This window comes from Myxocyprinus asiaticus, chromosome 17, assembly GCF_019703515.2.
Source record: "Myxocyprinus asiaticus isolate MX2 ecotype Aquarium Trade chromosome 17, UBuf_Myxa_2, whole genome shotgun sequence".
Classification (NCBI taxonomy): domain Eukaryota; kingdom Metazoa; phylum Chordata; class Actinopteri; order Cypriniformes; family Catostomidae; genus Myxocyprinus; species Myxocyprinus asiaticus.
The window spans coordinates 22917521-23061699 of NC_059360.1; the positions used below are offsets into that span (position 1 = coordinate 22917521).

Genomic DNA, 144179 nt, shown 5'->3' on the forward strand with positions numbered 1-144179 from the left:
ACTGACTACAAGCCCATGCCACAGGCCTGTGATGATGACACATCCCTCCCAGATGCACTTCTATGCACAGTTTGAATAGCAGAATGATACACCTGTGCGGAAAACACCTACATCTCCCAGCGACCAGATACTCTCTCTGCCTATCTCCAGCCGATGTGAGGAAGACCCTATCCAGGATTAACCCACGTAAGGGTGCCTTCAACATACCTGGCCGTCAGGTTTGGGAGGGTTACTTTTGAAATGTATTCCACTACAGATTACAGAATATATGCTGTAAAATGTAATTTGTAATGTATTTCATTAGATTACTCAAGGTCAGTAACATATTCTAAATACTTTGGATTACTTCTTCAGCACTGGTAGATTTATTCACTTGTTTTGACTATAAAAACTCTATACTGCCAGTACAGTAAAACAAAATACACATGTTAAAAATACATTCTCTGGAAAACCTAAATATCTTATGCAGTGTTGTTTCTAAAACAAGATAAATCAAATTGATCTTGTTTTATTGATTTTTAGATATTTTTACAGGAAAACAATAAAACATTTTTTTTATCAAGAATACGATTTTTGCCCTAATATCAAAGGTCTTACTAGAAAAAATAAATTATGATCTAACCTGAGTTTTCTTGATAAAAAAATATGATTGTGCCTGGTAACATGTGCATGTAAAATGGCTAGAAATAGCATTTTAGCTTAGCGTAAAGCTGACAATTTAAACAAGGTTTATTTCTATTTCTGCTGCTCCAAACTGTCTCCTCGTATGAATGTAACACATCATAAGTGTTTCACCGCTGTTCAAATGCATTATGGATCGCATCATTTTTATGTATAAATGTTTTCCATCTGAAAGGACTAAATATTAAATGAAACAATTGACAATAAAATGCAAAGTAATCTCTTCAGTAATAAAAATACTTTTTGAATGTAACTGTATTCTAATTACCAATGATTCAAATTGAAACTGTAGTGGAATACAGTTACTTATATTTTGTATTTTAAATACATATTCCCATTACATGTATTCTGTTACTCCCCAACCCTGCTGGCCATGTACTGAGAGACTGTGCTGAACAGCTGACAGATGTCCTAACAGACATCTTCAATACCACACTGAGCACAGGTGCCCCCCAACGCTGTGTGCTCTGCTCTTCACACTGCTGATACATGACTGTACTGCCAAGTCCAGCTCCAACCACATCATCAAGTTTGCGGATGACACAACTGTGGTAGGCCTCATAAGTAACAACGATGAAACACTCTACTGAAAGGAAGTGGCACAACTGGCTGAATGGTGTAGTGCTAACATCCTGTCCCTCAAGAGAAGACAAAGGAGGTTGAAGACAAAGGAGGTCGAGATGGACTTCAGAAGAAACACCGTTGACCACCACCCACTGGCCACCGATGGCTCGACCATGGAGAGAGTCAGCAGCATTAAATTCCTGGGGGTGCACATCACAAAGGACCTCACCTAGACCACCAACACCACATCAATCTCCAAGAGGGCCCAGCAGTGCCTCTACTTCCTGTGCCATCTGAAAAGAGCAAGTATCCCTCCACCAATCCTCACCATATTCTACAGGGGCCCATTGAGTGTGTGTTGACCAGCTGCATCACTGTCTGGTATGGGAACTGCAGTGCCACAGACTGCAAGACCCAACAGTGGACAGTGAATACAGCTGCAAAGATCATCTGTGTCCCTCTCCCCTCCATCCTGAACATGTTCCTTGCACGGTGCTCCAGCAAAGTTACCAGCATCGTGAAGGACCCCACCCATCCCTCCCACAGTCTCTTCCAGCTCCTGATGTCAGGAAGACGGTACCGGAGCATCCAAGCCAGCTCTGCCAGACTGCTCAACAGCTTCTTCCCTCAGGCTGTGAGAGCCCTCAACACCCAACATCCCATCCCCCTGAACCCCTGCCACCTGAACCGAGAACAATTCTCTACACACCCCCAGTCCCACCCCACTAGACACTTTAACTTCTTGCTGCTATCCAGGTTCACCTGGAACACATATGTTTACAAGGACAAAAAATCTATTGCCCTCTCTGTTATTGTGTTGTATACATTGTGTATGTATGGCCCTTAATGTCATTTGCGCTGTTTGCCCTTTTTGCACTGTCTGAGTTGGTGGCTTGTGCTGAGTACACTTAGTGATAGAAGCAAGGTGACATTAGGGTATACCTCACCTAATTGTGTATCCTAGCAACCAAGTGATTCTCCAGACCTCCCAGGAAATTTCTCAACAAATTAATGAGCTTTATGGGAATGCGTGGGTGTGGGTGACTGTGTGTGTGTGTGTCTAAGTATCAGATATAATCTGCATCGTTTGGATATTTGTTGCAAGTGACACAGAGATAAAAATATTTGGTGCATCTGATTATTTATTCTTGGAGAATATTTGTTTCTGATTGCAATATCCTGTTGACATCTACCTGGCCTAACAGCAATTGAAGAGAGTGGAGCAGACAACTTTCTAAAGGCTGGTACACAGTGTATGATTTTGGTCACAATTTTTCCATCTGAAGCAACTTTCAGGAATGATAAAAGATTTATATTTTCCTTTGTTGTTAGATTTATTTATTTATATATTTCATTGCTTAGCATGACATGCTCACCGGTTGCTGGTTAATTGCCTTTGCGATGAATCTTAGGCTCCTATGATTTTCTGAAACTGTAGTAGGAGTACATCAGTTGATTGTGTGTGTGTGTGTGTTTGTGTGTGTGCGCGTGCACGCGCATATGTGCGTGTGTAGAAGAGAGTGAGAGAGAGATTGATGCTGAGGTAAACATGTTTATTCAGGCTGTTATGCAGCCTTCCCTTCACGTTGTGATTATATCAAATTACCTTGAGCAGTCAACAAATTTGCTCTTTTGCCCTGCAAAAATTTACTCCAGGCACTCGTGTAGGCGTTTGTGCGGTATTAATTAAATTTTGCATGTCAATGCGAATGTCAGAATGTGACATTGATCGCCCAGTTAACACTGTCAGTTTTGACAGTTCATACGATTTTTATCGTACAGTCTGACATAAAAGACCAGTGATGTCGTTTAATCTGCCTTGGTTTTTATGCAAATTGTCACTGGTGTCATATTGTCACAAAGGACAGAATAAACAAGCCTTATCTCATGCACAAACCAAAAAACATGACTGTGGTGACATTTTTAAATAGGTATAGGTGCAGGCTGGAGATCTCCAAATGGGGGAGGAATCTCCAAAAGAGGGCGGGGTTACTCAAGAAGGGGGCGGGGTTATTCCAAAAGGGGTTTATGCCAAGTTTAAAAGGGTGCGTCACTTCCACTCACGGTTGGGGTTAGATAAAGGGTTAGGTTAGGGGCTCCCTATATCTTTGCTGGCAGTTTGGAGCTCCTGAACCTTTTGGAGCTCTACCTGCAGCTATATTCTTCTTGATATTTTTGCAAAGTTATATTACATGGCTCCTGACATGTATCATAGAAGTTCCGAGTAGGGATGTGCACGAATAGTCCTTATTTGGTTAACCTTTAGATGCGCCATTATTCAAATACCAAAATCACTATTTGGTTATTCTGCACCTGTAATAGAGATCTTCAACCTGGCCCGAGCCTGATGACACTCGACATTTAAAATTCAGAGCATCCCAGAGAGGCTAGAAAACCACAGGAGTGTAACTCCAAATGACAATACTAGCTTTCGCTGCATCATGGAAATGCTAACTTGTCCGGGCAGCACACATATCAGGTTTGGCACTCAAATTAAGTATTTTATTATGTAGAATACTGTGTTGCAGGCAGTGATTATGTAGTGTGCTATTTAGGCTCATGGCTCACTGTGGGCTTGTCATGGTTTTATGTGTTTTTGTTCATGTTTTGTGTTAATGTCTTTTATTTTGGAAGTTTAGTTCCTGTTTTATAGTCACGTGTTCCATGTCATGTTATTTCCTGTTTCCCTGTTTTAGGTCATGTGATTTCATGTTTCCCTCCATGTTCATGTGGCTTGCTTTCATTGGTTTATTGTCTTGTTACCTTGTTATCAGTTCTGTCTTGTCATTGGATTGTTCATTGTCATGTTTCTCCCTTGTCCATGTATTTAAGCCTCATGTTTGCCATTGTCCATTGTCAGGTATTGTGTTTATGTAATGTTGTTTGGATGTCAAGTCAAGTCAATTCATGTTTATGTTTCTGTTCACGGTTTTTGGATTTCACGTTTATGAATAATCTGCACTTGGGTTCTTCACATCACCATCGTCTTCGTCTGCCTGTCATTGCCTGCCAGCTTTGTTACAGAATGCCTGACCACAAAAGAACCCAGCAGTTCTGCTTCTTCGTTTACATCAGGGGAATTGTCCCCTGCAGGAATATGTAGAGGACTTTTGTGCTCTGGCCAGCAGGGTCGATTTTAATGAGATTGCCCTCAAGGACTGTTTTCGCTTTGGGCTGAATGAGACAATCTCCTCCTTGATGCCAGGCGGCTGGAGTACCTACAGCATGACTAAATTTATTGACCTTGCCCTACTGATATGTGGTTTATCGTTCACTGTGGGAGAGGTGGACGCCAAGCCAGAGTCCCACGTCATTGCCGCCAAGCCAGAGTTCCATGTCATGGCTGCTGAGCCAGGGTCCCACGTCATTACCGCCAAGCCAGGGTCACACATCATGGTCGCTGAGCCAGGGTCCCACGTCATGGTCATAGAGCTTGCGCCACCTTCTGCCACAGATCCAGAGTCAGCTCCACGACATGTCACAACCACACCAGATTCAGCTCCATGCCAGGTCACAGCCATGCCAGAGTCAGCTCCACACCATGTCACAGCCACACCAGTGTCAGCTCCATGCCATGTCACAGCCACTCCAGAGTCAGCTCCATTCCATGTCACAGCCATGCCTGAGTCTGCTCCATGCCATGTCACAGCCACTCCAGAGTCAGCTCCATGCCATGTCACAGCCATACCAGAGTCTGCTCCATGCCATGTCACAGCCATGCCAGAGTCAGCTCCATGCCATGTCACAGCCATGCCTGAGTCTGCTCCATGCCATGTCACAGCCACGCCTGAGTCTGCTCCATACCATGTCACAGCCACGCCTGAGTCTGCTCCATGCCATGTCACAGCAATGCCTCAGCCTGCTCCATGCCATGTCACAGCAATGCCTCAGCCTGCTCCATGTCATGTCACAGCAACTCCTCAGCCTGCTCCATTTAGTGTAGATTTACACTCTACAATATCAGGAAGATAAGACCTACCTACAGCCTGACTAAATTTATTGACCTTGCCCTACTGATATGTGGTTTATTGTTCACTGTGGGGGAGGTGGACGCCAAGCCAGAGTCCCATATCATTGCTGCCAAGCCAGAGTTCCACGTCATGGCCGCCGAGCCAGCGTCCCACTTCATTGCTGCCAAGCCAGCATCCCACGTCAAGGCTGCGGAGCCAGGGTCCCACGTCATTGTCGCTGAGCCAGGGTCCCACGTCATGGTCGCCGAGTCAGGGTCCCACGTCATGGTCACAGAGCTTGCGCCACCTTCTGCCCCGGATCCAGAGTCAGCTCCATGCCATGTCACAGCCATGCCAGATTCAGCTCCATGCCAGGTCACAGCCACGCCAGAGTCAGCTCCACACCATGTCACAGCCACGCCAGTGTCAGCTCCACGCCATGTCACAGCCTCTCCAGAGTCAGCTCCATGCCATGTCACAGCCATGCCTGAGTCTGCTCTATGCCATGTCACAGCCACACCAGAGTCAGCTCCATGCCATGTCACAGCCACACCAGAGTCAGCTCCATGCCATGTCACGCCTCAGACTGCTCCATGCCATGTCACAGCCACGCCTGAGTGTGCTCCATGCCATGTCACAGCCATGCCTGAGTCTACTCCATGCCATGTCACAGCCACACCTGAGTCTGCTCCATGCCATGTCATACCTCAGCCTGCTCCATGCCATGTCACAGCCATGCCTGAGTCTGCTCTATGCCATGTCACAGCCATGCCTGAGTCTGCTCCATGCCATGTCACAGCCATGCCTGAGTCTGCTCCATGCCATGTCACAGCAACGCCTGAGTCTGCTCCATGCCATGTCACAGCAACGCCTCAGCCTGCTCCATGCCATGTTACAGCAATGCCTCAGCCTGCTCCATGTCATGTCACAGCAACTCCTCAGCCTGCTCCATTTAGTGTAGATTTACACTCTACAATATCAGGAAGATAAGACCCTTCCTCTCTGAACATGCCACACAACTTCTTGTTCATTCACTTGTCATAACTAGACTGGACTACTGTAACGCTCTCATTGCAGGCCTCCCTGCATGTGCAATTAGTCCCCTGCAAATGATCCAGAATGCAGCAGCACATCTGGTCTTTAATCGACCAAAGAGAGCGCATGTTACACCACTCCTTGTCTCTCTTCACTGGCAGCCTAAAATCATTTCTGCAGAGCTACACGCCTACTAGAAGCCTGCGGTCGGCTAAGGAATGTCGCCTTGTTGTACCAACACAAAGAGGCACCAAAATACTTTCCTGGACTTTATGCTTCATCATACCACATTGGTGGAATGACCTTCCCAACTCCATCCATGAAGCTGACTCACTTTCTGTCTTCAAAAAACTGCTAAAAATACATCTTTTCCATGAGCACTTAACCAGTCACTGAAAAAAAAAATTCCTTGTTGCACTTTAATCTGTTTTGAATGCTATTCTGATGCTAGTGAAACTTTGTAATATGCCACTTTTCGTACCACTGTCTCCTTGTCTCGCTTGTGTTTTTCCTCTTTTGTAAGTCGCTTTTGATAAAAGCGTCTGCCAAATGAATAAATGTAAATGTAAATGTCATAGCAATGCCTGAGCCCATCACAATAACACCTCAGTCTGCTTCACACCATGTCACAGTCGAACCTCAGTCTGCTCCATGCCATGTCACAGCCAAGCTTCAGTCTGCTCCATGCCATGTCTCAGCCAAGCCCCAGACTGCTCCATGCCATGTCACTAGCAAGCCTTTGCTCCTGCTCCACGGTCCAGGCCCGCCTCCACTCTACGAGCCAGTGCTCATGCCTGCCACGGCCAACGAGTCAGTATCTACGCCTACCACGGCCAGGTCAGAATCCTGGCATACCATGTTACCATGTCATGCCATGTAACCACGTCAAGTCACCATAGTCCCCCCCCCCCCCCAGCTCCCTCTTGAACTCTGTGTTTTTGTTTTGGGGCATCGGGAGCCGCCCCTAGTTGGGGGGATATGTCATGGTTTTATGTGTTTTTGTTCATGTTTTGTGTTAATGTCTTTTATTTTGGGAGTTTAGTTCCTGTTTTATAGTCATGTGTTCCATGTCATGTTATTTCCTGTTTCCCTGTTTCAGGTCATGTGATTTCATGTTTCCCTCAATGTTCATGTGTCTTGCTTTCATTGGTTTATTGTCTTGTTACCTTGTTATCAGTTCTGTCTTGTCATTGGATTGTTCATTGTCATGTTTCTCCCTTGTCCATGTATTTAAGCCTCATATTTGCCATTGTCCATTGTCAGGTATTGTGTTTATGTAACATTGTTTGGATGTCAAGTCAAGTCAAGTTTATGTTTCTGTTCACTGTTTTTGGATTTCACATTTATGAATAAACTGCACTTGGGTTCTTCACATCACCATCATCTTCGTCAGCCTGTCATTGCCTGCCAGCTTCGTTACAGGGCTTTATTCCCTGCTAATGTGGTAGTGTTTGACAAATAACCATTGAAATTAACATTCTTTATTTCCGAGTCCCCACTCCCGACAAATAACCATTTGTGAACCCTTGCGGTTAACTTAATATTACAAACGTTCACCATGCACATCCCTAGTTCCGGGGTGCAAAGCCCACTGAGTGACGCTAAAACAAGTTGTATTTTCTCCCAAGCTAATGAGGTTTTTAAAGAGATTGCTCTATCGAGTTTTAAATCAACAAAACCATTAAAAGCAAATGTGAGATGAAAAATGCAACTGCTGAAGTACATTACAAGTAATGTAATTTTTGTGGTAATTCTATGACTCTTTTGACTCACGTGTCGACTGTTCTGATCTCGCACCCTGGTCCTTTGCATGGCAATATAAGTTGAACTACTGCACAATTTGATCTCACTTGAACAAGCTTATAAATGTTGGTTATGTAATGTAAATGTTGAAAAGTATTGCCTTACAAATCATTCAGTAAAAGTTTTATTTATGTCATAAGAGAGCTTTGTGTGAGGAACAGGGCAAAAATTACGTGTTTATGAACTGATAATATGCCCTTTTACTCGTGATTTGTGTGAAAGGAAAAGTAAGTCATTGTTGTTGTTGTTTTTGTTGTTTAGTTTCTAGCCCCCCTTATTTACCTTATTTTGCAATGCGGAAGTAAGCAGCGGCTGCATTTCTTGTGAATGTGACAAAGTTCAGCTGGCATTGACCACAGTGTAAATAACTAGATGGTTATAATACCAGAGTTAGTGATCTAGGCTTATAAACTATCACACAACAACAATGAGTTTATGACAGTCGTAATTAATGATAATAATATGTCAACATTTATTGCCAGCCTGTAATATAAAGCAGCATAATGTAGTATTTTTGTATAGTTAAAATAGCTGGAAGTAGCTTATACTGGAAGTGGTCCACATTCAAGGTTGATAATGGCGGCACCCTAGTTTCGCTGAAAAATAAGGTAGATTCCCAGCCATGATTGGATCTTGTAGATATTCTATATATCTGTCAGCATTTCACTCACAGAACCAAACTTTCTGATCTCTTATGAACTGCAGCCTGAGCATTTTGGATATAAGCATTGCATTATTTCCAAAGCGGTGGTAGTTCAAGTCAATATTAGCATGCACATGGCTTTCCTTCAGTCTGAGTATTTGATTTTGAAAAGGATTTAAATGACTCAGGGAGACACATTTTAGCTGCAGGGGCCATGGGCCGGATGTGATTAATAGTGGATGAACCATTTGCTCTATTAATAATCTTTTGAAGAGCATTCATAATGGATAATGGGTTTGTAATGGGTGGATGTGAATGGCTAACTGGCAGGAAGATAGTTCTGTTGTTCTGACGGATTAGTCTCCTCGTGATGATTGAGGATTCGTTGGCATTGGAGGACAATTTTGACTCCTAACTGCTTGATTATTGAAACAAACCTTTTTTATATATATTTAGATTGTTGATGAATAACTTTAAATCATGAGTAATGTTTGCAGTATTTGGTTTCCCACTTTAAAAATGTTAGTTATTTTAATGGGAAAAGAATGTAAAAATGCTACAGTAAAAAAAAAAAAAAAAAAAAAAGACATTGGTTAACTGTTACCATACTCTATACTAAGGGTGTGCAGTGAACCCATTATCTGTATCAGGATCTGTTGCAATGGCAAAATTATCTGTTTCTGTGTCCGAATATATCCATACTACCCTACTACACTCACTGAGCACTTTATTAGGAAAACCTATACAACTATTATCATGCAATTATCTAATCAGCCAATCGTCTGGCAGCAGTGTAATGCATTAAATCATGCAGTTAGCTGGAAAGGGTTACAAAGTTATCTCGAAGAGCTTAGATATTCATCTGTCCACAGTTAGATAAATTGTCTACAAATGTAGATGTTTTAGTACTGGGGCTACTTTCCCTAGAAGTGGCTGTACAGCCAAGATGGCTAAAAGGGCACTCTGCAGAATGTAAAAAAGAACCCTAGAGTGACAGCTAAAGACTTGAAGGAATCATTGGAACTGGTTAACATCTCTGTTCATGAGTCTACTCTACAGAAACCATTAAACAGACATGGTGTCCATGGCAGGACACCATGAAGGAAGCCACTGCTTTCCAACAAAAACATTGTTGTGCGCCTGAAATTTGCCAAAGACCACCTTGACTCTCCACAATGCTACTGGGAAAATGTTTTGTGGATTGATGAAACTAAGGTTGAATTGTTTGGGAAGAACACGCAGAACTACGTATGGCATAAAAAAGCCACCGCATACCAACATGAAAACATCGTCCCAACTGCAAAGTAAGGTGGAGGGAACATCATGATTTGGGACTGCTTTGCTTCTTTGAGGCCTGGACTGCTTGCAATCATTTAGGGTAAAATGAATTCCTAAGTTTATCAAGATATCCTACAGGATAATGTCAGGGTGGCTGTGCGCCAGCTGAAGCTCAGTAGAAGTTTGGTGATTTAGCAGGACAATGACCCTAAACATCGAAGTAAATACACTACAGAATGGCTTCAAAAAAAAAGAAAATCGACCTTTTGGAGTGGCCCAGTCAGAGCCCAGACCTTAACCCAACAGAGATACTGTGGAATGACCTCAGGAGAGCCGTTAACACCAGACATTCTAAGAATATGGCTGACCTGAAGCAGTTCTGTAAGGAAGAATGGTCCAAAATTCCTTCTAAACATTGTAAAGGTCTAAACTGCAGCTACCGGAAATGCTTGGTTGAGGTTATTGCTGCCAAAGAAGGATCAACCAGTTATTAATTCCAAGGGTTCACTTACTTTTTCCACAGCACTATGAATGTTTAGTGGGATGTGTTCAATAAATACATGAAAGATTATAACTGTTTGTGTGTTGTTAGCTTAAGCTATTGTGTTTGTCTATACTTGTGACTTCGATGAAGATGAGATTACATTTTATGACCAATAAATGCAGAAAACCAGCATATTTCCAAAGGGTTCACAATTATTATTTTTTTTATTTTATTTTTTTGCCACTGTATGTAGTTTAATGTTTTATTTTAGTGCCATGTGAGTTAAGGTGTTTTGTCTTGTGTAGCACTGAGTAACACTGTATGAGTACTGTATATACTGTATTTTAGAGCAGTGATGTTTCTGAAGGCAAATTATATTTCTACCTGTGAAGGAATGTCTGAAAATATTTATGAGGAGGCTGGAGTTTGACAGTTCATTTTATTTCTATCTATGTATAGAGTAACCACAAATTGACGTTGTTATGACATTTGGTGGCGAAACTGACCTTTAGGTTTATCCCAACCCCTCAAATGTTATCTCTCATCTCTTCCTCTCTCCCTCTCTATACTTTTCACCCTTTCCTTCTTTGAATGCTAATAAGTAAACAGCACGCTTTCTTCACAAAAGGAATAAAAATAATCTACTCTCCTTTCTACCCATGCTAGAGACCTCTCTCTTTCAAATGGTACAATCAGTGAGAAGCTCCAATAAGTCTACTTGGAGGCAGCTGCTGTGTAATTGGATTTGTTATTAGTTGAACTGTCAGTAAATTAAAAATTGATCTCGAGGAACGGACGGAAAAAGGAAATAACACCCACCCTCAAGCTCACACTTGCTGGAGGGGAAGTGGAAATAGATATTGCTTAATTTTTTTTCACATCTTTAAAGCAGTTTGTCTGCAGGAACATATGGAAATATGCATACAGACACATGCAAAAACACACAGAGGTTCACTGGCATCAAATTGGAGCCAGAAGAGCCATTCTTCTTTCAGGCAGTCGCTGCTAATAGTGACATTGTCTCAAACCTGTGCCAGTAAATTCATTAGACCACATGTGCGCACATTACCTTCTAATTAGCATCTGCTTATCACCTGCCAACAAACCGTTAAAGCACATTAAACTGCTTGTGTCCACTTCGCTAAGAGGACAAGCCAGATAATCTATACAAGCCACTACTCACAGTCATTATAGAGCTGTTTCTGTGCCTTAAAGCTGAAGTGTGAAATTTCTGCGCCACTAACATCAACAAATGGAATCGCAAAAATAAACACTGTTTTCAAATGTTTTTTATTTTTTTTTTATTTTTTTTTTTGAACACTTTCTCCATCTGCCGTTGATCAAACAAACAAAGAGTTCCACCCCAAACTAACGCCATTGGTCGATCAAGTGTTGTTGTGCCTGGCTGAACTGGCTATTAAAAACAGCCAAAGAGACACCTGGGGGAATTCACTAATAATTAATTGCACCCGGTAAAAGTGGCAGTTATTTGCATGCACTGTCTGCGCTACTTTAGCACACAATGCTCTAAAGCAATTACAGATAAGGCAACTGCGCAGATGTGCCCACAAATAGCTGCTGAACACTATTTGCACATGCAATCCTGATCATGAGGTCCGATTTTTTGTTCTATGTAGAAAAAGATGCAGCAGATCACAGTGATCTCACATACACTGCTGGGACAGTAAAGCATCACCCCACCCTGAATCATCTCTAACACTCCGAAGTGCACTTGTCTGCACCACACATCTGGATATATTCCAGATTATAACAATCTTCTTAATTATTTTATCATTATTTGGTGAATTACTGCTGATCTATTTGGTGAACTACTGCTGAAAATCTACACAAACATCTTTTTTAAATAAAATTAATTTTACTGCCTGTATTTATCTGGCGGTCATAGCACGATGTAAATTGTCCCAGGCGACTTTTGTGAATGGAGCGCAATCTATAATGAACCTAATTTACATAAAAAGAGGTCGTGTTTGCATGGAAAGGAATAACGATGACTAACTTCTCAAGACACAGCGCAATTTCAGTGCTGAATTTGCCTGCTTAAACTAGATTGCGGGTGGCTAGTGAATAAGATGCAGGATTTTGCATTGAAATACCATGTGCAAAAGTGGCGCAACTGTTTAGTGAATTCCCCCCATGGTGTTTTCAGTTTTCATACACTTCAGCTTTTAAATTTTTTATATACAGTTATTTCTGGTTGTCTAATCTGATTGGACAAGCAGCGTCCCAAGTGTGCTGAGATTTAGTTTAAACAAAATACCAAAAATATAAAAATACTAGTCTTCTATTTCTTTCTTTTAAAGTTTAGCACTTTTAAAAAAAATCCTTAGCCATCTGACGAGCCAAGCCTCCAGTCACAGTTGTTATGTCTTTAAATTTTATAACCTATAAACTGTTTAGAGTCAGTGACACCATGAGGGTTGACTTTTTTTTCACCACTGATGCCTTGTCATTTAATTAACTGCACCATGTTACTCACCAGATAGACAGACATTAACATAATCTGCATAGAGTAATGAAAGTTTGCTGCAGCTAAACTAGTTCCTGGAGTGGGGTGGGGCTTGGTGAGGTATACGAGTCCCATGGTGGGGTCCAGGACCTCACCAAGCCCCACCTCACCCCCATATTTCTGGAATCTGAACAATTCACAGGTGGCTGCGTGATTGAGATGACCAATGAAAATGTTCCTGAGGGTTTATTACTTTTACCATATGCTGCATAGGACGTTTTAACCATAAAGGTCTTTAAACATAGTGTCAATTTTGTTGTTTAGCATACAATGAAAATGTAAATTCTAGCATTAGTATTTAAGGCACTGTGAGTTGTAATTTTGTGCATATTGGCAGATGGGCCATAGTCATTACCCAGAAGACAATAGTAATATTGGCGAGGAAATTCCATCTGAATTGTATGGTGCATTAATTCCATTCACTTCCCTGTGTCATGGTATGTTCAAAAAAATGCTGAGAATCTTGGATCTGCTGTAATCGCTATGTAGGCAGCTGAGAATTTGTTCAGGTATTTTTTCTCTATTTGGGTACAGGATAAGCTCCCCTGATCCATGTCTTATTTATTATGGTAAAAAAAAAACAGCCTAACCTACATCAAATCAGGGCAACCTGCCAGCACCTTAAAATCCACAGTGAAGTCTTTTTAGTTTTTGGGTAAGCTGTGCCTCTGGGTAGGTTCCCTTCACCTAATGAGAGTAAAGAGAGATTGCAATGAAAGGGGTTCCTTAACACTTTTATCTTGCTAGGTTTTGTGTTGTAATGAACCAGAGTATGATCACAAAAGAAGAAAGACTGGATACTGTGGGATCCAAAAGTCTAAAGCCACATGAAGAGCTTTTTGAACATCAGGCAGAATGGTTCTGAGCACAGTGAGTAACGATTCCAGTAAAATTTCCACTTAAGCATGCAAATATTTAACTCTATTTTTAAGGTTATCAACTCACGATTGGTCAGTTGCCCAGTCAGTCCATTCTGATTTTGCAGCACTATGAAAATTTGAAAAATGTAGGTAACTTATCAAATGAGCAAATTTGTGACATTGACTATTTTAACTACTTGTACAAAAGGTCAGATTTTATTACATTGAAATAAGACTCAAGTGGTTAAATCCATGTCTACAGAAGCAATGTGATGAGTCCTTTTTTTACTATAAATTATCTTCCGTGCTCAGTAGGTGGCGATATGCACAAAGAATGTGAATCGGCAAAAACAAAAGAAGAAGAATGTGAAAGTGGAGACTGATGGTAGAAAATAACTTAAATATTGATCTGTTTCTCACCCATCTATCATATCGCTTTTGAAGACATGGATTTAATGAGTCTTATGGTTATTGATCATTGGTGAATTGCTCCAACGCCTGAAATATAATGCATTTTAATAATTTATTTATTTTTAATAAATGGAGAACAAATGAGAATGATTAGGGCAGATGAAACATATTGCCAATAAATAGACAATAGATAATAAGTTACAATAATACATGGTCTATCTGTATTCTTCAAGATATTTTTATAACTTTATTTTCCTATCTGTCACTCACTCGACGTTGTGTCGATGTAGTGACACTAGGGGTCACTCTTGGGAGCCCGAGACACATCTGGTCTTTGATAAAAGGCCAGTGAAAATTGGCTTCCGATTGGGCTTCCGGACGAGTCCGCCGGCTCATCTCACGGCGAGTTCAACCTCTTGTTCGGAGCCCGCGAAGCTGATGAGCTCTCGAGCACAGCATCAGAGAGCGGGCTTGTCCAGTCGGACGCAGAAGCCTCAGCTGAGCTCCCCCCCTCGGGGATGGTCGCCCAGTCACAGGCTGATGCGGAAATGACGGACATGCTTTCCTGGGCGGCCACGAGCGTCGGGCTGGAGTGGAACCCTCCGCTCTCCCCTGAACCCTTGCGGCTCGATGATTGGTTCCTGGGCTCACGGCACCGCTCAAAGCAGCCACGCCTCGCTCCAGTACCTTTCTCCCAGAAGTGCACGAGGAGCTGACAAAATCGTGGGAGGCACCTTTTACTGCCCGGTCCCGATCTTTCAGCTCCCCCGCCCTCACTACCCTCGATGGCGGGGCGGCCAGGGGCTATTCCCCTGGTGGATAAGGTACTCGTGGTGCACCTATGCCCGCAGAGCGCCGCCACCTGGCGCGGACGCCCAAAGCTCCCGTCCAAGGCCTGTAGGTTCACGTCATCCCTGACGGCCAAAGCCTACAGTGCTGCTGGACAAGCCTCTGCCCTGCACGTCAAGAGGGTAGGAGACCTGCAAGCGTTCTCTCTCAGCGAAACGTGCCTGGAGTTCGGTCCGGGCTACTCTCATGTGATCTTGAGACCCCGACCGGGCTATGTGCCCAAGGTTCCCACGACCCCTTTTAGAGACCAGGTGATGAACCTGCGAGCACTGCCCCAGGAGGAGGCAGACCCAGCCCTGACGTTGCTGTGTCCGGTGTGCGCTTTACGTGTCTATTTGGATTGCACGCAGAGCTTTAGAATCTCTGAGCAGCTCTTGGTCTGCTTTGGCGGACAGCAGAAAGGAAGCGCTGTCTCCAAGCAGAGGATCGCCCACTGGCTCACTGACACCATAACTATGGCATATCACGCCCAGGACGTGCCACTGCTGGTAGGGCTATGAGCCCATTCTACCAGGGGTGTAACGGCCTCCTGGGCCCTGGCCAGGGGCGCCTGTCTAACAGACATTTGCAGAGCAGTGGGCTGGGAAACACCCAACACCTTTGCAAGGTTCTACAACCTCTGGGTGGAACCAGTTTCATCCCATGTAGTGGCACGCAATACAAGCAGGTAAGTCCGGGACAGCTGGCCAGGTGTATCGCTTGCACATAGCGCCTTTCACCTCCCCTGTGCTGAAGACGTGCGCCATTAACTCCCAGTAGTGTTCACAAACTGTGTTCCCTGGTTGACTTCCTCTGAGCCCTGTGGCAGTCGAGTTTTCGGAGAGACTCACTTCCGGCCCAGTATATATGCTAACTAAAGCCCTGTACTGGGGTAGGTTCTCCGCTTGTGGCAGTTCCCCATAGGTAACCCCATGCGATGTATATCTTCCGCTAATTCGTTTCCCTGTTGGCAAACTGCATCTTCCTTGGACAGAGGCCCCTCTGCAACAGTCTCCATGTTTGTAGTAACTCCTCCCCTGTTGGGTAGGACCTACCATGAGACTTCTCCACATGACATACTTCCGACATAGCTCGGCAAGACCATGTGACATATTTCCACTTAAATACCCCCCCCCCCTCCCCGGGCGTGGTGTGGTCTCCGCGGTGTCCTCCCTTGGGAGGGACACCCCCCGACTAGACCCAGTCGGATAATCCCCCTTTTTTTTAGGGAGTGGAAAAAAGAAGGGGAAAAGAGGCCACGACTGGGCTAGCCTGTCTCTATCTTTTGGGTAGTCGACTTGTCCCAAAGGGCCATTCGACACTCATAACAGTGTTGGGGGAGGTTACGTGTCAGCCTGGTGCGCTGGCTAAGAGGCACACAGTGGTCTGCCCATCACACACCGCCAGTTCACGTGACACAGTTCAGCCAGTTGCAGCGTTTTGTATAGGGACCCCTAGTGTCATTACATCGACACAACGTCGAGTGAGTGACAGATAGGGAAGGTCCTGGTTACTTGCGTAACCTCCGTTCCCTGATGGAGGGAACGAGATGTTGTGTCCCTCCTGTCACAACGCTGAACTACCCGCTGAAATGGCCGGACCTGGTCTCGGCTCCTCAGCATAAAACCTGAATGAGTGGTTGCACGACAGCTCCTTTTATACCCATATGTCCAGGGGAGTGGTATGCAAATACCACTCGCCAATTTTCATTGGCCTTTTATCAAAGACCAGAGGTGTCTTGGGCTCCCAAGAGTGACCCCTAGTGTCACTACATCGACACAACGTCTCATTCCCTCCATCAGGGAACGGAGGTTACGCAAGTAACCAGGACGAAATGTGTATTACAGAAAATTCAGAGTGAATATAAGCTGGCTAGCTTGAATGATGTAAAAAAAAAAAAAAAAAGTTTAAAAAACAAAACACCATCTATGCAACAGAGTGGAGTGCATTAAATGTGCACATCTTATAGTGCCTAGGATTGAAATCCTAGAATCTTCCTTGGTTTATATTATCTATTTGTATTTAAGTTTAATAAAAATAGTGCAAGTAATTTTCTGCGTTGAGGCGTTTAACTTTTTGACAGTTATTACTACAGCTATCTGGGCTTCCAGAGCCATTCAAGTGTCAAAACCTCCCACTCCCAGTAAATAAACACACGCATGACAAGGTGAACATGAATAACCCATCTATAATGATTCTAAGACCATTTTAAGCTATTCCTCCACTTACACGCATAAATACATGTCTGGCATTGCGGGCTCGTGGACGTGCGCACAACAACACTGCTGAAGAAATCTTTGGGGAAACACTGGTATTAAAGAAGAAAAATTCAGAAAATAAGCATTTTCACTCAGACTTTTGGACCTCACTGTGGGCTATGTGTGTGCATGTACTGTATATGTGTGTCTCCAGGTAAGGAGCTCTCTTGCTGGCTCTCATCAGGACCAGGGGAGAGCAGCTGGGTCATGCTATAATAGGTCAGGCAGAGTGGACTTATAGTAGATATGTCTGGCTTATGCTTTATTTACCTTCCCCTATATGACCCACTCAACCAGGAGACCAGGCAGATGGGGCTAGCCACCACCTATGCTTACCGCTCTGTGAGCTTGATTTGAAAAAGGCAGACAGAGAAAGAAAGAAAGAAACAAACAAACAAAGAATCAAATAAGAGAAGATACATTTTAGATCCTTTTGGCTTTATGTAACAAATGCTAGATGCATCTGTACACATTTCACCATCATTCTCACTCCTTGCTTTTTCTCTTTCTCTCTGTAGCTTTTAAAACCTCAAATTGTTAATGGTCTGAGCTGAGCTCAGGCTGTGACAGTCTCCTTATGACAACAGAACACCAGCATCCAGTAAATGAGCTTCTCAGTATGGCAATAGATGAGAAGAGAGCCAGTGATAACAAGTTGAACCATCATATCCAGTTCATTGCAAATACTCTACGGGTATTAGTGGGAAAACGTTCTGCTATCTCAAAATTGGGTTTTCTACACCCTCTTTCCTCAATCTATATTGCTTTCTTGAGATCTCATCTTTTCCTGCTCTCTCTCCACCACTCTCTCCACACACAGTCAGAATTCACTCTATTTTACTTCATATTTATCTCACAAGCAGGGCTTTCCACATTCTACACTACAGCACTCCATTCCATTTTCAAGCATCCAGGAACAAGATAAAAAAAAAATAAAAAAAAAAGTTTGCTGGCCTCTTTGACCTTTTTTATAAGTTCACACTTTTTTCAGTTTATGAAATGTCTTTATCTTTGTAAATGCATAAGTCCCTTCACTACAATAATCATTTTCTAAATAGTACATTAAGAAGTATTTTTCATGTTTTCTAGTAAAATATCTAGACATCCCTAAAACAAGATAAATTTACTTGAGAAGCACAATTGTTCAAGCTAATAAAACTGGTTGTCAGAGAATATATCTTAATTGGTTACATTTATTTTTCTTACCCCATTTCCAACTCCATATAACTATTATTATATTAATGCTTAAGACAAGAAAAAAAAAAAAAAAAAAAAAAAAAAAAGGATTGCCAAAGGTATAAGAAAAATAAACTCAAGGTATTTTCTCTGAAAACAAGTCTTTTCTATCTATCTATCTTCTTTACAGTAGGGTAAGATGTGTGAATTTTTGGGCACAATAAAGTATTTAGATTTTTGGAGTAATAAATATTGTTTTTATTTTGAAGTGACAAGGTAAAGTTAGACCCTTGGTGTAAAAAACAAAAGCACCAGATAATTTAAATGTGCTGTTGTGAATGTCTTTATTTCTTATTAATTAGTGATATATTAGTGATATATCATTCAGGCCAATTATTTGTCTGATATTTGGGCCAAATAATTTGGCCATTTTGAGATTATTGCTATTGGAAATATCTGACACACAAAAAATAAATAAAAATAATAATAATTATAATTTTTATTTTGCAAGTTTTTTACACACAGTTTTCTAAGTAAATCTTAATGGGATAAAATTAAGTAAAGCTACTTAACTTCATGACATAATATTGATTAAATTTAGTGAGTAAACTTAATTTAAACACTTTAGTAAATACAGTAACTTTTACTTACAAATATGATATGTAAGTTACTTAAAATAAACGTAGTTGAATGTAATTAAACATACATGTCTCATTATGAATTTTTCTTTCAAACACATTTAACCAGGAAAGCTTAATGTATGCTATGTTGTCTATGAGACAACATCACCTGGCATTTCTGGAGATAGAAATAAAATATAAAGCTGCGCACACAGACCTCAACACTTGCTGCACATAACACAATGGCGGTGACAATCAGCATATGATTTTTTGAGTAGAAAATTAACTTCAGACTGCACAAAACAAGAAGTTACAAAATGTAACAACAAAATTAACAATAACAACTGTGTAAATAAATTGCAAACAAGGAAACCATTTAATCTCTTTAATTATTCAAGCCCAGTGCATGTTGGGAACACCAGCTTCGAAAAGTTAAGTAAAATGTACTTATTTAATTTACCAGTGAGATGTACTCAAATTAGCAAATAAATATGACAAGGTTTTCTACTTTAGAATTGATACATGATGACGCATTGTAAAGATAACAAAGAATCATAAATAATATTTACTTAAGCTAAAGCATTAATATTTACATTTAAATGTAGAATTTATTTAATATTTTCAAGGTCAGGCTTAAACTAACTTATTCAGTGTAAAAGTACTTAATCTTTTCTGCTTTATTTACTTTACAACAAATATTTTCTTTAGTGTAGGTTGGCAGCTTTGTCAATGGCTAATAAACAATTTTTATTTTTATTTTGAATAAATATTTGTATAAAATGGTAATTTCATCTCAGCAATTTTGTGTACATTTTATTTGCTGTCATTAAATTGTACTACATGCAGGGGCAGATTTAGGCATGGGCGACATGTTAAAGCTGTGACCACAGAGACTTTGCTTGTTTGAAATATATACAAATATAAAAATGACCAGAACATGTGCCCTCCTGTTGCATCTACCATGAGCAGGAAGTGGGAAATGGGTACTCAGAGTTATAGCTGACCATGACATTGTCTGATTTATTCTGGATTATAAAAAAAAAAAAAAAAAAAATCTGACAGAATTGATGCAAAGTGAGGACACAAATTTAATAGGCAATTTTTTATGGAAACTATAATACATTTTTTACTTTATGTATTGTTTGATATCTTACAGATCCCTACCTTTGATTTTATATTTATATTTATGAATTTGTTGAATTTTTAAACACTTTGTTTGGCAGTTTAACAGTGTGACCTCTTGCTGAGGACAAGTTAATTTACATGTGCTTCCAAGTATAGAGCTAAAATATTCAAACGAAATTATTTCAAAATAAAAGTAATAAATGCCATGAGTATTCACATTTCCTTTAGATTTAGCTTTTTCAGTATTATTCTTATTATGAATTTCTTGATTTGTTAACATAAAGAGGACTTTTGTACATAGGACATGTTTTGTCCCTTATCAGAAGAATCAGTGTACTATACTAGCCTATTATATAGCCCACTATAATGGACATTTAATTAAAACAATTGCATAAATTGTGCTATAATATGAATATGTGTTGTATGAAATTATACAGGTATGCACTTGTTTTTGTCAGTAGCATGAGTGCTGTGCTGGTCTGGACTGATAGTTCCACTCTACTGGCTTCAGCTCTCTCAGGCTAAAGCTGCAGTACTGCTGTTGTACTTAGATCCAAGCTACAGAAGAGCTCAGGCAACACAATGCAGTTATCACCATGACTCTGAAAGCCCAGTAAAAACAAATCGGTCTCCAGGTGCGACTCTCTCTTCCTCTCTGATCCTGCACTGTGCTGCTGCTCGAGGGCTTTGATCTCTGGGAGGAATTTGTTCAGTGTCTGTTTTCATGACTTTTCATGATGTGTCTAAAGTACTTCTTTTGTATGTAAAACATCAACCCATAAATTTGTCTTTTCTTTATTTTACAGGATTAGGATGTAATCTTGGTTAATCCTTAATCTGTAATAGCTACTTATGTGTATATGAGCCATATGGGAGATATTTATGTGTATTGTATGAAACTGTTGCGAAAGGTTCATAGAGAAATCTAAGCTTTTACTTTATTCTTTGTTTTCAGGTAAATCCTTAGATTTTTGATGAATCACAGGATTTTGAAATTTGTGCTGACGAAAAGGCACAAACTGTCAAATAAACGTTGGGTGAAAAATCCCAGGAATTACACTTGCCAGAGAAGTTAAGTAAGCTCTGCCACCTTTGGGTACTGTTGCTTGCTCAAATAAGCCAGACTGATCACACTGGGAATTCGGCAACCATAGGTCAAAAGTTTTGCTGCCTAAATTGGTCTGTGCTTACTGATATTCGAATCACTGCCCCTGCAGTGGCTAACGCTGGAAGTGTAGAATGTATAGGCAAGTGTAAACTCCAGTTACCAGGTGAAGTGTCCACAGAGTGGCGCCAAAGCGAGTTGTGTATTACAGTCAACAAGAATGCATATTTTATTAATCCTATGCCCTAACCCTAAACCTAACTGTCAGTGGAGTAAAAAAAAATATTTTAAAATGCAACCTCCGAATCGTGCTCGCCATTAAATATGTGAACGTGATTACTTCATGGTTCCCACTGGACCAGAATCTGTCTTGGGGGTTGCTCGCAGTGAGCTATCAGTAGCAATAGAGTGACAGATCACAGTTGAATTGAACCAAAAATGTCCGATGGCAGATGGCACTTGAATTGACAGTGTGGGGTTGATTTCAGGGTACATGATCTCTAGGAAGCAACATGTTGATTTCCAGTGTGAAAACTTTGGATAATCTTTACAGAATGTCCCATTAAAATGAATTGGAGAGTTCACTGAACATCACAATTTTCAGTAGAAGTAGTAAAAATTGAATGGATATTATACTTTATTGGCAAAAGTATCTTTAATCTGCTTTTAACCTTCTTTTTTTATTTTATTTTATTTTTTTTTTAAGAAAAACAGCAAACACACATAACATCCATAGGCAACAATTGCTAAGGTAGGATTTGTCAATTAAGGTGGGGCTTACTTAAGTGTCAGTTATATGGGGTTGCTGACGTTGTCGCACTAACGGAACGTCAGTGATCAGTCCAGTTCACAGTGTTTGCAGAATACAAATCGTCTGCTTCCATTTTGCCCAGCACATCATTTGCGAGGGTCTTAGCATTTAAATACTCCAAAGGCATGTGCTATCATCCACAGTTTGCATGTATAGCTATGTGTGTCTCTGATTAAATCTATTTGCATGCATAATTAAGCATATTACTAATTGCTTAGCTACTGAATGGTCAGCAAGATATTCCTCTGTAGATTTTTATTATAGAAAAGAATAGAGACTGTACTGGGGCTAGAAATATTTAATTAGGGACTCACACTCTGGATACAGCTGCAGTGCTCCTGGCTTCCTCCCAGCAAGAGGTGTAAAACAATGAGCTCATGGAGCAGGGTTGTGGACTCGAATCGCGTGACTTGGACTTGAATTGGACTCGAGTCACAAATTTTATGACTTACGACTCAACTCAACTCAATATAATCAAAGAAGACTTGTGACTAGACTTAGACAACAATGACCTGCGACTTGGCTATGACTCGAGCCCTCTGACTTGGTGTCATGTTTATGTGTTTTGGTTCATGTTTTTCATGTTTTTTATTTTCAAGTTTAGTTCCTGTTCATGTCATGTGATTTCCTGTTCCCTCATGTGATATTGTCATGTGTTTCCCCTGTTCATGTGTCTTGTTTTCATTGGTTCTTTGTTGATTACTTTATTTGTCTTGCCTTTTCATTGGTTTAAGTTAATTTAGTCTTGTTATCTTGTTTATTAGTTTAGTCTTGTGATTGGTTGTCTTGTTTACTTGTTACCCATGTCCTTGTATTTAAGCCCTCATATTTGCTATTGTCTGGTGTGAGGGATTGTGAATGTAACTTTGTTGTTTTGTTTAGGCCAGGCCAGGCCAGGCCAGGCCAGGCCAGGCCAGGCCAGGTCAGGTCAGGTCTAGTTTCATGTCAATTCAAGTAGTTTATGTTCATGTTTAGTTCACATTTGTAGTTAGGGTTTTTTGGGATTCCACGTTTGTAAATAAAACTGCACTTGGGTTCATCACGTCATCGTCATCGTCTCTTCGTCTGCCTGTTGACAACATCGTTACACTTGGTAAATCAATAATAAATTTTACCCAATAAATAATTCATTTGATTTTCAAATCTGCATTTCCACACTCCACATTCAACCAATCAGACAACCAACCAATCAACTTCCACGAGAGTAGGACCAAGTTTGAAGATTGCACATTCAAGGATAACACAGCCAAAATGATACCAAAGGTAGTTTCATTTGGATATAAAGTATACAATATCGAAGGCAACAAAAGGAGTGCACCATGTAGAACCTGTGGTTCAAAAATTACAGATGCTTTATCAACATTTCCTTAATTTCCTTCCTGTTCTTTACAGTCAGATAAAAAGGTAAAAAGAAATATTAATTTTAATCACAAATTGCATGGATGTGCTAAAAAAAGAGAGAATTCTCACTCGTTAATAAACCGGGGCACTTGCACAGCACAAGTCTGTGAGATGCTTATTGCTTGTTAAAGTGACAGTACCATTTTCGTGCCTTTAAAGGAATATTCCAGGTCCAATACAAGTTAAGCTCAATCAACAGCATTTTGTGGCATAATATTGATTACCACCAAAAGTAACTTTGACTCGTCCATCCTTTTCTTTAAAAAAAGCAAAACCTACAGTGAGGCACTTACAATGGAAATGAATGGGGGTCAATTTTTGAATGTTAAAATACTCACTGTTTGTGTTGTATGTGTGTTAACACGATTTTAGTGTGATAAAAATGCTGGATTTTCGTGAATTACATCTTTTCAAATGAGATATCTGCATATTTGAAGATGGTATATAATAGATTTTTTTATTAATATTTGTCTTTTATCATTAGACAAGACAGTTAAAAGTAACAGGTAACTGTTGAGGAGAGACTGTTAGAACACGTGCTTCAGAGAAAGATTTATGAGCATTCCACAGGGTGCTGGATCGCTGAAGTTGTGTGAGGTTGGTTTATTACATCTGTTTAAATGAGATATGTGCATATTTGCAGACAGTATCTGATATTAGTTTTATTGATATTTGCCTTTTTATCATTAGACAAGACAGTTAAAAGTTACAGGGAACTGTTGAGGAGAGAGGGAGAATGAAACAGGCAAGCACTTTAACATAATGAGCTCAAACGCGTCTGTTGCGGCTCTGATATGTGGACCGTTTAAATGAGACTGTGTTGCACACCTATTATTGTAGTAACATGGTGGCACGTAACAACAAAACAAATCATAACTGGTTGTTTACATGTCTCAGTCACTTCACATGCAAGCAGGCGATTCTCAGCGCCCTCAAGAAACAAATCTGCCAAAGGGGAAAATGTATCGGCTGATGCGATAATTAAAAAATTTTGAATATTGGCCGATTTATCAGCCTTGGCGATATATCGGCCAAGTCAAGTCATTTTTATTTGTATAGCGCCTTCCACAACACACATCATTTTAAAGCAGCTTTACCGAAAATCTTCTATAATGTCTTAGAGTCATCATTGTTTGGTTTTTAAAATACGATTGTGAATTGTGTTTAAAAATAATTAAAAAATAATTGTATTTAGAAAACCAGTGAGCAAGCCGAAGGAAACTGTGGCAAGGAACACAAAACTCCATAAGATGTTGGTTAATGGAGAAATATAACCTTGGGAGAAACCAGGCTCACTGTGAGGGCCAGTTCCCCTCTGGCTAACATCATGAATATAATGCCAATATTAGTTATTTATGTGCAGTGCAGTTCATGGTTTTAAATGATTAAACTAAGTAAGTGTTAAGGGTCAGTGTTTAAACAAAGATTTTGTAAGAACTGTAAGATTAATGTTTAATGTCTTTGAAGTTCATCCTGGATTAACTGCAGAAGTTCACATAGATGAATTGTCCTTTGTTAGTTGGCAGGTGAAGGGTTTTGTTGGCAGTTAATTGATAGTCTATGTATTCCATTATAAGAGTGTAGTTCATCATTAGACCAAGGTGATGCAGGCAGAGATCAGTGAGGTGCATCACATTTCAACTGGCCGGTAATTTCAGTGAGGTCTATCCTAAATCCAAGATTCAGGCAATGGCATATGATGTATCCCATGTCTTATGGTTGGAGTTGGCATCAGTTCATCCTCTAAAGTCCATCGTAATAGAATTAAGTGATGTTTGGCTGACACTGGCTGCATTTAGTCATTATCACTCAGAGACACATAGCAGTGGAGTCCAACATGAAGCAGGAATGTAGCTGGATCCAGCCGGTTCTGGTGACCTCAGGATAGAAGTCCCGAGTTTGAGACAGGGATGGATACAAATAGAATAATATTAGCATAGATGCCATTCAATTTATTTTAGAGTTATAGATCAGGATCAATGTTTCTGGTTTCTGGTTCCGGCAGACCTAACTAAAGCAGCCTAATTGTGAGTTGAAGGATAAATCAGGTGTATGTCTGGCTAAATAGATGAGTTTTTAGTCTAGACTTAAACTCAGTCAGTGTGTCTGTATCCCGAACTTTGTTAGGGAGACTATTCCATAGTTAAGGAGACAAATATGAAAAGGATCTACCTCCTTTAGTGGATTTTGATATTCTAGGAACTATTAACAGGCCAGAGTTTTGCTATCTTAATGAACGTGATGGAATATAGCGTGGTAGAATGTCACTTAAGTACTGCGGAACTAGACCATTCAAAGCATTGTACGTAGTTAACAGAATTTTAAAATTAATATGAAATTTAGCAGGTAGCCAATGTAACGACAATAAAATTGGTCTAATGTGATCATATTTCTTGGTTCTAGTCAGCACTCTGGCTGCTGCATTTTGAACCAATTGAAGTTTATTTATTGATCTTGCTGGACATCCTCCCAGTAATGCATTACAATAATCTATTCTTGAGGTCATGAACGCATTAATTAGTTTTTTGGCATCAGCAACAGAGAGCATGTGTCGTAATTTAGCAATATTTCTTAGGTGGAAGAATGCTGTTCTACAAACATTGGTAATTTGATTTTCAAAGGACAGATTGGTATCAAATAAAACACCTAAGTTCTTCGATGTTGAAGACGATGTAACAGTACATCTATCGAGGGTCAAATTACATATTAGCGGCTTGATTTTAGAGCTTTTTGGTCCAATAATTAGTACCTCTGTTTTGTCGGAATTGAGTAGAAAGAAATTTCTGGCCATCCAATCTTTGATTTCATTGGTACACTCTGCTAATTTGGAGAATTGTGAAATTTCATCAGGTTTTGAAGAAATATAAAGTTGGGTATCGTCGGCATAACAGTGGAAATTTATTCCACTATTCCTTATAAAATCTCCCAGGGGAAGGATATACAAGGAGAAAAGCAGAGGCCCTAAAACTGATCCCTGTGGCACTCCATACTTTTGTTTGGTTTGACAATTCCTCATTTACATAGACAAAGTGGTAGCGGTCTGCTAAATTGGACCTAAACCATGCTAATGCAAGTCCACATATGCTAACATAATTCTCTAGCCTATTCAAGAGAATGTCGTGATCTTTGGTGTTGAAGGCAGCACTAAGATCTAAAAGCACTAGAAGTGAAATGCAGCCATGATCAGATGATAAGAGCAAGTCATTTGTAACTCTGATAAGTGTAGTCTCTGTATTGTGATGGGGCCTAAATCCTGACTGAAATTGTTTATATATACTATTTCTCTGTAGAAATGAACATAGTTGGGAGGACACTACCTTTCTACTATTTTCGACATAAATGGGAGATTTGAAATCAGTCTATAATTAGCCAGTTATCCAGGATCAAGTTGTGGCTTCTTAATAAGCAGTTTGATAACTGCCATTTTAAATTTAAAAATGTCCTAAGGATTGCGGGGAGTTAATAATATTAAGAAGAGGTCAACCACTAATGTGCATGTCTTAGTGGTGTTTTGTGCTGAGATTAAATCATTAGGGATGTTTGTGTGGCATCATGTTCAGAGGATTTATTCGTCACTATCTGTAAAATTTCTGTCATTATCTATTTTTAACTTCTGGCTAATCCTAGCTCACTCTCGAGAGTTGCTGTGCGCACACAGGGACCTCGTGTTCTGGCACCTCAGCTGACTGGGGCTTCGGGTCAACTGGGAAAAGAGCAAGCTCTCCCTGGTTCAGAGCATCTCTTTTCTCGGTCTGGAGTTGGACTCAGTCTCGATGACAGCATGCCTCACGAACAAGCACACACAGTCAGTGCTGAACTGTCTGAAGGCGTTCAGATGGAGAACAGCGGTTCCACTGAAACTCTTTCAGAGGCTTCTGGGGCATATGGCATCCTCAGCGGTGGCCACACTGCTCGGGTTGATGCATGTGAGTCCGCTTCAGCACTGGCTTCAGACTCGAGTCCCGAGATGGGCATGGCGCCACGGGACACATCGCGTGGCCATCATGCCGATCTTTCGCCACCTCTTCAGCCCGTGGACCGACCTTGCATTTCTATGGGCAGGGGTTCCCCTAGAGCAGGTCTCCAGGCGTGTTGTGGTTACAACAGATGCCTCCAAGATGGGCTGGGGCACCATATGCAATGGGCACACAGCCGCCGGCTCTTGGACTGGCCCGCGGCTAGAGTTGTTGGCAGTACTGCTCACCTTGCAGAAGTTTCGGCCGTTGATCCAGGGCAAGCACATGTTGGTCTGGACGGACAACACAGCGACGGTAGCTTACATCAACCGCCAAGGTGGTCTACGCTCCCATTGCATGTCACAACTCGCCCCCCGTCTCCTCCTCTGGAGTCAGCAGTGCCTCAACTCGCTACGAGCCACTCACATCCCGGGCGACCTCAACACCGCAGCGGACGCGCTGTCACATCAGGTTACCCTCAGGGGAGAGTGGAGACTCCATCCTCAGGTGGTCCAGCTGATTTGGAGTCAATTCAGTCGAGGACAGGTAGACCTGTTTGCTTCTCAGGAATCCTCCCACTGCCCGCTCTGATACGCCCTGACCGAGGCACCCCTCGGCATAGATGCGCTGGCACACAGCTGGCCCCCTGGACTACGCAAATACGCATTTCCCCCAGTGAGCCTACTCGCACAGACCCTGTGCAAGGTCAGGGAGGATGGGGAGCAAGTCATCCTAGTAGCATCCTACTGGCCCACCCACATGGTTCTCAGATCTCATGCTCCTTGTGACAGCCCCCCCCCCCCGGCGAATTCCCCTGAGGAAGGACCTTCTTACGAGCCCACTCTACCAGGAGTGTGGCGGCCTCCTTGGCCTTGGCCAGTGGAGCCTCTTTGGCAACACCCAACACCTTTGCGAGGTTCTACAATCTCTGGGTTGAGTCGGTTTCGTCCCGTGTAGTGGTAGGCACAAGCAGGTAAGTTCCGGGACAGCTGGCCAGGTGTACCGCTTGCGCATAGCGCCTTACCCCTTCCTTGAGGGGAAGACGTGCACTCTTGACTCCCAGTAGTGTTCACAGACTGTGATCCCTGGATGACTTCCTCCTTAGCCCTGTGGCAGTCGAGTTTGCAGAGAAACTCGCTGCCAGCTCAGTAAGTGCACTGGTAAGGTCCAGTACTGAGGTAGGTGCTCCGCATGCGGTGGTTCCCCATAGGTAACCCCATGTGTTATATCTTCCATAAAATTTTCCCTCTTGGTAAACTACGTCTTCCTTGAGCAGAGGGCCCTCTACTTTGGTCGCCATGTTTGTAGAAACTCCTCCCCCCTTGGGTAGGACCTACCATGCGACTCTCCACATGACATACTTCCGACAAGACTTGGTAAGACCATGTGATGTATTTCCACTTGAAGTACCCCCCCCCCCCTTTTTGGGTGGGGTGTGGTCTCCGCAGTGTCTTCCCCTTGGGAGTGACACCCCCCGACGTAGACACTTAGGGCTCCCAGTCAGTTAACAAATTCCACTCTTTTTGGAGAGAAAAGAGAATGAAAAGAGGCCTCGGCTGGGCCAGCCTGTCCACCTATTCGTTGGGCAGTCGACTTATTCCTGAAGGACTGTTCGACGCTCATAAAGAGCGTTGGGGGAGGTGATGGCCTGGTGCGCTGGCTACGAGGCACACAGCAGTCTGTCCATCACACACCACCACTTCACGTAACACCATTCAGATAGTTGTGGCGTTTTGTATAGGGACCCCTAGTGTCACTACAACGACGCAACGTCGAGTGAATGACAGATAGGGAACGTCATGGTTACTTTCGTAACCTCCATTCCCTGATGGAGGGAACGAGACATTGTGTCCCTCTTGCCACAACGCTGAACTACCCGCTGAAATGGCCGGGACCTGGTCTCGGCTCCTCAGCACAAAACCTGAATGAGTGGTTGCATACCAGCTCCTTTTATACCCGTATGTCCGGGGGAGTGGCATGTAAATTCCACTCGCCAATTCTCATTGGTTTTGGGCTCCCAAGAGTGACCCCTAGTGTCACTACATCGATACAACGTTGAGTGAGTGACAGATAGGGAACAAACTCTCTCTTATCAATAAAGCTGCGTATTGTGACACATATATTATGATTCAATAAGTCTCGAGCCATCACGTTATAATTTAGCTGCAGCAAGCGTGCGCACTCGAGGGATGAGTGTCCCCGCACCAGAGTGTGCATCAGCCGGGTGCAGTTTCAGTCTCTCCCCCTTAGATCGGGACATTTGTGCAAAAAATAGAAGAAGTGCTGACCGCACAGAGAAATGCCAGTTTTGGAGTTTGTAGTTATTTACATGATCTGCTTCCTTATTATTTGAACTTTAATAAAGCTATTAATGCAGACAACCTTTTTGACAGGGAGTGCCATTCATCAGGGAATGGAGGTTACGAAAGTAACCATGACGTTTTTTTTGTGAGTTAAAGATGGATTGAAGTGAACAAAAAAGTGAGAGAGGGTAGTCTTCACCCCATTATACACTGCAAAATAATACTTTTTTGATTTGTTTTTGTTTTGGCTTGTTTTCCAATATAAATATCTAAAACTCCTTTAAAACAACGTACAGCTATACTGCAGAAGAAAATTGTTATCTGAGAGTATTTAATATAATATTAAAAATACAAATATTTTAAAATATCTTCCAATCCTTTAAAAAGATGCATTCACCTGAGAAGTAGCATATAGTATATTTAGACTTGCTTTTAGAGAATAGATCTTGAATATAAGTATATTTTGTCTTTACTGCACTCGCAGAAGTATAACCAAGTGAAAAAAATACACTTATCTTAAATATAAGTGTATACAAAATACACTTATATTTAAGATACATTATCTTAAAGCAAGTCTAAATATCTTATATGTTGCTTCTCAAATAAATGTATCTTGTTTTAAGAATTTTTAGACAATTTTAAATGGAAAACAAGACAAAACACTTGATAACAATAGGGTTTTTTTTTTTTTTTTTTTTTGCAGTGAATTTCTTTACTGAATTAAACGTAATAAAAAGTGTTTTTTCCCTTTAATTCAGTGAATGTCATTTAGAGGTATTTTTAAAAGATTAAAATGATTAATTATTGCAATAATCGCAGAATAGTCAAATATTCATTCTAATAATCATTAGATAAATCATGGGGCCCACTGAAAGGCTGTTCCATATTGTACAGTGCATCTAAACACATTCAGCTGGAAATACAGATATAAACATGGAGACAGTGCGCAACAGCGAAAGCCATCGGGGTAGCACACGTTGATGGAATAACTATCCGCACCAGCTCCCCCGCCAAAACATAACCTACGCAGTGGGCCCCCCTCCAGTTGTCTGAGAAGAATTTGTAACTACAGCCCCTTGTTAGTGCACCTGTGTAGATCAGAGACTCAGGTTAATGGAGGGATAAAATGGGACATTATAAAATGGAGATTACTAGGCATGTGTGTTCTGAGGGAGGGTGTGTGGCTCTGCTCCGGAGGTCTTTTTGGATGAGTTTTGCAGCTGCTGGCTAGCACGACTGAACCTCCACTCCACTGAGCAGAGAGAAGACAGTACCCAAGGAGCTGTCCTTCTCTCCCCTGTAGACCCTTGGCATGCATTATTCATGCCTTATCTTCCAGGCTTAGACCTGCGCCCTGGGCCTTTAGACCAGTCTGATCCCTGCATGAACTATTGCTGAATGTTTATTTCTTCTGTAAGTTTTATGGGACAAATTCAAGCTACCTAAATCAAACTGAAATCTCCTGATCCCTGCTTTCTAGTGCTTGTGGGGCACAGAGGCGTGAAATTGTACAGGCTTTAATGTCTATGGAGACTTTCAGAGGCTATTACAGTGTTGAAAGCAAGAACCAAGCTGTTAGTGGCTTACTTTAAATAAACACAGTAAGGGTCAGAGGGGAGAACAAATGGCCGTATAAACATCAGTATTATGTTCCTCACTTTCTCACATGACCTAAACCTGTAATTTTTCAACTGTGGTACAGGATAACACAAGCACCATGCTGTTATAGTGTCTCATATTGTTACACTCTATATCTGACAAAACAGGGCAAGTCTCAAACGTGAGAATTGAGTTTTTAGGAAGACCCTGTTTAACTGCTCCTTTGATTTAACATTGTGCAGTCTACTTGTCGCTAAGGTTCTCGCAAATAGAACACATAATAGACGTACAGTAATAGAACATGTAATAGAATGCTAGTATTCCATTACATTCCTCGCACTCTTATAACATGACGCGATGCAATAAAACATCACTAGCCGCCAGTGATAAAGCGTTAGTAACTGCTAATTTTCTATTACGTCTGGCGCACTAACATGATGCAATCAAGCATCATTAGCCACATGTGTTCTATTACATCCCTTGCACTCTTATAACATGATGCAATAAAGCGTCACTAGCCACTAGTATTTTATTACGTCTGACGCACTCTGATTCCATGACGCGACGTGATAAAGCAACAGTAGCTACTAGTATTCTATTAAGTCTCTCGCTCTCTTATAACTTTATGCAATAAGTGTAGCTAGCTGCTTGTTTTCTAATACGTCTCTCACACCCTTATTACATGACACAACATGATAAAGCTACACTTGACACGATGCAATGAAGTAACACTAGCCGCTAGTTTTCTATTATGTCTCTCGCACTCGCATACCATTACATGACATATTAAGCATCATTGGCCTCTATCCATCATGGTTTCCTAATAATCCCCTATATATGAATTGGCTACATCACTGTACTTTCCTCTTCACCAATAGCTGGTGTGTGGTGGACGTTCTGGCACACTATGGCGGCCGTCGCATCATCCAGGTGGATGCTGCAATCTGGTGTTGGTTGAGGAGATTCCCCTGATACTATGTAGAGTGCTTTGAGTACCTTGAAAAGCCCTGTATAAATGTAAGGAATTATTATACCATGATGAGACGCGATAAAGCGACACTAGCCTAGCCACTAGTGATAAGCCTAGCCACATCTCTTGCATTCTTATAACATGACACAACACGATAAAGCTACACTAGCTGCTAGTGTTCTATCACGTTTCCCGCACTCTTACACCATGACGCAATGCAATAAAGCAACACTAGCAGCGGGTATTCTGTTACGTCTCTTGCACTCTTACACCAGCCATGACAACGGGAAATGATGTGCAACAGGCCATTCTGTTGGTTGCATAGTTATTATATTTGCGTTGTCGTTGTCCCCGCCCACCATGAACTTTTATTAGTCAAAAATCCAACTTCTCATAACGTCAAATTAAATCCACCTTACGTTAATCATAAAATATGGTCTGATTGGTTGTGGTTGTGCAGCCTTGCGCAGCAGTTTCATGTTTATTGTGGACAGACACATTGCTTACCACTGCAATCTTATCGCATCGTGCCTGGTTAGTACAAGACCGTACAGTTTAATTATCCCAGTGGTCAGTCCCCTCTCAACTGAAAAAAAAACCAAACAAAAAAAACAAAGCATAGTTGATCACCATTACATGTTGTGTTCTGAATGCTGGTCAACAACACTGGATGCTTTTGTGTTGGTGTTCTAAAAAGGCTTTTTGACTAGCTTAACCAGCAGACTTCCTTAGCTTTACCAGAAAAACATACTGGTCGACCAGCTTCAACAGTTTGATCATTTTTGCTTCTGAAGAACATGGCTATGGTTGTCCACAAGAAAGACCAGCACTAACCAGAAAAAAACCAGCCTAGACCAGAATGGGAATTGCATGTTGGTTAAGCTAGTCTTTTCAGCAGGGCTACCACCGCTGATAGATACAAAATGCATCTTGCATTCTGTTGCCTTAATAGTGGTGAAATGCATATTGTAGGGTGTTATTAAAAAGAAAGTTTTTAATTTATTTGTTTTCTTTGCATTTTAATAAAAAATCTCAGGGGTACCCAAGTGAATTTGCCTACGTGGAAGAAAATTACATTGTATGGATGTAACCTAATGGAGTTTATAATGCCAAAAATGCATGCATGAAATTAAGTATCTTTGTCCCAGATGTTTCTGCTAAACATCCTTTGGAGAAATAAAAATACAAACAAGACAGTTGTTGACATAGTAACAGTATAGAGCAAAAAAATTAATGTGAATACCATGGTTCAGATATTTTGATCTTGATCAGGAACGTTTGAGTTCAAATTGAAATCTTTTAATAGCAGACTTTGGAAACTTGGAAACTTTGAGCACAGTTTGTGACATTGTTGATTTCTTCTAGAGCAGACACACATGAAATTAAAAGGGTATTTTTCTTTGGAAACATATCTGAGATTAGAAGACATACTATAAAGGAATAGTTCACCCAAAAATTTAAATTCTGTCATAATTTATTCAAGCTCTTAATGTTTCAAACTCAGTTGACTTTCTGTCTTCTGCTTGAACACAAATGTAAAAGACTTGAAATATGACACAGTTGCATGGACTATTTTATATTTATTTATTTACACTTCTGCATCCTTTTTGAAGCCTAAAAAAAAAGCTGAATCACTATCCATGACCACTGTTTTGAAAAAGGACCGTGATTTTCTTTTTTTTCTTTTTCTTTTGTTTTCCACAGAAGAAAGAAAATAATTTGAGTTTGACATTACATGACGGTAAGTAAATTATAAAATAATTTTCATTTTTGGATGAACATTTAAAGGTGCACTCAGTTATTTTTTCCTCTTTAACAAAGTTTTATTCTAATAAATGAATAATAATTTTAATAAAATATATATAAAATCATGAGGACTCACATGAGATAAAGACTCCAGTCACATCAGTAATCTTATAAAAGCTGTTTTATTCTACATAGAGAGGGTCCTCATGGGGGGTGTCATGTTAGAATCACATGACCAGCCGAATACTCACTTACTCACTTAATCACTCTGTTATTGGACACTTTCACTTTTGTATTAATTACAAAAATTGTCTGCCTTGTTCCAGTGTTTACCGTGTTTTTGTACTTTGCTTTATTTTCTATTAAACTTTAGATGCATCTAGATCCTGCTCTCGTGATTTCCTTCCAAACGTTACACAAATATTCTGCCTCTGTAGACATGGTATAGTGAGGGAGAGTACCGGAGTTTGAGGAATCAACTCGCCATTTGGTCGGTGGTGCATAATACATGGTTAAAGTCATACAGTAAGAATGATATTCTGATGCTCACTGACAATGTAAGAGACATAAGCAAATCAAATGACAGAAACCGACTCAAGTCCTCTCAAAGCTTTCACCTCAGCAGAAAACTTACCTGCACAAGTTTATCTAGAACGCATAAAGGATTTTTCAGAATCTATGTGGCGGCACATACGTAGAATTTCGAAAATATGTGGAACAAAATTGTAAATCATTATTGTTATTTTTATTTATTTATTTATCCCCTTTTCTCCCAATTTGGAATGCCCAATTCCCACTACTTAGTAGGTCCACCTGGTGGTGCGGTTACTCACCTCAATCCAGGTGGCGGAGGACAGGTCTCAGTTGCCTCCACTTCTGAGACCATCAATCTGCGCATTTTATGACGTGGCTCATTGTGCATGACACCGTAGAGACTCTGAGCATGTGGAGGCTCATGCTACTCTCTGTGATCCACGCACAACTTTTCATGAGCCCCACTGAGAGCGAGAGCCACTAATCATGACCATGAGGAGGTTACCACATGTGACTCTACCCTCCCTAGCAACCGGGCCAATTTGGTTGCTTAGGAGACCTGGCTGGAGTCACTCAGCACGCCCTGGATTAGAACTCGCGACTCCAGGGGTGGTAGTCAGTGTCAATACTCGCTGGGCTAAACGTAAATCATTATTATGAGTATTATATATTATAATTATAACGGGAACATAAGATCATGTTGATGAGTGTTCATTCGTTTATGACAGCTGCAGTTTTACATAGAGATGGAGACTGGCTCGTGTGATGTGAGTTTATCACAAATGTAGGCTAAAACAGTTAAGTAATCCCATGTTAAAAGGACAAACATCCATCCATTCATGAAAACTCATGTGAATTGCTCCAACACCAGAATTATAATGCATTTTGATAATCTAACGCTAGAGGACACTACCTGAGAAAAAATAAATAAATAAATAAACTTCAAATAAATGGCAGGTACTGCTGTTTACAGTGGAAAGTTATTTTTTCTGACATCTCATTTTTTTATTTCCTAGTTTATTGTTAAGGCCTATGTACAACGATAGATAGATAGATAGATAGATAGATAGATAGATAGATAGATAGATAGATGGATTTTTATAAGTTCTCAAGTACTTATTCAAGACAAAGAAACAGTTAGTACTAAAATAAGAATAAAGAAACAAATGAAGAAAACTGTGCTTAAAGTTTCTAACAGCAGTATCAAACATTAAGAAAAAAATAAATACCTATACAGAGATGATATTGTTATTGTGTATGGTTTCCTGTACTATACACTTTGAAAGGCTGAATTTGTGTGTGTGTGTGTGTGTGTGTGTGTGTGTGTGTGTGTTTGCAGGGTTGGGAGGGTTACTTTTGAAATGTATTCCACTACAGATTACAGAATACATGCTGTAAAATGTAATTTGTAACATATTCCGTTAGAATACTCAAGGTCAGTAACGTATTCTAAATACTTTGGATTACTTCTTCAGCACTGGTAGATTTTTTCACTTGTTTTGACTATAAAAACTCTGCCAATACAGTAAGACAAAATACACATGCTAAAAATACATTCTCTGAAAAACATAAATATCTTATGTTGTTTCTAAAATAAGATAAATCAAATTGATCTTGTTTTAAGGATTTTTTGAAGTTTTTACAAGAAAACAATAAAAAAATGATCATCAAGAATAAGATTTTTGCCCTAATATCAAAGGTCTTACTAGAAAAAAAGTAATTATGATCCAACTTGAATTTTCTTGATGAAAAAATATGATCGTGTCTGGTAACATGTGCATGTAAAATGGCTAGAAATAGCATTTTAACTTAGCGTAAAGCTGACAATTTACACAAGGTTTATTTCTATTTCTTCTGCTCCAAACTTACTTCAAACTTACTTCTCTGTCTGCTCGTATGAATGTAACACATCATAAGAAAGTGTTTCACCGCTGTTCAAAAGCACTTTGGATCGCATCATTTTTATGTATAAATGTTTTCCATCTGAAAGGACTAAATATTAAATGAAACAAATGACAATAAAATGCAAAGTAATGTCTTCAGTAATCAAAATACTTTTTGAATGTAACTGTATTCTAAATACCAATGATTTAAATTGTAACTGTAGTGGAATACAGGTACTTATATTTTGTATTTTAAATACCTAATCCCGTTACATGTATTCTGTTACTCCCCAACCCTGTGTGTATGTGTATGTGTTTGTGTGTGTGTGTGTGTGTGTGTGTGTGTGTGTGTGTGTTTGTGTGTGTGGGGGCAGGTTTGGGTGGTTTACGAGGACATTTTTTTAGGTTAAAAACTGGTAATTATAAGGGAATTATGCTATAAATGTGGTTAATGAGGACATTTCTAGTGTCCCCATAATTCAAATCGCTTAAACATACTAAACAATGTGTTTTGTTTTTTACATTTAAAAATGGAGAACATTTCTTGTGAGGGTTAGGTTTAGGGGTAGGGTTAGGGTTTGGGGATATAATCTATAGTTCGTACAGTATAAAAATCATTATGTCTGTGGAGAGTCCTCATAAGGATAGCCACACCAACGCGTGCCAATAAACTTAAAATGGCAACAGAATTGTGATTTTTTTGCTTATTTTATGACATAGACAAGGACTCGTAACTCAGACTTGTAGTTATTGGCGATTCGACTTGGACTCGACTCTGACACAATATTGGTGACTTGGACTTGAGCAGTGCAGACTCGGACTCGACTTGGACTCAAGATCTAGTGACTTGACTACAGTACTGGCATCTACGCCCTTAGGTGTCAGTGTAAGTCCGAGACGACATAAACACAAATGACTGATTGCACATTTAAGCAAAAGTCTCAAATTGATCTCCATTTAATCTTCATACTGTCTAAGAGAAACAACTGAAATATTATGAAATAATTCAGAAATATTATTTATGATGGATACCTAGCTTCCACTACCCTTTTCAATTTCCAAGTAAATCATATGCATATTGACCTTTAGGCTCAGTAATATGCACTTTCCTGAGTAAACTGCCCTGCGCAGCTGCAAACTCGCAGAGTCAATAACCCCATTACAGTCACTGACGGCTGATCCTTATATCTGCTCAACCCATATCTTAGCATTGTAAAACAGCATTTGGAAAAAGCAGGCTAGTCACATTTAGGCTGATCACAAAATGCAGCATCCATACATTTAAAGCATAATAGAGCATTGTAGTTGCTCTAATGGTGCATGGAGATCTGGATAGGGCCGCATGACAGATGCAGAGTAAGCATTTCACCAAGTAGCTTCGGCTCTTGCTCACATTAACCTTAGACTGTAATTTCCATTAAAGCCCCTCAAACTTCTGTTGTCACAGAAGTTCTACAGCCCTTGTTAAGCCCATTGCTGAGTCTGAGTATCCTCATAAACATTTGAAGGGTTGAGGGCACGGGCCCCGGCTGCTTACTTTAAAGCCTGCTATGCTCAAGTCCTCTGTCATTTATTAATGAGCTCTTAGGAAGCCTTGAATTTTTAAAGCGGTGAACACTGGAGATTAAAATTTAGCTCAAACCGATTGTTCACCACTCCCATCTGGCTGTTGCTGACACTATCTCACACCACTTTTCACTCTAGCGATTGTAATTACTCCTAATGCTAAAGCAAAATTAGTTAACGGAAGGTGGTTTGAGCAGTTCACTGTGTAAACCTTGCTCCTGCTGTGGGTGATACTGAGTTTTCCATTTCATTTGTGCTGTTTCCTCTCTCTCTCTCTCTCTCTCTCTCTCTCTCTCTCTCTCTCTCTCTCTCTTTCTCTCTGCCTCTTTCTTTTTTTCTGTGGTTTTTCTGCTTGGTGATGTAGGGAAAATGACTATGAGGTTGACCCTGGCTGTACCTCATGTAAATGTGTTCTCTCAGTACGGCAGGCAGGTCTTTGCTTCGAGGGCCATCACAAATGTTGTGACACTGATTTTTTTGCCACTGCCCTTTCCAACCCAGGTTTAACCTTCATGCTATATTTGGGGACTGAGAGAGCCAAAATCCATTTTAAAAGCTAGAAAATAAATAAATAAAAAATACTTAAAATGATGTGTGATTTTACTGTTCAACAGAAAACTTGAGATCTGTGTTTTAACCTGGAATTCAGCAAGCTAATCATTTTGAATGACTAAGATGCCTCATTATCTTCTTCATAATTTAATGTTAATTTTTGAAATTCATTTTCTGTATTCATTTTTGAAAATGTTATTCAACATTTTTCATTTCAAGTTGAGGTATTATGGAGCTCCTTACTGGGAGGGAATTTTCTATTTTCTGAAATAGTTTTGCATTCTCTCTCAAAGTTTTGCATTCCCTCAAAATAGTTTGCATTCCCTCACAATACATTTTATGTTCCCTTGTAATTACAGTATAATAGGTCTACAAATACTTTAGTTAAACTGGTTGTTTTATTAAAACCATGGTTAATTTTCATAATAAAGCTATTTCGATTGAACGCAAACTATTGCGAGGAAATGTAAAACTTCAGATATTAATTTCCCACTCTGTCCCCTTAGGGGCTCAGTAAGTTATAGACACTTTGCCATGAAATAATTTTCTTGAAAATATCCTAACACTTCCTTGCAAAAACCAAAAGACTAAGGCTGTGGTGAATTTTAAAGGTGGCAGAAATCTACTTTACAAGTTAAAAGATAACTGGGTCTTATTTCAATGCTTGGGGTTTGTGCTGAGGATAAATAGTATATGAGTAACTGTAATCGTCCCAATAGCGGCTCATGCTTTGAACACCTCTGTCCAACAAAATCCATATTTTGCCAATTGCCTTTTGAAAAAACATTTAGCTGGGAAAAATCTGTGTGGCTTTACTCCCATGACCTAATAATAACTATAGACTATCACCATAGAATAATAACTATCTTGATATAACTGAAGACTTCCCCAAAAGAGAAGCAATACCTAGATAAAAAGCTGCTGACATTTCACACTGAGTAGTAGTCAGTTTAAATCTGTAAGCAGCAATGTTCTGAAAAGAGATTAAACATGACAGTGTACTGAGATACTCTTTAACCCTCATGTTCTGTTGAGATTGACTTTCTTTATGTTTGGGGTTGTAGAGCCCCTAATGCTATACATATGAAGATAATAGTAATTTGAACCTTCATTTTCTCTCTAAATTCATTTTATATGTTCCTTTGACTTTATTTAAAACCAATTAGGCAGATATTACTAAAGCTTTAACACATCTGTTCTATCACAAAGATCACTTTTATCAATGTTATCCAATAGTATAACAGTCTGCGTCTGTTATCTAAAGGAACGTTGTACCTGTTTGGGATCAATTTGACCCCATTAAGAACACATCAGTAAAGCATCTCTTTTTGTGTTCCACGTGAGAAAGAAAGTCATACAGTTTGGAACAACATTAGGGAGAGTAAATTTTTGGGTGAATTTTTTTCTTTAAGTAGAGTTGAAATAACAGGGACACAACCACAATCTGTTTCCAGACTCATTGAGGTCATGATTACCATAATGATGAGCTCATTAGCTTAAGTTGGAGCTGTCATCAGTCTCTCAAATAAGTAGTGAATGGATACATGCAAATTCCAGAGGCACTCAGTTGAAGTCATATCTCTGTGGGTCTGCACTGTTAGTTTTGCTATGTTTATATTAATTACATTACAGGAGAGAATGCAAGAGAGTTCAGAGGAATATTTTATGCCTTGAGTCAAAGTGACTGACAATATCTTGGCAGCAGGTGTTCCACTGGAAGCTGTCCAATCACAGGGCATGTCTGTGGAGTGTACCAAAGCTGAAGCCAATCAATTTTAGAGAGAAGTGTTCCAACCATCTCATGCTGCAGCTGAGTCCTGTTCAAAGCACTATTCAATCATCTCGGTGAATTGAGTTTCACCACTGCAATCCACTTTGTGAGAATCCAAAACAACCCGCACTCCTTTGGTCTTACTCTGATGAAGTGGTTCTCAACGGGTTTTGCATCAGGACCCATATTTACATTGGACATCAAGCGTGGACCCAACTAGTTACTAAAATTGTTTATTGAACAAAATTAAATAAAAGTATAATTAAAATCAAACATAAAATGTTTTGGATAGTTCACCCAAAAATTCAAAATGTGTCATTATTTACTCAACATAATGTTGCTTCAAACCAGTGTGACTTTCTTTCTTCTGTGAGCACAAAAGGTGCATTTTTAAAAAGTGAAAATGTAAAAAATGAAAATGAGCCATGTGGCAGGGTGTAATTCAGAACATAAAACAGGTTTGATTTTGGAGACGTGGAAAACGGGGTGAATACGTTTAAGGTAAGGAGGTAGTTTGAGATGGACAGCCACCGGACTAATGGACTTGGCAATGAGAAACGGCCTGATAAACCTGGGACCCAGCTTATGTGAGGGGAGTCAGAGCGGGATGTCCTTAGAGGACAGCCAAACCTTCTGCCCGCACACGTAAGCTGGGGACTTAGCCCAGTGCTGGTCCGCCAACATCTTAACGTGAGCACCAGTCCATATGAGGGCTTCTCTGGCAGCTTTGGATAAAGGCGTGGGCGGATGGAACCTGTACGTCAGGTTCTTGTGTGGGGAACAGAGGGGGCTGATAACCAAGGCTGCACTGGAAAGGTGATAACTCTCCCTTGGATGAAACAATGAACCCCAGGAACGGAACCGACTGTGCATGAAAAGCACACTTCTCTGCCTTTACGAACAGCTGATTCTCTAGCAGTCATTGAAGCACCTGCCTGATGTGCTGCACATGGTCCTGGATATCCTGGGAGAAGATCAGAATATCATAAAGATAGACAAACACAAAACGATCAACCATGTCTCTAAGCACATAATTAACGAGCCCCTGGAAGACGGCGGGGGCGTTGACCAATCCGAAAGACATAACCAAGTATTCAAAGTGTCCCCTATGGGTGTTAAAAGCCATCTTCCATTCATCCCCCTTCCTAATACGGACAAGGTGATAAGCATAGCGCAAGTCCAGCTTCGTAAAGACGGACGCTCCCTGCAAGAGTTTGAAGGCTGAGGACATCAACGGCAAAGTTCTATGATTCAGCCCCCAATAATCTAGAAGAAGCCTTTATTTTTATTTTTGTTGTCACACATTATACATTTGCACATATACAATGAAATTCTTTATTTTGCATATCCCAGCTAAGCTTGGGTTAGAGCACAGGGTCAGCCATGTTATGGTGCTCCTGGAGCAGATAGGGTCAAGGGCCTTGCTCAAGGGCCCAACAGTGGCATCTTGGCAGTGCTGGGGCTTGAACCCCCAACATTATGGTCAGTAACCCAGAGCCTTAACCACTGAGCCAGCGCTGCCCAAATAAACATCTATACAGGGTCTAAGCAAGCCATCCTTCTCCATGAAGAAGAACCCCACCCCTGCCGCGGAAGAGGTAAGGGCGGATGAGACCGGCTGCCAGAGAATCATTGATATACCTGTTCATGGCCTCCCTCTCGGGAGCGAATACAGCCGTCCCCGATGTGGCGAAGTGCCCGGAAGCAGTTAATTTACACAGTCGTATGGGCAATGAGGAAGGGTTGCGGCGCGGGACCGACTGAACACCGCCCTCAAGTCATGGTATGTCAATGGTACTCCAGAAGAGTCCGCCGGTTCATCCTGCAACGAAACAAGTCTGGGCAGGGGAAACAGCAGAGTTAAGACAAACAATAAGGACTCCAAGCAAGTGTTGGTTGACCAATCTATGTGTGGGTTGTGCGTTACAAACCAAGGATGCTCCAACACTTCCAGTGCCGATGGAGATTGGATAAGGTAGAAAGACAACTGCTCCGTATGATTTCCAAAGACGAAGGTGACCGGCTTTGTGGATTGAGTGATGACGGACAGTGGCATGCCACTTAGGATGTGAGCGGTGATGGGTTTATCCAGCTGAACCATAGGAAGTCACCACTTAGAAGCCAATAAAATTCCCTTCAGCTCCGGAATCAACCGAGGCAGAAACTGTGTGACAGGCAGATCCATACTGCAGCCGGGCTGGGAGAAGTGTCCGAAGTCCAGGGGTTTTTTCCAAAGGTGTTGTGCTTGCCAGTAACCCCTTTCCTACTGACGAGCAATGTCTTTTAACGGTCCGGAAGCAGAGAGATGATCAGAACGAGCACAGTAAAAACACAGTCCATTCACGAGATGTCGCTGTTTCTCCCTGCGAGAGATTTGAGTTCTAGCGACTTGCATCGGCTCAGTGTCGGGCCGTGATACTGGTGAGTTGGCTGAAGAGGCAGAATGGGTAGGAGGATCAGCCGCCACGGTAGGTGGAAAGCGGCGTCAACGGTGGCAACGGCGTATGATCAGGCGTTGATCGACTCGGCTAGCCAAATCCAGCAAGTCACCAAAGCGTGGAGGCAAATCCAATGAGTAAATCTCGTCCAGAATGTCAGCGGAAAGACCATGCAGAAATCGATCCCACATAGTGTGATCATTCGACGCTATGTTTTGTGGTATAGGCATATTTTAATTTTTTTATTTTTGGCACTTAACAGACCAGACTCACTATTCACTTTCTTTTTAGGGTAAATAAACTCCGTGAAGACTTTTTACAATGTCTCCTTTTGTTGTCCACAGAAGATAGAAAGTCATATTTGTTTGAAGCAACATTAGGGTAAGTGATAGCTTTGTTTTTTCCCTGCTCTCCGTGACCGTAGAGCAGATGTGCAACCCACCAGTTAAGAACCACTGCTCTAAAGAACATATATTGGAACAGGACAGTCAAGTCAAAATATTTTTCTGTTTCTTTATTGTAAATGCACTGTGGGTAGAAACTGTATAAAATGTAATATTGCACAATATAAATCAATTGCACTTTATCAAGGTATAATGATGCATCGGTGTATGCTACAAGAATAAGATATTCAGGTAGTGTGATCAAATTAAACAAGATATTTGAATAAGAACCTGTGTAATGGAGATATTGTGAGGTGACCAGGTATTTTCTGGTTGAACATATTATTACTATTACTTTTAAATATATGTTTAGATATATTTAACCTATAGTTATCAAAATATCCTCCAGTTTGATGAAGGTTCTTGGACTACTAAATAAATACAGTGTTTGGCACTGTAGTAAAAGTGAGTCTCTTGAAGAAAGTTGACATTCCTGAATATCTAATACAAAGACTGTTTAAAGCTAAATAAATGCTAAGGATAATTTGTATATACTGTACGTACATAGCCCTCTATATTTTACCTGCATTATTATACTTCCCAACTTTTGTGTTGTGATTGTTTAATTACTTTGCTTAAAGTGGGAAACAAGCACAAGATTTCAGTGATTGACTGCCATCATTTTGAAAATTTAATTGAACAAATGACAAGTAAGCTTGAACAGAGAGGTGTGTGTTGTAGGATATAGCCTCTGGCTATAGTTCTGTGTTTCCACGTTGTGCACTTTCCACCACAGGACACTGAACACTGTTCTAGACAGAATCTAGACAGAGTTATGGTGTTCTCGTGCTTTTTCAGTCCGGAACATCTGCAGTTTAACCAGTCTTGACAAAATCTACAACCAATTCAGTCATATTCTCAATAAGTCCAAACAATAAACTTGTAAAATGTACCTAGAATTTAACTAGGTTTCACGCTTAGGTGTTAAATACAGCGTCATATTGACCAGCAAATAATTTCAGCCCTGAATCACTGCAGAGTTGATTTGCTCCACATTAACATTCTCATCATGTGCTGAATTTTACTGTGAATTTTACTGTGAATACTTCTGTCTCAGGAAATGAAATGCAAAAATGTTTTATGAGTATTATTTGATACATAAATCTATATAATTGAAAGACAATCACAGTTAATATCTTCATAAATATATAAATCTTTTAGCTTTTTTTTTTTTTCATTCCTTTTTTCAGAACACCAACCGGTTAAACCCATATTCATTCATACATTTATAGCCTAACCATTGCTAACATTCTAATTGTGCATCCTCAACATTTTCCAGGAAAAATATCCCTGCAAAATCATAGATTATAGTGCATGCAGTCAACAGATTCTGCATTTACTCATTAGGTATGATTTCATTTATTCTGCCATAGAATAATAATCAATTTTTATTTAAACCATCTCTATTTAAAATTTGAGAGAGAGAAATAAAGAAAGAAAGAAAGACAGAAACAAAGAGAGGAGACTGGGAGAGAAACAGAGGTATCTCAGGTATCAAATCTACTTAATAATTCTCAAAAGTTTGTGCTTTGCTGATTAGATGCCTTTGATGTACGACTCCAAATTAGTTTTGTGGCAAAACAAGCATTTCGCTTTGACGTTTCTTTTCAGCTCTTCTGGCCCCCTAAATTAAGAAGAGATAAATGAAGAGAGAGGAGAAAGAAATCTCTGAGTTAAACAAATATAATTATTAAAAACATACACACTGCATCTAAGAACAGCCCTGCTCTCTTACCTTGCAAACTTGTCTAAAACTAAGGAGCACTGTGTAATCCTTTTGGAAAATGTGAGTGCAGGTGAATTCAATAGTTCCCAAACTCAGAAGGTTTATTAGAGGGTCATTATAAGAAAACAGTTGTTATTCCTTATTAAAATCCAAACAGTGGATAGCAGTGAGCCACCAAGTCACCATGTTTATCCAATAAGAAAAGCAGAATTCCACAAGAATTTGCTTGTTGTGGTGGTCTGATTGGTGCAGAGATCCCAAATCCAAACAAATTCCTAGGTGTATGTTAAAGGAACCAGAGTTTCCAGCGAGCGTGCTTCTTGGACTCAGTCTTGGACTTGCGTTTGGGAGTGGAGGTGAACACCTCATGTGTGTAAGGCAGAGAGGGGTAGGTCAGCTCCTCTAATGGACACAGTCTCTTCATTAAGGGCTGCAGTTTGTCCTCCTGAAGTTTAAAATCTAGTTCCACACTAAAAGAGGAAAAACAGCAGTATTTTAGGCACACTGTAAACCCTAATAAATTAGCAGAACTCAAAATATTGAGGCAATTAGTTACATCCATTTAATAAACTCCCAAAAACTTTCAGATTTTGTACTACACATGCATGTTAATTGCTCTTGACTTGAAATACTGAATAAGCTAACTCATACATTTCACTGGCACTAAAATTTTAATGTAACTCTTTGGCTGAACTTTAAATTACCATGTAAGATCAACTTAAATAAGTAGAGGAAACCTAACTAGCTAGTACAATTGAAAACTAGCTAGTACAGTGAATGCTAGCATGCCAAATGCACGCTAATTGGAACACAGTGCTTTAATTAGCATAGCAATTGCTCAGCAAGTAAAGCTAAATACTGTAGGACAGACATGTGCAACTCTGAAATGAGTTTCCTTTTCTGCCGATGTAACCTAGGCTGTGTGGTGGCTATTGGATAATGAGTGTGTTTACATGCACAGCAATATACTGATAACTATCAAAAACGAGCTTATTTCAGAAATAAAGAAAAAAGCAATACTATAAAATTTAAATTTGTTTATTTGCTGAAAGTTCATTTTGTCAATGTTTAGGAGTAGAATAGCATATACTGTCGATGACCTCAAAGCAATAAAAAATAAATGGACTAAAATTCAAATTTTGGTCTCATGGGGTCTTCAAAAGTTATTTCTGCCTTAGCAGAATATATACAACCTAAATTTTTCTCCTTTGAACATCATGACTAAGCTGTTTAGCACAGTCTCAGTTTATGTGTGTGTGTGTGTGTGTGTGTGTGTGTGTGTGTGTGTGTGTGTGTGTGTGTGTGTGTGTGTGTGTGTGTGTGTGTGTGTGAATTTGGCTGTCCTCCCATAGCCGTCTGACCTAGTCTTCCCTCTGAAGTCATCAGATTTCTGATGATTGCAGTGGATAAACTCCCAGATTAACAGTCAGAGATAGCTTTAATCTGATGTAAATGAAATAATTCACAAAGCAGCAGGGCCCTCATACTGACTCATCAGTATAAAGAACAGAGACAGACAAACCAATAAAAGCAGAGGCCATTAGTACTACTCATTTTATACAGCCTCATTATTTACTTGCCCCTCTTTTCTCTCTCCTGCTCTACAAATGAGCATATTGGAAATCAATGCAGTTTGGTTTATCAATTATATCCATTTATAAAAGATTTGTGCAAAAAAAAAAAAAAAAAAAAAAAAGAAAGAAAGAAAAAGAAAGAAAGAAAATAAATAAAGAAAGAAAGAAAGAAAGAAAAAGAGCTCACTATCCAAATTGCTGCTAGGGTGTCGATTATGTTTATCTACAGTATGTCCTTACACTAGGGTTTAGTTTGTCGGAGGAAAGGGGCTTTATGGACAAACTGTCTCTTTGTCAGTCATTTAAAGTTTTAGACCGGATTACGCTACCATTTTGTCTAATTAAAAGCTGGTATGCTGAAACACTGAAATTATGAAGATTTGCATTGAATTTCAAAGCCTTTGAATATATGATAGTGTTTATCACTAATCCAGAAGAACAAAACCCAGACCAATGACTTCTGAGTTTGTGTCCTCATTCACAGCAGATTCTCTGTTTGTTTTTCTGACTGCGCATTTACAGTATTGCGAAAACAGAGCACCGAAAACAGACTACAGATACAAAGAGATTTGCAGCTCATTTTCAAGTCTGTCCTGGATTTTCACAAATTATTGGAAAAACGTATCTCTGCATCTGCACGGTATATTTAGAAGATGCAGTGTTTGGTTTGTCTATTTACAGAACTTGTGAAAGCTCAGCGATTCTCGGCAAACTCTCAGAGGTGATTCTCGTCGTGTACTTGCAATAGGTTGTGCTAGAGTACACACTGTAATTCTTTACAGGAAAAACCTGAGCAGTTACCTTGTGTACACTACTAACAGGCAGTAGGGAACATATGTGTGGCTGGTGAACATTACTCACATTAAACTGGAGCTGGCAAGTTAGAATCTGCAAACCTGGCTCTGAAATGTGGACATATGCTGAGGTTATCAACTATTCTAAGAACTGCTCTGTATATTCTGTTGTCCCATTTGGGCTTTTGCAACAATAAATGCTGTTTTTCTGTTACAGCAGCATTCGATTCATACTTCACAAGGGATGAACCGATATGGCATTTCTGGGCTGATATGATAACCGATAATTCTCGGCTAATTGTGGCTGATACCAATACATACAGATAACCGATAAAAATAAAAATTAAAAGCCTTTAACCTGGAACTGCTAGCTAATTTATTAAAAACATCTCATGTAAAAAAATAGGTTTCATTTGGAATTTGGACTTGCTGCTATTTAAGATTTGGCGGATGTAACGTGAACCAGAAATGTGCCTATATTACAGATTTACGCTGATTTGAATGACAAATAGGGGTTCGCGTGATATGAGCGTAAAGCGATCGTCTGTGTTCCGCAACTGCTTTCGGGTCCTTGAATAACACATAACGTACGAGTAAGGGCAGCCGGTGGACTTTCTGGTGCCCTCCTAGGGTAAGATGGTGCCCCTCTAAGGAGTTGGTGCCCTACGCAGACTGCGTAGTATGCGTGTAGGAAGCGGCGGTACTGATCAGCAGTTTTCAGTTTCAGATTTCATTGTAGAAATTTAGTATTCACAGTCAGCCATGATTACTTTAATCAATGACTGAAAGTGTCAAATAACAGAAAGGTTACTGAGATTAAGCAAGTAGTATTCGGCTGGTCATGTGGTTCTATCATGGCAGCCCCCATGTGCGGACCCTCTCCATGTAGAAAAAAATATATATTTCATAAGGTTATTGATATGACTGGAGTGTTCATTTTAATGTGAGTGGTTCATGATTTCCTACATATGTTGCAAAATTACAAATCATGTCTTTAGGAGTTAAACTTTTTTAATGAGTGCATCTTTAATCAACTTCATTCAGATGCTGACAAATCATGTGGAGAATTTGAGATCTATTAAAGAAATAGTTCTGTCATAATTTACTCACTCTTATGTCATTCTAAGGTGCCAAGTTTTGAGAAGAGGCAAAAACATTTCCTTTTGTGTTCCACGGAAAGAAAGTTATATGGGTTTCGAACAACATAAGGGTGAGTAAATATTGAAAAAAATGTAATGTTTGGGAGAAATATTCCCATAACTTCCAGTAAATTTACAGAAATTTATTTTAATTTAACATTGTGGGTATGAACAGGTGAATGTTAAAATAACTCCTTCTTGTTAACAATAAATGTACAGTAAGTGACCCAGGTTCTTGCTCAATTATTTGCTTCGCTGCCTTAATGCAGAAACATGCACACACATACATACACTCAAGCTCAGTTAGGGTGCTCTATGCAGCTAAATATTCAATCACAGTAACACTGAACGTTATCCTTTATACAGACAAGCATTCAGAAATGAGCTTCAGTCAATGACACGGTACAAGCCAGACATGTCAACGTGCCACAAAGACGGATATTATGTTGTAGCACTTCACCACAGGGACAAACTGCAATAGGTTCAGCCAATGAGAGCATAATGAAAGGAAAGGTTTAATTGTTGGACACAACAATGTCAAATATTATGTTCCGGTATGAGTCAAAATCGCAACTGGTTTCCGCAGAAGGTGTAAAGAAGGTCTTTAACTGAGTGAGTGAATGGAAGCTGGTGCGAGAGTTCAGCCAGATCATTTTCAAGGGTTTTACAGAAGTGAGCGGATTATCAAGATCTGTCTGTAATTTTTGTTTGAGCAGCACTGCTGCCCATCTCCGCTGCACACACTGCTGGCTATCTTTGCCATCTCTCATTCAAACTAGCCTCCCCTGTCCTCCCCTAGCCTGATGTGTGACACATTTGTGTCCATTTGCCTAGATTCATGCAGTGCTGCGTGGACAGGTTACTTGGAGGCGGTGCTGAAGGATGGGGCTGCAGAGAGGGCTTATGAGATGACTGACGGCCATGTTGTACATTCTGCTTTGACAAGGCTTTGGGAGAGTAGCCGCAGAGTGAATTTATCAGGTCTGCTATGCTAATTGCAATTCCCCTGCTGGTAGATACTGTAACTACAACATTTAAGGGGCAAAAAAAGCATCCGTTTACAGTACAGTTTTTTTTACAATCCCTAACGAGCGTTTACCTATACTTATGATTCTTTTTCTAAACTCTTAACACAGCAGCACACCAACATCACACAATTAGCCAAATAGTTAATTTTCTACTCAAAACCACATTTTGTTCATTAAATACCAAATTTACATTTCACAATGCAAAAAACCTTTCTCTGCATACACTAACTCTATCAATACACAGCAAACCCAACTCAATATCTAATCATTCTGTCAAAACACTAGCATGTTTTCTGTCCAACAGGAACATATAACAGTTGATGGCATTACAAAAACGGCATTACTTGTCATGTTTCAGTTCTGCCTGCATACAATAGACAATATGAAATCCATTGTTTTGTATAATTCAGTTTCCTTTTACTATACTCTACATTTTTGGTTGAGTGTCGAATGTGTGCATTCTTGGCAACATACTATCTAAATGTGAATGAGTCATCATTACTTTATAGAATGTACAGTAGCAAAACTAGTAAGTGACAGAACTGCTGCAGTAAGAGTAAATTGCTGCCAGTGATCAACAACAAATCCAACATACATGGCCTTTGGTTCCAAATGTGTAAAAATAAAACACAATTACAGTAAATCAGCTATTCCTTAATGTTTTAATGATCTGTTAATTCAAAAATGCTTATCAGCTGTTTCAATATAGCTTATGAGCTGCTGTTGTTGCACAATCCATCCCTGAATTGGCTACATCATCCTACTCTCTTCTCCACCAACAGCTGGTGTGTGGTGAGCGTACTGGCGCACTATGGCTGACATCGCATCATCCAGGTGGATGTTGGTCACTAGTGGTGGTTGAGGAGATTCCCTCTATACTATGTAAAGCACTTTGAGTGCTGGAAAAGCGCTATATAAATGTAAGGAATTATTTGTACTATATTTTAGGTTTGGAAAATTAGGTCTTCATTTCTGGCATGCTGTGTGCAAGCATTTGTAAATAAGACAAGAAAGATCCATGATTTTGGTATTGGATAAGCTTGAATGTAAAGAAAATTAAGCATTTTAGAAACGTGGTAATTGACTGCATATTCTGTGAAAACAACCTGAATTGTGTTAATGGTATGGTCCACAACAGACGGATGTTGAGCTAAATGTGTTTAAGTTTTAAAAATGTGACTACGGATTGGACAAAAGGATGTTAGCGATTGTAAAAAAAACTGTAACATCCATTCAAAAGTAGCAATGTTCTCTGATGAAGTCAAAATTGAAATCACAATTGTAAAAGTCAAAAATATATTACTTTATTTAGGGATGGGAATCATAAGAAATGTAACCATTGTGATTCCTCTTAAACCTTCTTTTAGTACTTTTATAGTTCTTCTGAGGAAGAAATACAGTTGAAGTCAGAAGTTTACATACACCTTAGCCAAATATATTTAAACTCAGTTTTTCACAATTCCTGACATTTAATCTTAGAAAACATTCCCTGTCTTAGGTCAGTTAGGATCACTACTTTATTTTAAGAATGTGAAATGTCAGAACAAGAGTAAAGCGAATCATTTATTTCAGCTTTTACTGTATTTCTTTCATCATATTCCCAGTGGGTCAGAAGTTTACATACACTTTGGTAGTATTTGGTAGTATTGCCTTTAAATTGTTTAACTTGGGTCAAACATTTTGGGTAGCCTTCCACAAGCTTCTCACAATAAGTTGCTTGAATTTTGGCCAATTCCTCCAGACAGAACTGGTGTAACGGAGTCAGGTTTGTAGGCCTCTTTGCTCACACATGCTTTTTCAGTTCTACCCACATATTTTCTATCGGATTGAGGTCAGGGCTTTGTGATGGCCACTCCAATACCTTGACTTTGTTGTCCTTAAGCCATTTTGCCACAACTTTGGAGGTATGCTTGGGGTCATTGTCCATTTGGAAGACCCATTTGAGACCGAGCTTTAACTCCCTGGCTAATGTCTTGAGATTTTGCTTCAATATATCCAAATTATTTTCCTTACTCGTGATGCTATCTGTAATGTTATATTGTTCTGGGATTGATTTGCACTTTTCACACCAAACTACGTTCATCTCTAGGAGACAGAATGCGTCTCCTTCCTGAGCATTATGATGGCTGCGTGGTCCCATGGTGTTTATACTTGCATACTATTGTTTGTACAGATGAACGTAGAACCTTCAGGCATTTGGAAATTGCTCCCAAGGATGAAACAGACTTGTGGAGTTCCACAGTTTTTTTTTTTTTTTTTTTTTTTCTGAGGTCTTGGCTGATTTCTTTTGATTTTCCCATGATGTCAAGAGAGTGCAAAGAGGCACTGAGTTTGAAGGTAGGCCTTAAAATACATCCACAGGTACACCTCCATTTCAGTACACCTCCTATCAGAAGCTAATTTGCTAATTGCCTAAAGGCTTGATCTGGAAATTTCCAAGCTGCTTAAAGGCACAGTTAACTTAGTGTATGTAAACTTCTGAGCCACTGGAATTGTAATATAGTCCATTAAAAGTGAAACAATCTGTCTGTAAACAATTGTTGGAAAAGTTACTCATGTCATGCACAAAGCAGTTTGCTAATATGAAATCTGTGGAGTGGTTAAAAAAATGAGTTTTAATGACTTCAACCTAAGTGTATGTAAACTTCTGACTTAAACTGTATAAAACACGCTTCAGAGGAGGATCTATGAGCACTCCACAGGAATACGCACTTCATAGGATGACATCGTTGGATTTGCTCAGGTTTTGTGAGGTTTGTGAATTAAATAATTGGAAGGTTTAAAATTATTAAGTTTTAAGGTGTCATGCCATGCCTTTTTTTTATTATTATTTTAATATTTTCCTTGTGGTTCACTTATAATATTAGTAAAGGTTTTTTTTATTTTTTTTTTTAACAAAAACAGTAATTTATTTGTAAATCATGATCATTTTCTTATCTCATTCTGACCCTCTGTCAGAAACGTTGGGTTTTGTTGCTGCCTCTCCTTTAAGACTTGTCAGTAAATGGCCACTGTTTTGATTGGCTCTGCAAATGGGCAGGCTACAGAAGTTATTAGATAAAGTAGGCGTTGATGTGTTGTTGTAGAGGAAGTAGATGCAAATGTCTACCACTGTGCGACATCACAATAGTAGAGAACGAGTCCTTTTGGCAGCTTGGTTTCAACAAAGTTCTAAAACCTACAGTGTATTTTATTTGTACAATGACCTCTTTTATGTCACAAGATCAAGTAAAAAGGTATACTTCATGCCATGAGCCCTTTTAATGAGGTATCCTCATATTTGCACACGGTATATAAGTTCTATTGCTATTTCCTTTTTTATCATTAGAAAAAAACAGTTAAAAGTTTCAGGGAATTGCTGAGGAGAGACAGGGGGAGTGTAACACAGGAGCACTTTAAACATCACAAGCTTTTGTGCGTCTCCTGAGCCTGCATGCCGTTCTGTTTTTGTGGTTGCACGATTTCACATAACAACAATACAAACTGTGAATGGTTCTTTGAATGTCTCAGACGACTACTACACATCCAAACAGACGATTATCTGCACCGTCACGGCTTGCAAAACTAATGGCCCAACAAAACAATTTATTGGCCAATGACACGCATTTAAAAATACCAAATATCATATGATTTATTGGCCTAGATGACATATAGCCGACCACTGTTTAAGAGTACATTAGCATGTAGACGACCTCAAATTTAACACATTTTTTAACTAAAAGCCACAAAACTCTAACTTTACATTTCATGGGGTCTTTAAAAGTGCTATATATTTTTCCCTGTCTACTGCCTTTGATGTCCCAGCTCAGAATAGTAGCTAGTGAAGGGCTTGCAAGGTCTTGGGACTGTGCATATTCTTGTGGTGTCATCAGCCATTCAGCTTTGTCGGAATGTCATGGCCGTCATTTTCCTGCAGCTCCAGTGTAATTAGTCAAATGGCATTTACAGCTCTAGTGATTGGCTCAAAAAGTTCTGTGCCCAAAACAGAGTGCCCACGAGCAGAGATGACAGCAAGCAGGTCACACACTTGGCTTTCTCCAGGTATCACAAACCTCCTTGATGCCAACAAGATCACAATCAGCACATCCTCACTGCCCACTCTGCCAAAAATCTAATTTCCTGCCCAGCGCTGGCAATCAGACAATCAGATTCCTTTTGTCTTCTGTTTCCTCTACTCATTTAGGTTGTGAAGAACTGGCCTGCTCATTAGTGCTAAGTGAAGCACAACGTGTTCAGCAAGGTGAGCACTGGCATCCAAAACGCATGAATGTTCTCACAATTTCTCACAGTTTAGGAAAGTTTCATCCAACTCTCTCTCTCTCTCTCTCTCTCTCTCTCTCTCTCTCTCTCTCTCTCTCTGTGATTAGCTGCATTTCTGAGCTGCGAGGGTGTTAGTCTGAGTAACTGAGAGTGAAAGAATGAGAAAACCAGGGCACTTTCCTATACCATGCTCAATATTCTGGAGCCTGCACAAAGCACAAGATTCACCCAGTTTATTCATGGTTCATAAATACTTAATAGAAACTGACTCGCTGCTTATAATGAGAAATATTGCAGCCTTTGAAAGTGAGAGGAGGGTATCTGCATCACGCTATAACATATAGTTTTTCTGAATTGCTAAAACACATTTCTTGAAATCTTCACCCATTTTCTTACAACTTTAAACACAAAACCAAATCTCCAAACTACATTCACAAAACCCCTGACTCTTCTGGCAAAATCAAACAATTGCCTCAACACCATTTAATCTGTGCTCAAAATCAAACAATGCTTTCAGATCATACACACAGCAAGTCAATATATAAACCCTACAGAGCATTCATTAGACTTTACATCAGAAAATGGAGAGCACAGTGTCCAGGGCATGTAGTTACAGAAAATTTATAATATTGTAAGCACATTTTGCAAAAAAAAAAAAAAAAAAAAGGATAGTAATCACAATTTACAGTAGTACAGTGAATATATTGTATACTGTAAGTACTACAGTAATACAGTATTGAATGTCTGTATATTTAGCACTTGCATACTGTAAAAATAGAGTAGTCCAACTGCAAAACCCCAAAGAACATAGAACATTCTAAATGAAAAACATATTACAGGTAACTTTAAAAATGTTGTGCAACTGCAAAATCAGAGTCAAATGAGAGATTCATTCTGCCTCAGCATCACTTTTTTACATCATTAGAAACACGTGTGAACAAATCTGAGTCGTTGTGTGTAAACGATGACAACTGTGTTGTAGTTGTGTTTAACTTTTGCTACCAGTTTTTACCGTTTTGCAACACAAGTGATTAATTCGACAAATGAATCAGAAAATGGGGTTTATTGTTTTAGCAATTCAGGAAAACTATAATAATTAATGCACACAGGACACCTACAGTAATCCACTTGGAAACAAACAAAGAAATGTAAAATACCATGAACACATCCAAATGGAACAATAAAGCACAACTGCTTTTGGCACAATTAATGGGACTTTTTTATAACCTCCTAACATGAATGATATTGCCAAAAGTCTGTGGGTACCCGCTGGACTGTCAAGAGATAAATAAATTAAATTGGAAGCAAAAAGGTGCTAAATGCGAACTGTAGAAGTACCACAGGGAGTTATCTTGGCCACTGTGCTTGAAAAACGGATGGTTGCTACTATTTCAAAACTCTTAATGGCTATTTTTTCCTATTTCTGATGAATGAGTCATGGCTGTCTCCTGTCAGCGCACCCTGAGGACAGAGGCTATGTCAGGACGGCAATGGGTCATGCTGCTCGATCTGCCACTATCTGTTTCCCAGTATGTGTCCAACTACAGGAGAAGAGCAGCAAAATCACATCATGCTGTTTCACTACTCTGACATATGAGAATGTAAAAATATATAAACGCTCATGTATGCTGCTATATACACAGTTGCTGCTTTTGAGGCATATGGGCATGCTGTTACTATGTAGTGTTTACATACAAGCCAGTTACATTGTTAAAAATTTAAGTAATCACTTTGAACAAAAGCATGTGAACACCCAAACACTATACCTATATGTGCTTGTTGAAAATTTAATTTCAAACCATGGCTGTTAAAAGGGAGTTTGTACTCCCTTTGCTGCTAAAAGAGCTTCCACTCTTCTGAGAAGGCTTTTTACTAGATGATGGAACATGGCTGTGGGGATTTGCTCCTATTCAGGCACAAAAACTTCACTGAGATCAGGGACTAATGATGGGTGATGGATCCTGGCTTGCTTCCTCGCTTAGTGTAGGTCAGGGGAGTGTCCGAAGGAATGGCATGGGGTGGCGACTTCTTTACTAGTGTCTAGGGTTGCTCCGATACCAAAGTTTTGGCTTTGGTACGATACCAGCCCTGGTATCTCGGTATCGATACTAACTATATATAAATAGCAAAAAACAAATAGCCTCAGATTACTGATGAAATGATGGACAGCGGGACTAAGTTGTGAAATTTTAAATAATACCAAGCTAAAGAAGGTCTAATTTTTCTCTGAATGGTCAGACTGGTTCGAGTTGACAGAAAGGTTATGGTAACTCAGATAACCACTCTGTACAATTATAGTGAGCAGAATAGCATCTCAGAATGCACAACATGTCAAACTTAGAGGTGGATTGGCTACAACAGCAGAAGACCATGTCGGGCATTTTATTAGGACCATAGTGTTCCTAATAAAGTGCTCAGTGAGTGTATATCCACCTTTAAAAAATAGTGCAGATGGAATATAAGAATGCATCATCTTCAGATGTGTGTGAAGGTTTAACCAAACCAATGCAATGGTGTATGAAAGTGAAGATACTATTTTTCTAATTTAACATTTAATACAACAATAATAACAATAGTATCTTTATAAAACTGTAGCTCAACTAGTAGAGCATGATGCTAGCAACACCAAGATCATGGGATCAGTTCCCAGGGAACACACAATAAAAATGTATAACCTAAATACACTTTTGAAAAAAGTACCTGACAAATGCTTAAATGTAAATGTAAATAGTACAGCATGAAAATAGCTTCATCATTTAGCCCATTATTCAAACAGTATGAGTGGTAACATGATACTTTAGCTGGTATTGTACTATAAGACATTGTTAAGGTGTCATGACAACCCTACTACACCACACCACCCACACATGTATCCATTTAGTGGATTAATTATTTATTATTAAAGCATATCTTTTGGTATTTTACCAGTGCTTTCAGAGTAGTACAGTTAAACAGAAGGAACTAAAAACACAATGTTTCATCCAGGCAAGTGAGCTTATTTTTTAACCAATTAGTGCACATTCTCAGCATCAGAATGCATATTCAGTTAGTCATGTGGTTTATTGAGAAAATAAGTCTCTAGATTATAAAGATTATGAAACACTGTTTTTGCCTTATGGTCTGGTGTACTGGGCATTTAATAAGAGTATTTGTAGCCATGTTCTCTGAGACATGAGTGCCAAGCAAAAGCACAAATAATTTGAGCCAAGTTGATCTGATCGTAGAATGGAATCTGTGTAAATAACTAACTAAACTAAATAACTAGTCTCGGCGCACACATGTTGATGAATGGCCTCCTTTCTTTTCTTTTTACCCATAAAAAAGCATTAGTTACGGAACAGTTACGGGCGCTTCATTCAAGTACTCCTCGTTGCAGACAGTAGCGTGATGATGTAGTGGATCTAATCCCATGCGTCTTGTATTTTAGTGACGTAGTGGATGTTTTAATGTGCATGCGTATTCACATTTTAATGTTTTATTACTGTAGCATACTTAACGGTCATTAATACAGTATATATTCATTTAACACATACACACACTCATTTATATATCAGGGCTGCGCAATTAATTAAAATAAAATCGCGGTATGATATTGTGTGATTATTTAACTAAAAAGGGCTAAGATGATCTATTACATTAATAGATAAATCAAGCTGTTCGCCTCAAAGTCTATGCACACTGCTGTGTCCTGTCTGTAATGTGTATAAGCATTATTACAGTGTACAGTGAGCAGTTCTGTGCTAAACAACTCGTGCTCAGAGTAACAGATGTGCTCCATTCAGTTCCGTGTGCTGAGCACGTCATTTTTAAAGTGCTCCAGATTCACTTTAATTTCACTTTTGCATACTTCCAAGTATGTTTGACCACTACATGTTAATATACAAATACAAATAATTCACCCCATGGCATTTATGTATGGCGGAGTAGATGTTAAAATGAGGAGCACATTATAGTGAGGAGTATATTGCTTAATTTATATATTTGTTTTCTGTGGGTGAAGAGGTAAAACAAGGAAAAGTAATTTATGCAATCCATGGTTATGACCATTTTTAAAAGCTAAGCTATATTACACAAATGTCTCAGTGTAATACTTTAATACTAAGTAACAATATACTCAGTGTACGCATAAAAACCAAAACATCCACTATGTCACCAAAAACTCAGAGGATTAGATCCACTAAGTCATCATGCTACATTCTGCAGCGAGGACCCTCTCGCTTCATTTCAAATTTTCAGAGGTTTATGAATGTACACACAAATTTTTTGATATACGAGTACTTTCTAGATAAACTTGATAATTTATAGATATTGGTAGTAATGTCACAGTCTGTCTCCATGTTCTTCAAGGACTCTTATTTTGATGTTTTCCTCCGGACTACATCTCCCAGAATCCACTGCCCTCATCACTTCCATTTGTTTCCACTCCTCCTCGCCTGTCCTCCATTCCATCATGAGTCATTGTTTGTATATATACCCTCCTGTTTTGTTCATTCCTTTGTCAGTCCTTGAAGTGTTACATTGTGTTAAGTTTGCATGTTGAGCTTTATTGTTTGTTTCCACTCCAGCATTTGTTCTACTCCAGCGATTGTTAGTATTTACTCCTGTGTCTCCTCTCTTCCACTCCAAGAACCCAACGTTACAGTTATTCTGTTAATGTTATTTTATGTGTGCTTGCACACTGATATGCAGTAGCTAGGTGAACAGGCGCCCTGTGCCTTAGCTGCTATTATATTGTAAATACTACCTCATTTAGTCATTCAACATCAACTCTATTACCTGGTAAAATATTGGCTGTGCATCATGCCTAACAACACACTTTAGCCATGACTACAAGGCTTCAAAAGTCAGTCCACACTGAAAATCTGGAATTCAACATCTAATTTAAAACAGGAAATAAACAGAATTCTATAGGAATTTGAATTTGTTTCAAAAATTAGGAAATATTTAGGGATGCACTGACTGATCGATCGGTCACTGAACACAATTGGACGATCTTCATCTTAAATGTGATTGCCGATCAGCTGATCGTGCCCAAATTCTGGGCTGATCTTTTTTTAATTGCAGCGCACTCGAGACCACACATACACTCCTACCCTAATGAATGAGCACTTTCTCAGCCATCAAAGCATGAAGTTGCAGCCACTGGAGGGTGAATGTTTGGCAATTCTAAGCATTTGCGAATTTACACTTTCAGACATGCTGTAATTCAGATTAATGTGCCGGATTGTTTTAAAAATGTGTATGATTTACATGTGTATGAATATTAAGGTGCCTATTTTCAAGAGTCATTATGTTTCCAATTCTGACTCGCTGTAAAGTTAGAAACAGAGAGGACAAAGATATTCCAAACAGCTGTAAAAATGAATTTAATAAACAAAGATGTGAATACAAATCTGAGTATACGTGATGTAACGTGAGTCGCGACAGTCAGACGGTATATGGTGTGATATAACAAATACTAAATTTCCTTACATTGTTAATGCACGGTCACACATTCCACGAGCAAAATAAAGTAATCTCAATGGGAATTAGGCTAATAATAACATTTGTAATGGATTTTTTTTTTTTTTTTTTTTTTTTTTATTAAATTAGAATAATACAAAATAGAAGCATTTTCACAAGTGGATTTTTGAATCTCACTTTATATTTATAATATTACATCCTCTCCTTTTTTAAATTAATATATTTTGTGCTCTCCAAATTTTTACAGACACCAAATTTTTTTCTAGATTATTTTTATGGTCTTTTGGCTTTTAATGGGATAGGGAAAGTAAAGAGGTGACAGGAAATAAGAGGGAGAAGAGTAGGAATGGGATAGGACCTCACAAGCCAGGACTCAAATTCAGGTCACCTATGATGCTTCAGCCCCACATGTCATGAGAGCAGCCCGCTAGGCTACAGCTCCGACACAGACAGACAACAAATGTTTGTGAAGTCCCTAGTGATTTAGCATTCTCTGGGATGTCTGATAACTGCAAGCTTTGATCCATGCTTAGGTTTGGAGACCAGGAAGAAAAAATGAAAGAGGAATGCATGTTAAATAGTTTGCACTGAGGGAAGGATGTGGCATTGTTTGAAAGAACAATGTGGCGCAGTATGCTGCAGCCAGCCAGTTGCATGTTTGCTAGGAGCATGTTGCTCTGTTTTTGTGCTGTTTCAAAATCCTTTGAGAAAGTTGGTCTCCTGTCCAATGGGATCTGTGAACAGTCAGAGATAGGGCGTGAAGTGGAGTTTTGTCATTTAAGGTTACTGCGGCAACGTCACAATTTGTCGCATTAATATAGAATTTGTGGCTGCATTTTTTTTTAAATTATATATCATGGCTCCTTACATGTTCATGGCAGTTATGAGGTGAAATGTCCACTGCGATGTTTTTAAGGTTAATGCTTTATTCCCAGGCCTCCTGACCCAGTCCCTGCCCTGTGGCCACCTCCCAGGCCTCCTGAACCAGTCTCTGCCCTGTGGCCCTGCCCTGAGTTTTAAATCAACAAAACTGACCTCCCTACCCTAAATTATAAACCTTAACCCTAACAGATATGGATAGTGTAAAAAAAAAAAAAAAAAAAAAAAAAGCAAATGTAAGATAATAAACAGATGAGATTTTTAAGGTTAATGCTCTATCGAGTTTAAAATCAATCAAACCTACCCCCAATCTAAACCCTAAACCTAAACCTAACAGTGTCAGAAAAAGCAAATGCGAGTTGATAATCGCAATTGCTGAAGCAACCACATCATTTTGTGGTGCTTCATTAATATTTTCAGCTCACATTTTGATTCATGTGCTCTATAGGAGTCGTACCCCAGTCCTTTGCATTGCAAGTGCAATGCTCCATTAGTTGAACTACCGCACAATTTGATCTCGCTCAAACAACCTTGTAAATGTAGTTGGTTATGTGATGCAAACGTTAAAATGTTCTAATAGAAATGTTTTGATGTCATACGAGAGCACTGTGTTAGGAACAGGGTGAAAAGTGTTTATGAACTGATAATCTGCTATTTAACTAGAGGTCTGAATCTTCACTGGCCTCACGATTTGATTCAATTATGATTCAAAGGGTAATTATTCGATTATAAAACGATTCTCGATGCATCACGATGCATCTTGTCTTTCAATTTCTTTCTTATTTCAGTTTCTTCAAAATTTATTTTCTACTCTCTATTTTTTCCCTTTCAGCTTTTTATTTAACAGCTGTTTTAAAAAATCAGAACGAGTCACATTACATAAACTGGCCTTTTACATTCAGTATGAGCTGTGAACAAAACATGGAACATCCACAAGATTAAATAAATGGTTCTATAGTTTAAAAGAGTATCTCAGTTTTTTCAGTTTCTTTCTTTAGAACCTTATAAAAAATCTCTTAAACACACAAGAAAAAAAAAATTGGTTCTCCATCAAAACACACTGAATACTATTACTTCAACTGATTATATTATTATTTTTATTTTTGTTTAAGCATTGTAAATAATTTTATAGTATTTAATTATTATTTAAAATTAATCTATGCCATGCTATTCATTTTCATTTTTAACCACAAATGGAAGTTGCTGGTCCAGGATGAGAGATATATCTGCTTCTATGAGAGTGCAGCTGTCAGCTTCTCCTCTCCTCACCTGCACAGGTGAGAGTAAAGCAGTTTAAATAGCGCAGTTGTTGCTTCAGAAATGTATCAAGCGTCTCGTATGCACTGTTCCATCTGTTTGCTCAGTGAGTAGAGGATCGCACGACCCTGTCGCAAAAGCTACAATGGATTTCAAACCTTTATCATCAGGTGTGCGCACTGTCCTGACAAGCGAGTGATAGGCAATGACCGGCAATAAAGCAAAAGCCAATGAATTGGAGAGTGCGCAAGAGTAGAGAAAGGCATTGAAAAAAAATAAAAATAAAAAAATAATTAAATGAAAACATCACCAACATCTCCCTAACCGCTACCTCATCATTATTTTTTTCTGTGTTTTCCCACATTGTGTGCAAATCAGTGCAATAATGGGTGCGAGCTCGTCTTTCATGTTGTTTGTTGGCTTCTTATTACGAATAAACACTCCCTTTGCTACAGTTGTGCTCAAAAGTTTACATACCCGTGAATGTTTGACCTTGCTACAGACACTCAAGGTGACACACACACAGGTTTAAATGGCAATTAAAGGTTAATTTCCCACACCTGTGGCTTTTTAAATTGCAATTAGTGTCTGTGTATAAATAGTCAAAGAGTTTGTTAGCTCTCGCGTGGATGCACTGAGCAGGCTAGATACTGAGCCATGGGGAGCAGAAAAGAACTGTCAAAAGATCTGCGTAACAAGGTAATGGAAATTTATAAAGATGGAAAAGGATATAAAAAGATACCCAAAGCCTTGAAAATGCCAGTCAGTACTGTTCATTCACTTATTAAGAAGTGGAAAATTCGGGGATCTCTTGATACCAAGCCAAGGTCAGGTAGACCAAGAAAGATTTCAGCCACAACTGCCAAAAGAATTGTTTGGGATACAAAGAAAACCCCACAGGTAACCTCAGGAGAAATACAGACTGCTCTGGAAAAAGAAGGTGTGGTTGTTTCAAGGAGCACAATACGACGATACTTGAACAAAAATGAGCTGCATGGTTGAGTTGCCAGAAAGAAGCCAATGCCACAAAAAAGCCCAGTTACAATATGCCCGACAACACCTTGACACGCCTCACAGCTTCTGGCACACTGTAATTTGGAGTGATGAGACCAAAATAGAGCTTTATGGTCACAACCATAAGCGCTATGTTTGGAGAGGGGTCAACAAGGCCTATAGTGAAAAGAATACCATCCCCACTGTGAAGCATGGTGGTGGCTCACTGATGTTTTGGGGGTGTGTGAGCTCTAAAGGCATGGGGAATCTTGTGAAAATTGATGGCAAGATGAATGCAGCATGTTAACAGAAAATACTGGCAGACAATTTGCATTCTTCTGCACGAAAGCTGCGCATGGGACACTCTTGGACTTTCCAGCACGACAATGACCCTAAGCACAAGGCCAAGTTGACCCTCCAGTGGTTACAGCAGAAAAAGGTGAAGGTTCTGGAGTGGCCATCACAGTCTCCTGACCTTAATATCATCGAGCCACTCTGCGGAGATCTCAGACGTGCGGTTCATGCAAGATGACCAAAGACTTTGCATGACCTGGAGGCATTTTGCCAAGACGAATGGGCAGCTATACCACCTGCAAGAATCTGGGGCCTCATAGACAACTATTACAAAAGACTGCACGCTGTCATTGATGTTAAAGGGGGCAATACAGTGTTAAGAACTAAGGGTATGCAGTCTTTTGAACAGGGGTCATTTCATTTTTTTCTTTGTTGCCATGTTTTGTTTTATGATTGTGCCATTCTGTTATAACCTACAGTTGAATATGAATCCCATAAGAAATAAAAGAAATGTGTTTTGCCTGCTCACTCATGTTTTCTTTAAAAATGGTACATATATTACCAATTCTCCAAGGGTATACAAACTTTTGAGCACAACTATATGTGCGTGGGTTTGTGAAAGATTTTCGGGATCGTAGTTTCATTCGGGCACAAATGGTCATGTGTTTGATACAGCTGGTCTGCAAACAGTCGTGTTTGTGCACTTGATTTTAGTGTATGAACTTAACATTGTTTTTACCTCTGTCTTTGGCGCGCGCCACTGCTCTACCGTGATTTAAACTGAACTTAGAATCGATTCTGATTCTTTTGAGAATCGATTCTGTATCTTTTGAGTATGAATCGCGACGCTGAAACTATTTTTCCAACAGCTCTATATTTAACTTGTGTTTTTGTGAAAGAAAAAAAGTTGTTTTAGTGCCTCTAGTGTTAATTTCACCAGGAAACTGCCGTGATTCGTAAAACGAGCCACTTAAAAATAATATTGCAAAAATGTAGGTATAAGTGTTTTGATGAGACCAAGTAGGAGAATTCAACTGCGGTCACAGTTTTGCATATATTGGCTGTTTTACAATAGCTAAAAATCAAAATGTAGAAGCTGTACTATGCATTTTATAATATATTTTTTTCTCTTAAGTCTTTTGTTTTTAACTGAAGTCTTATATAGCAAAGCTGTTTTTGCCATGATACTAGGGTTATTATTTATTAGTTATGAATAATCATATCTTTTTTTTTCACCCATCAAGTTCTAAATTAAAGGAGAAAATAATAAAATGAATTCACTGTATTAACCAGGCATTACCACCTGGTTATTTATTTTATAAACCATTTTTCATTAGATTTCCAGCTAAAATAACTATCTCAAGATTTATACCGTTACCATTATATGAAATTAAACATACCGCCCACCTCTAGTCGAAGGCTGTAAAATTAAGTTATCAGACTCACTACAAAAACAAACACGTGCACACACACACACACACACACACACACACAAACACTCATAAGCAGAATACTCTAAATTCACAAACCAATGCACATGCCATGACCACCTCACCCGCTCTTTAAAACCTCATCACTATGGTAACTATGACAACCTCATCATCTTCACCACTAAATGTCTCTCTCTGTTGCTGTTCAGCATTTTTCTCATACTGATGTCACAGTTTCCTTCTCTGTAAGAATCGTATTGTAGTTGTTATAGATGAAGGGGGATCTCAACAAAAGGCAATAAACTGCAATTTAACACTGCTACTAATCCAAACCCACAGTTTTTACACTGTTTTTTTTTTTTTATTATTATTTTTTTATTTTTGAGAACCAAAACTGATTATATTCGCAAATCAGATCCAGCAAACATGTTTTACTCAATAAAAAAACGTAAGCACCCTGAGCAGAACAGATGAATGTTAAAATAAACATACCTACAAAACAAACATTCTTCTTATACAGATGTTGGCAAAAATGTTATCATATTTTACTTATGCAAAATTACAATTTTAACTGATTAAGTCTTTTCATTTCTTCCTTTCATTTAGTCTCTTAAAAGGGATAGTTCACCCAAAAATGAAAATTCTGTCATCTTTTACTCACAGGGTTCCCACAGTCATGGAAATCCTGGAAAAGGAAATAATTTGGGATGACTTGAGGGTGAGTAAATGATGAAAGAATTTGTATTTTTGTGTACATTTTCCTGAAATCCTCTTACACCTAATTTACAGTTCTTCAGTTCTTATGCAGTCCATTATGCACTACTGTCTAAGTGTCATTAAGTTGTCACAGGGATTAAATAATGTTTAAAAAAAAAAAACATTTTTAGCGTGCTCAATGGTCTAACACCACTGGTTCCAAAAACCCGGAAGAGAATTCGCTTTTGGGATTTTTATAATAGAGTTTTTGAACTTATGTGTAAAATAAGGTCTGTGGTAAACATTACTTGACGAAACGTGGATGTTTTGTTCCACAACATAAATTACGCAAAGTCATATCTCAAACGTGAATTTTGAAGCCGTATTGAATTATATACTTGTGGCTTTGACTTTATTGTGTTTTTAGGTTGTGGCAAGGACAGTGTCATTTTTTTTTTTTTTTTTTTTATGAAAACATTTGCAAATAGGCCTACTTTAGGCTTTTTAACCATTTTCTTTAATTAATTCTGACTTTGGACAAAAATCTCATTAACTGCAACCATTTTATTTTGATTATGTCCTTGTCAGGTCTGTGCTCGAAAAGGGAGCAGCTAAAGGAGTAGTTAACCTAAAATGAAAATTTTGTCATTTACTTGGCCAATAATTAGACCAATATTTAGGCCAATAATAGGCTTATGTTCAGTGAAAAGGTAATAAACTATATATTGCCTTCTAAAACCACACTGAAAAAAATGTTGGATTTACTTAAAATACTGTATATATGTAGCATTTTTGCATCATGCTTTTTAAGTAAATTCAGCTCATGGTCAATTTATATCAGCTTAACTAGAAAGCCTTTTCACAGATATACACAAAGTATCAGTTCATTTAACTTTATTTACTTAAAAAGGTATGTCACACAAATAAGATTTAACAACTAATGGCGCATTGTTTCAAATTAACATTTATATTATTGTTTCTATTTAATTTATTTGGCTCAAAAGAAAATAATGACTGAGGTCAGTCATTAAACGTAGTCCTCAAAGAGGAGGACTAGTGCTAGAGCTGCACTTCCCCTATGCACATTCACATGCACAAGGAAAAAATACGGAGATGGAATTCTAGGCTAATGGTCTAAACAGTTGCACCACTTTTGCGCATCGTATTATGCTCAAAAGCCTGTATTTCATTCACTAACCACCTGCAATCTAGATGAAGCAACTGCAATAAGGACTAAATTTACATGAAACAACTAATTACTGTAAAATAACATCTGTAATATTAAAGCTGATATTTTTTTTAAATTCTTAATAACAACTAATTAAATGCCCCGATAAGTTACTTTTGACCAAACAAACATGTTTAAATTATTCAAGCACAAGGGCTTATGTGCATTCCCCACATCCTCAGTTCCGTACTTGATCGTTTGAGTAAGTAATACTTGAAATCGTAATTATATGGATTTTTAAGACAAAGTTCAAGGAACTCACAATTATTCATTTATTTTGTATATCACTCTAAGTTTACCTTATAACTGATATTTTGTTTTGTACATATTAATGCAAATTAAGTAAAGCTAAAAATGTAAGAAATATGTACGTTTCTGAGTAGAAGCTGTTTGTTTTCATACATTATGCTTGTCGACAAATTTTTTTTTTCAATGCAATTGAAAAATTACTCGTCTGCCACAATAATGCAATGTATTTTAATGATCTGAATTATTATGTTTTTATACCACGGGTCTGTTGAATGCTTGAATCTGATTGGTTCACGGATGTTCTAAGGTGTGCAATTATTTTTCAAGTAAACTATGAAGTAGTTCCAGGTCTTGACTGCATAACGGTTCCATATCACTTCGCCAAATTATTTTAGTTATTTCAAAGTGCCCTACAGGCTACCACAACAAAATAACCAGTTAAAACAAAGATATTGGTTAAAGTAAATCGGTTAAGAACATCAAACAATGTCTAAAATATCCTACTATTACTATAATATTTCAATTTCGGTTAAAAAGAGTCCTCGCGCTCCCTTGTCTCCCCACACATACACACGCTCACACACACACACATGCGCGCACACACTCACACACACACACGCACACACACACACACATTGAGATTCGAGTTGTGACCTACAAATAGAGCCGCACGCCCGCAACTTGATCAATACAACAATTTCTATTACCCGAAATAACTTTTAATGTTTCAAAATATTTTGCCCTAATCAGCCTCACATAGCTGTAGTGGAAAGCACCACGCTACCCCCTGCCCCCTGTTTCCCTTTCACACACACAGAGAGAGCAAGAGAGAGAGAGAGAGAGAGAAAAGCAGCGCATCCTCTGTTGCTAGTTCTACAGTGACGTTTTCGAAACTAGCAACGAAGGCTTGAGCTTTATCAAAGCTAGATACACTTGATCAATACAACAGTTTCTATATTATCTGAAATATCTGTGGGAAAAACCCTCACGCTCCCCCTCTCACAAACACACTCGTGGATACACATTATACGCGTAACACACACACTTAAGGCCCAAACATACTCATGAGAGAAAAACAGAGTCTTCATGTCAGCGCACTCCTGCATTCTCAGTGGGGATGAAAAAAAGGGATTAAAGTTTACAACAGGAATATGGCGACACACATCTTGCTGATTTTGAAGTGATGTTACTTCTGACGAGAGCTGCAATAAAAAATGTAATCCCAGAAGCGATCTCTCTAATTTTCTGTGTTTCTCTCTTTCTATCCTTCAAATACAATCTCACACACACGCAAAGCACTACCTTATTATCAGGGTTGGGAGGGTTACTTTTGAAATGTATTCCACTACAGATTATAGAATACATGCTGTAAAATGTAATTTGTAACATATTCAGTTAGATTACTCAAGGTCAGTAATGTATTCTAAATACTTTGGATTACTTCTTCAGCACTGGTAGCTGTATTCTAATTACCAATGATTTAAATTGTAACTGTAGTGGAATACAGTTACTTATATTTTGTATTTTAAATATGTAATCCCATTACATGTATTCTGTTACTCCTCAAACCTGCTTATTACTCCAGTAAGTCCTCGAGTAAAGCAGCGCATGCCTCTGTTGCTAGTTCTAATGTGACATTTTAAAATTACCAACAAAGGCTTGAGCTGTATTAAAGTAAGACGCTGAATCTGTGGCGGAATAAAGTAGTTCCGCTCACAAGAGCGTTTTAGGGATGAAAACCAGAAAATGTCTTGAGATGAACCCTAAACAATGTCTTAAGGTGTGGTAACCATGGTTTAAGCAGAATAATTGACTCCGGCCCGTTGAATTGCTAAAAAATAATGCAATGGTCATGACGCGCACCTCGGGTGTGCATAATTTTTCAACAATTCAATGGTCCGTCGTCAATTATTCCTTACATAATAGATTATATTTAAAATTATAATAACTTTATAATTATTTATTGAATTATTTTATTTGTGATTAATTCGATTAATCAGCACATTATTATGTAATTAATTTGATTACAAATTTTAATTGACTGACAGCCCTAATAATTGTGCCCACACACCCAACAACACTTACCACTTTGGCCACTGGGGGCAAATTTGTCCCCAAAGGTGAGCAAAATCTGACATAACTTGCCTTTGGACAAAGATTTCTAAATAAAATAAATACATAATAAAGTACTAAATAATGTCTTAATGAAAATATAACTATGAGGTTAGGGGTAAATTAATGGTTTTGAAAAAAATCCTTACCTCAGTATAAAAACAATAATAGTCAATAGAAAGTCTCCCAAAAGATAGAAAAACAAATGTTTGTGTGTGTAATACAGGTCTGCCATATTCTGGGTTTCATGGTTTCTGAGGGATCAGTAAGGTACAGAGAGCACTATTTTTAAATGCAATATTCCTAAACAGCACAATATTTTTCTCATTTTCAGCTATTCTATTGCTTCTTAAAGTCATGTGCTTTTGTGTTTGTATGAGTGTAGAGAAAGTGAGAGAGAGAGGAAGAGAGAGGAACGTGGACAAAATGCTCCTCCATTTGCGTACCAACTGAAAACGCTTAAGATGCTTTCAAAGCACTGCCTTTAGTCAACAAGCTTTTTAACTGCAAACGCATGTAGAGATTGCTGCTTTTATAATGAAATAATTAACTGCAAAGCCTTTCATTTGGGAAGAATGGTTATGTTTCTAAGAATCACGCAATTACATGACCCATTAGATTTAACTTGCATCCTTATACGTTATGTGAAGGGAGAATTAAATGAACTTTCAATGAAATGAAATGAAGCAGAGGTTTTGCAGTGTTCAGTCTGTCATTGCAGAGAGGATTTTTCATTTGGTCTGGGGAAAGGATGAAATCCATAGGCAAGATGCATCAAAGGAACTCCGTCAGTTATAGTATTTTTCATTTTTACACTAGAAAAGATCAGACTAATAGCATGGATTTTATACTCTCTGGTTCTTCAAAGTTTTACTGCAACAGAGACAAATTTGAAAATATGATTGGACACTGCAGCTGCATTTGTACAAATGTTTGTTGGGGACATCTGTGCCTTAGTACATCAAGGATCAAGGATTCAATTTCCTCTCTCTATGCGCATTGTCCATGAAAAGTCAAAACGTACAAATAAACAGCATTCCTACTCTGAACAAATATGTGACAAAGTGTGTTTTGGCCACACTCAAAGACTGAGATAATGAAGACTTTAGATACAGTTTAAAAAGAGACTCACCTGTATATGATGCAGGCACTGTTACGACATGTGTCACAGTTGGCTGTATCTTGTCCAGTTCGATATGAAAGTCTGTGGAGGAACAGATTATGATAAATATTTTTTTCCAAAACAATAGTAAAACTCATAACTGAATATCAAATACAGTAAACAAACAAATGGGGTGAATTCCCTAAAGAATTGAGCCACTTTTGCGTGTGGTATTATGTGCAAAAACCTGCTAACCACCCGCAATCTAGTTTAAGCAACCACAATCAGCACTAAGATCATGCTGCGTCTTGAGTATTTAAAGGTGCTGTAAGCAATTTTTTTCATGAAAAGGTATGCAAAACAATATCCTACTGCCTGAAAGATATTAATGAAATAAGTGTCGTGAGATATCTCACCTGTTTCTGTGACAGCACTAGACGTACAAATATTTGTATTATTATTAATAATAATAATAATAAATTGTATTATTTATTGAACATTGTCTTTCATCGTATTGTTTTTGCTGCTCACTGTAATACACAACCTCTTGTAGCTTATTGCTTTATTCTGCCCTGTGACCAAGATTTCAATACATCATGTGATGATGGAAGGGACTGGGATTGAATTCCATGTATCTATCCACTGTTCATTTATGGCCCTTGGGCTTCAGTGGCATTAATGTATGTACAAGGGGATGATGGATCATGCACTAGCCTGGCATAATTGAGAAGGTTTTAATATATTATTTGTGTGCTGATGTGACATTGTGGCACATGCCTCACATTTATCCAGAGACAATAATGGGGCTGTACCCAACAGCCATGCAGTTATGCATTTTCATTAAAGCTTAATGAAAGCCTAATTGGAACACTTTATCCCTCTGAGCGTTCAAGTGTCAGGATGGTCATTGATATTCTGCGTTCGGTTAGATCTGACGTTGCTGAGGAGTTTATAGCGACAGTGGTTACACACATTATCTTCAAATGCAGAGGACTTGAAAAGAAACAGTGTTTTGCTGCAGCCATGCAGTAGAACACATCACCTGTAGTGAGATGTTACATGACTGAATTATTTACAGAAATAGTTCACCTAAAAAGGAAAATTCTTTCATTATTTCTCTCATGTTGCTCCAAGCCTGTATGTTGTTATTTTCCCCATGGAATACAAAAGGAGATGTTTTGAAAAATCTTCACACAGTGACATTTCAAAATAAATAAATTAAAAAACATAAAAAGCTCAAAAAGAAAAAAATGTCATGTGCTATATCTGAGGAAGACCGGTAGTTAAAATGTCTCCTGTGCTTTGAGTGAGGAACAAACCAAAATGTAAGTCACTGATAATCTTTCAATGAACCTAAACTGGTTCATTGAAAAGAAACAACTCAAAAGAATGATTCATACACAAACTCACTGACTTAATGATCCAGTTGCAGAAGTTCTCAAGTTAACAGCAGTCAGTGCCGGTCCTACCCCATTTGGCACCCTAGGCGAGACCCCCCCACCCTATCATAAATGGGTATCACTATATATAGGAATAACTTTAAGGTAATGTGTACATAAACCAAGTCAAGTGATCTAAAAAAAAAAAAAAAAGGCACACTGCCCTAAAGATCTATGCATATTGTAGTGTATTTCACAGCAGGCACATTTATAGGTTTTCATCATTACTGGGGAGTCTGGGGCCCATCAAGTACACAATATATTGTACTATGATGTTGTAGGGGGGGTTAAAATTATTTATTTTATTTATTAATTTTGCAAAAACAGCACCAACGCATTTATTTCTGGTGATTTTAGGAGCATAACTTGAAAATTTTCTTTAGTAGCCTATATATATTGTGTAGCATTAATAAATAGACTAAAAACATATTGTCACCTTTTCACATTACACAGCACAAGATGAAGTTTATCAAAGTTACCTTTCTCAAAAGCCTGCTGTAGCAGTATCATGGTACAGTGATGGTACAATATGGTAAAACCTTGGCATTTTTATTATATACAGTAGGCCTATATCATGGTATTTATATGGAAGGCTACTCCAAAAAACATGGTACTGGTTAGTTTTTGGTACTTGTAAGTGCTTTCATGCAATGTAAGTGTTTTGATACAGTCTTATTTAGAAATTATCTTTACCTGCAGTAGAAAACGTTCACAGACTGCACTAACACATGATCTTCATCACTGGCAAATGATTGAAAGCAGCTGCAGGTTTTGTTTCAGAATCAGAATCATAATGAGCTTTATTGCCAAGTATGCTTACACATACAAGGAATTTGTCTAGGTGACAGGAGCTTCCAGTGTACAACAATAAAATAACAATATAAAAACAGCAGCAAGACATAGATAATAATAAAAAATAAAAATAAAAAATAATTATACACATAAATACAGACAATGAATTGTAAGTAAATATTCACTTCATTCAGCATTGTTTTTGTTCTCTGTGTTATAAAGCATCCCGTTACTGTTTTACTGCGTGACAAAGAGCTTCAAATGACTCAGCCCTCAAATTAGACAAATTAATTGAGAACCGACTCAAAAGACTAATTAATTCACGCATCAGGCATCACTTCAATTCACGAGCCCCGCGCTAATGAGTCTTTGGCCGTATTCACAATGGCATACTATCCATACTACTCTTAACTGTTTTTTTTTTTTTTTTTTTTTTTGGCAAACACAGGTATAACAGAAACACAGATTGAACACATACTTATTGGCTCGGTAGATCGGCGCCCCTGAAGCGATGCCACCCTAGGCGCTCACCTATGTTGCCTAATGGGTTGAAGTAATTGTTATTTTCTAATTGCTTATGCCTCAGAAGTATAGAAAATGGCTATTATTCCACACAAACTTTGCTTTTGTGACCAGGAGAGTGATATTTTGAAATGTACCTATTTCCATTGAGAAAACGGGCAAATTTGTGTCTTTTCGTACACATAAAGTCAGAAAAAAACAACATATGAATCCAAATTAACATGTATTTAGACTAAAGTATTACAAAAATGACTACAAAAGATTTAGAAGTGAGTAGTTTTTCAAGATTTACAATTATACTGTAAATCACTTTCACGAATCAGCCCCCAAATGCAGTCTCCCATCATGTTCTCATTATACTGTACTTGGTAGCGGCATTCAAATCCAGTATATCCTGATGGAAGCGCTCGCCTTGCTCCTCCGAGTACGGTCCCATGTTCTCCTTGAATTTATCAAGATGAGCATCAAGGATATGGACTCTGAGGAATTTCAGAGGTGAAGCTGTGGAGAGAAACCCATAGTACCCCAACCAAAAATATTTTATTAGAGATCTTGGTCTCACCAAGTCCAATGACGAGTTTTGACGTCTAGGCTCAAGCAGTGGAACTTGTTGGATGAAAGTGTGTAATTCGCAGATCAGAGGAAGCATCACCAACCTTTTTCCAGCTTCTTCACCTGGAAAACCGTGTTGCGTTCCGTTTCCGTTTGTCCTACGAAGGCCATCTCGTTTAAACAAGGCTTGTTTAAAGGAGGACACTCGGTATACTGCAGCCTTCAAAGGACGCGTCCTACCTAGCATGCAGCCTTCCAAACGAGACACAGCCATGGACTCGGATGTACGTCTTTGCTTACATTGCGTGAGTGCCCACTACTGGCGGAACCCAAGCAGTTGGTTTAAACGGTCTAAGCTTTGATCACTTCACTGGCTATTGAACCCACCTTCACTTGTGCAATAAGGCTGATGTTATTTTATGGAATTATTTGCCGATTTTTGCACCTCAGAAGACAACATCTCCGGAGATTGATGAAATCCCAGATTCGGGTAAAGTTAAGTTGTAATTTCAGAGGCTTATATATAAATTGTGTCTGTTAAGAAAAAAATTACTTTTGATTAGAATTGATTGTTATAAAGAATCATTGTTGACTCAACCTATTGCCTTAAAAGGCTGTTAGCTGTTTGACAGTAATAACAAATAATAATATCTTTACCTGATTATTGCAGTGCAATATAATATGCAAAAAATCTGCAAAATTTACATAAAGGACAATGGTAACATTCCAATGAAATGCCTGTTGTGCAAGCTCCCGATCGATTCTTTCCTGTCGGGAGAAATCACGTGGAGGTCATTGGTGCTTGTGTGATCGTGGCTCACATTTTGCTCATGTGTCTCACGTGTGAGAATTTAAAGTATTACCACCGCATTGATCCCCACAATAGTAAGGGTCATTCTGGTTGGATACCTACTGTATGTGTAGGCTTGCTCACTCGGTCAAAATCGAGGGTTTGAGGGTCTGTCAGCAAAAACTTCCCTTGCCCACTGGCGAGTCTTGGAAAAGACTTCCAAAATGATGGTGGCAATTCCCCCCAGGGGAAGTGCTAATGGAAGCTAGTCAAATGTATGTTTAAAGTGAAGTGGAATGCTGCCTTACTCTGAACCTCACACAAAGCTATTGTTTGACCTGTAGTGCTTACAGGAATATAGTACATGAGTTGTATGGACTACTTTTATGTTGCTTTTTTGTCATTTTTAAAGCTTGACACACATGCTCACTATGAACTGTTCTATATGGAAAAGAGCTTTGTGAAGTTTCTTTAAAATTCTCCTTTTGTGTTTCATCAAAAATAAAAGCATATAGGTTTTTTTTTTTTTTTTGGATGAACTATTCCTTTAAATAAGGGGTATTTTTGCGTAATTATATTTTTACCCTTACCATCGGCTCAAAATCAGAACACCACATGTTCAGATAGTACAGAGCAGTGCTTAAAAGTAAGAAAAATCAATATGGTCACTATGATCTGAAATAAATGGGAATGGGATGAGATTGAACGCTTATCATGGTCGAAGAGGAATTATCCTAAAGGCCAGGCACAAACAAGGTGCAGCAGGAGAATATGGTTTTCATGGTGGTCAAGGTGACCCAAGGTGAAGATCCATCTGATATGTGTGTGTGTGTGTGTGTGTGTGTGTGTGTGTGTGTGTGTGTGTGTGTGTGTGTGTGTGTGTGTGTGTGTGTGTGTGTGTGTGTATGTGTGTGTGTGTGTGTGTGTGTGTGTGGGCGGGTTTGGTTGATTTACAAGGACATTTTTAGGTTACAAACTGGTAATTACAAGGGTATTATGCTATAAATGTGGTTTATGAGGACATTTCTAGTGTCCCCATAATTCAAATCACTTAAAAAACATACTAAATTATGTTTTTTTGAAAATGTAAAAATGCAGAAAGTTTTTGTGAGGGTTAGGTTTAGGTTTAGGGGTAGGGGTAGGGTTAGGGGATAGAATCTATATTTCGTACAGTATAAAAATCACTATGTCTATGGAGAGTCCTCATAAGGATAGCCGCACCAACGGGGGGGGGGGGGGCAGGTTTAAGTGGTTTACGAGGAAATTTTTTTAGGTTACAAACTGGTAATTACAAGGGTATTATGCTATAAATGTGGTTTATGAGGACATTTCTAGTGTCCCCATAATTCAAATCACTTAAAAAATGGAAAAAAGGATAAGAAGTTCATACAGTATAAAAATCATTATGTCTATGGAGAGTCCTCATAATGATCGCTAAACCAACATGTGTGTGTGTGTGTGTGTGTGTGTGTGTGTGTGTGTGTGTTTTGTTTAGCAGTGAATGTCACAGCTGACACGGAGCGACCTGCATTCATGCTCTCTCATTATACTCAGGCTTCATCTCTCTAATGAGTGTGTGTAATTAAGAATGACTTTGTCAGGTAAATGGAACGATAACTTTTGAGTTGCTAGGTCATTAGCCATGTCTACTGTCCCTGTCTCTATTCCCCCATAAGCAGTGAGCTTTAAGAGTACAGTAATATTATGTACAACCCCAATTCCAACAGTATTAAAAATGCTAATAAAAAAAAAAAAATTAGTGATTTGTAAATTATATTCAACCTTTGCTATATTGAAAGCACTACAACTACACATTATATTATGTTTTACCCTGTGAATTTCATTGTTTTGTTTTTACAGTCATTTCAAATCAGATGATTGCAACACGCTCCAAAAACATTTGGAACGGTTGAGTGTTTACCACTGTGAAACATCACCATTTCTTCTAATAGCACTTATTAAGTATTTGGGCACTGAAGACACAAGTTTGTTAAGTTTAGAAAGTGGAATTTTCCCCCATTCATCCATTATGTAGGTCTTTAGCTGTACAATTGTAAGGGAGACAGGTCAGGACTGCAGGCAGGCCAGTCTAGTACCCACACTTTCTGCTTACACAGCCATGCACTGGAAATCCGGGCAGTATGTGGTTTGAAGTTGTCCTGCTGGAAAATGCAGAGACGTCCCTGGAAAAGACAGTGCTGGATGGCAGTATATGTTGCTCCAAAATCTTTACATGTCTGTCTGCATTCATGGTGTTCTCACAGATGTGCGAGTTACCCATGCCATGGGCACTGACACACTCCTGGCCCATACAGACACTGGCTTTTGGACCTGAGGCTAATAACAGCTTGGATGGTATAATATATATATATATATATATATATATATATATATATATATATATATATATATATATATATATATATATGTGTGTGTGTGTGTGTGTGTGTGTGTGTGTGTGTGTGTGTGTGTGTGTGTGTGTGTGTGTGTGTGTGTGTTTTACCTTGATAGCTGAGCTGAAAATTATTTATGAATAATTTCTGTATTGATGATTGACACTGAATTGTTTTGTCATACAGTGTGAAGGCATGGACATGTATTATAAGGGTGAAGGTATTCCAGTAGCCTCAAACCACAGCTGGGTTTGTTGGCAAAATCCCATTGTCTTGCAGACACTGGCAATCTGTTGCCGACCTGGATAGGCTAGGGAAGTCATTGACACACTAATAAGCCAGTTGTGATAATGATTAAAAAGCAGTGCATGCAATTGAATCCTGATTTGCTAACGTCATTGAGTTACTGTCCTAGGAAAGCACTGTATGAAAAAAACACCTCCATTATTTAATATAGTGATGAAACAAGCCTTGACAAGTGGAACAGTGTTTTAAAGTATTTGTGAAGAAGGTGATGTATTGTTGCTACATTGAGGGACCAGCCAAGTTAAACCAACACAAAGCTTTATTTATTCATCATAGACAATTGTCTCACAATTGTCTCCCTTAAAAAAAAAAGAAACTCATGCGATGAAAGAGTTTTTTTCCTTGAATATGTGTGACAAAATGCACAAGTCATAGACCTTAGTCTGGGTAGATGGCACATTTATTTCTTTGTGATTTAAAACTAGGCTGTGAGGGCATTCGATAGGTTGCACCATCTAAATGTCCAAAGTCATATCTAATTATCATAACCCATGTTTAAGTTTTTACTTTTTTTTTTTTTTTTCACATTAATTATTTTTTGGCATGAAATATGATGATTATGATTAAGTATTATGTTTTGTTAGCTGAATGACAATACCAAGATAAATACTACAACCCATTAAACAGTCTGTGCTTTTATTCCTCAACCTTTTCAATCTCAAAAAATTAAACATGGTGTCTGCCTTGACTAAAATATATATACGATCAGCCAGTCTTCATCACCTGTCACAAAAATGTGAAGACAAATTGTGATTTTGTTCCACATATTTTAGTTTGGAACCTTAATGAGAGAAATATTTCACATATGTGTTGCCACATGGAGTTCTGGAGAAAAAAAAAAGTAGGCATTAATAGATGCATAAATTCCAGCATTTGTTTTCTAAAGTAGAGGGTTTGATTTTAATTAAGCAATCAGACATTATACAGTACATTCACATAGGATAGGATGGTTTAATATTATGAAAGTATCATGCAGATATACTCTGCAAAATATATTTTCTTACTCTGTATATTTGTCTTGTTTTTCATTAAAAAAAAATACCTGAACATCCTTAAAACAAGATACATTTACTTGAAAGCAAAATGGCATAAAATATTAAGTCTTGTTTTCATAGAAATCTTAAAAAATGTACAGAGGTTTATGCTTCAAGTCCCCATGAAGTGCCTTGATGAGAGCAGCCTTTGTTTACGATGGGGCTGGAGCCATTGTGCAAGTCAACTCTGCTGAAAAGACCAGCTTAACAAGCATGCAATTCCCATGCTGGTCTAGGTCTGGTTTATGCTGGTCTAGCTGGTGGAAAGCATAGCCATGTTTTTCACCAGCAAAAGTTATGCTTGTTGACCAGCATGGTCTTTCTGATTAAGCTGGTTAGGCTAGTTTAAAAGCTTGGTGGGGGTACCAGCATACCAGCATTCCATGCCGGGGACCAGCACCCAAAACACAGCATAAGCTGGTGAACAGCAATGCTGGTTATTTCAGCAGAGAATGCAGATGAATAAGAAACAAGTGAGAAAAAAACATCAAAATCTTTCAATGTTTTGAATCACAAAACACTAAACATAAAGAATAGTGCTGTCAGTCGATTAAATCGTGATTAATTGCATAATTTTTCATAGTTATCGCGATTAATCACAAATTTTGAAAATGCTGAAATTTTACTCTATAAATACTGTACTTATTTTCCTGTCAAAATGCATTTATTTTCCTTTTTAGAAAACAAAACAATATGTAACAATATTTTTTATTATCATTTTCCAAACAAATCCTTCCACAGTATAAAGATAGAAATGCACTAAAATATCACGTTTCACTAAGTCTAAATGGAAGGTTGACTAATTTAAAAAAAACTAGTTGCCCCATAGGTTGAGTATTCATTGCAATTGGCATTAAATCTCTTAAACTCTCATCCTCCACAATATGAATCAGCTGGCAGACTGTGGCTATCTGCTTTGCTGCGACAATCGTGCAGCCACATTCACAGTTTGCATCAGGGCATCGGCGTCAGTGGCAGCATCAAGCGCCGCTTTGAACTCCACATGAAAAGCGCTTGCAACCAACGTCTCATTCGGCATTTTTGTGATAGTTGCAAAATACATTTTTTCAGTCACAAGTCTGGACTTGTTTTGTACAATAAATAGCATTAAGAGGTCCTTTCCCCATCATTTGATCACTGACACAGCTGTTGTGTGTGTGTGTCAGTGTAATGACTCCAGGCGGAGACATCGCAAAGGTTTTGCCATTTTCTGACCAGTGTATATGATGGTTTTTGCTTTATTAACGGTAAATGCATTGATCGCGATTAAGAAAAATTTGCGTGTTAAACTTTTTGAATTAATTGCATGCATTAACATGTTAACTTTGAAAGGACCAAATTAAGAATAAAGAACACTTAATCCCCGTTCACACTGTTGCTAAGTGTTGCTAGCCTCTGTACTATTAAGTCGCTAATGGGAGTTCCTACTGCTGATGCTCTAATGTTTTTGGTGGACTGCACAACTGGCCGTAGCTTTTGAAATTCAGCTCACAGATAAAATATACTGCTGGTAAACTAAGATATCATTCTAATTCGACAAGAATCCAGTTATCTTGCCTCTAAAACTGAACATTCTGCAAGGGAGAATGTTTCATATAACCTGCAGCAGTGCTCATTGCATCATATCATAACAATCTATCAAAATATGAATCAAACTCGCTCAGAATACCAACAGTATCTGACCCAAATTTCCACACATCATTATTTTTATTATATCCATGCATGTGGTTACAGACAAATGATACTGAACTGTGAAATCCCTCACAACATTATAACTTTTCCTCTGTCTTGCCTGCATCAGTATGTCACAGGAGATGGATGATTTGCATCAAGTTAAACTTTTCTCAACTTTGTCATGTTGCTTGTCATGTCCACATCTTGTCATCAGCAGTTGCTGTCACTTGTGTTGCTGGAAGTTGCTCTCATTGAAAATTAATGAGATCATGTCTCTTTGTTGCTCTGTCACTGTCTATGTGAACGGGGCTTCACTTGTGCTTTACAACTTTAATTTTGATATCACTTGGTCTTTAAATCAAGAAGAAAAAAAAATGCCAGGTGGGGTAAGAAAATTAACTTAATTCAAAAGAAAACAAGCTTATTTTTCTTAAACTATTACCAAATAGCTTTTTAGCTTGTTTTAAGGATGTCTAGATATTTTTACTGGAAAACAAGACAAATATACTAACAAAGAAAATTATTTTATTTGCAGATTTTCCATGTGGCTCGTTGCACAGATAATATGGTGTAATTCTTTAGTATTTTTCTATTGCAAACTAATAACTACAAGGTAACCAAGTCAGTAAATTGTCAGGCACAGCACAACTCTATCAGAAGAAAAAGCTGGCTCAACCTAAGGTTTCTACCTTGGTGTGCCAAACACATCCATGCCAGGGCTCCTGAGTGCTTGGCATTTTAAGCTCTTCCCACCCTGGCTGTCAGCAGCATGCAGACACTTTGTTTGCACTAAAATTGCTGTTCTCAGACAGAGGGGAACATCAAACCATTGGCTGTGGCTGGTCTAACCCAGGGAGAGTGGCTGGACTTTCATGTGCCTACACTGAGCCACTCATCGTTTTGAGCTCAGCTGCTCTGATGACACCTAGCTTGTGGGAGTGCAGGCGCAGAGGTTTTGCCTCTAATAATAGTCTCCATACTCTTTGTGGAAGAAGATGGGAGCCACACACACACACACACAAACAGCCACACTTTCTCCTTTGGAAGATGAAAGGCCTGCCTGATGAGGTGCTGGTTTGATGGTTTGAGTGGTGGTTTTGTGCTCTGAAAATATGCCCTGCTTTTCTCACACTTGCCTCGGGATTAGAAAGAACCCTACTGCTCTTTAGACTGTAGGTTAGGCTTGAGGGCCATTAGCTGCCCAACGCAATGCCTGAAGTACCTTAAGTGCTGAGACTGAAGGTTTTTAGACCAGGTCCATTGTTCTGGGTGAGTGACCAGTTTGATCAGTTTCTTCAAAAGTTTGAGCTGAGACACAGTGAAAATAAATGTATGTCTGATGACATAGGCCAAAGTCCATTTATTTTTTCCAAACCCGTATGACTCTTTCTTTCTTCCACTGAACACAAAAGAATATGGTTGGAGAATTATAGTCTCAGTCACCATTCACTTTTATGGTTAGGAAAAAAAAAAAAAGCAATGAAAGTGAATGTATGTGAGGATGTCATTCTGACTAACATCTCCTTTTGTGGAAGAAAGTTATTGCTTTGAACAACATGAGGGAGAGTAAATGATGACAGAATTTTTGTTTTTGAATGAACTATCCCTCTATTAAGAGCTAGAGAATTTTTAAACATAATTAAGCTGCACCATAATCTAAGTATCAGACAGTCATTAACAGATAAAATATTAGAATAAAATGTATTATTTACATGTTGTGGCTTTGCTATTACGTCCAACAAAGTTTACACTGCCCCATCACTTTATCAATGCCAATGAAAGTTCAGGATTCTTGTTACCAATTTTCAATACCAGAGCAAAAAATGAATATGCTAAAGAATGCCCTTCTTTTCATTAATAGTTAAACAGTAAGGTAACACTTTACAGTAAGGTTGCAATAGTGAATGCAATAGTTGCCACGAACTAACAAATAACATTACTTTTATAGCATTTACTAATCTTGGTTATTGTTAATTTCTATATACCAACACATTTTTACATTAAAAGTTGCATATGTTAACATTAGATTATGGATTATGAACTAACATGAATAACCAATGAACCATAGTAGTGATAAATTATCATTAACCAAAATTGATAAATACTGTAAAATTTAATAGTTCATTGTTAGTTTATTATACCAAGTGAATTAACTAATGTCAAGTGAGTCCAGTAGTTCTTTTATGATTTAAAACTGGCCCGACTCTTTCTGCACCCTCAGAATGCATTTTACATGTTCTTATCACCAAACACTCCATAAGAGCTTTCGCAATATTATATCAATGTAGGCTCACAAAACATACGTAAAACATAGGCATGCATTTACACTTAGGCATGCCTACATACACAGCACACACACCTCGGAGTAGGGCTGCACAATTAGTCAAAATAAAATCGAAATCCCGATATGACCTCATGCGATTATTCAATCGCAAAGGGCTGCGATTTAATTAAAGAAATAGTCTGCTCGCTTCAAAGTTTATTTGCACTGCTCTGTCCAGTCTATATTAAGTAAGAACATTATTACAGTGTTTTCAGAGCAGTTCTGTGCTCCACAACTCCATCTCATGTTTAGAGTAACAGAAGTGCTCAGAGTTCGGTTCTGTTTGCTTATGTGCACTATGCTGAGGAAAAGGTAAGCTCCATAAATCTACTTTTATTCATCGTTTTACATAGTTGTTTACCCATGTAATGTTAAATGTCAATTTGGAGATGTTATGTATTGGATCTTTATGTTTTTTAAACTTATTTCTGTAAATGTAAATGTCCTGTTTGGTAAATTTGCATTCGACCACCATTCTTCCATGAGGTAAAATCTCTGATATATTTATATAGTTCCCTTTTAGCTATTTTAATTTGGTCACTTAACACGATTGTTTTCATAATATTTACTTTCATATTTTATAAACTTTAACTGAAGTGAAGTGTTTTTTTTCATTTTAGACTCCAATTAATATTGAGTGGTAAAATTCTCTGAAATTAGTTGTATTAACTTCTCATCTATTGTCGCATCTCTGACAATGATAGTATTTAATATTTTAGCAATATTCTCTTCTTTAGAGTTCATTTTTCAAGCTAACTGCATCAAAAAGGTGTGAGATTGAAAAAATTGTATAAGTAAATGGACCCTTTTCACATTAAAACACAGAAGTAAACTAACAGGGTAAACTGAGCCACTGGCGTAAAGAGGGAAATGGGAGACCATAACAAATTTTATAGAAAATAATTTGGTTTCTGCGACTTTCCAAAAGAGAAGAAATGGAGAGAGAGAGAGATGGATTAAGGCAGTCGGAAGAGAGAAAGATGCCAAATTTACTGTCACTCCCTCAGCAGCTATATTTGAAAAGCAGCAGTGTTGACTGGATTCTGTAGGATTATTTAAAAATGTATTCCAGTGTATTATAACACAAAGCACAGTAATAAACATTAAATAATTTACAATAAAAATAGTTTGCGAGATTTACCCTGCTAAATTAAAGCAGATTTTAAAAAAAGGGTCCATAAAACGTTCATCACAAAAAAACTTCACATTATAATCATGATACAACAATACACAAAACAGTACACAACTATAGTACATCATTTAAGACCATTCTAAAAATATGAAAGCATTGTTTATTTTTGGACATCTTCCAGAGATTAATAGCTGCTAATACTGCCAGAACCCCCTCTTATCGACCCTTACTAAATAAACTGTCACGTCCCGTCCAACCAACAGCTTAGCCAAGCACTTCTAAACCTTCCCATGTCTCGATCGGAAGAGATGTCCACTTAATGGAGGGGTATTATAATACTGATTGTATCGAGTTCTTCCTCTCATCAGGCTGTCCATCAAGGAGTGCAGAGCAAAGTTGGTTCTATGCCTGTGAAAAGCATCAGGTACTAGGGAATGCATGATGACATCTGACATTGAAGTGTCCCTGTGCTGCTGTGCGAGTGGATTTCAATTGGCACTAAAGCATCTTTTCATTTGCTTCCCAGGCTCTAATTTCAACAGTCACCACAACCCATAACCCAGAAATTTTGGCATTTAGGAAAGATATTGACATGGAAATGGTGCTAAAGTGGATTTAACGGCAACAGTTGTTATGAAAGGATATTTGTGTTGGTCACAATGGAAGTTTAAAGCTGTGTGGTACTGGCACAATAAATGCAGTGAAATTAAAACATATTCAATCAGCTGAAATTAAATACATATTTCCTGCTGACTTCACACCTGCCTCTCATTCATACATTAGGTGTGGCGGATCATTTTAGAAACTCAGTAGCTCTAGTTGTTTTTTCTACATGTTTTCTTACAAACATTATTCTTAAAGTTTTGAGAAGTGACTAAAAAAGCCAAGGACTTGGCCTGTAAATAATACTTACAACAACCCAATACACCACTTGTCTTGGTACCCACTCCAGGCCCATTAAAGGTATTACAGGATATTCACAACTTAAAAGAATAGTTCTCCTAAAAATGAATATTCTGTCATTATTTACTCACGCTCGAGTTGTTCTGAAACTGTTATGACCTTCTGTCCTCTGCAGAACACAAAATGAATAATACAATTGTTGGATGAATTCAGTACAATTGCAGTACATAGAGACTAACTTTAAAGTTTAAACAAGCACGCAAAAGTGTTATAAAAGTAGTCCATGTGACTTGTGCATCATATACCAAGTCTTCTGAAGACATGCACATACACTGATGAACATACCTTATTTTTTAGTCATTTTTTTACTCTAATTTCTAGGGATGTCCTGATACCATTTTTTTTTAGATCGAATACCAATTATTGTTTTCATTTAATATTATTATTATTATTATTATTATTTTTATTTTTTTTGCCATTTAATGATACCGAGTCCGATACTTTTTTTTAAAAATTATTATCTCAACAGTTTATTTCAATTTTATCATCAAAATGGTGCTTAAATAAATGCATTCATTAAAACTTTAATCAAATGAAAATATAACAATTATTTTTCAGCATAATATTGTATTATTTTATGTGCTGCATAACAGAGCATCACAGAGATATTGCTTAAATATTATACAATTACTATGATTTATTAATATTAGTAGTAGTAGTAGTAGTATTACAGTGAATATTACATAACTATACAGAAGTAATCTATTTCTGTCATATGTTTTCCCTTTAAATTGAGCTTTTATTTTGAAGTGTTTCTTTGCTGTTTTGACAGTAGCTTCTCAGTCCAGAAAAGCCGGTTGCTACGTGACTCAAAGTGATTATTCAAACGCAAAAGGCTGCTATTTAATTAAATAAATATGTAGTCTGTATGTACCTCATGTTAAAAAGTGAATTAGCGCTCTGCCTGCTGTCATCTGCAACAAACAGAGCATGCAAGTTTTCCGTGTATGAGTCAAGAAGCTCTAAAATGTATGAGCACTTTGTGTCTTTGTGTCAGCACAGGCTCCACACATTCACAAGCACTCACATTTAAAGCACTGCATATGCAAACTGTATATTTATCTAATTAAATCACAGCTTTTGCATTTAAATAATCTCACTAGGACATATCGTGATTTTAATTTATGGGCTGAATGTTTGCGGAATGACATTCGTATGCCAGATGGTATCAGTTTTTGGTTTCAGAGCATTTTTTCGAGCATGAGTACAAGTGCAAGAGTGCGGTGTCTGACCCGATTCCGATACCAGTATCAGTATCGGGACATCCCTACTCATTTCAGATTAAATCATTTAAATAGCACTGAAATCCAATAAATTTGGTATGACATACAAGTCACATGGTCTACTTTTATGACACTTTTGGGTGCTTTATTAAGCATTAAAGCAAGTCTCTATGTACTGCCATTGTATTGAATTTATCCAACAGGACATTTATTAAATTATTTCATTTTGTGTTCAGCAGTAGAAAGAAATTAATTTAGGTTTAGAACGACTTAAAGCTGAATTATGTTACTTTTTTGGTGTTAAAACACTTTCTCCTATCACAGCTTAATATGCAGAGACAACTAAAAGTATGCCATTCATAGATTATGTTTTCTCGAAAACTGTAAACACAGTGTCTCTGTGGCACTATAAAAATTCCTGTGTTTGTTTTGAGCAACCCGCTTAGACTGCGGGCCGCAGTCACATTCTTTGATCAGCCAATCAGAACACTTTGATGTGCAGGTTTAATGCTATTTTTCAATTCATAACAGTTGTCAATTGATGGTGCTTTTTGCTACTGTTGTGTTTGACAACCCTGAGAAGACGGACTGATGCTCTTCTGCTTGCTGATGGCCTCAACAGTACAACTGTATTTTTGGAGGGTAGGGTTTTGGAAAGATGGTGTGTCTAATTCAATGGCTCAGTCTCGTGGAAGTTTCAGAACAGCTAAAATCACCTATAGCACCTTTAAGGTATTAAGATATGATGGTAAACAATTTCAGTGGTTTCATGAACACATTTAACTCTATGACAGAAATCTCTTTGATCTAAGTGATAGCAGCATAAATACAGTAGCTGAATTGTAAATATGTTATATAGATTATGACTTACCCCTCTCGCTGCGCCTCTCCTCTTTCCAGCTCCTGAATGACCCCCAGCAGCACTTTGATGGTTTCTTGACTAGAGCTGATCAAAGACTCCATGGCTTGAAGCCTGGCTTTCACATTCCCATCTACCCCAGGGAGAGCAATCAACTGTCCCGCTGTGCCCTGCCATGACTCGGTGGTACTTGAGCTTTTACTACTATGACAGTGAGATTGCATGTGGGCCTGGGAGGCAGAGCTAGCCGAATGCGGCAAAGTCTGAGATCGTGCCTGCAAGCCGTTCAACTGCGTCAAGTCTTTTTTGCGTTTGCAGCTTCCTGTGGGACTCTCTAGGCATTCCACTTGTGTCAAAGATGTCCATGCGATAGGGCCAGAAATCTTTGAACAGTCACCCCTGGCCTGTAGAGGTTGAGTTGATGTGCTAGAGGAGGCACTCTTGGCACAGTTTGACTGCTGCCTTGCCCCTACCTCACTTTCACCGGGTAATCCTTTGTGCTTGGCCCCACTCCCTGGGATGTTGCCCTCTCTCCTTGAATCCAACTGATCCGAAACTGTGTTTGTATCTCTGCCCTGGCATGATGGATCGGGGCAGAGTTTTCCGTCTGGACAGTCAGGCCCAAAACATAATTCCTTGGCAGCAATACACTGTGGCGTACTGTGAAGCAGTACTCTGGTCTGTTGCACCCTGCCGTCACATTGCCGTGCCCCTTCCTCCCCACCCTTTATGTCACTCAGGAACCCATTATTGTGATCTGGGAATTTTTCCACCTGAGCAGTGTGTTTAATGATGTTCCCCTTCTTGCGTTCGAAGGGGAAAGTCTGGTAACGCTTCTTCAGTTCTGGAGAGGTTTGCACACCTGTGCTCTTGGTGACGGTGGGGATGGAGCGGCGTGCTGGCATGGTCATGTACCGCCTGTGGATGACCTTGCAGGAAACTGATCGGTTTTTGGCACTTCGGTGGGCGACCTCATTCTGTGCCTCGCAGATGTCTTTGAAGCGCACCTGCAGGGCTTTGTTTCGCTTGCGCACAGCGTCCACGCCACCACCGCTCTCTCCTCCCAGTGAAGGACCACCGGACTCCGAGTCAGACTCTGAGCTTGACAGAGTGCAGTGGCCTGCCTCCTTACTGACCATAACTCCTGCGAGAGAAAGAGACCCTGTTTACACCTGGTATTAAGATGGAAGTGGACAGTGCTAAATACAAGAATAAACATGATACAAAACGTTTTGTCATTCGATCATGCAGACCACATTCAGAGGTAGTCGAAAACATGTGACCAGGTTGCATTTGTAGTGTAATTGCTAATCCACCCTGATGCTTCTCAGACAACAGTAAAGGACCGCCTACACAAGCTTAACCAATCAAAATTCGAATCACTACCCCCCAGTAGCTGAAGCTGGAAGTGTTGTTGAATGTATGGGCATGTGTGAGCTTCAGTTTCCGGGTGAAATGTCCACAGAGTGGCACCAAAAGCGAGTTGCATTTTGTGTGGTAAATGAATACAGTAAACAGGAATACATTATTTATTAACTTTACCCCCAAACCTAACCTTAAACCTAACAGTCAGTGGAGTAAATGACAATACAACCTTCGAATAGCGCTCACCATTGTTAATGTGAACACAATTACTTTCTGTTTTCCATAGGACTAGAACCTGTGTCTCAGAGGTTGCTCGGGCAACGTGCTATCAGTAGCACTATAGGGAAATGTGATCGCGCTTGAACTGATGCATAAATGTCTGATGGGGAATGCTGTTTGTCATCATAATTCAGATAAATAAGGGGTTGATTTTAGGGTACATGAACTTCTGAAAGTGTGATATCCTGTGTGATCATGTTGCACAGATCATCAAAAACACATCTTCAGTTAATTCAGGTACTCCACTAAAATAGCATCACATTTGTGCATAAAGCTCAAGTATACTGCACTTTCTCTCTTCAACTTTTTTGCACTTTATCAACATGCACTGATTTAATGAGTGATGTATGTAGCTGTGAAGTCAGAGACCCTCACTTTGAAACCTGATCTCAAGTGGTCACAAGAGATGCATTTGAGACAGATTACTGTGTTAAGGGTGATGTGTCTCACCTGACCACTTGTGATAAAATCACCTTAGACGAATCTTAATACCAGGTGTAAACAGGTCCAGAACGAGAGAGCGCATTTAGAGTTATTAAAATGGCAGGGATTGCAGCTCAAGCACAGATGGCCTAGTTTTGTCTTTTCCTTAGCACACAACATCCTGGCAGTCAAAGCTTGTTTGTGTGTGTGTGTGTGTGTGTGTGTGTGTGTGTGTGTGTGTGTGTGTGTGTGTGTGTGTGTGTGTGTGTGTGTGTGTGTGTTTTGTTTAGCAGTGAATGTCACAGCTGACACGGAGTGACCTGCATTCATGCTCTCTCATTATACTCAGGCTTCATCTCTCTAATGAGTCTGCCAGTACATGGAGATGGAGATGGACGCTAAAGCATAGTTTGCAAGCAAGACAGAACTGGGCTTTTGAATTTTTAGATATAAAATGTAACAACACTTGATGGCAAATAAAAAATAGCCCAAGAAAGCATGACACCAGAATTTAGAGGAACTTATGCATTAAAAAGCTTAAAATGTGCAAAAGTTTAAAAACAGTCTGCATAGAAATAGTGCTCTATAATACATGACAATGGTGGCATTTAGCTATTTGGACCAGAAGTTGTTGATAAACATTTGAACACACAAATAATAGCACATTATTTGTAATGGATATATAATAGCTATATACACATATACACATAATAGCTAATGGATATCTAATGAATGCTTTAATAGCCATTGAGCCATCAATAATATGATAAATGTTTTTTCATTTCAACTATGGCTTGCATATTTGATTGTCTTATGAGAAACTATAATTTTTTTTTTTTTTTTTTTTTTTTTTTTTTTTACCTTTTCTGAAAGAAATGTCATTAAACTCACCACCACAATTGTGGGTTGTTGCCAGAAGGGTTGCTATGCAGTTGTTAAGGTGTTTAGTGTGGAGGGCATTCAGTGCGTTCTGCGTGGTTGCTTAATTATCTAAGTCAAACAATGTCTCTATCATTTTTAGGTCCTTAGATATGTCTTGTATCACTCCTTCATTGTATGTGTATGGGATTTTTTCATCTGTATTGTCATCCACAAGGGGACAATCACAAGTCTGACTGCTTAGAAAAGTAATAACACACTTTTCCTCAACAATTTGCAAAAGCTGAGGTGCCTTTATGTCTGGTGCGGGACGAGTTAAACATTTGTTCAAGTCCCTTACCTTAAGTCTGAGCTATAGTACACTGCCTAGCAAAAAAAAAGTTGCATATTCTGATATTTTGTTGGACCGCCTTTAGCTTTGATTATGGCACACATTCATCGTGGCATTGTTTCGACATCCTTATGTAACATCACAACATTTATTTCCGTCCAGAGTTGCATTAATGTTTGCCCGAGATCTTGTATTGATGATGGGAGAGTCGAATCACTCTGTAAAGTCTTCCCCAGCACATCCAAAAGACTTTCAATTGTGTTAAGGTCAGGACTCTGTGGTGGTAAATTCATATGTGAAAATGATTCCTCATGCTCCCTGAACCACTCTTTCACAATTTGAGCCGATAAATCTTGGCATTTTTGTCCTGGAATATGCCCGTGCTGTCAGGGAATTAAAAATCCATTGATGGCATAACCTGGTAATTCAGTACATTCAGGTAGTCAGCTGACTACATTTTACTGCCGAATAACGTTACTGAGCCTAGACCTGACCAAATGAAGCAACCCCAGATCATAACACTGCCTCCAGAGGCTTGTACAATGGGCACTTTGCATGATGGGTGCATCGCTTCATGCACTTCCTTTCTTACCCTGATGCACCCATCGCTTTGGATTTGGGTAAATCTGGACTCGTTAGACCACATTACCTTTTTCTATTGCTCCACAGTCCAATATTTTTGCTCCCCAGCAAATTGAAGTCATTTTTTCTGATTAGCCTTACTATCAAGTGGCTTTCTTGTGGCCACACAGCTGTTTAGTCCCAATCCCAATTTAAATATTTTATAGTGTCATTTTTCTTTTCACCCTTCTGTTAGGTAAGCACTGCTTACCTTGCTTATATGGACAGCACGTCACTGGACCACGGGATACATCTTCCGACATGGTTGTTTAATAAATGAGAAGCTACACACTACATCAGTTAGGGTTGTTGCCAGCTGAAACGTATTAATCACTGCAATAATGATCCAATCATAGGCCCTTAAGTATCTGCTTATTTAAATCCAATCGGCAACTTTTTTTTTTTTTTTTTTTTTGGCCAGGTAGTGTATTAGATACTGTATGCTTACCTTAGTAAGAACCACTAATTATGGTTTAAATTACAGCTTAACACCAAAACTCTATTTTAGATCAATAATGATGGATGACCAAGTGCTAATATTGTTGGGTAAGTAAATTCCATGTTCACACAATTTGTAACAAGCAGCATCTGAGCCATATAATGTAAAATAAATGTTTTGATGTGTAGATAAATATAGTGGCAAGACAGTTTTCATTCTGCATCATATTAATTTCACTCAGCTGTGGTCCATCATTTACCATTAGTCACTGCAATGTCTGGCAGGCTCAGTAACAGGGAAGAATACAAATGGACATCTTGTCATCCATCAGGCAGCAGCAGTGTCTTGCAGTGTCTGATTTTCGCTCCCTAAGCTTATCTGACTCAACAGTGATAACACTCATCCTCCTTGAATCATTGAACTGCCCCCCTCTAACGATTCAATCAGCTGACTTTTGTGTCTCAAAATAATGAGTCCAATGCCCTGTCAATTTCTGGAGCCAATATGGAGAGTTACTTTCAGCTAGGCAGCAGAACATACAGGGGTGATGGTGTAGTTTATGTGCATGTGCTGTATGCATTGTTTTAGCACCCTATTCACTGCAGGAATTATGCAAATCAGGTAACCCCACAAACACGACCAAACATTTGCGCTGAATGCAACTTGCAATTCCTGATCTTACTTTTTGATTTGCTGCAGATTGCTGCAATCTGCCACACTTTACTGGGACTGTACAGCATCGCTCCACCACTGTGATCCTGACACCAGAATTGACTGTACACTAAACTACACTGTGCATCTGGATATATGCCCGTTTATAACAGTCTTTTCATCATTTAATAAATTACTGCTGCCATGATCAATAGAAAATGTAAGCAGTCATCTCTAAGAAAATGTTACACAAGTATTTAATAAATGTCTGTTTGATGTCTGCTTTCTGTAGGCAATAATAGTGTGACGTTTATTACATCATGCAAATAGCGCTTCAAATAGAGTTTTGTAAATACAGCACAATCTATAATAAGCCTAATGGACCCTTTTAAAAGACTGTGATGACATATTTTTGCCTTAATTTAGCAGTGTGTATATCTAGCAAACTTATACATATTTTACATTTTTAACACTTTTATATTAGCCTGACTTGAATTTAAAAAAAATTGTAGTTTGGAAGTCAGAGTAGTTTGGAAAGTAGCTGCTGAGGGAGGGACAGTACATGTTAAACTGCAGTGATGTTTGTGGATGTTTAGTGAGTAAAACACTGGGTTTTGCACTGAAATACCGAACTGGTGCAACTATTTAATGAATTCACCTCAAAGTGTATTATGGCACTATGTATTCCTGCATTTACATATGAAAGCTTTTCATAAATCTGCAATCACTTGTGTCAAAACTGTATTGTCTTGCACATGTCAAGAACCTTCTTAGCATCTGCACTGCCACCGATCTCTGATTTATAGCACCATCTGTTCTTAAACAGATGGCGATGGCTGATTGATTCATTGATTCTCTAATTTATTTAAATCCACATGGTAGAGGCTCACCTGCATGTCTTGTAAGTGCCAACTGGATTGCAACTATGATTAGTATTAAAAACAATCTTTGGGTCATTTATGAGCAGTCACTGTGGTATTCAGAGAATTGTTTTTGAAAGGTCTTGGGCAGTGCAACACTTTTATACATTACTGAAGGACTCGAAAGCAGTCGCAGAACACTCTCCTAGTTGGACGACTGCCTCATGATCTTTTTCCACACAATGAAAGTGAATGGTGACTCAGGCTTTCATTCTGCCTAACATCTCCTTTTGTGTCCAATGGAAGAAAGAAAGTCGTACAGTTTTGGAACAACATGATAGTGAAATTTAGATTTTTGGGTAAACTATCCCTTAAATGTCTATGATGCGTTTCTTGAAATCATCATCATCTAAGTAATATGTTAAAACTTTCTTAAGTTGACAAGAAACATTACATGCAATTTAAATGGATCTTTCTGCTTGGTTACACAGTTTCATCAGAGGAATCAGGAACAAAATAAACAATATTAATGCATTCTATTCCATATTCGAGAATAAAACAGTGTTATTAAAAATCGCCTCAATCCACAGTCTGTGCATGCCTGAATTTACATTACAGAAAATAAGGTAAACTTTAGTAGCAAGTAATTGCAACAGAGGGGTGATATATTCATAACAATAATATACTGTACATTTCACAAGAAATATGTGTAAGGATCCTGTCACCTTTGTCAGTCATGTTTATTGTGGTGACAGGATCCTGACATGCAGTGCTGAATTCTCAGGGCCAGCAAAGCCTTCTCTGCTGGCCTAACATGCCAAATAAATAAATATTTTTCATCCTTTCATTCTCAATCACCTTTTTGCCTATGTATTTTTAATCGCTTTCCACTCAGAGAGAAATAGAGAAACAAATAGAGAAAAACGAAAAGTTTATTCAGTCAGAATTTATTCCTTGATGCTTACAAGCAAAGTGTGACAACTGTTTTACAAATCGCATGCCTGAAGCAGGGCGTGAGTCTGAGCTTCACTCCCTCAGGCCTTCAGAATTTCCACAGAATCCCTCAACAGTGCAAATGAATGGGCAACTAAAGTCAGATTGTCAGATTCATCAGCCAATCAGATTGACTTATTTGTTCTTGGTGGGTGTGATCTTTTAGCTGGCCTTGAGTGATGCAATCACGCTTTAAGTGATGTACGTTATTCAAGAGCGAAAAACGTAAGATCAAGCTGTCTGAGGAGTCGGCTGTCATCACTGCCTCATCACCACTGAGAAAGAGATCCTTATGGATTTACAAACCTGATATGTTCTGCATGACCGTGTGATTGCTTAATTTATTAAACAGGAAAGGAGGACTGATTTTTACTTCAAGTAAATTGGTAAGTGCTTTTTGCATTGTTATAGCAAAATCAGGAGTTTTCTAAGTGTAAATTAGGCTGCTGGAGCATTCAGTGTCATATCAAGTTTTGAAAAGTAGTGCTGCATTCCATTCAACTCAGAATTACAACTTGTAGGCTCGTGCAGAAATTCTCAACTCTGATTTCGCCAAGATGCAGGGGCATGATGTCACACAAACATGTCGGCACTCAGGGAAATATACAAAGTAAGTGATAAACATTCACTTTATTAAGTAATATCGATAAATGTGTTCGTTTCCACATTACATGATATTAAAGCTTGTTTAACAAACGCCTGCAGAAACAGGTGTATAAAACATTATAATCTCTTTTGATAATCGTACGCCTGTAGCACAAATGCTAGCGCTGCAGCACTGTTTATCAGTTGGGTTGCTAGGAGACATCTCTAATGAGAGTCAAACCCCTGCTAAGCTAACAGGAGCGTTGCAGTTCTGAATATCAGGGAATGGAATGCATTTATGGTCGGAGATATCAAGTAGGAATATCCCTCTTCCAACTTTATGGAACGCAGCATAACCATGTACCCTGACGAAACGAAATTTATTGCAAGCAACATTTAAATCTAAACTATTATTTGATAGATTTTTCCAGGTATTATAGACCTCCTTGGTAGATTCATATGAAAAATTATGATTTTTGAATGTCTGTTCAGGAGCAAGTCAGTTAAAATTAGGTTTGCTTGAGCATTAAGTGTTGTTTCAAGTTCTGGCTTTCGTGCGTGGACGTGTTTTTAAAACGTCAGTTGGTATTTCTAATTAGCTGCGACATAATGTATGATGCCCAAAGGCACAGGGTGTCTTACTCATTGTGAAACTGTGCTTTCTTAATGGTATGAATCACACTGAAGGTCTAGACTGTAAATGCACAGCCCGCCACTGCTGACACGTATGTTTGTGTCTCTGTGTGAGCGCAGGTTTTTGGTTGTTTTCCTTGCTGTGTGCTCTTCTGTTTAGTCTGCGCTTCATGTTCAGAGCATGGTGCCTGGATCCTGACTCTTCAGTCTGGTTTGGTCTTGTTCCTGAGTCGGGATCCAGACACTCATGCTCCATGTCTTGTCTTTGTGAGTGCATGGCTTCGTGTTTGGTTTTTGTTCTCTTGCCATGCACTCTTGTCTGGTCTTATCTTTTGTTTGAGCACATGGCTAATGGTGGCTTCATTGCCATGTAACCAAATGTCTTGTCATTGTGTTTGTTAGAGCACACGGCCAATGATGGCCTCATTGCCATGTGCTCTTCCTGTCTGTTGTGTTTGGTGTGTGCACATGGTTCTTGTTCAGTTGTTTACCATGTGCTCTCCTGTCTCTCGTCCTTACCCTGCCCCCTTATTATCTCATTATTAGTTCATTTGCTTCACCTGCCTTCCTCGTTTTCTTTCCTATTTAACCCCATTGTGTTTTTTTGTTTTGTTTTTTGTTTTTTGTCTTGTGCCAGTTTGTTGTGGATGTTCCTGTGAATGTTTCCCTGCCAGGTGTCTGTTTGTCGGTTCCTGTCTGTCCCAGCCCTGTGTCTCCAGCCCAGCCAGTCTTCCCTTTGCCTGCCCTGAACAGTTGAGTTCCCTATCTGTCACTCACTCGACGTTGTGTCGATGTAGTGACACTAGGGGTCACACTTGGGAGCCTGAAACACCTCTGGTCTTTGATAAAAGGCCAATGAAAATTGGAGAGTCGTATTTGCATGCCACTCCCCCGGACATACGGGTATAAAAGGAGCTGGTATGCAACCACTCATTCAGATTTTCTCTTCGGAGCCGAAGGGTCATGCTCACTGAGCTGAATTCTCACGACTGTTCATTCACCTCTGCTGGATCTGACGCCGCATTTCAGCGGCTTCTCCCTCCTCTGCATTGGTGCAATGCAGAGAACACCCCTGGGCACTTCAGCAGAAAAAAGAGAGTATATTTTCCTGAAAGAGTATACTTCTCTAAAAGAGCGGCACACACGGAATGTCTTTTTAAAGATGCGTCTTTTTAAAGATGCCTTTCCGATTGTGTGTTATTCCTTGTTGCGGTCATTACCTCTCAACTTCAGATGGTCTTTCATGTCTGGGCGCGACCCACATGGAGGCAGCATTCGTGGATGGTTCATGTTCTCACTGCGAGAACACGACCATGGCAACGATGCAGTCGCGGCTCCCCGCCTTGGTCCTTCTACCTACAGGTTTGAGGCCAGCGTGGCTAGCACTGAGGGCGATTTGGGGACCCCAATGGGATCGCCTCCGCTGGGTATCCCCCCATAGACCTCCCATTCCCCAGCATGCTCGTCTGCCCCTATCGGGTTTCCGGATGAGTCCGCCGGCTCGTCTCACAGCGAGTTCGACCTCTTGTTCGGAGCCCACGAAGCTGATGAGCTCTCGAGCGCAGCATCGGAGAATGGGCTTGTCCAGTCAGACGCAGAAGCCTCAGCTGGGGGCCCCCATTCAGGGTTGATTGCCCAGTAATGGGCTGATGCAGAGATGACGGACATGCTTTCCAGGGCGGCCGCAAGCGTCGGGCTAGAGTGGAACCCTCCACTCTCCCCTGAACCCTTGCGGCTCGATGATTGGTTCCTGGGCTCGCGGCGCCGCTCAAAGCAGCCACGCCCCGCTCCAGTGCCTTTCTGGAGTGCACGAAGTGCACGAGGAGCTGACAAAATCGTGGGAGGCACCTTTTACTGCCCGGTCCCGATTTCTCAGTTCCCCCGCCCTCACTACCCTCGATGGTGGGGCGGCCAGGGGCTATACGGCGATTCCCCCGGTGGATACGGCACTCGCGGTGCACCTATGCCCGCAGAGCGCCGCCACCTGGCGCAGACGCCCAAAGCGGGAGTCAGCTGAGCTTAAGGCACTCTCCTTGAAGACTGCCCTCCTGACTGCGCTCACTTCCATCAAGAGGGTAGGAGACCTGCAAGCGTTCTCTGTCAGCGAAACGTGCCTGGAATTTGGTCCGGGCTACTCTCACGAGATCTTGAGACTCCGACCAGGCTATGTGCCCAAGGTTCCCACGACTCCTTTTAGGGACCAGGTGGTGAACCTGCGAGCACTGCCCCAGGAGGAGGCAGACCCAGTCCTGTCGTTGCTGTGTCCGGTGCGCGTTTTACGCATCTATTTGGATCGCACGCAGAGCTTTAGGATCTCTGAGCAGCTTTTTGTCTACTTTGGTGCACAGCAGAAAGGAAGCGCTGTCTCCAAGCAGAGGATCGCCCACTGGCTCATTGACGCCATAGCTATGGCATATCACGCCCAGGACGTGCCACCCCCGGTAGGGCTACGAGACCATTCTACCAGGGGTGTAGCGGCCTCCTGGGCCCTTGCCAGGGGTGCCTCTCTAACAGACATTTGCAGAGCAGCAGGCTGGGCAACACCCAACACCTTTGCAAGGTTCTACAACCTCCGGGTGGAAACGGTTTCATCGCAGGTAGTGGCACGCAATACAAGCGGATAAGCCCGGGATAGCCGGCCGGGTGTATCGCTTGCACATAGCGCCTTTCACCTCCTCTGAGCTGAAGACGTGCGCCATTAATTCCCAGTAGTGTTCACAAACTATGTTCCCTGGTTGACTTCCTCCGAGCCCTGTGGCAGTCGAGTTTTCAGAGAGACCCACTGCCGGCCCAGTACACGTGCTAACTAAGAGCCCTGTTCTGGGGTAGGTGCTCCGCATGTGGCAGTTCCCTGTAAGTTAACCCCTTGCGATGTATATCTTCCGCTAATTTGTTTCCCTGTTGGCAAACTGTGTCTTCCTTGGGCAGAGCCCCCTCTGCCACAGTCTCCATGTTTGTAGCAACTCCACCCCCGTTGGGTAGGATCTACCATGAGACTCTCCACATGATCGGCAAGACCATGTGACCTATTTTCCACTTAAATATCCCCCCCTCTCTTTGGGTGAGGTGTGGTCTCTGCGGTGTCCTCCCCTTGGGAGGGACACCCCCCGACTAGACCTGGCGGCCCAGTCGGATAATCCCCTTGTTTTTTAGGGAGTGGAAAAAAAGAAGGGGAAAAGAGGCCACAACTGGGTTAGCCTGTCTCTATCTTTTGGGTAGTCGACTTGTCCCCAAAGGGCCGGTCAACACTCATAACTATGTTGGGGAGGTTATGTGTCAGCCTGGTGCGCTGGCTACGAGGCACACAGTGGTCTGCCCGTCACACACCGCCAGTTCATGTAACACAGTTCAGCCAGTTGCGGCGTTTTGTATAGGGACCCCTAGTGTCACTACATCGACACAACGTCAAGTGAGAGACAGATAGGGAACGTCCTGTTTACTTGCGTAACCTCCGTTCCTTGATGGAGGGAACGAGACGTTGTGTCCCTCCTGCCACAATGCTGAACTACCCGCTGAAATGGCCGGACCTTGTCTCGTCTTCTCAGCATAAAACCTGAATGAGTGGTTGCATACCAGCTCCTTTTATACCCATATGTCGGGGGAGTGGCATGCAAATACCACTCGCCAATTTTCATTGGCCTTTTATCAAAGACCAGAGGTGTTTCGGGCTCCCAAGAGTGACCCCTAGTGTCACTACATCGACCCAACTTCTCGTTCCCTCCATCAGGGAACGGAGGTTACGCAAGTAACCAGGACGTTTTCTCCTGTGTGGTAGTTTTATTTGTTTTGTTTATTTTTACATTTAAATAAAGCCCACCCTAATTTCTGCATCTGAGTCCTGCCTTGTCACCTACCCTAACCTGACAATATGAGACCCTACAACAGTATGGCCCACTTTAAATATAATAAATATATATATATATATATATATATATATATATATATATATGTGTGTGTGTGTGTGTGTGTGTGTGTGTGTGTGTGTGTGTACATAGGCCTACATACATGTTAACACATTAGATTTGAATTGCTAAAATGAGCACACACACCTATAAGTTTAACATCAGACTAAGTGTCCAACTAAATGAGCACAACTACAAGAAGTAGCCTACAGTAACAACAGAACACCTTATGTACACATCCTTGTGTTACTGCATGACATGCATTTATCTCTGGATCTACACTGAACAAAAATATAAACGCAACATGTAAAGTGTTGCTCCCAAGTTTCATGAGCTGAAATAAAAGATCCCAGAAATTTTCCATACTCATTGATAATATTAGATTAGATTAGATTGGGGCCTAATGAATTGATTTCAAATGACTGATTTCCTTAAATGAACTGTAACTCAGTAAAATCTTTGAAATTGTTGCATGTTGCGTTTATATTTTTGTTCAGTATAGTATGTATAGTTAACATACTATTGATTAACATTTCTGAAACCCTGTTTTATCAAAGCCATTGTTCTTCTTCCTATATTTAGTAATGTTAAATCACTTTTAACACCTCAACAAGATAGCATGCAATTTCTATGTTTGGCAGTATTTTGAAAGTATTTTTTCAAAGTCAAACTACTGAAGATATTGGTTAAAGTTTTAGCCTTAGTTCAGCACTTTTGGACCAGATAGCTCCACTTAATGTAAATTCTAGATCACCCAAAAATGAAAATTCTCTAATCATTTACTCACCCTCCTGCCATCTATGAATTTTATTTTTATTTTTTTGGAAACAGCCTAAAATGTATATTACAGTGAAATCTTGACTATCAGCATATCTCTCCATTGCACGTTCATGAGTGCATGAGAGAAGCTGGTTTCCCATTGCTCACTCTTAAACATTGTGAAAATACTCACGTGAACAGATGTAAATGAGCTTCTCTCATAAGAGTGAGTAAATGATGACAGAATTTTCATTTTTGGGGGAACTATTTCTTTAATAACAAACAATCTACATGCTGGTTTTGGAAACAGGCATTGGTCTATTGAAAAATAACACAATGTACGTAAATTAAGATTATCTTAAGAGCGTGGTTATCAACTTTATCTGCAAACCCAGCCTGTGTTTACTCTTGTGGGAAGTATTAATGGTCAGTATCAGAAGCCTAAGCAACACTGCCATGTTGTAATGGCATTACATGACAGCAATTACCGTCATCATTACTGTCATCATCAATCATTTGCGGTGAATATTCCTCCTTCTGAAAGGCACTCACCAAAAATACAGTGACATTTTACGGACTGAGTAGAGACTGTGCTCTTAAACAAACTCTCTCTCTCTTTTTAGCCACACATGCAGAGATCCCCTTTGGACCCTGACAATTTGGCCACCTTCAACCCTAGGATTATGAGTAATGCATTGAATCTAAAATTGCAAAAGTAATCCTCTTAACTCTCCTCATTCTCTTTAGCCTCGCTGCTGCTATTGAAAATGGCTGGTAAAAAGAAACATACTATAAACTCTATAGCTGTGTGTAATTTTTCAATACATTTATTTATTAATTTAACCCACAAAATCTATCCTAATATTTTTTTGAAAAAGATAGTTATCATCAAGACCAAAATACATTTACTTTTGGCATATGCTTTTATACAAAGCAGCTTCAAAGTATACATTTTAAAAGTAGTTATATCCTCTGGGAATTGAACACATGATCTTGGCATTGCAAGCGTCGTGTTTTACCATTTGAAATACAGATGCTACAGGAACAAAGCATGTGTACATAAAGCTTCCTTTGGTGGGGTAACACTCACAAACAATATCTTATTCAAAACATCTTCTTAGATCCATTTTTATTTATCATCAAATTCCCAGATATTTCTTTAAGTTTTAAACTTTATTTTATGACTGCTTCATGAAATATGCCTGCATTTTTGTAAATCCTCTCAGCTGGGAGAATAAACCCAGAAATGTACTCAGCTGTTGCAGAAAACCTACAAACATCATTCATGTTTTGTAATGCAAATGAAGCATGGCGTGTGAATGATGCACTGTAACATTTAGCAAGAAATTTGTGATAATGTTTAGAGATAACAAGGAGCAACTGCCTATACAGTAAAACATAATATGCATAATATATTTTATAAAATCATAAAGGCTTAGATGTGGCATTTGTAGACTCAACCCCTAAATATATAACACTAAACAACAACTAATATTTTACAATGGCACCTTTTATTAATTTATTGTTTATAACCATTGTTCATTCTGTTAAATTGCTAAATACATTGGGTCTCATTCACTAGTAATTGAGTTAAAGTTACGGATGCATATAGGTGCATGTACACATAAATTAGTTCTTACCCTCATTCTAATGTGTTAAAGTTAGTAATCTGCATAAAACATGCCCAAACCATCTCCAAATAAGGGCTTTCAACACAACCTCACCTACAGTATACAACCACTCATCACTAACTGCAAACGTATTTTACGCACTCTAAAGATGAGCTCTCGCCTAAGATCACATGCAGCAAGATCTTCGAGTAAGTGTGCCATTCTCAAAACAAGTTGAAACATGTAATCTGGAGCTACAGCAATGACTTTAATTCCTTTTGACACAAATAACAAGTAAAATGGCTGATTAACAATTCATAAACAGTTTTAGCTCTGTTCCTCACTTAATGCTCTCATGTGACATCAGAACACTTTTACTATTGCGCTTGACTTGGCTGGGGTTGTGGCAATGTGTTTCACTGTTCCCTTCTGCATATCTCGGCCCCCCTCGGCATATTGCGGCACCATTTCGTGACCCCCTTCAGCTTATCGCGGCCCTCTTTGGCAAATCGTGGCCCCATTTCGTGGCTGGCCCACCAGGAAAAGTCCTGCTTCTCCCGATGGCCAATTCACCCCTGGATATCCTATTTAACTTTGTGATTCTTTTGAAAATCTTTGAAACTTTGGTATTAGGGCAACAGAGTAAAATGTATAGTAACATTCCTGAGAAAAAGAGTTTTCATTTGATATATGGTTTGTCTATTTATGTGTTATTTGAAAGACTTTTATATTCATATTAATATTTCAACCACATGACCTCTAGGTGGCGCTGATTTGCTACGCAAACGTTTTCAGGCCTTATTTTGTTATTTTATGTAACATAATCGTTCAGATTATAAGCTTTCAAATAATACCTTATATGCCTGATTTATGTTTTTGGAGATTTTAACATTTTAAACGTAAAAGTTTTCGCAACATTGCGCCCCCTTTTGGACCCGCTGGCAAGTCTGCAGAGTTGAAGAGGTTAAATGCAATCAGACTCTGTGGTAGCTCAACTGATAGAGCTTTGCATTTGCGAATGCGATGCAAAGGACAGGGGTATGAGTCTAGAAGGGCATGCAAGTCAACATGTGAGCCAAAAGTGTCCTAAGCACCACGAAATGACTTGGTTGCTTCAGTTATTGTGTTTTATATCTCACATTTGCCTCTTATGACACTATTGGATAGGTTTACATTAGGGAGGGTGGTTTGCTTTATTTAAAACTCGATAGAGCATTAACCTTCTAAACCTCATCTGTTGGAAGATTTAACTCGGAAGAACATTTCTTAACACTGTCCTTAACACAGCTGGTTCTAAGTTTTATCCTAAATTTGAAATAAACTTAAGTTTATTTTACTTATTGATGAATCATGATTTCTGTACGAAAAAGTTTGCACACAGGTTTTACACACAAATAAAGTACATGTGTGCATGGTTAGTGAATGAGACCCATTATGAATGCACGCACAGTGATATTCCTAAGATACTGTTTTTCGTGTCTTTCTTTTCCATTTTCCTTTTTTGCATTTCTCTGAAGTTTTTAAAAACAGTGAGAGAATTAGACAACTATCTACCTGCAAATTTTCAAACCAGGAAAAAACTCTGAGATTCAACAAAGAGTGGATGGGAGCAATAACGACTGTTGTACGTCCTTGAGCTGTCTCAGCCATAGCTAAAACAACACCTGACTGCACTGCTGCATCATGCTGAGGTCTTAACCATCCCTGTCTGTTGCTCTTTTGATAACACACTACACTGACATATTTCATTATGGCCCTTTGAAAAAGGGCTGATTACTTTGTAATTCGATATTGTTCAAAATGTCATAGACGTCACAATGTGACATATTTTAATAGTGATGCATGGCGGTTGATTAGTATTGGGGTTCATAGTAAAAATAAAATCTGCCCTGACATTATAACGGTTTGCCAGATCTCAACTTTCTCAGTTTATTGTTAATACTAAACAGCTAACTTTAGAACCACTAACTCATGAGGTCCTGCCCCTGTGATGGAACTTGAAAATTGTCTGCATCAATTAGTCTTGTTCACTAACCGTGTGTACTATATGGCTGTATGCAAACTTTTTTATTATAATTCATCAATAATTTTGCACATACATTTTTTTCTAAACTTTACAACCAAATCAAACCACACATACAGTATATATAAAAAATGTGACTTACTTATTTCAGTGTAACAAAAATTATGTGTTAAAGCTCAATCTTCAGTAGGATAGGTTCTGCATTCCAAAATTCTTCTTTTCACATCAACTTTCATATAATTAAACCACTTTTTCTTCACCTTTACAACTGTCCTTTCCACCTTAACTGGACCAGTTGCATGGAAAGACCTTATATGGAGAACAATTGTGTATTATGCTAATTACTACCTGCAGGCAAACTCATTTCGAATAATCCTGATTCCTCGACATTAGAATGAATGTAAGGATAAATTTGTGTGCTTATGCACCTGTTGTGAATCTGGACAAGACACTTTTCTGCACATATACAGTAAGTAAGAACACTTGCATGCAGGTCTGGACTGGGATTTAAATTCAGCCCATCTGGCCCATATGTGGGGAATTAGGGTCTTTAAATTTAAAAAATAAAATAAATAAATAAAATGACAGAAACCAATAATAATATGGATATAATTATTGAATCTCATATGCAGTTAACAATATTAAGATAGCATACCTTCTGTCACTTAGAAGTGCACATTTAACAATAAAGCATTGATTTGGTGTTGGGATGCATATGTGAATTTACTTACATCAACAACAACAAAAATCTGTAAAAAGTCAAAACATCTGTAAACGCAGAATTTATGTAGGGATATATTCAAACATTCTGAGAGTAAAACTCCATAACTGTTATTGTTTTTCTTTCATCAAGCTCTTAATTATTGAAAAAAAATAATAATAATTCCTTCAATTAAAGTTAATTAGAACTAAACATATTTACAAAGGAGAAAATGGGTTCCAGGTTTTAAAGCTCTTTTATTCAATTTTCCTTTTTATTAGCCCTTATGAAAATGTACCATAGTTCTTGCACAGTATCCAGAGTTTAACTGTGGTATTAGTTATTTCATGGTAATCACAGGTAAAACCATGCTCCTCATTACCATGGTTAGATGTAATTATGGTTTCTAAAAACAAACTATTGAACTGAAATGAAAAACAGTATCCTAAACCCATGTAGAAACTATAAAAACCTCTAATAAAGTGTCTTAGAGTATATTCCCCTAATATACAATATTAAATGTAATTATAATAATAGTAACATCTTATATAAATATGAACAACATTTCTGCCAAAACACCATAGCTTCTACATTTAGTGTTACTACAGTAACTGTAAGGTACATTTCTATAAGGGTGGTGATATGTGCATTAAAGGCCTTGTAATCACCATCGTGCATGGCATGACATTTTCCTGTTTACCTTGTCACTGCTGTTTACAATGTCAGGGCTGTGTAATCTGGTTTCAACTAGCTTCAGCACAGAGCCTTTAAGGTTCCCATATACAGAGTTAAGGGTGTATAACTGATAATTCTGTGTTGACTTCAAATGAGTCGCGCGTCTTGTGCTGTGTTTACCACTGGACAGGGTGGCACGAGCGCAGAGTAGTTTCATCAGCACTGCGTGGATGAGAGAGACCGGTCCTGCTCTGATCTCATGTTGCGGCCGGCAGATACGCTGCACAATTTAATCGGGTAGCGTAGTTTCTTCACACTTTTGGAGTATTTGGCTTTTGGTCGTTTCGCAAAATGGCCCATTACTCGACCGACTGGCCCCACAGCCCACTATTCGACCAGCCCACTGGGAGTCCCAGTGCTCCCGATGGCCAGTACATCCGTGCTTGTACACAATTAATCTCTAATCTCTGTGTTTTGTTCTGCAAAGGTCTTTGAGCCATCTCAGCTGTACCCTCAAACCTTAATGTGGAAAACAATGTAATGATTTTCCTTTGCTAGCATAACCTTTTGTTGTCGCCACATGGCTGCACAGTCTGAAAACCGAAAGCACTGACACTGCAGTACAGTGAAAAGTTATGAGTCACTGAAAGGTTGCACATTGGGAGGCCACAAGTTCTCTGACTGCCGTCTAGCATATATGTGTGCCTTATTAAAGGGGAAAGACAAATGTAAACACTTTAGTTTTTCATGTAGTATCTTTCCAATTTAATTTAAATATGCAGTCCTTTAGTTTTAGGTCGACAAAACACGCCTTTTGATATGTCTCACCCAAACATCCTGTTTCAGTAGGAAATATGTCAAAACGAGAGGCACTAGCTAGAATCTATAGATGTAGCAAACCCCACAGGGATGGCTGGAGTTTCCATTTGCAAGTTATCTTGGCTAGGTTTAAGGTGCATTTACTCTAACAGCAAGTAAATTGCTTAAGGTCGCTGTGTTAATTGGTTGCAAGTAGGCGTTTGTATTGAACTACAGTTTCCCATAACTGTATCAGGAGACAGATCACTTGAGCTCCACTGTGTGCTTTCTCATTTGTAGTTGCTAAGGCTGTCAAATTAAACTTCGATATTCTAATATTTGTTGAATTTAAGATTAAAAAAAAAATGCACACAAAATGTCAGTGTGTCACGGATCCATCTGACCCGCCTGCTACTTTCACTCAACCCTCTCTCTCCCCTGAATACTGATAACCCACACCTGCCTCCAATCACAGCGTCAATCAGCTCATCTATTTAAACCTCGCTCTCCATTCATTCAGTGTCTGGTCTCAACCTGGAATACAGACTCACATACCTGTGTCTCCATACATCTGCTCCTCAATTCCCCTGCACCTCTACTCCAGCGATCCCTATATCCATCTCCTCTACATAAGCGCCATTGTTGTGTATTCGCCACCATAAGAAAGTCACCTCCTGAGTCAACACCAGCCATCTTCACGTCATCTACCTACATATCTGCCTGAACTGCTTTATTACTACTCACCTGCTTGTCTTGTGTCACAATAAACACCTGCTATTGGGTTCAACACCATCCTTGAGTCTGGGTATTCCTAACAGAAGACCAGACCAACTAGAGCCATGAATCCGGCAGGTCCGAATCCCCTCCAGGAGCTGGTTGACGCTCTCCGGCAAGCACTCGTGCTAGCGGCTAAACCCTCAGCACCTCCAACATCACCCGGCACTTCCACAATTTCCTCTCCGGTCTATTCCGCCAGTCTAGCACCCTACTCTGGATCGGCGGAGAACTGTGGCGGCTTTCTGCTCCAATGTTCGCTCGCCCTTGAGATGCAGCCGCATCGATTCCCCACAGAGCGGGCGAAGGTTGCCTACATCATCTCCTTGCTGTCCGGAGAAGCATTACAATGGGCCCATTCGCTCTGGGTTCAGAATAGTCCAGTAGCACAATCACTGGATAGCTTCACCCAGCACTTTAAGGAAGTGTTTGGATGTCCTGAGGGTGACACTTCAGCTGCAGAACAGCTTCATAATCTTCGTCAGGGTCAGAGCTCCATCAATGACTATGCCCTTAAGTTCCGCACTCTGGCAGCATCTAGTGGTTGGAATGAACCTGCTCTGATTACCACCTATTGCCTAGGACTCGAGCCGAAGCTGCGGCTGCATCTCTCATCCTACGACAACACCATGGGGCTGGAGCGCTTCATCCAACTCTCCATCCGAGTGGCAAACCTCATTAAGAACTGGCTCAATGAGTTGCCCGCCTTGCAGTCTCCGCCTTTCCCTCCACAAAGGTCCCCTTACCACTCTCCAGAACCTAACAGTGAGCCCATGCAGATGGATGCTTTTCGACTGACCTCGGCAGAGCGCCAACGCCGGCTGAACCAGGGTCTGTGCCTGTACTGTGGCGGTAAGGGACATGTAATCTCTGCATGTCCCATTCATCCTCCCCGTCCATGGTGAGTCACATAAACACTCCAAGGGTCTGTACCTCTTCCTTGTTAACCAGCAATTCCCGCATGCCGTATGGCCTGGTCAATGCCCCCTCCATGTTCCAAGGCTTCATGAATGAGGTGTTCCGTGAGTATCTCCATAATTTTGTCCTCATTTACATCGATGACATTCTGATATACTCCCGGAACGAGACCGACCATCGTCAGCATGTAGCGCTTGTGTTGGAAAAGCTGAGGGAATACCACCTGTACCTCAAGGCTGAGAAGTGTACCTTCCATCAGACATCCCTTCAGTTCCTTGGTTACATCATCATCACAGAAGGCATTCGGATGGATGAGGGGAAGGTAACAGCGGTACAATCCAGGCCAACTCCAACCACCATCAAAGAGCTCCAGCGCTTCCTAGGTTTCGCCAACTTCTACCGCCATTTCATAAAGAACTATAGTTCCTTCACATCTCTGCTGACCTCACTTCTCAGATCATAACCCAAATCTCTCTCCTGGAACCCCGAAGCCTCATGCGCCTTCCAAATCCTAAAGGATGCCTTCACCTCCGCTCCATTCCTCGTACACCCAGATCCTAATAAACCATTTATAGTTGAAGTACTCCACCAATGGCGTAGGAGCTGTCCTATCTCAGCAGCAGGGGGAGCCACCTCTTCTTCACCCATGTGCCTTCTTCTCCAGGAAAATCTCCCCAGCAGAGCAAACCTTTGACATCGGAAACTGGGAGCTACTGGCTATCAAACTGGCCCTGGAAGAGTGGCAGCATTGGCTAGAGGGGGCCCAACATCCCTTCCTGGTGCTGACAGACCACAAGAACCTCGAGTACCTTCGAGAGGCTCGCCACCTCAATCCCCGCCAGGCACGATGGGCCCTCTTCTTCACTCACTTCAGTTTTACCATCTCCTATCATCCAAGTGACAAGAATTCCAAGGTGGATGCCCTTTCCCGTCTCTACGCTCCTGAGGAGGATCCAGAGGAAATCAACACCATTCTCCCACCTCATGTCATTGTTAGCCCCATCCAATGGTCCCTGGATGATAGCATCAACGAAGCTGCCACCACGGAACCAGCTCCGTCGGGATGCCCCACTAATAAAACCAATGTACCCTCCTCCCTACGCTTGACACTCATCGATTTCGTACACACCTCCTTAGGCAGTGGCCACCCTGGTACCAATAGGACCCTCTCGCTAATCCAGGACTGGTTTTGGTGGCCTCACATGGATCGAGTTGTCAGAAGGTTTGTCCAGGGATGTCCAGAATGTGCTATGTCCTGAACACCACAACAAATACCGGCCGGCAAACTCCTTCCGCTGCCCATTCCGCGTCAACCCTGGACAAAAACCTAGGCATCGATTTTGTCACAGATCTGCCTCCTGATGGCTTCACCTGCATTTTGGTAACCATGGACTGCTTTTCCAAAGCTTGCAAACTGATTCCCCTCAAGGGACTTCCCAACACTCTAGAAACCACAGAATCCCTCTTCATCAACATGTTCAGAAATTATGGGATCCCTGAAGACATAGTTTCTGACCGAGGCCCTCAATTCACCTCCAGAGTCTGGAGGGCTTTCTTCTCTCTTATGGGAGTGACCATCAGCCTTTCTTCTGGTTACCACCCGCAGAGTAACGGGCAGATGGAGAGAAAGATTCAGGAGATAAGCCATTTCCTCAGGACCTTCTGTCATCACCGCCAGAACCGCTGGAGTCACTTCCTGTCCTGGGACAAGTATGCCCAGAACTCCCTATGTCAATCCACCACCAAACTCACACCCTTCCAGTGCATACTCGGTTACCAACCTCCCCTCTTCCCCTGGTCCGATGAACCATCAGACGTCCCAACTGTCGACCATTGGTTCAGAGAAAGCGAGAGGGTCTGGGACTTAGCTCACCACCACCCACAGCGTGCAGTGTACCACCAGAAGATACATGCCGATGCCCAGAGATCTTCACCTCCTCTTTACCAGCCTGGGCAGAAGGTGTGGCTCACGAGGGACATCAGGCTGCACCTCCCATGCAAAAGCTAAGTCCCCGTTACATTGGTCCCTTAACTATCACCAGACAAATCAACCCTGTCACTTATCTGTTCCAACTCCCCCCCCACACATATCATATTTACCCTGCCTTCCACGTCTCCCTTTTAAAACCTTACCACCCATCTCTCTCTCCTCACTCCTCAGAACCTGATCTAGCTGACGACCCCCACCCAGCCGCTTATCCTGGAAGATGGACCGGTCTACATTGTCCGAGACATCCTGGACTCCCGACGCCGCAGGGATCATCTCGAGTACCTCGTGGATTGGGAAGGTTACGGCCCCGAGGAAAGATCTTGGATTCCTTGAGATGACATCCTGGACCCGACCCTACTCTCCATGATCATCCAGCTCCGCGTGGACGGGGTCGGCCATGGCGTCGGGAAGCACATCTCTCTGGAGCAGTCCGTGGAGGGGGGTAATATCATTGATCCATCTGACCCGCCTGCCAATTTCACTCAACCCTCTCACTCCCCTGAATACTGATCACCCACACCTGCCTCCAATCACCGCGTCAATCAGCTCATCTATTTAAACCTCACTCTCCATTCATTCAGTGTCTGGTCTCAACCTGGAATACAGACTCACATACCTGTGTCTCTGGACGTCTGCTCCTTAATTCCCCTCTACCTCTGCTCCAGCGATCCCTATATCCATCTCCTCTACGAAAGCACCATTGTGTATTCGCCACCTTAAGAAAGTCACCTCCTGAGTCAACACCAGCCATCTTCACATCATCTACTTACATATCTGCCCGAACTGCTTTATTACTACTCATCTGCTTGTCTTTGTTTGTGTTTGTGTCTTGTGTCACAATACACACATGCTATTGGGTTCAACACCATCCTCGAGTTTGGGTATTCCTAACACAGTGCTTGGCACACATCTAAAATTCAAATACACAGACTTTGCATTCAAAATTTAGATGTGTGCCAAGACTGACAATGACTTAGATGGAGGTCTTTGGCTGTTGCATCTTGATCTCTTTTCAGCGTCTCGCATCATTAGCAATGTGTTTTAAAATGTTGTCAAGTTGAAAGGAGTTCCATTTCGGAAAGCACGTCTTGAGATCCCAGTTTTCTGTTCCATGCTGTTGCGCTCCGTCTCACATTCTGTTTGAGCAGCCCCTATTGCAACTCAGGGCTCAGATACATGCCATCACAGCGGAGGGCAGAGTCTAAGCTGCAAATCCGATTCACAACTGAGTTCAAACGAATAACGCTACTGTCTGGGAATATTACTATCATGCATACAACTGTTATTAATGAAAAACACTGTGGTACCACCATTATTTTAAAGCTTGAGTACCTCGGTACTACTGTTGCAGCTGTATGCCGAGCAATACTAAGTTACCATAGAACCATCTATTGAAGTGTTTCTTTCTAATTTTACTAAGATTTGTAACCTAGTCTCATAGAATAAGCGTCAAGTCATTTTTATTTGTATAGTGCCTTTCACAACACAAATCGTTTCAAAGCAGCTTCACAGAAAATCATGCATTAACAGAAAATGATACCGTAATATCTATAAAGTCTTACAGTGATCATTGTGTAGTTTGATTCAATACGTTTATGAAGTGTGTATAAAAATAAGTAATTAAATAATAATTGTATTTAGAAACCCAGTGAGCAAGCCGAAGGCAACTTTGGCAAGGAACACAAAACTCCATAAGATCTTGGTTAATGGAGAAAAATAACCTTGGGAGAAACCAGGCTCACTGTGAGGGCCACTTCCCCTCTGGCTAAACAGCATGAATATAATGCCAGTATTACTTATGTGCAGAGCAAGTCATGGTTTAAAATTATTAAACTAAGTACGTGTTAAGGGCCAGTGTTTAAACAAAGATTTTTTAAGAACTGTAAGATTAATGACTAATGTCTTTAAAGTTCATCCTGGATTAACTGAAGAAGTTCACATAGATGCATTGTCCTTTGTTAGTTGGCTGATGAAGGCTTTTGTTGGCAATTTATTGATAATCTATGTATTCCAGTTTAAGAGTGTAGTCCATCATTAGACCAAGGTGATGCAGGACGAGATCAGTGAGGTGCTTTGCAGTTCAACCGGCAGGTAATTTCGGTGAGGTCTATCCTAAATCCAAGGTTCAGGCAATGGCAAATGAAGTATCCCATGTCTTATGGTAGGAGTTGGCATCAGTTCATCCTCTGAGGTCCATCGTAATAGACTGGAGTGATGTCTGGCTGGCACCGGCTGCATTTTGTCATCATCAAGCGTTACTATAACTACATTTTTGTATACTGAATTTCTATGTTTTGCTGCAGTTTCCTGGTGAAATTAACACTAGAGTCGCTACAACAACTGTGCGTTTTATTCACTTTCACACAAATCACGACTACAATGGCTTAATATGACTTTATTACCACTTATTTTTCTCTCTATTACACAGACACTGCTGCTATGATATCAAAATACTTTTACTATAATGCATCAGTTCTGTTCACTATTGGTTAGGTTTAGGGTAAAATTTAAATTAGAGAGGTACATTTTACTCATTAAAACTTTCATCTAATATTCACCTTTAAAACCTCGTCTTTATAACATCATTTCACTCGCTTTTGCCGCCCTCTGCTGGACATTTCACTGGTAAACTGTAGCCAAACGTGTAATGAAGCGTGCAATTTTGGTCTGCAAAAATGTTGCCATTGTCACGTAAATTTCATGAGATCAGGATTTGAGAATATGAAATGGCTAAACCTAAGAATTTATCATTTTATGCACTTTAGTTCAAAACGGAATGCACTTTTGTTAATAGCCAGGTTTACTCTTTGCAATAAACAATATAACATGGTGCTGTTTGGTTTATATTTATTTGTTACACCATTTTTAGATTTAGAAGACAACAAAATCTGGTGATCTGATGTCTTGTAGCTTTTTCCCCAAACTGAAATGATATGTAAAGATATCTAAAACTCAAATATAATACAAATTTTGGTCATATTTAAGTTAAAACTTCAAATTTAGTTACTCAACCCTGTTGACAGCCCTAGTAGTATCCACACTGCTCATTTGCATAATTTTGAATTCAGTTCAACTTTGTCAAATTTGTCAAGTCATTTTAATTGGTATAGCCATTTTATTTCAATGTGTGGGTATTACAGCCTGTACCCTTAACTTTAACTGTCTCTCTATGAATGTGCTGCGTCAGGCTTAGCTAAACATATTGCCTCTGGCCACTTGCAAGTACAAAGAAGGTGCACTTTATAACACTGGATTTACAGACTTATCAGTATGCTTTGTATGTAGAGGTACAGTGGGATCAAATGACTGCTATTACCACAGCTCTGCACGAGGGGCTGTGAATAACAAATGTGTAGCTAATCCCACTAACAAGCTAAAGTATTAAAGTGCCTGGGAAGCGAGGAATCCCCCTTTGGATTTGTGATGTACACTGAGGTGTCATTAAACCCTTGTGAGGAGTGGGTTTACAAGAGAAGAAGAAGAAAGAAGAGAAGGGAGTTCTGCAAGTTGCTGTGAAAATTGGTGCTCAGATTTAATTTGCTCAACAAAACAAGTGAAATACTGTAATTTTTATCATTTAAATGATCTTTACCTTTGTTTTCCTTTGTTCACATATATCTAGCTTTGAAACACAAAGGCTGGCATCAGTGGGCCTTGATTTATGACTTACAGAAGTGAACAAAAACAGAAGAAGGAACTAAAAATAATGAAAAGAGAGTAAAGAAGCCAAGGAGAGTGAGCAAATGAATTAATTCTCTGTTCAGTTTGAGGCCTAGACTGCAGGGGCGTCGCTAGACTTCAGTGTCATCCAGGGCTTAGCCCACAAGCCATATTATAATATAAAAATAAGAATCCTTCCTTCCATGATTTCAAAAATGACCACCCTACCTATCAAATAATTATTATATTAAGCGCAACACTGACACTGGTTCAGAACTTTATAAGCAAACGTCAGGCGCACAATAAATGGATCAAACACATTTTAATTTAAATTGCGGATCAAAGCGAGAATTACAACTTGTTGGCTCATTGTTCATTTTGCAGAAATTAACACTAACAATAAAATCAAAGTAATTTAACCGTTTCAATTTTCAATTTTGCTTTATCATAATATTTTGAGAATAAAGTAAAAATAAAGAGAAGTCAAAGTAGTATGAGATTAAAGTTGTAATATTTTGAGAATAAATCAAAAGGGAAGTGATGTGGTGGACAACAGCAAAACGGAGTGTCTGGGTTGTTATATACAACACCACTAACCAGGGAGATAACTTGGCTGTGCAACGAGCTGAATTTGTGGGAAGTTTTTGCGAGCTCTCTGTTTATGAATGAGGTGTGCATTAGTACAGGAGTTTTCAACATATGGGCGCCTGTCAAAGGAGGCACGAGATAGGCTCACGCTCAAGTGAAGCGAAAAATAATTGAAACTGCTGTGAATTATATAAGTCCATATAAAATATTGTGGTAACATCCCCTCAGTTACAGTATTGGTTAGAGAGGAAAACCCAATAATAATGCCGAGTGGGACTGCTCGAATCTGTCTGGTTCTTTCTCCTGAATAAATTTAATTTCCTACATAACCGCTGCAGTGTCCGGATACTAATAACTCTGTGCTGATGCACCAAAAGACCAAGGATTTCTTTATTGCAAAATCCTGTCCTAAAGAATGATTTAACTACATCCTCCTCATCCATCTCTTGCATTAACGAAGCTGCTGGCTCGGCATCCATTCTATCGTTGTGATAATGACGCTCTGTTTAGCCTTATGTTTATATTTTTGCTCTAATATTTCTACTTTATTCACACAATATACTACTTTATTCTCACAATGCTAAGACTTTATTCTAATAATTTTTACTTTATTCTCATCCCAAATTTAATATCATAATGCTACAACATTATTCTCAAACTATTACGACTTTAATATCATAATGCTACAACTTTATTCTTGTAATTTTTATTTTATTCACAAAATATTGCGACTTTATTATCAAAATCTTATTTATTTATTTATTTTATTTAACGTAGCAATAAAACTCCATTGTGGGATCACCGAGTAAAGTTAATAACAAAACATTTTATAAACGCATCTCGAAACACCGGTGTTGTGTTTCATGACTTTTATTAAACATGATTCCAGGTTGTTTTTAAAAAAGCAAAGTTTCAACGCTTGATAAATAGTAAGAGTGTTTTTCCCCCTTTTGCTCTGGTGTGCAGACTTAAGCGCAATAATTAAATACGTTCAATTTCATTTGATTTAAACCATTTAAAAATCAAGGCACCCCAAAGAGGCTATTTAAATGTAGCAGTTTAACTCCACGCACATGACATGGACATGTGAACCAGCACGGGCAGAGCGCATATTCAGGCAGTAATTTTTGTTTGACTTAATGTGAGATTTTATCATTTTAAGACCTTTGTATTGTGCTAATTAGGCTTATAGCTCACTGTGCTGCTATTTTGAGTTGTGTTTGAGGAAATTCCATTGCAATAAACATTCCTTACATTCCTTATTCCCACATACCGACACGGAAGTTTAGAAATAAGGTTTGCATAATAAAACTTCAGTGCCTCTGATACAGAAAAGCTGTATTGAGAGAAAATAGAAAGTTCCCACACGAGGCGTTCGTAGCCATTCGTCTGATGAACTTTAGCATGAACAGCAGATAAAAGTCAAAGTGCAAACTGTCAATTAATGCAAGTTGGGCTCACTGATCTAAATTATTTTACATTTGAAGCCAGAAATGAAGCCTGCCTTGTTGATTTTTACTCTGATGTAATTAACATTAAGCCTTACTTTTTTTTTCTTTTTTTTAAACATTCGGGGCTATTAACAAAAGATCCAGGGCTTCAGCCCTATCAGCCAGGGTCTATGCCACTGCTAAACTGTGCAAGACTCTTGTAGTGGAGTAGATGTTGGAAGGAAAGGGCACAAACGGGGAATAAAATGAGATAGAAGGATGACACTCTGCCTGGTTACAGACCTGAGAATGATATCTCAAAAGGTGAGTCTGTAAAAAAATGAGCATCTAATCTTCACTCACACAGAAAGATGATGAAAGACTGATGGAAGGAGGACAAGGAGGAAGCATTTCACTCAGAACTCAAAACAGGTGAGATGAAAAGTAATATGGTGGAAATGTCTTCACTCTGGCATGTGTTCAAATGCCTGAAAGTTCATTACTGAAGAAAATGAGATTGTGAATCACAGTACAGATAGCGAGTGCCATTCTGTCATACATGAGGATACTGGCAGAAACTCAACCTGTAACGATGGACGATCTCTTTCTCTCACGAACACAGACGCAGGGATGCAGTCATTTAAAGTCATTTTTTTTTAATTTTTTTAATGTTTATCCAGCATGTTTATTTGTTACATAAATTTAGTCTATGATAAATACTCATGTCTACAATATAGCCTCTAATAAATGGTTAATAAATGGTCTGTAAAGCACTAACATGTAATTTTGACAAAAAGTTTGTTTTCACAATTAGAAGACTGCATCTTATTCAAATGAAAATCCCAGCATCTAATCGCAAGCACAACATTTTGTTGTGCCTGTTGAGGCGTGGGAGAAAAAGCCCTCGCCCACGAAGGACATCCAATAATCCAACATTCATTAAAATCCCTTTATGCCTAGAAATATTGTTTTTGTAGATTTCAGGAGGAATTGTGACATATGATGCTCTTGTTTGGTTTTTAAAAAAGACTGTCACAACTGAAATGTGCAATCACTCAGTTTCATGACAAAAATCTCAATATATTTTCTTAACCAGTAAAAACAAAAAACAAATGATGAAAAGAGCTGTTATTTCTCCACCATCCCCAAAGGACAGTAAAAGTGAAATGAATGATCATCCTCCAGTCCATGGCACAGACATAGACCAAGTGTAATTCAAAGCAGGCTCACTCACTCAGCCCCAGTACAGTAAGTAACCTTCAGCCATCCGCATTTGAATTAAGCCTTCAGATGTTGCCTGTAAATCAGATTGTAACGCAAACTGCAGACCTTGCTGCTCCATTAGCTACTTGATGTGAAAACAGAGCGCTGGACGGAGGGCAAACTCACCCTAAGAGGACCATTAGCGGAGGAGAGGAAGACAGTGAGCGCGTCAGTCTCCCGTGGCACCGGGGCATATCCGCTTCTTTAGCAGCCCACTCAGGAGGAGCGCACAGACAGGAGACATGCGAGGCGGCCGGCTGCTGCAGCTGTGCCAGACGCGCTGTTCCACATTGGCTGAAGTGCAGCAGTGAGGGTTTGCCCGACGCCAGAGCTGCAGCGAGCAGACAGACTCACGCGCACGCACGCACGCACACACACATGCGGGAGCGGGCTGGGAATGTGTGTGCGGAGCGCGAAAGCGTGCGCTGTGTTGCACATCCGCTGCGTTTAGTGCGTCAAATTGAAATCCACCACAAGGAGGCTTGAGAGATCAGATTCCGGCAAGGTTCGGTGTGTCCTTCTTGATTTCTCACATTACTGAGAGAGGCACGTGTGCACACTTACACTCGCGCACACACACAAACGCGCAGATGATGTTCAACACCCGCTGCTGCAGACCCGGCATATGTTTGCAATAGCGTGTGTTTTAAGAAATGAGAGAGAGAGAGAGAGAGAGAGAGAGAGAGAGAGAGAGAGAGAGACAGAGAAGGGGTGGAAAGTGAAAACCCAAAGTGTTGAGGGAAATCCATTTAATATTTTATTTAGTTCAGCCAAGATATCCTCATCCCGCATTTGAGCTACCTAACAGTTATATAATCAGTGTGTGTGTGTGTGTGTGTGTGTGTGTGTGTGTGTGTGTGTGTGTGTGTGTGTGTTTAGGTTACAAACTGGTTATTACAAGGGTATTATGCTATAAATGTGGTTTATGAGGACATTTCTAGTGTCTCCATAATTCAAATGGCTTAAAAATCATACAAAACTATGGGGGGGGGGGAGATAAATTATGTCTATGGAGAGTCCTCATAAGGATAGCCACACCAACATGTTTGTGTGTGTGTGTGTGTGTGTGTGTGTGTGTGTGTGTGTGTGTGTGTACTTATGCTGCGTTCCATTAGTCTCGGAAATCGGTGCTCCGAGTTATTTTCCGAGTTCCGAGACCGGAACTGACAAATGGTACGCCCCGAATGTCGGAATTCCTACTCGGAAAGTCGGACGAACTCAGAGGACCCCGAGTTCAGAAAGCAAGATGGCTACGAAGAGCATCGACTGTAGTATGCTGTTGGTTTAAAGTTTTTTTTTTTAGCACTTTTGTCTTTTTTGTGTCGAATTTAGTAAGTTGTATACACAATACTGTACTACCGTTGCCTATAGGCATGTTGCTACGATCCTGTTATACATGAATTACCGCGTAATGTGTTGTTTATAAACTGGTACAGCTAAAATTGGCTAGGTCGCTGCTGCTAACAACAACAATGGTCGCTGCTGCTACAAGAACAATGGTCAGTGTTGCTACAACAACACTGCCTAACGTTACAAACCGTAAAACCGTTTACACATAACACAGTTTGTCAAATTTATATTGCAAATATACCTTTGTACTTCCATAGGGCATCGCCCTTTGTTTACACCGCTGGTTTGATTAAAACGTGGTTAACATGTTTCGATACAATCAAATGCGCGGAAACATTAACATACCTTTTCCGCTTTCTGTCATCTTCCTCGAGGTCTCTTAGGTGAAGGGCATACTTATTTTGTAGCTCTCTATACTCCAAAAGAGCTAGTGCAACAATTACTTTCCTGGAGGTGTCCATCTTTTTTTTCCGACTTGTCGTGTTGTGTGTAAAAGGAACGCATCCATCTTGGATTTCTTGTTTTTTTTAACGGATATGACGTCGATCCGTGTCCCGAGCTCCGACTTCCAAGACAAATGGAACGCGGCATTAGTTTGGCGACAGTTTTGTACCCAAAAGTGAGCTAAATCAAACAAAACCTTCCTTTGGGGACATTTTGGGACGTCCTCATTTGGAAAACGATCCAATTATCTAAATCTAAATAATGATTTTAAGAAAATGTAAAATGCAAAAATTTTCTGTTAGGGTTAGGTTTAGGATGTGGGTTAGGGTTAAGGCGGGCGTACACGGTGCGATTTTCGGCTGTTGTGCGAGCTCCCGACTGATTTTTTTACAGTCGGGAGAGATCGCGTGGAAATCGTTGGTGCTCGTGTGGTTGCGGCTTGCATAGTGTGAGAGGAATTTTGAGTGGAGCCAAGCAGCTTACGAGTAGCTCACAACCTCCCGATAATTTTTAAAACTGTCTAAAAAATTAGGGCACTGTTGGCTTGAATTCGTGAGGTGTGTGCGGTTGAACTAGCCGATTTGGCGATCTACCTGAAGTTGATGAATCAGTAGAAGGTGTTACAACTGACACAATCAATGAAAATGGAATGTTCATTAAGTTTTTACACATTTGGAGAAAATAGTCGTGTTAAAACTGTGTTTTCCCATATTATTCTTGACCATATCACTGAGAAGTGTTCTACAGAAATGCTATGCTGTTCTCTGCGCTTCAAACAAATCATTTGCCATACGGGTTGCGCTAGAAAACAACCTTCATCTCTCTAACGGAAATAGTTGTAAAATTTCCTTCATGGTCTATTTTTATTTGTCATAATTGCGTTCATTTCAGGGTGACATTTAGGGGGTATAGCATCTGATATAATTGTATATACATGATAGTGGATGTGTGAGAGCCAAGAGCATAGATTTGTCTTGAACATTGGGGGGGCTGCAGTGTGAGGCATTTACATGTTTCCATTGATTAGGATGACCATATGTCCTCTTTTTCCCGGACATGCCCTCTTTTTTGAACCTTAAAAAAGCGTCCAGCTGGGATTTCTAAATTTGCGAAAATGTCCGGGATTCGGCTTTAGTTGCGTTATGATGTGCATCTGGTCTAACACTTCATTGTGTGTGCATGTATATTTGCATTGCTTTAACCCCTCTTTGTAAGTCCCGCCTTCTCACACACCAGTTGGTCGATTATAAGAGGCTTGCAGCAACAATTGGCCAAATTCCTGCCTGTCAATCTCTCCGAGAACGCTCAAAGCGCTGTTGTGTTCAGCATCAAACAGTTGCTTGACAGTAGCAGCAAATGAGAGCTGAGTGGAAACAATACCAAAATTTGTAATGTCACGTTCTGTCTCCCTCCTGTTTCTATGGACTCTTATTTTGAAGTTTCCCTCTGGACTCCATTTCCCATAGTGCACTGCCCTTATCACCTCCATCTGTTCCTGATTACCCTCACTTGTCTTCAGTTCCCTCATTTATACACTTTGTGTATGAATACCCTTTAGTTTTGTTCTTTGTTTGTAAGTTCTCGTCCATGTAATAGTTGTGATGGTTTGTTTATTTAGTTTATGGCACTTCACGTTATTATATATCTCCTTCATCATCATTAAAGTGTGCAAATAGATCAATCGCCTCTCGCCTCTCCTTCATCTTCACTACCACAACCTGTGACACAGATACTTAGGTGAAATTTCACCCCACACTTCCTGTAGCACTTGCCATAGATGTGGCTGTCTTGTCGGGCACTTTTCATGCGCCTTACAGTCTAGCTGATCCCACAAAAGCTCAATGGGGTTAAGATCCATAACACTCTTTTCCAATTATCTGTTGTCCAATGTCTGTGTTTCTTTGCCCACTCTAACCTTTTTTTTTTGATTTTCTGTTTCAAAAGTGGCTTTTTCTTTGAAATTCTTCCCATAAGGCCTGCACCCCTGAGTCTTCTCTTTACTGATGTACATGAAACTGGTGTTGAGTGGGTAGAATTCAATGAAGCTGTCAGCTGAGGACTTGTGAGGCATCTGTTTCTCAAACTAGAGACTCTGATGTACTTATCCTCTTTAGTTGTACATCTGGCCTTCAACATCTCTTTCTGTCCTTGTTAGAGCTAGTTGTCCTTTGTCTTTGAAGACTGTACTGTACACCTTTGTATGAAATCTTCAGTTTTTTTTTTTTTTTTTTTTGGCCATTTCAAGCATTGTGTAGCCTTCATTCCTCAAAACAATGATTGACCGATGAGTTTCTAGAGAAAGCTATTTCTTTTGCCATTTTTGACCTAATATTGACCTTAAGACATGCCAGTCTATTGCATACTGTGGCAACTCAAAAACAAACACAAAGGCAATGTTAAGCTTCATTTAACAAACCAAATAGCTTTCAACTGTGTTTGATATAATGGCAAATGATTTTCTAGTACCTAATTAGCAATTTAGCATGATTACTCAAGGATAAAGTGTGGCTGCTAAAAATGGGGCCTGTCTAGATTTGATCAAAAATTACTTTTTTCACTTAGTGATGGTGCTGTTTTTATACATCATTAATGTACTCACTATACTTTGTGATCAGTTGAATGCCAATTTGGTGAATTAAATTACCAATTTTCTTCCGAAACAGCAAAATCTGTACATTATTCCAAACTTTTGGCCGCCAGTATATATGGACTAGACTTCTTCAGCATGTCTGCTATCAACATGCAAGCAGTGACAGTGTGATAGATGAGAAGGACATAGGCTTCATCTAAAGCTGATACAGGTAGCACTAAAATACCTCAGAATTCTGCACTAAATGTCATGTTTGTGCTTAGATTAAATCCAAGTATAACTGTCAGAAATGGTGCACGAATTTTGCACACTTTCTTTTTAATCTTGTTCATTTTGTGTGCTTTATTATGCAGTAACTGGCAGCAGCACACTGTCGTTATGATTGATGTATGCAGTCATGAAATCACACAGCCTCCTTTTGACAGATTCAGATTTCGAATGTTGGACAGCATTTGTAACAATGATCCATTTATATATATATATATATATATATATATATATATATATATATATATATATATATATATATATATATTATTGGCAGAGGAGTTTTCAGCTAATGCAGCCCCTGGCCATGCCAGTCTTCTTTTTTATTTCTAAATCGCAAGCTACAAGAAATGAAAGCAATGTCCTCCTCTGGCTTTATGTCTTATAATGATAAATAGTGCAAAATTTGTGTTATTGCTTTGGAATTCGCCAGGTCGGAAAGTTGTGTCATGTACCACTGCATTTGTACGATTATCAGATAAACTGACTCATAATGTGTGCAGGGGCTCACGACCTCCCAAATGTCAGAACTCACACAGTGTACGCCCGGCTTTAGTTTTTAGTAGTTTTACAGTTAGCTTTGTATAAAAACAATAGAAGTCTATGGTATGTATCCATTTAGATAGCTGAGCAAGCATGTGTGTTTGTGCGCGTGTTTGTGCTTGCGCGCGCGTGGGCGGGTTAGGTGGTTTACGAGGACTTTTTTTGTAGGTTACAAACTGGTAATTACAAGGGAATTATGCTGTAAATGTGGTTTATGAGGACATTTCTAGTGTCCCCATAATTCAAATCGCTTAAAAGTTATACTAAACAATGTTTTTTTGAAAATGTAAAAATGCAGAAAGTTTGTGAGGGTTAGGTTTAGGGTTAGGGGATAGAATCTATAGTTCATATAATATAAAAATAATTATGTCTATGGACAGTCCTCATAAGGATAGCCGCACCAACGTGTGTGTGTGTGTGTGTGTGTGAGAGAGAGAGATTTCAGAAGCTGAGAATTTATAATACTTTCCCTTTTAATTGGCTGGCCCATGTATTATCAGACTGATTATACCTCGTTACAAGATGACATGATTTAAATGAGAAAGAGATGGAGAGATTGCAAGATCACAATGCGAGTATAGGAAAAATAAAATGTAAGGAACAGTAATTGGATTGTTAATTAACGCTAGTCAACGCTAATGTTTAATAATCACCAGAATTCCTCTGTGGCTAAATCAGTCATGTTCTTGCTGCTGCTTCAAACACACACACAAACACAACTAACCCAATCATCCCACAGCTCAAGAGTATGCAATTGTTCCAGCACCATTTTGACTGTCTCCACACATGCCCAAGCCCAGAAATAACTCCATTCCCTCAGTCATACGTTTCCATCCTGAGACTGAATCTTCTCAATCTTCATGAGGAGCGTTACACTTTATAAACTTTCTTCTGTACATAAGGTGACACGCATTAGTGCATTAAATCAGTGTCAAATCCCTTTCACTGTACCTGCACAGAAATACAGCAAGTCCACTGTTATTGATGATAAGGATAATACTAGATGGTTGTTACAGATTCAATACACACAAGTTTATTTATTTTTTTTGGAAGCAGGTGCAAGAGCGTTTAATGAGAACACAAAAGGTTTACAGGAAATACATGGTGAGATCAAAACACAGATGTGGTGACACAGGTAAGTTACGGTAAGTAGACTTCTCCGGAAGATGAAGGATCAGCAGGGTGAGTATCCAGGTAATATTGTCCACAGAACTTAGGAGGAAGAATCAGGCAGAGAAACTTGGCAACCAAAAATAAACGACATGGTAAATCTTCAAACTTTGATAAACTTCAATAAATTTACACTGCATGGGAGCAGCGTAATCAAACTATAGTCTTTTGTGAGACTTGACAGTGAACTGATGTGAAGGTGACTTATTTAAGCAGTCCTTGATGAGTGAGCTGATTGTGTGCAGGTGTGGCAAATTAGCGGAACACCGAGGGAGGTGGAGAGCCCCAGGGAGGCGTGACAATGGTCAGTATTCTTAACAATTATATCAGTGGAGTCTAGATAGAGACATATATATCAGCTAGACTTATTAATAAGATAATATTTGGCCACTTTGAGATTATCATCAGTCAGTCTGTTTACATGGGCAGTTTCAATCGAACTACAGCACGTGTTTTAGTTGAGTTACAGTCTTTATCTTTCAATCCAAGTATACATGGCACAATGCGTAATCACATATTTGCAAGAAGCTGAGGAAGTGTTAAATACACGTGTGTCATCTCTTTCTTTCGGAGCTTGCACACCATGCCGAGGTCTATTGTGTTCCAATAACAAATATACATGCTGGACGAAGCTGAACGAGACATTTTCTAGGTTTGTAAGTCCAACTTCGCAAAAATTGGACTGGTAAAATTAGTCAAACTATAATAATAAGTGTTCACATGACATTTTTAAAAGACAAATTATTGTTTCAGTCCGACTGAAATCAAACATTTGATGTGCATGTACTGTACACACTGACTGATTGATAACTGTGCCCAATTGGTCTATTAACAGAAAGGGTAACTGTGTCTAGTTCCAAAGTCTATCTATAATCTTTCAGTGCACATTTTCAAATATTTTCTAGTAAATTTTAAATAAACATTGTGTAAAATCAGTGTTAATTTAATTTCATTATATTTTCTGTCATTAAATTATATCTGCATCATATTGTATTGGGCATTTAAAAAAAAAACATATCAGTCAACCACTTGTAGAGTGTCAATTGCTGGGAATTGGTGTGAGCATTGCATTTCAGCAGACTTGATCCAATTGACTCCATTTAGGTTTCAATGGAGAACATAAACAAGCTGCATATACAGTAGCTTTTAATATAATTTTTTTTATTATTTTTTTTTTATTTTACATTTACTTAGTAAACTGCAGTTCTTGCCAGATCATTTGGCATGTCATTTGCACTGGTAATTTTTGTACAGTCTGCACAGATTTTCTGCATGATTGCTTTACAAATTCAGCTTACGCTGCAAAAGCTAAAAGTTTTTCCTACATCAGTAAATGTGCTCATATCATATTCATGAGCTCATCTTCTGAAAAGAAAAGAAAAATCTGCACACATATTTAGCAATTAAAACAACTGAAAAGGCTGTTCCCATTAGAGAGTAAGTAGAGAGTTCATACCCAGTGTCTTTCACAGCCACAAAACGTTCATCTCTGCAGGTGTCTGAGCAGAGGAACTTCACTCCTTTGCCTCAGGCCATTCTCTGTCATTAACCAGAATGTAAAAAAAAAAAAAACTGATCTCTCTGCCAATTACTGAAAGAGAAAGAAACATTTTCACAGTTCAACAGAAATATAGACCACTGAATTTCACCAAACGCAAGCACAGCATGAAGCTGAAGTGTGTAACTTATGTGACGTTGAAATACTTTCTCCATTCCCAGCTAAATATGCAGAAACAACTTTAAGTAAGCCATTCATAGGTTGATTTCCTCAGAAAACTAATCTCTGTCTCTGTGGTGCTAAATTGCTTGCTTGAATAGCAACATAGCATAGCTACACTGACTTAATCAATGGCATGCGTTTGGGGCAGAATGATCTGTTTGATCGATCAAGGGCAGACAGTGGAGTATTCGTGAAAGCTGTTTGAAAACAATGTTTATTCTTGCTATTCCGTTTGTTGGCGCTAGTGGCACAGAAATTATTTGTAATTTTTAAACCATTTGGAGACACACAAAAAGATTTGAAATGTAGGGTCTGTTCAATAACCTAGTGAGCTTACTTTGGAGGCAGCATTTTAAGACATCATAGTTTCAAAAGGTAGGTATCTTAACTATGCTGCCTGCTAATATATCTCATTTTGGCCAAATTCTAAGGTAGTATCGTAGGCCTATGTATCCTTTCTCGGGTAGGCGACCCCAGAATGCACCGTTATGACCTCGGTGGAAAAATAAATCCAACATGGTGGACGAAGCGAGATACATTTCCATTATAAATATACTTATAATCCATTCAGTGCTGAAAAGTATTGTTAAAAGTTGTCCAATATCATAGAAAACTTACTATCTTACCCTAAATGTGTTTGTACTATGTGTATTTATGCTCATTAGAGTATTGTGTTATTCCTCTCACGTCACCTGTATTCAAATCAGTTGCGAGTCGAACTCTGTGGTGAGCTCTGACTTTTTTTTTTTTTTTACTTTTTTTGACCAATAGAGGATCTAAACAACATAGATTGACAAAGAATACAAACTTGTTGATTTGCACAACAGTTAGTTCCGGTCCTCAAATCTGAATGGACGAAAGGCATTTCAAGAGTGCTGATAGCTCACACCATCAGAACTAGGAAGATTTACTGTTTGTGTCACTCTGCTTGTGTTCGAGACATTCCATTAGTGTAAGAGCAGCTCAGATGTGGGAATGTTCTTACATCCCTGTGACATTATAGATTTGAGCCAGCTGGTGGTGACAAAAGTGCTATGAGTGAGTTTTGCTGACCTTGACAAACTGTTTGTTATCAATCAGTGTGCAAATTTCTTTGAAGTCATCCTGAATTGTCTCTCACTCCATGATTGCTCAGATTGCTACTACACTATAGCTGAAAAATAGAGTTAAACTAACAGCTTCAGCATTACTGACTATCACAGCTGAGATATCAAACACGCTCAGGGCTCCTACCTGATACAAGTTGGGAGAAAATGTCAACTTTCCACTTGGCAGAGAAGAGACACTTTCTGTGTCAGTGTCAAAATAAGAGTTCCACAAGCCACTGGCATCCTCAGTGTTTTCTCTCCGGCAACATAACACTTGAACGTGAGTAAAATAATAGCACGTATGGTAGTATCACTCCACGATTGGATTACTATCACAATACAGCTGAGAAATAATGTTAAACTAACAGCTGCAGGTATTCACATGCTCAGTCTCACAAACACAAGTCCTTGTTTCTCCAGTGTTAGAAACAGCCCAAGCTGTTGTTACTAGTTCTAAATTGTAGTCTTCGAATTAGTAACGGAGGCTTGGGCGCATCGGCTAGATCCTGTGGCGTAAGAAAGTAGTTCCACTCACAAGTGTGTTTTTTGGGACAGTCCTTAGTTTTTCCCTACTTACTTGTTCGTTGAACTGTATAAAAGCAATATCACACTCGCAATCGTGTTGTATTGTCCATCTTTCAGCACGGCTGTGATTACCTGCGGCACTTGGCCTGCAGCCTCGTACCTACGGTCAAATCACAGCCGTGCTGATGGTCATGTGATATTGCTTTATAAATACTTTTAATGTATTGTTTATTATTTATAATTTATTAGCTATTAAAAACAGAAGCTATTGTGTGACATCATATCCCATTGCCCATATTCATTGTGGGGTTTAAAGTACTTTCGCATTCTCAAAGTCTAAAATGACTGTATTTTTAAGACCCCATGATCAGTTCAGCTTTCTGCCATGAACCATGATTTGCTACTTGCTGGTCTATTGCAGGGGTATGGGCATTCTCAAACTAGAGAGCATTTGATTGGACAAAAATCTGTGCATCAATAGTCATCAATATATATTTTTTGCCATTTTCCTGGAAGAGAAATTCTGTACATTTAAAATGTGTATATCTTATAAAAGGGTGTTTTTTCAACATTTAGGAGTACACTGGCATGTACTGTAGATGACCTTAAAGCAAACATATGTGGACTAAATGCCACAAAACTGTCACGGTCCTGTCACTTTGTCAGTCTGGGTTTTTGTGTGGCAGGACCGTGACATCATCATTCTATGTCTATCTTGTGGTCCATTTTCTGTCTTTGTGTGAGCACACGGCTTCAGTTGTGATTTGCCTGCCTTGCGTTCCTCGATTGGTCTCATGTTTCATGTTCGGAGCATGGTGTCTGGATCCTGACTTCCCTGTCTGGTTCTGTTTCAGTTTTGGTTGGTGTCGGGATCTGGACACGCATGCTCCATGTTCTGTCTGTTACTGGCATGAGTGCATTGTGCTTATGTCATCTTGGTTTCATGCACTCATGTCAATTTTTTATGTCTGTCTCTTATGATCATGGAAGCGCTTCGCATTGCATTCGCGTTGCGCTGCACACACGGGTCGCGAGCTGTCTTCACGAGGTTTGGTCACTTCGGTTTGAGGTGTGGGGTTTGTGTGTGGCCGAACTCTCACACAGGTGTCCTGTCTCGTTTTGTCGCCTGTTGCGTGCATCGCGTAGTGTTTGCCTCGTGATGTACTCTCAGGCTTTGTCTAGTGTGAGAATGCATGGCATTGCTTTGTTATCGTTGCCATGCATTCTCTCATCTTATCTGTCAGTTGGCATGAGCGCATGCTGCCTTTTGTCTTGGCGATATGCACTTGTGCCATTCGGGTGTCTGTGTCTTGTGAGAGCACGTGGCTTTGTTTTGTTTCTGTATTGCCATGTATCTCTCAGTCTTGCGTCATACCCCACCTCCTTGTTTGCCCATTATTAGTTCATTTGTTACACCTGCCCTGCCCATTAACCTCTTTGATTTCCTTCCCTATTTTAGTCTCCTCATGTGTGGTGTCCAGTGCCAGTTCGTCTTGTTTCGTGTCTCATGTCGGTCCTGTTCATAATCTCTTCTGTCGGTTCCGGTCAGTCCTGGTCCCCATTTGTCTGCCCCAGTCCAGCTCCAGAGGAAAGTTTTACCCCTACGGGGTTGTTTAAATAAATCCTTTTGTTTTTTAACTCTGCGTTTGCATCCTGCCTCTGCTTCAATTTGTGACACAAAACTCTCATTTTGATTTCATGGAGTCTTTTTTTAATGCCCTCAGTTGATATCATCAGTGGTTTTGTGGTGTAAGTAGAAATGTTCCAACCAGAACTCCACCTTCATATTCAAAGGTGTCAACAACAGGCAATAAAAGAACATAAGGAAATCATTTTCTGAGTGGAATTCACTTCTGGTTGCTTCAGCGCTGATCTGAACATGCCCTTAGGCATGAGCCTGGGTTCCTATGATGGAAAGAGCTAGGTCGAGAGACAGCTGAGGTGTTTGCTGAGGTGCTATTACTCAGCAGGGCTAATTAGAGGAGTAAAAAAGAGAGGGGGAAATCCTCCCTCTGTGCCCCCCTGCTCGACACTGCACATTCTTCTGCTTTCTTCTCATGCTGTAGCTACGAGTCAGTCTGACTACTTGATCTCCATTGGTTCAGCTCTCACTGAAGGCCATTGGCTTCATCTTATTGTTACAGAAACAGATCACCCTCTGCTCATTAATTTCAAAATGCACATGCATATTCCCTAAAGGCTACAACAACCTTTTATGATGACTTTATATAATAACAAAATGACCTAGAAGTATTTTCTTACCATCCTTCAGTTAATTTCACTTCCATCCTCTTATACACTGCAATGTTTTCATCATGTTATAACAACATCCTTGTTTCTGTCTATTTTACTTGTCTCTATAATTGCTGTCATTTCTACATGATTTTATAATTATTCAAGGATACTTTTTTCAACAAATTTTCATCCATAACACAATTCAGAGTGGTCGAAAAGTGCAACTTACTTGTTGTAACTTTGGCACCACAAAAAAATTTAAGGCAGCAATTAAAGGAATATTCTGGAATCAATACAAGTTAAGCTCAGTCGACAGCATTTGTGGCATAATGCTGATTACCACAAAAATGTATTTATACTTGTCCCTCCTTTTCTTAAAAAAAAAAATAAAAAAAAAAAATGTAGGATACAGTGAGGCACTTACAATGGAAGCTAATGGGGCCAATCCTTGCATGGTTTAAAGGCAGAAATGTGAAGCATTTACTTACATTAATTCTTCTGTTACAACTCATGTATTATTTGAGCTGTAAAGTTGTTTAAATCGTAATTTTTAAGTCATTTTAGGGTTTAAGGGTTTGTTGACATTACATCATCATGGCAACCAAGTTGTAGAATTGGCTATAACTTTACACAGAACAGGTTTGTAAGTGATTTTATCACACAAAAATCATGTGAACATGCATATTGTTTATGTTTTGTCGCTATACTTTTTTTACATCAAGTAATTTGGCAGATATGCATGAATGTGACATATTGCAGGTAAATAATCAGTAAAAAATCTATTTTGTGGTAGAATAAACATTCTGCCAGTAGTTTCTACGTGGTTTCTAAAATAGATGTTGAGATTATAGAGTATGAGCTGTGTTCATCTAATGAGTGTTTTATCGAGGGGTTTAGGCAGATGTTACGGGTGCTGAGGGACTGAGAGACACTGGATGTTCTTCAGGCTTTGTGAAGCATGGTGTGCTGGAGAATGACTGTGATTATCACTGGTGATTGTTTAAACCTTTACTCATGCTTTGTGGCGTCTGCACAGCTCTCTTGGCAACGTGTGTGTGTGTATGTGTGTGTGTGTGAGAGAGAGAGAGAGAGAGAGAGTGTGTGTGAGTGTGTGTGAGAGAGAGAGAGAGTGTGTGTGTGTGTGTGTGTGTGTGTGTGAGAGAGAGAGAGAGAGAGCGTGTGTGTGTGTGTGTGTGTGTGTGTGTGTGTGTGTGTGAGAGAGAGAGAGAGAGAGAGAGAGAGAGTGTGTGTGTGTGTGTGTGTGTGTGTGTGTGTGTGTGTGTGTGTGTGTGTGTAGGAGTGAGTAAACAAAGCATGAGTCTTGTTCAAATTTGGACTTTTTAGATCTACTGAAGCATTGCTTCCCCCTACCTTCAGTAATCTCTTTTTACCTATCTAAACCCACACTGATTTTTCAAAATGATAAGAGGGACTGCATGGCTTGTTAGACACAGATGGTGACGGCACAATTGACCACACTTTAATCATTAACCTCCGCCTTGTTATCAGCGGAATGCTTCCTTAGAGGGACATGGACACCTCAGAGTGGAATCCATAGAGGGCCGATCCACTGTCCTCATCTGACCATCATCTTTGAATTTACCAAATCAAAGTGCTCTTTGGTAAGGACATGTTTCAGGAACAAAAAGGACTTTACCTGTCAGGTCTGTAGTTTTGGTGGCATGTTTGTTTGTTATTTTACTGTATTTGTTACAACACAATATTAATAACAGCATTGGAAACAGAGCCAAAAGAGTGTTTAAAAAGAGAATTTGTTCTTCAACTGATGCTTTTATTCATTGGAACTCAGTATTTTGAACATAATATTTTTGTATAATAGTGAGAGCATCTCTGGGACAACTATGGTTAAGTGCTTTGTTTAAAGGGATAGTTTAACCAAAAATTAGAATTCTGTAATCATTTACTCACCCTCATGTTGTTCCAACCCCACATGACTTTCTCTTATGTGGAACACAAAAGGAGATATTAGGAAAAATGTTCACAATTCACTTTCATTGTATGGAAAATAAAAACATGCAATGAAAGAAAATGTGGACTAAAGCAGTTAATATCAAATATTCTATCAAAAAACAGAAGAAAGAAAGTCATACTGGTTTGGAATAACATAAGGGTGAGTAAATGTTGACAGAATTTTAATTTTTGGGTGAACTATTCATTTAAAGGCACAATGGTTAAGTGACTGACTCTTGTGGGATTTAAACCTGCAACATTGTGGTCACCAACTCATACCTTTAACCACAAAGCTGCACCACCCTGATTTAAAAAATGAGTTGTCAATCACAATCACTAATGGATTCAAGTAATTGCTTGCAAATCCTGTGGAGAGAAGTGGGGGCAACTAAAACTATATCATGTCTGTGCAGCATTGAGTCTGTGATTAGATGGTAAATCTGGATTTAGCTAACATCATGGTTACTGATGTAACCTCTGTTCCCTGATGGAGGGAACAAGACATTGTGGTGATGCAGTGATACTAGGGGTTCGATCTTGAGAGCCTCAATCACCTTTGCTTAAAATAGAAAAGCCCAATGAGAACTGGCGAGTGGAATTTGCATGCCACTCTCCGCCCCAGGATCATACGGGTATAAAAGGAGATGGCGTGAACCACTCATTCAGATTTCTGCTGAGGAGCTGATAGAGAGTCCCGGCCATGTCAGCGGCCGGTTCAGCGCCGTGGCACGAGGGACACAACGTCTCGTTCCCTCCATCAGGGAACAGAGATTACATCAGTAACCAAGACGTTCCCTGTCTGTCACTTACTCAATGTTGTGTCTATGTAGTGACACTAGGGGTTCCTATAGGAAATGCCTCAGGCGCTGAACTGTGTCACAAGGTATGGAAGAGTGGACATGGGCAAGCTGCTGCATGCCTCGCAGCGAGCACTCAACCACGTCATGACCTTCCAGCGAGTTAGGTAAGGCATCTCCCTAGTCCCGTTAAGGGGGGAGGAGGCACTTACCCAAGTCGGCTACCGGCAGTGCCTTTCCCGATTTGCTGTTAAGCAATTTCCCGCCGAGCACTTTCTAGAATAGCGCTGGGAAGTGCTCTTCCCTCTCCAGGAAGGAGAGCACTATGGTGACCACATCCTACCAGAGGGAGGTTAACGTGGAGAATACCTCACAAGGACTTACCAGTGGGGAAGTTCACATATGGAATGATACCACCGGAGGACCCTATCTACAGAGGGGGTACGCAGCCACAGTGGCCGAGGCAGAGAAAACTCTGGCGAGGGGAAACACAGGGTTCACATAAGGGGAAACTGAAGAGTGGAAACTCATCATACGGGATTACCAAGGGGGAATCACCATGCATGGAGCACTGAGCCCGAGCACACCGGCTCACCTGAAAAGGGGCATACCATGAGTACTGGGCCTGGTGTCGTTACTCCTCCGCCAAGTTCGTCACCGAACAGTGCTTAAGAAATAAAGAGGCATCCGGGTTCACTGGATACAGGAAACTGTTGTGGACAAAAAGGCGCACATTATCACCTTTGAAAAAAGGGAAAGGCGCAATGCAAGCGGTACACCCAACCGGCCGCCCAGTCTACCTGCTGTTACCGCATAACACTCGGGTCGAAACCGGGTCTATTCGTAGGTTATAAAACCTTACAAAGGTATTGGGTGTAGCCCAACCCACAGCTCTGCACATGTCTGCTAGAGAGGTCCCCCTTGCCAGTGCCCAGGAGAATGCAACACCTCTAGTGGAGTGCGCCCGGTCTCCAAAGGGGCACGGCAAGTCCTGAGATTGGTATGCAAGAGAAATGGCATCCACAATCCAATGGGCTAGCCTCTGCTTGGAGACAGCTTTCCCCTTCTACTGTCCTCCAAAACAGACAAAGAGCTGCTCCGAGCATCTAAAGCTCTGTGTGCAGTCTATATAGGTTCGCAGAGCACGAACTGAACACAGCAACCACCGTGATCATGCTTACCACCATTGGAGCAGACCCGCTAGGTCTTCCACGTCCCATCCAGGAGCCAGATGTGGAGATTCCAGAGGTACGGCCGCAGGTGCTGGAGCATGCCTTGCCCCTGAATGAGAAGGTCCTGCCTCAGGGGAATGCACCAGGGAGGTGCTACTACCAGGGGCATCAGTTCCGAGAACCAAGTCCGGTTGGGCCAGTATGGCACAACGAACAGGACTTGCTGCTCGTCTTCCTCCTCTGAAGGGAGTGCTTGCAGGTTCACCACCTGGTCCCAAAAAGGAGTGGTGGGAACTTTGGGCACGTGACCGGGCCAGGGTCTCGGGATCACGTGAGAGTGTGCCGGCTTGAAATCCAGGCATTCGCTGGTAACAGAGAGCGCCTGCAGGTCCCCCACCCTCTTGATGGAAGTGAGTGCCACCAGGAGGGCCATCTTCTGAGACAAAGTACTGAGCTCGGCCTGCTCCAGGGGCTCAAAGGGGGCTCTCTGTAGGGCAGGTAGGACCACAGAGGATTCAACCTCCTCGCGCCCTTGAGGAACCTGTTGATCAGGTCACGCCGTCGTGAGGGCCTCCCATCTAGTGTGTCGTGGTAAGCTGCTATGGCAGCCAAGTACACTTTCAGGGTAGAGGGAGACAGCCATCTCTCCAGCCCTTCCTGAAGGAAAGACAGCACAGACCCTACAGCACATCTCTGTGGGTCTTCCCCACAGGAAGAACAACAGTTCGCGAAGAGATGCTACTTCAAGGCATACAGCCCCCGAGGCCAGCTGTGCATCAAGACACCCGTGCTGAGGTGAGCCACAGACAGGGACTACCAAAGAGGGCAGTGAGAGAACAGGTCTACCTGCGCCTCCCCGAATCTCTCCCAAATCAGCTGGACTACGTGGGGGTGGAGTCCCCACTCCCCACGGAGTGTTACCTGTCGTGAGAGCACGTCCGCTGCACAGTTGAGGACGCCCGGAAGGTGAGTGGCTCGCAGCGTCTGCTGACTCCAGAGGAGGAGGCGGCAGGCGAGTTGTGACATGTGACATGAGCGTACACTGCCTTGATGGTTTATGTATGCTGCGGTTGCTGTGTTGTCGGTCTGGACCAACACATGCTTTCCCTGAATCAACGGCCGGAGCCTCCGCAGGGCCAGCAACTCTAAGCAGTTGATGCTCTGCCAAAGGAGTCAGGGCCCTGTCTGTTGCACACAGCACCCCAGCCCGAGTTCGAGGTGTCTGTCGTGACCACGACGCACCTTGAGACCTGCTCTAGGGGAACACTTGCCCGTAGGAATGCCAGGTCCAACCAAGGGCTGAAAGTCTGACAGCACTGTGGCGTGATGGTCACACGCCGGGTGCCGTGGAGCCATGCCCACCTCGGGACTCGAGTCTGTAGCCAGTGCTGAAGCGGTCTCATATGCATCAACTCGAGGGGGAGAACCGCCGCCGAGGATGGCATATGTCCCGGGAGCCTCTGAAATTCTTTCACTGGCACCGCTATCTCCTGCCTGAAGGTCTTCAGGCAGGTCAGCACTGACTGAGCACGTTTGGTCATAAGACATGCCTTGAGAATGACCGAGTCCAACTCCATATTGAGAAAATAAATGCTCTGCACAGGGGAGAGCTTGCTCTTCTCCCAGTTGACCTGAAGCCCAAGTCGGTCGAGGTGCCAAAGCACAAAGTCCCTGTGCGCACAAATTAGATCTCACGAGTGAGCTAGGATTAGCCAGTCATCGAGATAATTGAGAATGTGAATGCCCTTCTCCCTCAGTGGGGCCAGGACAGCCTCTGCGACCTTGGTAAAGACACAAGGGGACAGGGACAGACAGAAGGGGAGGACCTTGTACTGGTATGCTCGTCCCTCGAAGACAAACCAAAGAAAGGGTCTGTGTCGAGGAAGGATCGATACGTGAAAGTACGCATCCTTCAGGTCAATGGCCGCGAACCAATCCTGATGTCGTACTTAGGCCAGGATGCGCTTCTGCTTTAACATCTTGAATGGAAGCCTGTCTAAGGATTGTTCAAAGCATGCAGATCCAAGATTGGGCGCGACCCTCCCCCTCTCTTGGGAACGATAAAATAAGGGCAACTCGGCTACGGGGACGGGCTCTAATGCTCACTTCGCCAGAAGGGTGGCAACCTCCGCCCAGAGGATGGAGACAACCTCACCCCACACCGTAGTGGAGAGGATGCCACTGAACCTGGGCAGGCGTCTGGCGAACTGGATCGCGTAGCCGAGGCGAATCGTCCTGATGAGCCACAGCGAGGGGCTGGAGAGTGCTAACCAGGCCTCCAGATTCCGCGCCAGCAGCACCTAGGGGACGACTGGACTTACCGTGCCTGGGCAGGGTGGTTCGCGGCAAAGCAGAGCAGGCGCCCCACCTGGAAGACAGCCCAGGGGGACGTGCTGCTCGGCAAGCCCGCAACGGTGGCTGGTGACTGGGGCGGGTGAGCAACCCCAGAGACCAGCACACATACCTATTCGCCGGCTATTTGTCTCTCGACGGAGAATGAGGGAATGGGAGGTACTCGCATTCGCCTGATTGACCGGAAAGACTTCCAGCGCCTGGCCGTTGCGAGTGCGCTGACCCAGGGAATTAGGAAACTGCTGTTTTACCAACCATGTGGGCGCCGAGGCCCAGAGGGCACCCTGTGATATAATACTTACCATGTGCTGGCCCAGGGGCAATGGTGGGGCTGGAGAGTTCACCCGGGCCAGACCGGTCAGAGTCAGTCACCTCATCCCCATGTTGCCCATGCCAGGGCCGCCTCGAAGCCTGTCCGGGGTTCTTGGGGGCCAACTGACAGGCAGGTGGAGCGGACATCTTCTCTGAGGCCGGCATATGGGCTCCGATGGTATGGGAGCCGGGGCCAGCACCGCAGGGGAACGGCTCTGGTGAGAAGCAGACGGGGCACAGGACTTCGGAGGCCTGAAGGCGGCCGAGTCGTGCCACAGCAAGATGAGCTTATCGCCTCAGTCTGCTTCCTCACTGTCAAGAACTCGTGGGCGAAATCCTCGACGGTGTCGCCAAAAAGCCCCCCTTGGGAGATGGGCACATCGAGAAAGCAAACTTTCTCGGCATCACGCATCTCCGTAAGGTTGAGCCACAGGTGCCGCTCTTGGACCACAAGAGTGGAATCGTCCGGCCCAGGGTGTGTGCCATGACTTTCGTCGCCCATAAGGCAAGGTCGGTCACAGTACGCAGTTCCTCCATCAGCCCTGGGTCGGTTCTACCCTCGTGTAGATCTTTCAGCGCCTTGGCCTGTTGGACCTGCATGATTTCCATGGCGTGCAGGGTGGAAGTGGCTTGACCCGCAGCCTTGTAAGCCTTCGTCATTAATGTGGAAGAGAACTTACAGGCCTTGGAAGGGAACCTTGGTCGGTCACGCCAGGTGGCTGCACCCTGCAGGCATAAATGCACCGCTATGGCACGCTCTACCTGGGGGAGCTCTACTTATCCCTTAGCCGCTCCGCCGTCAAGGGTAGTTAGGATAGATGATCCTGCGAAGCGTGTACGGGCAGAAAAAGGTGCCTTCCACAACTTCATTAGTTCCTCGTGCACTTCCGGGAAGAAAGGCACCGGGGTGGGGCGCGGCCGTGAGTCACGCTCCGAGCCCAGAAACCAATCATCCCGCGAATGCTCAGGGTTCCACTTCAGCCCGATGTTCGCTGCCGCCCGGGCAAGCACGGCTGCCATCTCAGCATCCGCCTCATCCTGTGCTCTACTGCCCATGGGCAGGAGCTCAGAAGATTCGTCTGCTTCCGACAGCAGAAGCCCAACCTCCGATGCTGCGACCGAAAGCTCATCCTCGTTGCAAGCTGCGAACGACACATTAAATATACCCTGAGGCAAACTGCCTGTATCGCTCGACAGCTTTTCTGGATAGAACGAGCATGCTGGGGGATGGGAGGTCCGCGGGGGTTGAGCCAGAGTAAACGCTCCCATATCCACATCCATATCGCCCGTGGTGATTGCCGACCCGGCCGGCTGAGCATCAGCCCAGGACGGAGCAGGTTGGGGAGCAGCCACGGTGGCTCCTTGCTTCATGAAGAAGGAAGTGAGCCGTGACAGCAACGTTCTGATGGGCATGTTCTCGCAATGAGAACATAACCCTTCCACGAAAGCTGCCTCGGCGTGCTGGCACCCCAAGCACTCGAGACTTTATGGCTGTCCGGAGGGGAGAGATAACAGCCACATCCAGTAGCACAAATGCGAAAGGACATCTTTAAAAAGACACCAAGCATTTGCGCGAGCTCTTTTAAAAGGAAATATATTCTTTTGAATATACTCTTTTAGCACCCGCGGACTCAGCCGCCGAAGTGCCCAGGGGAAGCACAACACTTGACCGTGCGAGGGTGACCGCTGATATGCGCCGTAAAATCCAGCAGCGTAAGCGAAAGGTGAGAGGATGAACACAAGCATGCATTCGGCTCCAAAGAAAAAATCTGAATGAGTGGTGCACGCCATCTCCTTTTATACCCGTATGTCCGGGGGCGGAGAGTGGCATGCAAATTCCACTCACCAGTTCTCATTGGCCTTTTCTATTTTAAGCGAAGGTGATTGGGGCTCTCAAGATCGAACCCCTAGTGTCACTACATCGACACATCGTCGAGTGAGTGACAGACAGGGAACTGACATTTACCAGTCTGAATGTCATTTAACAGTATAAAAGCTCAATCTTTAATACGGTGACTCTGACAGTTGCTGCTGACTCTGACACTGTGAAGTTGATTTGAAAACGCAGGGAGTGACCTTCCACTATCAGAAGCAATTACAATCACATTTCATAATTGAGGCTTGAATAATCATGAATAATGTCATTTTTCCTTTTGAGAGAACAGCTGGTTTTTCTTTGCTGTGCTTTCAAATGATTCAGCACAGCTTTTGGTTAAAAACACTTTGAGTTAAAAACTTGGTATCTTTCTTGATAAATCTGAGATTTTTAAAGTAGTAGTGCAGCTATTGTACAGCTATTTGAATATTCCTAAAAACAAGTAATAAGCATTCTCTTGCAATTTATTAAGCAGCATTTTTGTCATTTTGGACAGGAATTTAATCAACATGTTGATTCTCATTTATATCTATAACAATAACGCACAAGAGCATGAATTGCTAAATGTAGTCCATGACGTTTCTTTTCATGTTTGTGAAATGTTAGTAAAAAAATGTGTCTGCTTCTGGCTCCAAAAAAAAATTATTCTTTTTTTAAATTATTATTATTTCATGACTTTTCATAACTGTCTGTATATCTAATTTCATCCTGAATTACCTTGCGTGAGACATGCACAGATTTAAATAACGGAGTGTCAGTTTGCACCCAGGTGTAAAAAACATGATGGGTTAACACGACACCTACATAATCAGAATATGACCAAATTCTGATTCATATCAGAATATTATTTTTGCATGTTACCACAATGCATGAGCGTTACACATTTGTGCCAGAGCAAACATAGAAGAGCAGATACCATGTCAATATCCATTAATTATGTATTTATACATCTGTTTAACTGTTTTAACAACAATTTCTGTTCTGTGGCTTGTTCTTCTCTGCTTGAAGCAAATGCAAACACAAAGTACTGAGGTGTGTTGGCAAGACATGACAGCATCTCTCAGATCTCACTACATGAGAAGGGTTTGCTGTAAAGGCAGGACTCCTGAAGAGAATATCACTGCTGTCAAATGTCCCTTTGTCACTACACACAGCAAATAAGAGGAAAGTGTAAATGCTGATACTGTTTGTAAAGCAGTGGTGGAGGGTTTGTCCTCTGGCAGTGCATGACATTGAGACATGAGAGAGATGTATAGGGGTTGTTCAACATATGTTAGTTGTTACTTAGTTTATTTTTATTGCCTGTGAAGTTTTTGCAATGTGGGGTAGAATAAGTCATTTGTTGTAAATTATGATAATTTATTAATGTTTCCTTGCTCATTCTTTCTATAATTGGTTGAGAGAACAGTTTATTTTTCTTTGCTCTTGAAGACCATATCCTGAGGCATAAACAGAGTTCTAGTTAGCATTTGTAAATAACAATAATAATAATAATAATAATTGAAATCAATAAAGAGTGAAACTTATAACAAGGCATTCATTACAGTCTTACTGTGGATCTGTTTCCATAATGCCACAGCATGTGTTGATGTATTCTGTATGCTTGATGTCACCAAATGTCCCTAAAAAAAGAGGTTTTGCCAGGTTTTGTTTTTTCTTCAGATTTTTTGACAAACTCTTCCCCAAACTACAGTACATACAGCCACACACATGTAGAGACCAATAGGAATCTGTGTACCGTAAATACTGGCACAAACTGCATTACAGACTAAATGAGTGTAAACTGTGTTTGCAGAGCATAGCCATCTGATTCCTCACCTGCATATCTCTTGTGTTTAAAAAAAAAATGTGGCTTGGAAAAATATGGCTTATTTTAGGTAATTTTATGGAGTTGTTCTACTGCCTGGTCTGTTAGAATGTTATTACGGGTCCATAAATTAGATTTAACGAGTGAACGAACAGCTTCATTGAGCGAATTCCCCTGACAACCCACAGAACTGACCCTTGTGGTCCGAGAGCTTCGGCTTGTCATATAATGACATCGCCAGGGACAATTTGATTTTGACAACACACGCCACACTCCCACATAAATGTCACAATGCTCAGTGTTGTGGAAACTTTCAGAGCTTTAGACTACAAATTAAAGAAGCACACATGATTTTTTAATGAGCACTGCTACTATTAGGGGTGAAAATTTAGGTCTCTAACTAGTATGTTGTAGCTTCACATGGGATACATTCTGAAACATTAATTTCCATTGATGGCTGATCCGGTGTCTGTGGGACCCAAAGCTAACATTTGCATTGTGACAAAAGCTTGCTCAGCTCTAAAGCCGATATGCCTAATTTGTGTAAAAGATAATCTGAGTTTGGGGAGAAGTTATCATGACTTTATTATGTTATATGAACAAACAGACAGCACGGTATCATTAATATTTTTTTTATTTTTTTTAATTATTATTATTATTATTTTTATTTTTTTTGGAATATGAAATAACACACTTTCATCAAAAATATAAATTTATGTAATACTGGGATCATAAAAAGTAATTATTGTTTTTGTATCAGCAATTACTAAAGCAGAATACTGTAGATTAGACAATTATTCTCCCTGCATTATTATTATCCTCTCTTAATGTAATGGAGTCATTCTGTGATATAATGTTTGCTTACATTTCCCTGCAATTACTATGGAAATAATTCCAATAATTTTCAATTAGACAAAGTTGGCACAGACACAGAATATATCTCATCACGTTTATTTCAGGCTTTGTCAGGGGTAGTCAAAGGGATAGTTCACCTAAAAATGAAAATTATGTCATTATTTATTCACCCTAATTTTGTTCCAAACCCTTATGACTTTCTTTATTCTGTGGAAGAGTCTTCACACAGTTTATAATGGCTGCCATATAATGAAAGTGAATAATGCATTCTTATCTCATAGAATGAATGTCACAATAACAACATTTGTGCAAACTGACTTTTACATACCAATTTCCCAGCAGTTTCCTGGTGAAATTAATACTAGAAGGTTGTGGCGCTACAATAACTGTGCATCTTATTTACTTTCACACAAATCACAACTACAACGGCTGATTATGACTTTATAAACACTTATTTTTTGTTTTATTACTTACACACTGCTATGTTATGATATCGAAACACTTTTACTCTAATACATCAGGAAACATTTGAAAAATGACTGACCTGGTCTCATAGTAAAAAAGTGACTCTTTATACATTTTTGCAAAACTCATACATGTCTCCAGGTACAATTCCTTGCAGTTTCCAGGTGAAATGAACACGAGAGGTGCTACAAAAACTGTGTGCTTTATTCACTTTCACTCAAATCATGACTTCAATGGCTGATTATGACTTTATAAACACTTATTTTTCTCTCTATAACTCAGACCCTGCTATGTTATGATTTTGAGACACTTTTACTCTAAAGCATCTTTTGAAAAAATTACACAGACTCACCTACATATACAGAGGTGGGGAGTAGCCAAAAACTGTACTCAAGTAAAAGTACAATTTCTTAAACAAAATATATATTACTGAAGTAAAAGTATTAACATAAATATTTACTTGAGTAAGAAAGTATACAATTAAAAGAGTACTCAAGTAGTGAGTAACTTGTTACTTTCACAAAAGTAACAATTCCCCATATTCCATTACATAATACACATTTAACATGTATTATACAATTATTTTTTTATTAGTATTAATGGTAATTCTGTCATCATTCACCATCATGTTGTTCCAGACCTGTATGACTTTCTTTCTTCCATGCAACACAATAAGGAGATATTAGACAGAATGATAGCCTGAGTCACTATTTACTTTCAGTGAATGTGTTTTTTTTTCCTCTACATTTTGAAAGTGAATGGTGACCGAGACTGTCAGTTGTGTCCAAAAACACAAGAAGAAGAATGTGAAAGTGATCTGTTTCTCTGTTTCTCATCCACACATTCTCATATCACATTGCTTCTGAAGATATTGATTGATATTGAGTCTTATGAATTACTTTTATGCCGACGTATTTAATTTTGTTTTAGCTTTAAAAGGTTGGCACCCATTCACTTGCATTTTATGGACCAAAAGAGCTGAGAAATTCTTCTAAAAATCATAATTTGTGTTCAGCAGATAAAAGAAAGACATACAGATCTGTGATGGCATGAGGGTGAGTAAATAATGAGAGAATTTTCATTTTTGGGAGAACAATCGCTTTAAGGGCTCTTGTCAGATCTGGATGAATTTATCAATAAGAAGAGAGGTTTGGAAACACTCTAGCAATTATTACGGTGAAAACATGAAAATGTTCCACAGGGACATTATATATAGTGCTGAAATATAAACAAAGATCACATTTTATTAATGCCTAATTTTGCTATTTCTTAGCTTTTAAAGTCCTGCGTGGATTCCTATTTCAGTGTAGTTACAGTTTTTAGTGTCGAAAGAATTTAGATCATTAGTTCTGTACAGCAGTACAGCCGCTCTCTAAACGCAGAGTAGGGCCAGCGTAGGGCACCAACTCCTGTTACGGAACACTTGCTGTGTCTGAACCCGCCCCCTATCCCCCCTATATTGCACTATTTCGGATGTCTGCCATTTTGTAGGAGTGTCTGAATTCTGAGTGAGCCACTCGTTCCCTACTTTTGTTCACTCATTTTTACCCACAATGTACTCTAATTTCGAGTGTACATTCGACGTACACTCGACGATGGTTAATTGCCCATAATCCACCACAGGGAAGACTTACGGGCTGGGAGTTTACTGCTTCCTTCACTCCTGCGATGTTTTATTTCATGCTGAATGTATTAAATTACTTTTTGACAAATCATTACTTGATTAACATAATAACATATAGAGAGGCAAAACATACAGATACATTTTAAAATATAAGGGAGGTACTGTATGTTTTATTAAAGGTCATGACATGAGGAATCAAATTTTCCTTGATCTTTTGACATATAAGAGGTCATTGTACTTTAAAAACACTGAGTTTAAGAGCTGAAAACGTCCTGGAAAAAAAGGGCATTTATTTAAACCAAGCTGCAAAAACGTCTCGTTTGGAATTCGTGGAACTTGTCACAAGAACCAAATACAGCTACATATGCAATGCCTATTTTTCCGTCATTGCACCCTTAGCCCCGCCCAGGGCCATAGTAAGGTATTCTGGCCCCCCTGACTGAATATTGCTCTGGGCCCCTTTCCAATAAAAAATACAGTTTAGAATTTGTCGTGGGGCCCTTCTGGACCTGTGGGCCCCTAGAATCGTTACCAACTTTCACCACACTAGCTATGGCCCTGGTCCTGTCCACTGGTGCTCAGTCAGTCACACACACAGGTGAAGAGCAGAGAGATGGGCCTGTCATGGGAAATTCATCCAAAGTGGACTTACACAGGATATCTTCATGTGCCTGTCTGGATTTAAATGTTTATCTACATAAATGTGCACGGATTTGACCATTATCATACATCTTGTGCCACTTTTTAAAGACGCAATGTCAAGTTATAATTCTTAAATGGAGACCCCCGTTGTGTTGCATTCAGCTGCGCTCTCTTGCTGTTGTGCTGTTTTGAAGGCATCCTGGACCGTTTTTGCACCCATCAGTGCTATTTTTAATTGCTGGTCTTTTGTAAACATGCACTCATTGGACATCTTTGATTGTTTTGTAAACATGCACTCGTTGGACGTCTTTGATCGTTTTGTAAACATGCACTCGTTGGACATCTTTGATTGTTTTGATGCGTTTTTACATTGAACTCTTAAAGGGCAAGAGATCTTAAAACTGAGCGTTTCAGACAGAGAGCCATAGAAATGGTGGCTAAATTATGACTGTTTTTGTGCAAAAAAAAATAATAAATAAAAGTATACTAACATTATAAGTGGAAATCAGGGATGATAGTAAAATTATAAAAAAAAAAAAAAAAAAAGAGAGTATGTCATAGGGCTGCCCCCTGATAGTCAACCAAAGGTTAGTGGATGAGAAGAGTCTTGGTCGACCAAGTTTTGATTGGACTGTTGGTCGCAGAAAAAACTCCACATAAAAACGACGAACACCAGTATTAGGATGCTAGGTGGTACTATGGGGTAATTTTTGTTAAGCAGGGTTAGGGTTAAGCCTACACAATAAAGCAAGACACCTTGATTTCAAACTTAGAACTTTATTTTTTTATTTATTTTAACTAAAAATTCAAATGAAACTAAGAGAACTACTAAAAAATAAGTGCAATTAAAATGTGTGCCAAGAACCTACATCATCTGTGCATTCTCTTCCGGTCGGGTATTTTATTATCCGGGAAAATACATCATGTGTGAATACATTTATTCTGTTCCCTCCTTCACGATACATATATATATATATATATATTGCAATATCCAATTACATAGGCAACCCCTGGGCTGAGGGATCGGTGAATATTCTTGAAAAACTTCAATCAAATACATTTCTAAATTCAAATTGCACTCCAAACAAAATGAAAAAGCAATTAAAATAATGAAGTGATAAAAGAATAATATATATATACACCTTTCCATTTATCGTCAGGCAAGAATCCATCTTAACATCATGGCGGAAAATTACTTGCACGATTGAAGACATAAAAACAATTATAAATGTACAAATTATAATTATAATGATGATAATAATCACTGAAAAATAAATCATGGTTCAAGATGAACATGTTTTTGTATTATTTTATGTTTTAATCACAGATGTAGGCTATAGGCTGCAGAGTTGGTCACAATGAACTGCTCTGTGGAAATAAAGTGAACTGAACTAAAAACACCTCCTGAGCTGAGATCCATATCTCCACACTCCTCCATATCAGCGTGTCATATATGCGCATAGACGGCTTTTCTGTCATCTGTTCTTAATAATATAATAAAGTGTGTTTCTTCAAGCACGTGTCTGTGTGTCTATGGGCAAATTATTTGTAATATTAATTTTATAATAATAGCCTAATAATAATAATAATTTAAAACATAGGAAAACAAGCCAAATATCGTCTTGACATGGTCAAAGGCATCAGCTATTGGCGATCACTCTGACCATCGTCGATCCCCGAGATCATCATCTGTCAGCACAACTATAATGTGCATTTCTCTCTATAAATTTACAAAATGTTCAGACAGTCTCCTTGCTGGATTTTCCGACGCTATCAAGATCATTACAGCTTTTGCCGGTGTCAGTGCGGCTCGCTTCGTGTGTGCGCTTGTAAAATTTATATTTTAAAGGCTCATTATTATGGTTTAGTATTTCTGTGTAATGTAGAACAGCGTTAGCAATGTTACTTATAACAATCTTTCTCAGACCTGGAACTCAAACCATTTTCTGATGCCCCCCCCCCCCAAAAAAAATATATTCAAGTAATTAAATTAATATCATAAACGTGCGACTAGTCGACTAATGGCTTAAATTAATTCCTACTAGTCGACTAGGAAAATCTTTGGTGGGGGCAGCCCAAGTATGTCATGACCCATTAAAAACCACCATCTAAAATTCACCTTAAAAAACTTTGTCTGATTACAACCTCATTTCGCTTGGTTTTGGCACCCCCTGCTGGACATTTCACTTGAAAAGTGCAGCCAAACGTGTTATGAAGCACATCATTTCAGTTTTGCAAAAACGTTGCAATGCTCATGTAAATTTCATGAGACCAGACTGGAAAAACTATATATTTTAACGTTTATATTACAGACCCAACTACATTTACAAGTGTATTCCAATGTGATTGGCATCAGTGGTAGCTCATCTGATAGAGTGTTGGACTTTGGACTCAGAAGACAGAGGCTCAAGCCCAGCTAAGGATGCAAGCTGACTCTTGAGATGAGAGTGTCACAGAAGCAACAAGAAATGATATGGTTGCTTCAAAGAATTGCTTTTCATGTTGTATTTCATTTTAAAACACTTTCAGTAAGGTTTAGGTGTTGGTTTAGGGTAAGGATGTCTGTTTTGTTCACTTCTCATTTGTCATTTAGGACACTATTGGTTAGGTTTAGGTTAAAGTTTTAGGTTAGGGAGGTATGTTTTACTCATAACAACCTCAATCTAATATTCACCTGGAAAACCTTGTCAGATTACAACATCATTTCACTTGATTTTGGTGCCCCCCTCTGGACATTTCACTAGGAAACTGCAGACAAACATGTATTGAAGCACGTAATTTTGTTTTGCAAAAATATTGCCACAGTCATATAATATTCATGTGACCAGACTGGAATAATGACTCAACCAACCTCTTCGAACGTCAAACCGATGAGATTACACTAGGATGGGCTCAGATGCATGCGATCAAACTGGTTTGAATCAGTTAAGGTTAGGTGTTGGTTATGCGACACTGTTTTCTGACATCAAACAAAGAATGTACCAACTAGTTAGTCCATTTGAGCCTTCTCCCAGTTCTCCTATCTCTCATTCTCAACACTTCTGGTGGATGGGCTAGTTTTTTTAAATCATCTTTGCTGTGACTCAGAATCCCATGCAGCATTGCGATGTAAACAACATGGTGGCACACATCTCAGCAATCACATTCATAATTGCATCATATGTATTATAATCAATCATTATAAACATCTTAAAATGACATTATATGTTTAATTATATAAAGTTCCTTCATCCATTATGTCTGCTGTGAGGTATAAGGTGACATTTTTTTAAATACAAAACTCATGCTGCATGGGGGATTACTCAATACAGTAAAAACTCACTTTCAAAGTGTTTAAAAAGAATCATAAAACTACAATAAAAGAAATCGATACTCATGCACTATATACCAAACATTCTGAAGTAATTTGATCACTAAAGCGCTGAAGTCCAATATGGCAACTACATCGATAAGACTTTTTAAAAATTCACCTTTTGTGTTCCAAGGAAGAAACACAATCAAATGGGTTTGTAGCGACATTAGGGTGAGCAAATAATGACAACATTTTCATTTAAGGGGTCATTATTGCTAACCCTAAAAGGACGTTCAGGATCCCGATGTGATGTACAAAGAGGTTATTTTGTGATAATAAGTGACTGACTGTACATTATTCGCTTACTACATGGCTACATAAATGGA

General features: G+C 39.9%; 1 protein-coding gene across 2 annotated transcripts; it reads right to left on the bottom strand.

The window, feature by feature from the left end:
* Positions 1-43944: 43944 nt before the first annotated feature.
* Positions 43945-114971, bottom strand: LOC127455607 (inhibitory synaptic factor 2A-like). 2 transcript variants are annotated; one of them, XR_007899696.1, is made up of 5 exons: positions 114823-114971; positions 85560-86691; positions 69576-69647; positions 45057-45517; positions 43945-44945 (listed from the first exon to the last, which is right to left on the bottom strand). XR_007899696.1 is itself a non-coding variant. In XM_051723650.1 (4 exons), the coding sequence occupies exons 2-4, from the start codon at positions 86684-86686 to the stop codon at positions 45334-45336; spliced, it is 1383 nt and encodes a 460-aa protein (XP_051579610.1). In that variant the 5' UTR covers positions 86687-86691; positions 114823-114971; the 3' UTR covers positions 43945-45333. The 2 variants fall into 2 exon arrangements, 1 of the variants encoding a protein (XP_051579610.1); XM_051723650.1 differs by having other exon boundaries at positions 43945-45517.
* Between the last annotated feature and the right edge of the window lie 29208 nt (positions 114972-144179).

Excerpts from the sequence above, each read along its gene's own strand:
- LOC127455607 (XM_051723650.1), bottom strand. The coding sequence starts at position 86,686 with ATGGTCAGTAAGGAGGCAGGCCACTGCACTCTGTCAAGCTCAGAGTCT. Across the intron at positions 69,648-85,559 it reads GGAGAGGCGCAGCGAGAGGG|ACTTTCATATCGAACTGGAC; the intron begins GTAAGTCATAAT and ends GTTCCTCCACAG. Across the intron at positions 45,518-69,575 it reads AGTGCCTGCATCATATACAG|TGTGGAACTAGATTTTAAAC; the intron begins GTGAGTCTCTTT and ends TTCCTCTTTTAG.